At 41.3% G+C, this 144,179-nt stretch overlaps 2 protein-coding genes across 2 annotated transcripts; both read left to right on the top strand.

Annotated features, from left to right (window-relative positions):
• Window positions 1-56,896: 56,896 nt before the first annotated feature.
• Window positions 56,897-130,083, top strand: tmc3 (transmembrane channel like 3; the record flags this gene model as incomplete). Its single annotated transcript, XM_083918751.1, has 22 exons — window positions 56,897-57,018; window positions 62,613-62,759; window positions 71,421-71,496; window positions 82,419-82,500; window positions 83,351-83,457; window positions 89,012-89,110; window positions 91,524-91,666; window positions 97,452-97,599; window positions 97,874-97,917; window positions 100,133-100,280; window positions 100,669-100,778; window positions 102,648-102,726; window positions 106,461-106,724; window positions 107,907-108,035; window positions 114,592-114,659; window positions 115,081-115,209; window positions 123,578-123,688; window positions 125,196-125,321; window positions 125,540-125,618; window positions 126,170-126,212; window positions 126,301-126,574; window positions 129,087-130,083. The coding sequence occupies 22 exons, from the start codon at window positions 56,897-56,899 to the stop codon at window positions 130,081-130,083; spliced, it is 3,525 nt and encodes a 1,174-aa protein (XP_083774877.1).
• Window positions 130,084-130,840: 757 nt separating this feature from the next.
• On the top strand, window positions 130,841-141,499 carry stard5 (StAR related lipid transfer domain containing 5). Its single transcript, XM_083917142.1, has 6 exons — window positions 130,841-131,271; window positions 133,010-133,059; window positions 134,311-134,443; window positions 134,991-135,108; window positions 140,364-140,457; window positions 140,538-141,499. Exons 1-6 carry the CDS (start codon window positions 131,182-131,184, stop codon window positions 140,686-140,688), a joined length of 636 nt encoding a protein of 211 aa, XP_083773268.1. The 5' UTR covers window positions 130,841-131,181; the 3' UTR covers window positions 140,689-141,499.
• The last annotated feature ends 2,680 nt before the right edge of the window (window positions 141,500-144,179 follow it).

Genomic DNA, 144,179 nt, shown 5'->3' with positions numbered 1-144,179 from the left:
TCATTATGTACCTACACACAGAATACAGTACTATCAAAATGGGTTTATTATTGTAGTTAACATATGTATTTATCATAATGAAGGAAATTGTGGACTACTGTAGGCTGTTGCAGTGTGCTATAAACCTGTCCTAGTTGAAACGGTAATGCTTGCGGTTTCCATCCACAGAAACTGCAAGCATATCTGGGCTGCACGCAGGACAGGTGAAGTGCTCCTCCTTGCAGATGCTGTCCACCTCATAACGCACAGCCTCCCACTCAAAGAAACTTTTCAGAAAGCTATCAGCTGAGATCTTCCCAGTCTATCACAAAAAGGACACATTACACAAATTAAACGACCCAGGTTTTGAACACACAATACAAATAGTTTAAAAAGGACAAATAACTTCAATACTCACACGACCAAAGCGGACAGTTCGCTGATCTAGCATTCTTAAAAATACCTGACACGACAGTCCAGGAGCAGCCATTTTAATTTCTTCAAATGAGAAGAAAATATCCGTAGCATATATAGTGGCAAAGTGAAGGGTAGCCGGCCAGTAGTCACTGTGAAGAAGGTCTTCAATTCTAGCAGTCCATGTGGCTTTGCATGCGTCACAAGCCAACTCAGGCATGCTGAGATCATGTCGTCCTTAAAAAACAACTCTGTGTTACAGAGGGTACAACGTGTAATTGATTGATTACGCGACATGTCGAGTAATGTAGGGAAAGCTGAAAAACCGAGGAAAAAGAAGCTCCTTAGGAAAAAGTAGATTTCCCATATGATGTCACTGGACTAATCTCGAACCCCCTGAACTGCATCCCATGGCTCTTCTTTCAATAGCATCCCTCAATACTAGAGGACTCAATGACCCAGTTAAATGTTTGTCAGCCTTCACTTTTCTACACTCAGAAGGGAATGATATAATTTTACTTCAAGAATGTAATTTATCCTTCAGGGATAACTACAAGGTATTTGAGGACAGGTGGAGGCATGGCCCGTCAGTATGGTCAGGCGACAATAAAAACAGATCCTCAGGGGTTGCGGTATTATTTAGAGGGCAAGATTTTATCATTCAGAGGGTACATCGTGTAATTGATGGGAGAATTCTTTGTATTGATGTTTCATGGTTGGGCAACAGGCTTAGAGTAATCAATGTGTACTGTCCAGTAGAGCTCCAAGAGCGGTTAGCAGTACTCAGAGAATTACAGCCCCTTTTATTGTGCAGCACAGAGGTAGTTCTTGGCGGTGATTTCAACTGCTTGGTTAACAAAAAGGATAAACAAACCACCTCCACAGTAAGGCTTGATTCCAGTTCTGAAATTCTACAAAACATCATAAAAGATTTTCGATTGAGGGATGCTTACCGCTCAAAAAATCTGTGTTTACCTGGGTACACCTGGTCCAATGGCAGAACCCATTCCAGAATAGACTTTCTGCTGACATCAAAGGGGCTGCAGGTTATCGACGCAGGAACTACTCCAGTCTTCTTCTCTGACCACCATAAAATTGAATGCTCGGTCAGGCTTAAAGACGTCATACAAAAAGGTAGAGGCTCATGGAAGCTGAATACATCGCTACTGCAAGATGAAAAGGTGGTCAGTGAGTTTAGGGTCAAACTCAACCATTGGCTCTCCCTGAAGCCCTTCTTCAACTTAGTGGGAGAATGGTGGGAAGAAATGAAGATTAGAGCAAAACGCTTCTTTATAGATTGGGGTAAAAGGACCGCAAAAAAGAGACGTCTGAAGCTACAGAAACACAAGGCAGCCGAGTCCACCACATTGAGAACAATGAAAAATGCTCTAGATATTTTTTTAGGAAACTAACTAAGCAAAAACATTTTATAGAGGGACTAAAGGATAAAGACGGACAAGAAAAAACAGAATTACATGATATACTCAGCTGTGTCCACGCCTTCTACTCTGACCTCTACAAAAGTGAAGATTTAGATAAGTCCGCTTTAGAAAACCTTCTGTCTAAAGTAAATAAACATTTGGATGAATCTAAAAGTAAACTTGATGATAAAATATCTCTTCATGAGCTCAAAAAAGCAGTAGAAAGTATGCAAAATAACAAGGCCCCTGGGGCTAATGGTTTGCCTAAAGAATTTTATACTACCTTCTGGGCAGAGTTAAAGGAGCCTCTCTTAGAGATGTACAATGAGAGCCTCCAATTTGGGTCACTGCCACCATCCTTAAAGGATGGCACCATCTCCCTACTCTTTAAAAAAGGTGAGAAAAAAGATCTAAAAAACTGGCACCCCCTTACACTCCTTGGGGTTGACCGTAAGATTATTGCCAAAGCTATATTTCTTCGAATACAAGAGGTGATAGAGAGGTTGGTTGGGGTGGAGCAGACCTGTGTGGTCCCTGGTCGCTCCATGTGTGACAATCTTGCTTTAATAAGAGACTCATACTTAGATCGCAATGTACCCCTCTGTATTGCTGGCCTGGATTTAGAAAAGGCCTTTGATAGGATAAGCCATGAATATCTAAAGCAAGCACTGGTGAGGTTTGGGTTTGGCCCACACTTGAGAGCATGGATTAATTTACTGTATTTTGATTGCTCTAGTAGAGTCAACATTAACGGACATTTCACTGAGCCTATTGCGATTCAGTCAGGGGTCAGACAAGAATGCCCACTGTCTGTCAGCCTGTTTGTCCTGGCCATGGAGCCTCTAGCCTGTGGGATAGAACAGGATACTGATATTAAGGGCCTTCCTGTCTCTGGTAGTAATGGGAAGGAGGCTAAGTTGTCTTTGTATATGGATGATTTGACAATCCTTTGTACCAGTAATAAGTCAATAGTTAAAACTCTCCATTGGTGTGAGCAATTTACTCAAGCGTCAGGGGCCAAAATGAACCGGGCCAAGAGCGAGATCCTCTACCTTAATTGGCGAGAAACCAAAGCTGATACAGGGTTAATAGAAAAAAAAGAGAGGGTAAAAATTTTGGGAGTGGAAATTGGAAAGGGTATGGAAACTATAAATTGGGAAACAAGATTACCAGCTATCAGGGGAAAATTGCTGCAATGGGAGGAGAGGGATCTAACTTTCACTGGCAAAATTCTAGTTATTAAGGCTGAGGTTCTCGCATCCTTGACTTTTCTGGAGGCCACACTACCAGTGCCCAAGACCTTTCTCACCACTTTGAGACGTTTAATGTTCCAATTCATCTGGAGCTCTCAGCAAGAGCATGTTAAAAGAGACGTCATGTACAAACCTCTGTTAAAAGGAGAGAAAGCTGTACCAGAGTTAGGAGCCAAAATAGACTCCCTTTTCTTGACACCAATTGTGAATGCTGTTCTAACAGAGAGTAATACCAGTCTCTGGCTTTGTTTTGCCAAGTTTTGGGTGGGTCACATGATGTATAGAGGCATGGGTAAAAGGGTTTCTCTTTGTACACCCTATGCTGAAAGTAGACCAGCAATATACGAGAAGGCTCTAACACTCTTCAAGGATGCTAGGCTAGAGTGGTCAACGGGTGGTAAGATAGATAGGGTTGATGTGGAGAGAAGTCTTTCACCTCTTGATACGCCTCCTGCTCTGGTACGTGCTGACGTGTTACGGTGATGTATTACGTTATTTCCGGTGCTTGTGTGTTGGTCACTCGTTGTTGTTTCACTGTTAGCTGCTCTCACTAAATTCAACTGTTTTTGCTATAATATTCACCACAGCGGCTAACTACCGCTTAACATTTAAACATTCACTAGTTCTACTCAAGCACTCACAGCTCTCCTTCTTTCAGCCGCTTTCTTGCTAATTAATCGTTACACGCTGTTAGCCACTTTAGCTTAGCAGTTAGCTTCACGGCTGGTGAGGGCTTCCCCCGCTCTCTCTCCTGCTCTCTCTTGCTCGGAGTGTCGTATGTTTAGCTACTCCTCTGCCTCCTTTAGTGATAATGGTAAGGTGTAATAGGTGTAGTGTATTTGTAGCGCTGGAGGCGAGGCTCAGTGAGTTAGAGGCACGGCTCCGCACCATGGAAGCTCAGTCTTACGCTACAGTAGCTAGCCAGCCACCTACAACTTTAGCCGGTGCGAAGCCACATAGTGTAGCGTTAGCTCCTGCTAGCCCTTCCCTGGCAATCCCTGAGCAGCCAGGGTCCTCCTGGGTGACTGTGAGAGGAAAGCATAGCTCTAAATCGAAGCCCATGGTTAACCATCCGCCCGTTCACGTTTCAAACATGTTTTCTCCACTCAGTGACACACCTGCTGAGGAAACAACACCGGTTATTGCCAGCTCCATTCTGAGAAACGTGAACTTAGTGACACCAGGGGCCATAGTAAAATGCATCCCAGGGGCCAGAGCGGGCGACATTGAATCCTATTTGAAACTTCTGGCTAAGCATAAACGTAAATATGGTAGGATTGTTATTCACGTCGGCGGTAATGACACCCGATTACGTCAATCGGAGGTCACTAAAATTAATGTGGAGTCGGTGTGTGCTTATGCAAAAACTATGTCGGACTCCGTAATTTTCCTTGGTCCCCTGCCCAACTTGACTTGCGATGGCATGTATAGCTGCATGTCATCATTCCGTCGCTGGCTGTCTGGATGGTGCCCGGTAAAAAATGTGGGCTTCGTAGATAATTGGCAGTCTTTCTGGGGAAAACCTGGTCTTATTAGGAGAGATGGTATTCATCCTACTTTGGAGGGTGCCGCTCTCATATCTAAGAACCTGGACGCAGTTGTTAGCGGTCTAAAACCATGACAACCCAGTGTTGGGATCAGGAAGCAGAGTCGCAGTTTAATACACCTCTCTGCGCTGCCCTTATCACAGGTTCCCCAGGAAGCAGAGTGGCAGTCTTACACACCTCTCTGCGCTCCCTGTGGAGCTTTTTCCAGCTCAGTTTAGTATACAAACACTGTCTGCCCCACGATCATTTAAATTAAACAGATCAAAAATGAAGAGAAGAGGAGCTATAAAGAAAAACTTGATACAAATCAACACAAAATCTGCGACAATACAACAATATCAGAAAATAAAATGTGGACTTTTAAACATCAGATCTCTGTCATCTAAAGTTGTATTAGTAAACGATCTGATATCAGATAACCATATTGATTTACTCTGTCTGACCGAAACATGGCTGCGTCCCGAAGAATATGTTAGCCTAAATTAATCCACTCCTCCCAGTCATATTAATACTCATATTCCTCGAGGCAGTGGTCGAGGAGGAGGCGTTGCAGCTATTTATGACTCAGGCCTTTTAATAAACCCTAAACCTAAACTAAATTATAATTCATTTGAAAGTCTTGTTCTTAGTCTTTCACATTCAACCTGGAAAACTGTGCAGCCAATTATATTTGTTATAGTGTACCGTGCTGCTGGTCCGTACTCTGAATTTCTGTCTGAATTCTCAGAGTTTCTGTCGAATTTAGTCCTTAAATCTGACAAAGTAATCATTGTAGGTGATTTTAATATTCATGTGGACAGCGATAATAATAGTCTCAGTATCGCGTTTTTCTCTCTATTAGATTCGATTGGTTTTAGTCAGAGTGTACATAAACCTACTCACTGTTTTAATCACACCCTCGACCTTGTTTTGGTTTATGGTATGGAAATTAATTACTTAATAGTCTTTCCACAGAATCCTATTTTATCAGACCATTATTTAATGACTTTTGAATTCATATTACAGGACTACTCACCTCTGGGTAAAAGTGTCTACACTAGATGTTTATCTGATAGTGCTATAACTAAATTTAAGGAAGTGATTCCATCTGCATTTACTTTAATGCCTTATCCTAATATTCAAGACTCCTGCACTAACGTTAGTTTCTCTGAAATTGATCACCTTGTTGAAAGTGTTGCAGGCTCTCTAAGAACAACACTCGACTCTGTTTCTCCTTTAAAAAATAAGATAATAAAACAGAGGAAGTTAGCTGCGTGGTATAACTCACAAACCTGTGAATTAAAACAAATATCGCGAAAGTTGGAAAGTAAATGGCGCTCCACTAAACTGGAGGAATCTCACTTAGTTTGGCAAGAAAGTCTTAAAACCTATAGGAAGGACCTCCGTAATGCCAGAGCAGCATATTACTCATCTTTAATAGAGGAGAATAAGAACAATCCTAGATTTCTTTTCAGCACTGTAGCCAGGCTGACAGAAAGCCACAGCTCTATTGAGCCATGTATTCCTATAACCCTCAGTAGTAACGATTTTATGACCTTCTTTAATGACAAAATTATAACTATTAGAGACCAATTTTTCATCAAACCCAGGAACCTTACAAAATGTACAACCTGATATATTCTTGGACTGCTTTTCTACAGTCAACCTTAACAAATTAACCTCTACTATTTCAGCATCAAAACCTTCTACTTGTCTCCTAGACTCTATTCCAACTAGAAGTGTTACTTTTAATTAGCTCTCCTGTATTAGATATGATTAACATGTCTTTATCAGCAGGTAATGTACCACAGTCTTTTAAAGTAGCTGTAATTAAACCTCTTCTTAAAAAGCTCAGTCTTGATCCTGAGGTACTAGCCAACTATAGACCTATATATAACCTTCCTTTTCTCTCTAAGATCCTCGAGAAATTAGTTGCCAATCAGTTTTGTGACTTTTTACATAATAATGAGATATTTGAGGATTTCCAGTCAGGATTTAGAGCAAATCATAGCACTGAGACAGCACTGGTGAAAATTACTAACGACCTTCTAATAGCTTCAGACAAAGGACTTGTCTCTGTACTTGTTTTACTAGATCTTAGTGCTGCCTTCGACACTATTGACCATCACATCCTGCTACAGAGACCGGAGCATCTAATTGGCATTAAAGGAACTGCACTGAGCTGGTTTAAGTCATATTTATCAGATAGATCTCAGTTTGTACATGTTAATGACAAATCCTCCATGCACACTAAAGTTAGTCACGGAGTCCCACAGGGTTCTGTCCTTGGACCAATTCTATTTACCTTATATATGCTTCCCTTAGGAAATATTATAAGGAAGCACTCCATAAATTTTCATTGTTATGCTGATGATACACAATTATATTTGTCGATCAAACCAGAAGAAACCCATCAGTTAAATAAACTTCAAATGTGCATTAAGGGGAAAAAAAGCTGGATGACCTGCAATTTCCTGATGTTAAACTCAGACAAAACTGAAGTTATTGTACTTGGCCCCAAAGGCCTCCGAAACTCAATAGCTAAAGACATTGTTACTCTGGATGATGTTGTGTTGTCCTCCAGCACCACAGTAAGGAATCTGGGTGTTATTTTTGATCAAGATCGATTGTCACATAAAACTAACAACAAGGACTGCATATTTTCACCTGCGCAATATTGCAAAAATTAGGAACATTGTGTCTCAGAAAGATGCAGAGAAACTTGTCCATGCATTTTTTACTTCTAGGCTGGACTATTGCAACTCTTTATTATCAGGCTGCTCCAATAAGTCTGTTAAGAGTCTCCAGTTGGTCCAAAATGCTGCAGTTCGTGTACTAACTAAAACAAATAGAAGAGAACATATTTCTCCTGTATTAGCTTCTCTGCACTGGCTACCTGGAAAATCTAGAATAGAATTTAAAATCCTTCTCCTTACGTACAAAGCTCTTATTGGTCAGGCTCCGTCGTATCTTAAAGAGCTCATAGTACCGCATCACCCAACTAGATCTCTGCGCTCTGAGAATGCAGGGCTACTTGTCGTTCCTAGAGTCTCCAAAAGTAGAAGTGGAGGCAGAGCCTTCAGCTACCAAGCTCCTCTCCTGTGGAACAAACTCCCAAATGTTATTCGGGAGGCAAACACTGTCCCCTTATTTAAAAGTAAACTTAAAACTTTCCTTTTTGATAAAGCTTACAGCTAGGGCTTACGATAAGACTTTATTCTGCTTAATTCTGCTGCTATAGGCCTAGTCCTTCGGGGGATAATACTTTTCCTGATACTCTGAGCTTCTCTCCTCTCTGTCTGTACCATTCATGTCTCATCAATGCATGTTACTAATTCAGCTTCTTCCCCGGAGCTGTTTGTGCTTTGTCGTCTCGCAGGTCTCTGCTGATCGTGGTGGTGCCTGCTGCCGTGGTCCTACATGACGCTTCCTGCTGCTATTATCACTGTTACTCATTGTTATGACCCTGGGTCATTAGTTTGTGTATTGTTTGATGCTGCTCTGTCCCTCCTCCTCCTCCTAGTCTGTGAGCAGTTTGCTCTGAGTGTGTGTGTGTGTGTGAGAATGATTGATAGCAGGTTGGACCTGCTCATTGGCTGGAGCTGCCTGATTACTGCTCCAGGATTGGCCAGAGGCAGGAGAGGAGCCTTTTTGAACCTTCGGCTGGCTGCAGTCTTCCTCTCTCCAACCATTCACCCCCGACCAACTGGGACTAGTGTCTAGCTTGATCAAGTTTTTGTGTTTGTGTTTGTGTCTGTGTTCGTGTATGCTGTTGAAAATTTGTGAGTATGGAAAATTGGTTTTGGTAGCCCAGTAGGAGGGAGAGGCATTTTCTTTAACCCGTTTTTCTCCTGTTTTACCCCCATGTAGGAGTTAGGTAAGGTTTTGTCCTTTTGTTAATATTTTTATTTGCATAGGGAAGGTAGGGAGACAGATTCTTTTGTTTGTTGTTTTGCTTCATCTCCCTCTGAAGATAAATAAATGGCTACATTAAATATAAATTCCTGGTGACACTGGCCTTCTTGGGAGTGGGAAGAATGGGGAGAAGCAACATCATGTTCTGTCTCTGGTTCCCCTAGACCAGGGGCGTAACACTCATATATACTATCACTAGTTTAATAAACTATAAAATTTGTAGCTGTATCGTAGCTGCTATTGCCAGTACTCATCATTGATCATGTTTGCCACCATAATTATTATCATTTTCATATTCTGTCACCTTAGCTGTGCTTGTTTCTACTATTCTGTTGTATTAACTGTCTTAACATATACGTTATATTCACATTACTATAAATATTATTATATGTACTGTTAGGCTTTGCTTGCATCTCTGGAAGTGTGTCTGTCTCTCTCTGTCCATCTGTGTGTCTTTTCTCTCTTTCTCTCTCCTTTTCTTCCTCCCCAACCGGTCAAGACAGATGGCCGTCCTCTACAGAGCTGGGTCTGTCTGACGTTCCTGCCTGTTATAGGGAAGGTTTTTGTTGCCACCGTACTCTACAGAGGAATTGTTGGGTCTATGTAAATCATAAATAAGTCATTGAGTGTGGTCTTTACCTACTCTGTAAAGTGTCCTGAGATAACTTTTGTTATGATTCGACGCTATAAATAAAATTGAATTGAATTGAATAGAAGGGACCAAAGCCACGATCTGGACCTCGACCCGCACAGGCAGCTAAAAAGAACACGCAAAAACAAGATGACACGAAAGAAGAATTGTTTGAATGGATTTTATTCACAGACGGTTCAAAGAAAGGACAAGATCACACAGCCTACTGGGGGTTTATTCTCAAACAAGAAGGGAAAGAGTGCTTTCGGCAGAAGGGCCGATCCCCTGGTAGTGCACAGGCAGGAGAAGTGACCGCCATACTGGAAGGACTAATACTAAGAGGAATTGTTGGGTCTATGTAGATCATAAATAAGTCATTGAGTGTGATTACTTTTGTTATGATTCGACACTATAAATAAAATTGAATTGAATTGAACTAATAGAACTAGAAAAAAATAAAAGTAAAGAGGGCGCAAATAGTGACAGAAGCCCTCATAGAGGACCTAGCCATTTGGGAGGAAAATGGCTTCCAGAGCGCCAAAGGGAAAGAGGTGGCTCATCCAAATCTATGGCGTAAGATAGCCGAAGTGCGGCTAAATATGGAGTTGACGTGGTTTATCAAAAAGCCCATGCCAGAGAGGGACGTCACTTGCAGGGGAATGACGAGGTGGACCGCTTTGTTCAAGAGAGGAGAATAGTCTTTGTCGACGTCCAAGCGAAGGGTGGTCCCATCAGAGTCCGTGGAGGGGGTGGTGCAGGCCGTACACAAGGCGCTAGGCCATGCAGGCACCATCCCCACACGGAAGGAACTGGAGAAACAACAATTTGGATTCCTGGGACCCGAGTTCGCCAGGTTCTCAAGGACTGTGAGGTGTGTGGTTAATACAATGCAGGACGGACAGGACAGCGAGTAGGGGGGCACTCCATTAAGAGCACCATACCATGAGGATCAGTATGTATGGATGTAGCTGGTCCTATGAAGACAACCGGAAAAAAGGGTGAGAAGTACCTGTTGGTGCTTGTCGACTCAATGTCAGGATATGTAGTATTGAGGCCTGCCAGAAAAGCCAACGGAAGCAGTGTTGTCAGTATGCTGACTCAAGTCCGTGCTGACTTGGGGTTGCCATAGGAACTAAGAACGGACAATGGTACGCATTTTCGCAACTCACAGGTGGACCAGTGGTGCCAGCAGAATGGGATAATGAGGATTTGCTCACCGCCCTACACCCCACAGGCCAACGACGTTGTTGAACGTACCATTGGACTAGTGAAAAATTGGATTGGTAAGAATGCCAATACCAAGGAATGGAGCAACAAAATCCTGGAGATAGGGAGGGACCTAAACGATCGCCATAGAGATGGTAGGCCCTCCCCTTCAGAGGAACTGAATCAACGCCTATTTGTGTCACAGGAATTGGGGTGGGACCAAAGAGATAAGAAAGATGGCCTTGGTCCTAAAATCCCATTCCATGTTGGACAGAGAGTGTGGATTAAGGCACGTGACCAGCCTACAGGCACAGCAGTTAAAGCCAAATACGAGATATCGGACACGGTTGAGAAGATTATAGATTGTAACACAGTGTTATTAAAGAAGAAAGGAATCCATGGAGTTGAGCAACTCAAACCAGTTCCTAGCTAGGAGATAACCAGGAATTTGGAAATGGCCAACAGAACACCAACCTTACCACCCTATGTCAGTATGGCCACTGTCTATCGGGTGGTTATCAAAAGAAGAACAACTACGGGACTCTGGGCTGGCAGAGGACTTAAAAAATTGCTATATGCAAGAAAGGGGTTCCTAACAGAATGGTCAGAAATGGTCGAACAGAGGGAAGTTAAGAATACCTGCACTACATGCATGGATCCAACTGGGCTGACGGTCCTATATCAGGGACCGGGAATGGGAAAGCCAACTCACTACGAGGGGGCAAGGCATGAGTTCAGGGGAATGAGCTGCAAGCCGGTGAAGGTGATGGATGCCTACATATACAAAACTCTTACCAAGGATGATTTTCATCACCCAGTGGGATGTACAAAATGCCCATGTGGAGGCATCAGAATGCACCTGCATGTGGGATGGTGAGTTTGTCCACTGCTGCAGCTGTGCCCTCCAGTCGCGTGTCGGTTCGGCAAAAGGGTGGCAGGTGTGACGATTCCTGGACCCTTTTGATGAGATCCATATGGTGTCTGGAGAGGTGACAGAGGATGAACCATCCGCGCCCACAGTCAGACCCAATGAACCAGCGTCACCCCAGAAGACTGGCATCGAGACAAAATAATACAAGTACCGGGGGGAGTGGTTAGCAGGGCAGCCACGCCCAGCACACCTGAGCAGACGGTGACGATACTAGTACAGATTTCCATGATAACAGTTCCATTCCGCGGAGTAGTCTTGGTGGGAGCCGACATCTCCGTGGTTAAGGAGCAGCCCCAAGAACTTGAGCCAGAAAAGGAAGTCCCAGCCGTCAGAAGGAAATGGCTGGGGCGCCTGTTTTCTAGAAAAGGGAGCTCCATGCGGGGCACCGAGCAAAAGCAGTAAAAATATAGGAGCACAGGGAAAAATTGGACCTTGGGCATCACAAAGACAAAAGTATCAGGTACTAAAAAGACCACATGGAATAAAGAAGAAAAAGCCAACTACTATTGACTCGGGTGCATTAGCATTAGGGGCAATGTACATAGTAGTACTAGTATCAGGACTAATTCGTATATATGTTGCAGCCATTAAAGAAGGAATAGTAAGACCTATGGCACCCAGGAAAAATGGGGGAACCGTGGATAACTGTAAAATTGACTGTTGGAGTTATACAAGTTCCTTGTTGAATTGAATAATTAACATGGAAAAAATTAATTTGAAAACAAACTTCTTGTTATTCATCAGCTGACTCTTACCTCTACCCCACACCCAGCTGTTTAGGAACTGAAGAAACAGAACATTGCAAGATAAACATCCCACCCTTTATTATTGAAACAGTAGGGTATGTACTGAGATGTGAATGGTTGGTAACCAGTTTTACAGAAAAGCGTATCTACCAACAATGTTTCCATAAGCAGGGAGAGTTGATAGTCAAATAACTTAGGGGTGAGGTGATATTCAGCAACTTTCAAGGCCTCTAGAAAATATGGAAAAACAGAGCTTCACAGTAAGCTATAAAGTGACATGAAGATAGGGGAGTGACCAAGGGCGGTGTCAATCCCTGGCCATCCCCTTTATAAGCCATTATATAGTGACTGACCAATCATAACTAAGAAGGGCTCCAATCAAGGATGGAGCTTCAACCCATGATGCCTCGACCGGGGAGAAGAGCTCCTCGACCAAACCCAGATGAGTTTGGCTCACAAATAATGGAAAACCAACCGCAGCAGCTGAATGAAAGAAAGAAAATAAAATGTTGCTTTTGCTTTTTGGCCAAAAGTGGTGCAGTGATGGTTGGAGTTATCACAGTCCTACTCATCCTGTACCACTATGGCAGCCACCCATGGGCCCTAACCCATACCAGGGTCCACTATGGCTCAACAAAGACAGCCCAGCAGGCTTGCTGGACGGTCCAAACAAGAAGTGTCTTCATGGTATGGGACAACACATCTAACAGAATTCTGGAAGACTGCTCTCACCAAGGCAGATGGAATTATTCGAGAAAAAAAAGAAGACGCAGTGCAGCTGGATACAACCAGAGGGTGGAGATACAGCGTGGTATTGCACTTGGGGATGCAGGCCTTTGACTGAAAGGGCCAAGGTTACTGGGAGAGAGAGACCGTATTCCCAGCCTCTCCACGAAACAACACCTGTACCACAATACTCCCAAAATGGGAGTTTTGGGGGAACTACAATTTGACCTGCGACAGAGACATCGCCAGGCGACGGGGCACCAGATAAAAGACGACGACTCCACGTTGATCACAAAATACAACCAACGCGACACCCAGCCCAGTCAGCAACTCCACTACACCAACGGCGGCTCCCAGCGGGGGAACAACAGATAAGTCCACCCCCTACGAGATCCACGCTAGCCATTCTAGACCCGGGTCTCTCCCAAGAGCGAACCCAGCAACAAGAATGGATTAAGAACATTACATATACATGTGTACACGAGCATATAATGTTGTTGAATCCCTGCTACTGGAATGTACAGAGGGAATGTACGACCCAGAACTATATGGTGTTAACACCGGAGACCAACCCAGGCTTTTTCATCCAGAAGGGGGCATACGGGGAAGTACAGAATGCTCGTCACGAAGGATGGCTCAACGACACTATACCCTGGGTCTACAACATTTTCGAGGGAAATTTCCAGCGAGGCAGATGAAAACTGGGTTGGTGCTACAAGGACCTTACAGATCCAACATGTACCTCCAGAAACTCCCAAAGCCAAATGAACTAATGTCGGTAAAACCTGGGAAGATTCAGACGGTCGACCAGTGTGTAACTGAAAGGATGTTCCAGGACTTGAACGACACAGAATTCGTGAGTAACGGCAAGTCTCCTCAATGCCTGATCTATCAGCATAAGGAGGGTTGGGGGACCTGGAGATATGACTGTGGTGAGCTACAGAACCATCGATCCGTGAAAGGGGTTTTGCAGGCCTGGAAAGAGGGGTACTACAGACACAACGGCTCGACTTGGTGGTATTTGGAACAAAAAGAAGTCAAAAGCTGGGTGCTACCGTGCCTTGGAAATGTCAGCAGTTATTGGGTAAAGTACCAGTATCTTGCAACAGTATACTCCAAAGACCGCAACATATGGCCAAACAAGTGGAGTGGGCCAGATCCCTATGTGAGCCCAAGACCATGAAGCATGGTATGTGACAGTGCCAACACCACATGCACCATTAGCCTGGTAGGAAAGCACTGTCAAGAAGTTCCTGGCTGGGCCGATTATTGCCTGTCGGTCTACAGTGACAAAATGACACGTACGCTCATCAAACAGTTTGGAAGAAGATTAAAAACAAATGGAGCAGATCGTTCCCACCAGGGGTTGGATGCGCTAAAGTCATCTTGGGACATGGAATGTCAACTAGGAAAGAAATCCTAGGTAAGATCGTACCGTTTGTAACAGACCCTATCCTGATGGTGGCTGAAGGACACGCCTTCAGAAAGAGCCTATGCGAAGGTAATGAGAGCACAGGATTTCGAATGGCTGGGGAGTAAGAGTTTCTACAACAACGGTACCTGCCAATCCCCTGCAGAGCATTGGATGCAGTGCGGCGCGGCAGAGGGGAAGACGCATGATTGCCGATGGTATGAGAGAGCTGGAATGGTCCTAAAAGACGGATTTGCTACCCTGATAGAAGAAACTGCGGGGATAATCGAAGAAGGGATCGAGGGGATAGGAGGCTGGCTCGGTGGATTTTTCGCTAGATTGTGGCCCTATTTGCTGATAATACTAGGCCTGATAATTACCAGAGTAGTAGTCCTAGCTTTGATCAAGGGTGGGGTGTCGCACTAGGAAGAGGATAAGAAACCCCTCCTCCAGAAGAGGGAGGGGCCTGGTCGCCTATAAGAACCGGGCGCACGGACACCCAAGCCATTTTTAGTTCCTGATCTTGAGGAAGAAGCAAGACCGAGGTAGCTTAAGTTGAAAAGTTTTACTAACAAAGAAATAATCCGAACAAACCATGACCAACAGTGCGACCACCAAAAAAGCGACAGCTCTCTTCAAAGTAAGTGAAGTTGAGTTTATCATTTTTCTGGCTGTGTGGCTTCTCTACTGTTGTACCGGAAGATGGTCTCCAGATCAACCTTTAAGAATCATAGCCTTATTCCGAGGCTGCGCTAAGTGTCTTATCAACAACATATGGTATGAGACACGCGATCTAGTGGTGTCACTATTTGTGGTTTACCTGTTGGGCAGCCTGACCTTAAATACCGACCGTGAGGGACTCTACCGGGATACAGCAGCAGTTTTCCACAAAAGCCTGAAGATAGCTAGTGTTGTGTGCGAGGGTCTATTAGTCGTTGCCACATTGGGGTATATGACCACTTTGGCCATGGCCCTACAAGAAAGAGGAAGAAGGCGTTGGCTGCTCCCAGTCGTCGCCATCTTGCTCTGGGGCGTTGGATGGGGAAAACTGTCCATCTTGTGTTGATTGAACATAATCGATCAACTGATCATGGTGGTTTGGTTTATGACTTATGCTGACTGCTTCCCGAGAAGGGATACTTTTTCCAGTCCAGGATGGATTTAATGGTAGAATTAATAGTTAGTCATGAACAATGAACAATCACTGATAGACAAAAAACAGAAGTAAATCACAAGATGTTTTGTATGTGTGTATGTGAGTAAGCACCAGATGGCTTTCTCTGGAAAGTCCGGGGGGGGGAAGATAAGGGAAGTGAAACTGTATTTGGAAAGTACCAGGAATGTCTAGCTGTGGATCAGCACGTAGACATATTCATATATTGAAAAAATCAACTGTATAACACTCCCAGAATTATGTAAAAGTAGTCATACGATGGTATAACACTCCCAGAATTATGTAAAACTAATCATATGATGTTACGTAAAATTTGTCGACGATGTCCTGTATAAAAGCTTAGGGCGTAGTCTGTTCCGGGTTGTTCCACCCTTGAGGATCTTCTAGCAAAGACGTGACATTGCATTTGTGCAGACCACCACAGAGGGATTGTCTATTTTTGCAGTTTGAAAGGGGACAGAGTGAGCAAGCTTTTGAAGGGACTTTGGTTAAAAGAATCTACAACTGAAATTATAAGAAGACAACCAATAAGGGAGGATTAACTATTTCCAAACAGTTGTGGATTGCAATTTGACCTAACTGAGTTGCCTTGTTCGTCCTGCCAGAGAGAACTGTGGACTTTGTGAGATATGTGGATTTTTGGATAAGATCACAAGTTTTCTACAATTTTCATCATTTTGGCATAATAGGGGGAATAGCTGGGCCTGGCTATTCCCTCCCTCAATCTCTTCCCCCAAGAAAGAATTCATGGATTTATCATCTCAGCTCAGAGTATTTGGGATTGGTAACCCTAATGTTTTAGAATATTAATGATTGAATTTAAATTAATTTTGACAAATTTGTATGAATTATAACATTTATTAAGCTGTTTGCTAGCCTTGCTAAATTAACAATACAATAAAATAACCTGCATTTAAAGATTGACGTGGACAACAGTGGTTTTAAAAGGTACTGTGTGCTAACATACTACAAAGAAATTCTTGAAGGTTATCCTAGCCCTAAAAGATTAATAGACCCTTGTAACTATTTATCCAAGTTACTAAATTACATCCCAGCAACTATACTAAGTGCACTGATCAATAAGAGGGGAGCTACCGAAAAGGGCGTGGCCCGCGTGGACGCTTGGTTCGGGGCTGTTCAACCAGGTGCCATACCAGAGCAGGCAGGGTAGACGTCCATGTGAGGGTAGTTAGAAGCTAGGCGTGTCTCCTCGCCACCCGCTTAATTAGTCCATCAGTTGTCCTTTAACCCTAGTAAAGCCACTGAGGACTCTAACCCTTCAACGAAGAGCGGGGCCGTGACCACCTGTACAGGGGTAAATACGTGGGATCTAACAACATCCTATGCTGAAAGTAGACCAGCAATATACGAGAAGGCTCTAACACTCTTCAAGGATGCTAGGCTAGAGTGTTCAACGGGTGGTTAAATAGATAGGGTTGATGTGGAGGGTAGCCTTTCCCCTCTTAACTCTAGGCTTGGGCCGGTAGGTATCCTACCAGAAAACCAATGCATCAGAGTAGGGAAAAATGTAAATGTAGAGTTTTTGTTAAATGTACATAAAGACCTGGCATGGAAGATAGCCCAAAGTTGTGTCCCTAAAATGAAAGGTGGTGGGCAGTCATCAACTGTATTAACCCTCCTGTTGCCCTCAAATTTGACTAACACCATTTATTCTTGGGGTCAATTTGACCGTAGCAGTTTAAACATCTCGAAAATGATCATAATCAATTTTTGACTCAAGTGAAGTCGGGTACTTTATGTATTTATTTAACAAAATGAAATATACTTACTGACCTTAAATTGCATCGAGGGATTTCTGTCTGTGTGTTTTAAAGAAAGTCTGTTATTTTAAGTGCTATTTTGTGTTATTTGTAAAATCTGGAATGAAAGTAACGGCCGTTATCATGGACAGCAGCATGAATTTGACCTCATATAATATTTGAATTGTGAAATAAACAATAATAATAATGATTAAATCATCCAGATTATCAAATAGACCCAAAGGAACACCGATGCGACAAGTACATGTACAATGTGAACAATAAAAGAATATATATAATCATGCCAATTTTAGTTTTTTTACAAGTTGTCCCCATAAAATTAAGAAAAGTCATGAATATAAAGCCAAAAAACAAAAAAAATAACAGGAGGGTTAAAGAAGGTATCTGGAAATGCAGAAACCTAACTGCTGTTAAAAAGTTCCCTATTCCAGCAGATTCTTTGGCAAAGGTTGGCATTTCAAGTGTCAGGGATTATATCGTCAGAGACAGACTTATATATGATGATAAAAAATGGAAAACTGGTGGAAAATAGAGACAATTCCTGTTGCTTTGATGGACAATTTTTAAAATGAGGAAGAAAAAAAAGCTGCATGGAATGTCTATTTGATCTATGTGTCTGTCACTGGAATGTGTGATGGCAGATGTAAATGTGACTCATTGATTAGAAGTTTTATTGGTGACTAGATGTTGTCATGGAGTAATCCATGTATGGCTGGAACTCTTTTCAAATTTCTTAGCCGGAATATAACCGTTAACTGTTGATTAGAAGCTCTGTTGGTGACGGGATGTTGTTATTTTGTGATTCATGTGTGACTGTAATGATTTTGACTGAAATTAATAAAGGCTTCTAAAAAGTGAAAAAGTGGTTCACCCAGGGCGAGGCTAAGCCATTTTACTCCGGTTGTGCTGACCCCCGCGAATTCCCCAAATGTGGGAATCTCGACTGCATAATTTATGGTAGTGGGGGACTGCGTTCGCGCTCTCCCCTGATTGTTAAATGGAATGAAAAAACAAATTACTGTCTGTCTCCATTGGACTTTCTTGTGCCATGCGGCGGGAAATTTTTCACTCTATATCAGGGGTAGCCAACCCTGTTCTTGGAGAGCTACAGAACTGCATGGTTTAGGTTTCTCCCTGCTCCAACACACCTGATTCTAATGGTCTGCTCGTTATCAAGCAGGTGAAGTTTGACCAAATGAATTGCGTCTTCTCCTCTCCCAGCTGGTTCTGTCTTTGTGGAAAAATTAGTTTAAAACATTCTTCCATCGCTAGCATGCGTGCGTTTTAGGCTTTCGTGTGGCTGCGGGCCTGTGTTTGAAGAAACAGCTGATCAAGGGGAGCTACTGCTTGAATGAGTCGCTCGTCTCTGACTCTTCCAGCTCATACCTGGTAGGGGAGATACCATGATCAAGAAGGTGGTTCACCCAGGGTGGTGAATATTACCTCAAAGCTCTTCTTTCCAAGGAAGGCAAAAAGATAGTCAAGCTGGTTGGTAGAGATGCCGAGTTCTTTCTGCAGGATTTGTCTGCTGAACTGCAGCCGGTCCATTTGTAGATCTTCCAAAAGATCATAGCGTACTGCATTCCTGCAACTGGCGTGACTAGGTGCGGATGCAATTTTGGTCCTCCCATCGGTCTGGGGGTGTTTGGCATAAAAACCCTAACAATTACTTTATTGTGCCCCATACACCGCACGACAACAATAGAGTGGGTGAACCACCTTCTTGATCATGGTATCTCCCCTGCCAGGTAAGTATCTAGGTAATATTCACCACCACGCAACACTATGAAAGTTATCTTGAGACGTTTGAGAAGAAGAAGTAGTCAGCGCCAACCTTCAGGAGGATCACCATATCACCCTTGGCAGACATAGACCTCAAAACTGTACATGTCACGATCTTTTCAGAAAGAGTCAGAAACCAAGATGTTTAGACATGGATGGCACGATACTCTGAGATAATCAATGCCATTGAAGTGATGGACATCGATGGAATCAAGACAGGCACCAGGCGATTCCAAGTTCGACTCATAAGGAGACAGGGGGTCCTACAGCATCTTCCAAACACCATACAGCTGGGAGTGTCTGTCTTCTACCCGGGTCAGCCCAAAGAATGCCGGAAATGTAGCAGCCTAGACCACCTGGCTGCTGCATGTACCATGGATGTCTGCAGGAATTGCAAAGGTTTGGACCACACTACAGCACTATGTCCAACAACAGTGAAATGCAGCCTCTGCTCCCCAGCCAACCATCGCTTTAAGGACTGCCCTCAAGCATACTCCAACCGGGTGAAACTGTCTACACTTAGATCAACGGTATCTCTAAGCCAGGAGGACATGAGTGAAATACCAGATGATGATGACCAGGCACCCATTCCACATGCAAACCAGGTGCACCAGCCACCAAGCACTGCTCCCCAACAACAAAGTGAACAGCCAGCATTTGACCTTGAAGAGGACATGCAAGATGGGGCACAGGTCGTGGACTGGAGTGCCGAACCATCCGAGGATGACGATGACATGTCCAACTCCTCTTCCTCCACAACAGCCCCCCTCGCCTTGCACCAAGCAGAACACCTCTCAAGCTCAAGGATATAATTGACACCGATGACACTATAGGAGGTAGGGAACTGTCTGGAGAACCTGCTGGCTAGCATCCCCCTTTAAGAGTCAGCGGCCGATCTTCCCTTCCAGTAGTTAGAGGGTTCAACACCTCAACTGCCAAGCATCACCATCCACCCAACACCAGGCTAATCTGCCTCCTCATCAGTGAACAGCCAACCTGTGATGTCAACATCTGCAGCCAATCTGGCAACAGCATCAAATCTCACCCCCCAGATTTCCACAGAGCAGACTGAAGAAGCCCCCCATCGACACAAGCCTCTTTGGTCCTTCCCATCGCCACCTTCTTGATACCAGACTCGGTAGGCTCTCCTACAAGGAAACGCCAAAATGAGTCTACAATATCAGGTGAATATTCTCCCCTGAACCCTTCTGTGATTCCTCGTACCAACTGGCCCGTTTCCTCCCCTACCTAAAACCCCCTTTTAGAGCAAGATGTGTGCCTTCTCTTCAAATACACAGATCAAAGACATGTCGAGTAATGTAGGAAAAGCTGAAAAACCAAGGAAAAAGAAGATGTCACATATTTTGTCACTGATCTAATCATCTTGATCCCCCTGAACTGAATCCCATGGCTCCTCTTTCAATAGCATCCCTCAATACTAGAGGACACAATGACCCAGTAAAGGGTTTGTCAGACTTCACTTTTCTACATTCAGAAGGGAATAATATATTTTTACTTCAAGAATGTACTCAGAGAATTACAGTCCCTTTTGTTGTGCAGCAAAGAGGTAGTTCCGGGCGGTGATTTCAACTGCTTGGTTAACAAAAAGGATAAACAAACCACCTCCACAGTAAGGCTTGATTCCAGTTCTGAAATCCTACAAAACATCATTAAAGATTTTCGATTGAGGGATGCTTACTGCTCAAAAAAATCTGTGTTTACCTGAGTACACCTGGTCCAATGGCAGAACCCATTCCAGAATAGACTTTCTGCTGACATTAAAGGGGCTGCAGGTTGTCGACGCAGGAACTACTCCAGTCTTCTTCTCTGACCACCATAAAATTGAATGCTCGGTCAGGCTTAAAGACATCATACAAAAAGGTAGAGGCTCATGGAAGCTGAATACATCGCTACTGCAAGATGAAAAGGTGGTCAGTGAGTTTAGGGTCAAACTCAACCATTGGCTCTCCCTGAAGCCCTTCTTCAACTTAGCGGGAGAATGGTGGGAAGAAATGAAGATTAGAGCAAAACGCTTCTTTATAGATTGGGGTAAAAAGACAGCAAAAAAGAGACGTCTGAAGCTACAGAAACACAAGGCAAAACTACAGCCATTTTATATGATGTCTTATTCTGGTTTTGATGTGGCAGAGGATATAGTTAAATTAAAGAGAGAGATGTCTCGCATCTCCACAGAGGCCAGTCGGGGACTGCTGGTACGTAGCCGAGTCCACCACACTAAGAACAATGAAAAATGTTCTAGATATTTTTTGGGGAAACTAACTAAGCAAAAACATTTTATAGAGGGACTAAAGTATAAAGACGGACAAGAAAAAACAGAATTACATGATATACTCAGCTGTGCCCACGCCTTCTACTCTGACCTCTACAAAAGTGAAGATTTAGATAAGTCCGCTTTAGAAAACCTTCTGTCTAAAGTAAATAAACACGTCTATGAATCTAAAGGTAAACTTGATGATAAAATATATCTGCATGAACTCAAAAAAGCAGTAGAAAGTATGCAAAATAACAAGGCCCCTGGGGCTGATGGTTTGCCAAAAGAAATTTATACTACCTTCTGGGCAGAGTTAAAGGAGCCTCTCTTAGAGATGTACAATGAGAGCCTCCAATTGGGGTCACTGCCACCATCCTTAAAGGAAGGCACCATCTCCCTACTCTTTAAAAAAGGTGAGAAAAAAGATCTTAAAAACTGGCGCCCCCTTAAACTCCTTGGGGTTGACCGTAAGATTATTGCCAAAGCTATATTTCTTCGAATACAAGAGGTGATAGAGAGGTTGGTTGGGGTGGAGCAGACCTCTGTGGTCCCTGGTCGCTCCATGTGTGACAATCTTACTTCAATAAGAGACTCATACTTATATGCCATAGATCGCAATGTACCCCTCTGCATGTAGAGCGATCCCCATCTCCCCCTGGTCCACATGTCGAAGTGTCCTTGGACAAGACACTGAACCCCGAATTGCTCCCTGTGCTGCGCATGGGTGTGTAAATGTGGTGTGAATGGTTAGATCAGATTAGATGGTATGTAGATGTCCACTGAATGTCTGTGTGAATGGGTGAATGTGACAGACACTGTGAAGCGCCTTGAGTAGTCAGATGACTAGAAAGGCGCTATATAAGTACAAGTCCATTTACCATTCCTCCTCTGACATACATTACTTGCTGTGTGCCAAAAGGTTATTAATGTCCCTATATATATATATATATATAATATTGTGTGCCACTGTGTGCATATTAATACTGTATATAATAACTATAATATTTATTACTTTGGGGCAATTCTTTGGTCTCTGTAAATCATGAATAAGTCATAGAGTGTGGTCTTGACCTACTCAATATGTAAAGTGCTAAATTTTGTTATGATTTGGCACTATAAATAAAATTGAATTGAAATTATAATCATGAGTATAATAACATATGTGTATTTCAGTCGATACAACTGAAGATGGAAACCCAGGTGCTTCGCATCGTAACCCCCAGCGCCCCAGCAAACCGACAACAGGCTATACTGATGGCAACCAAAGAGGCCCGTTGCTATCGGGACAAAAAGATGGTCTTCCCCAAACCTCCACAGGAGCTGCTCCACCAGGCCACCGCCCTGCAGAGAAACTTCTGAGAGCAGAGGGCATCCCCACACCATCGCGTCAGCTGTGCCTGGGAAAACTGGTTGTGCCATTTGGCCAGTATGAAAATGCACCGTTCAACTGGCTTGTGGCAAACAATGTGGGCTACATGAAGTAGTAAGCATATTATAATAATATGTAATAATAATTACCTGTTTGCACAAAACTATGTCTACTACCAAGTGTGATGCTTCCTCATGGTCAGATGATGACGATGCTGGACTTATAGTTGCAAGCCAGACCCTGGAAGGTAAGTGAGTTCATTGAAATCAAACTGATTAAAAATAATCATGAAAACAAAACTACTTTGTTTGGATATTTCTCAGACATGCTGATGTCCCAAGAGAGCCCCAAGCAGCCTGTGGTCGCGCCCCCCCAGCAGCCCGTGGTCATCCCTCCCCAGCAGCCCGAGGTCGTCCCTCCCCAGTAGCCCGTGGTCGTCCGTCCCAAGCAGCCCGTGGTTGTCTCTCCCCAGCAGCCCGTGGTCGTCCCTCCTCAGCAGCCTGTGGTCGTCTGTCTAAAGCAGCCCGTGATCGTCCCTCCCCAGCAGCCCGTGGTCGTCCCTCCCCAGCAGCCAGAGGTCACTATCCAGCCCACAGGAACAACACTGACTGACTCCCCTTAAAGTGATATTCTCAAGAAAACAATGTAAATAAGAATAGTGTTTGACATGTTTTTTTAAAAAAATGTTTTATGTTTTAAGAATACTTTGACCACAATAATAACCAAATGTTGAATGTATTATGCGTGTTGCAGGTGGAGCTAGAGGGTTGGGTCCGTTCATTGGAAAACCCCAACGGAATCCCACCAGCTGACATTACCTGGCTGAAGGAGGACACAGAAAGAGGACTTTTCACCCCTGTCCAGCTCTATAAGGAGGCGGCGGGTGATAAGACTGGACTGCATGTGGTTTTACCCGCCAGAACCTCCTGGCTTTGTCAGAGGTAGTGGTCTGCCTTCACCTCAGCTCTTCTTTTGCCAGCGTGTCATTGTGTTGCGGAGTGTGGAGGTACTCCCTGAAGTGTCCTCGAGGTGATGAAGTCTGGTTACCACACACGGGTATTACTCTCTTCACTTGTGTTATTACATAACAGTTGAATATTTTTTTCTCTCTATGTAAACATCTCATCTCATATCTTATCTCATCTCAACCGCTTATCCGGGGTCGGGTCGCAGGGGCAGCAGCTTTAGCAGGGGACCCCAAACATCCCTTTACCGGGCCACATTAACCAGCTCTAACTGGGGGATCCCGAGGCGTTCCCAGGCCAGTGTGGAGGCGTTCCCAGGCCAGTGTGGAGAATCTCTCCGGCTGGTCCTGGGTCTTCCCCGAGGCCTCCTCCCGGCTGGACGTGCCTGGAACACCTCCCTAGGGAGACGCCCAGGGGGCATCCATACTAGATGCCCGAACCACCACACCAAAAAACATATAAAGTCATATTCTTCTATTGGCCTTTATTTAATTAGATTTTTTTTCCACAGATGTGTACTTCAGGTACATCATACCTGTGATGTGTCCGGCTGGTACACAGTGATTACTGAGGTGCTGTGCTGTGGACCATGCACAAAGGCAGCCAGGAGCAAAGAAGGTGGAACAGTGGGTCGGTGGCTTGCGTGGGACCACGCTATTTTATCCCAAGTTAGCGAGGCTCATCAAGCTATGTTCCTTCCATCCTCACCAGCAAGTGAGTTCTCCAACATTTAAATGCTGCCATCTACATTCAGCCTGTTGCTGGAAATGTTGGTGTTGTTTATTAAGATTCTCATTAGCTATCGTGTTGTAAAAATAGCTACTACTCTTCCTGGGGTGTCCTGGCATCTTATTTGTCTTGTTATTAAAGCTTTCAGCAACACATTGCAGTACTTAAGTTAGCTGCCAGGCTTTTAACACATCACTCTAGATTTAGCTTCTTCACACTGATTCCCAGAATGTTTTAGAATTGATTTGCTTTAACATCTCTTCCCCACTTAAAGGCGCGGTGTGGATAGGAATTCAGTGCGCCTTTTGAGGGACCAAACTGAAGGGAACACTATGGTAAAGGTGTGGCGGCAGATACAGGAGAATCACATTGGGGAGTACCTTCAACGCAAGGACCAATCCTCATCTCCGTAGCAGAACCTGGGGGGATCGTCTCTGCATTCGGACACACAGTCCAGGCTTCACCTCCTCAGAGAGAGATTCCCTCTGCGCAGCTCTTGCGCCATGCCTTCCTGCTGGCAGAGGCCAACAATGTGCAGGATTACCGCAGCCACATCCTCTCCACTGGCATTGTGCTGAAAATGTATTCCACCAAGAAAGTATGTCAATCCAAAACAATGCCATACTGTAGTGATGCAGAACATGTTTCATTTTTTTTTGTTTTTAATCAGTTTTAAATTTATCACAACTTAAGTGTTTTCCCAATGTTGTCAAATGTTTAAGAAAAAACACATATCAATATAATCTAACACAATATGCACACTCACCTTTTTAGGTGGTGAAGAAGCTATCTGGGGAGGGTCAAGGCTCAGCCGAGTGGTTCACAAGCATCGGAAATTAATACTCCCAGATAGTTTAATTTGTGCTTACCTGTGAGGAGTCCACTGAGAAGCTAGAACCAATGTGCCGTTGAGTCACGGAAGGGTTCCAGCTGGCCAATCAACCTGTTCCAAATATCTTAAATGTGGACCATGGGTGTTGCCGTGCACAGGGCCCAACCACAGTGGAGTCTATGTTCCGGCCTTGGGTGGACGCTGGAATGGTTGTGCGTCTCGACATCTTCCACTGGATCCACAGATTTGATGCAGCCATTCGCACAGTCTCACTCCAAGTATGCTGTGTTCAAGTCTGCTCTTGCTGGGGCAGTACTGGCTTACAACTGTACAGACCTGGAGCTGCTCATCAAGGCTGTCAGAGCCAAGGACCTTTCCAGGTCCTTGGCTCTGACAGCCTTGATGAGCAGCTCCAGGTGATGTCTGATGTCTGTTTCAGATCAGGATATTGTACATCTTTACATTTCCAGGGACCACCTTAAACACCACGTGCGAAGGGTCACACTCGGTGCTCAGGAAACCTTTCGGCTCATACACATTTACACACTGTATGTATGTGTATTTACAGAGGCCATTGGTGAGATGTGGGCAGGCCAGCAGCGACACCTTGAGTGCCTCCAGGATCCACCAGACATGAACATGTATAGGGTGGCACACATCACAAAACTCAACAAATTGGACGTGCCCTTCTACAAATGTCTGCATGGAACCAACAGCCTGGAAGAATTCCACAAAAGTCTTCCACAAATGATTCCAAGTAAGCATGTGTAATCTGCATACTTGACACTGTATCAACACTTAACACTTTTAGTGAACAGGTATCTCTTTCTTTTTTTATTTGGTTGTTGGCTGTAACTGTAGTGGTTAATGACCCATGTCCTCTTGTGTGTGTCTCTGTGCCCTCTACTGTGCAGCAAGTTTCCCCTCGAGGGACAATAAAGCTCAGATACTACTGATATAAATTAAACATAAGACCCCGTCATTGTGCTAATACCTTTGTTTTTTGATGTTTGACAAAAACTTTCTGGGAAAAATTCTGAATAGGTGCTTTATAGTTGTTGGAGTTTCCTCTGGGGTGGTAAAATCTCTGCCCCTCAAGGGAGGTATTGTTTTTCTATGTCATTAAAGCTCTACTCTAATCTATTCTACTCTACTCAGGTCCCCACTGTGCAGCACGTCCAATTCAGGTTTACCTGATCGATGGCATTGCACGGTGGAACTCAGGCAGGAGTTCGGATGCTGTGTTTGGTGGCAAAGGACGGCACCGCAGGACCTACAAAGCGCCGCTGATTGACCGCCTTAACTCTCGCTGTCTGACCGCCTTAACTCCCGCTGTCAGCGTCTGTTCGGAGAGACTGTGGAGAAGAATTTCCGGGCCCCTGCCAATGTCCATTCCAACAAGCTGCTAGGATTGGAGTACCTGTTCAGCCAGAGCACTGGTAAATCTAGACCCTTTTCTCTTCAGGACACTGTCAATGATGGACCTGATCCTGAGGAGGAGGTGGTCCAGCCACGCGGTGATGCGCTGGATGCTGCCCTGCCACACAGCACACTCACCAGCGATGAAACATCCACTGTTCACCCTCCAGCCTATGTGAGTAGTTGTGCGTCTGTTATAATAAAATACAACTCACTGGTTACTGGACAATGTACACAATTTAACTTACTTTATTTTTTAACAGGAGGATGCCTGGAGTCCAAACCCCCTTCCTGGTTTTCAAAAGTTGGAAAGGTTCTGTTCTGTGCTGGGGGAGATTGGCCTGACAGAAGGCAAGCTGTCACTTACAACTGAGCAGAGGAACAAGGTCTTGGAAGCCTGGAATGCAGTGGAGGATCATGACAAGCAGCCACAACAGTTTAATCAGCTGTGCAGAACACACTGGGGCAACACCCTCTACTGCCGTACAAAACGAGATAACCTTGTTGATGCTGCTCTCATACAAAAACTGAAGATGGCAAAGCGCTACGCTCCAGCGCAGACTAACATCAGTGCTCGGCTTAACAGGCTCATGTACACCCTGATTAAGCTGTTGTGGTTGCACTCACCTCACACCCACAGCAGTCCGGAGAAGAGCAGCATATTGAAGGCGTATGAAAGAACGCAGCATCAGATTTTGATTGAGGATCCAGTCCTCAGCAAAGCAGGCATTCCTTTGCCCAAAATTAATATCAAGTCTGTGTGTGACTTTATCCGTCGCCAAGAGCGCCTGCTCATCCTGCATTCCACTAAACAGCCTTCAACCATCACAAAGACAACCTCCATCTCCTCTGTGCCTCTACCTCCAACACCACACCAGCCAGCAGTTCTCCCTCAACCAAGCGACTGCCTGATGTAATATGCACCTACACCCAGCACAGCAGGGACAAAGATCTTAAAAGGAAGGAGGGACACAATTATGCCGCACTCCCAGCCTCAACAACCACCACTACCACCACCCATCCTGCTACCATCGCAAGTCAGAAAAACCCCTACCACCTCTACCATCACCCGCCCCGTGCTGTCCCACTCTGCATCCGTAACCACCGGCCCCTCTACACAGTCCATGCCTGCCCCGTTCACACGGCTCATCATGCCAGCACCATCTGCGCCGCCCATGCCAGCCCCCTCCACACGTCCTATAATGCCAGCCCCCTTCACGAGTCCTTGGATGCCGGCCTCCTCCACGCGTCCTATAATGCCAGCCCCCTTCACTCAGCCTGTAATGCCTGCCACTCAGGCAACTGCTGAGATTGCAGGCCCCTCCACAGAGCCCATTATGCCTGCTGACCCACCAATATCTGTCCCTTCAACTCAGCCTATGATGCCTGTTTCTCCGACCTGGGCGAGAGCAACACAGTACAAGCGTAGACTGAAGGAACACCCCACAGGAGTAGGAACCAAACTGTCTCGGGTGCATAATATCCTTGTCTGTACACTCATAAAAAATATAATTTCTGCCCTGTAAAGAGGATGTCCTCATCAAAAGGTCTGGAAAATACAGTGTACGTCAGCTATGAACACTTCACCTCCGTTGTTGGGTAGGTTGGGAAAATGAGCTGTAAATGCTGTGCATTTGTGAATATGGTACATTTGCTTTGTACATATTGCAAATAATCTTTTTGCATGTTCCATTCTTTAGAGTGATCGTTGATACCGTTTTTCATGGCCAAATCTGTAGTGCTCTTTCTGGAAGTAGATGTACTTTCTGTTAATAATTGCATCTCATTGAACAAACATTATTTAATATTTATTTGTAAATATTTGTCATTTTCATTACATGATGTAAATAGTTATTCTTAATCCTGTTCAATAGTACTCTGTCTACCCTGTAGTGCTCTGTTGTTGTTGTTTTTTTAAATATTCCTCATTTCATGCACTTTATTCAATAAAGTGGCCAATGCTACAACAATGCGTTGTGGAATATCAGTGAATGCAATAGTTGCATGTAAGGACATTTGCCTACAGCACAACAATATATTTGTGGGCTTTTGCACATATGTAATAGAAAAGAAAATTGAATCCGTCTCATAAACTACTTTTAATCATCTTCCAGGATGTCATGAAGGAATTTATGATGGTGACAAATGTCTATAAATAAAATTTAGAGAAGACAAAGCATTCTCACAAAAGTAGACTTAAATTAGATGTATTTAATTAGAAAAAGCATTCATAAATCAAAAAAAACATTTACTTATTCAAATTCACATCCTTAAAATGGTGTTATAGATACATTATTCAATGGTTTCAACTCTACTTAATTTTCTTGGTTTTCCCCTTTAATCATAGACAAAAATCATATCATATTAAAAAATCTATATCACAGCTGAGTCCCCCTTTAATAGGGGGACACCATGCATCGCAAACAAAGGATAGAAAACACTGTGATAAACAATGACATTTGTGCTCACAGTAGATAAATGGTACATGATATACAAACACATTAAATAAGAAGAGAAACTGGTAGTGGAGAATGGCTTTCACACTGGATTCACCTCAGCAGGGGACTACGAGCATCTGGGCACAATGTTTTTATATACTAGGTAACTGTACCTTTATTTTTTGTGTACATAGTGTTAATTTACATGACACTGCCCCCCTTTTGGACAAAGTGCAAAAATAGCCCCACAATATAAAGAGACAACCTACCAAAGCTGGAAAAATAAACACCCGTAGAAGAAGAAACATGTGCACCCCTCAGAGACGCTACAAGCCCAGGCGTATCACAACAACCATCCTGCCGGCTCCCACAAGAGATGACAAACCGTGTTTAGAAAACGCAGTTATGACGACTGAGGAGAATGACAGCCAACTCCACCACCCGGGGCTCCGGACCATCCTCCTGCTTCACCTCCAGCATACCGTGCTCCTCCCCAGTGTACTCTGGAGCTGATCCCTGAAGAGGTTTGCACCGGTCATCCTAAGGGTCTGATGGACTCCCTCATTGAATGTGACTGCGATTGTGATGATTTGCCAACTCAGGCTGCTGAACAAGGTGACCAGGACCATCCAGACGGTTTGTTAACCGATACTTTCTTTAAAGGTGTAAAATTAGCCGTGCTCCACCTGCTGAGCAAAACTCTGGCCCAATACGAAGATAAGATGTGCGAGGAGTGTCGCCTTGATCATCCCAGCCAGAGACAGCACCAATGTGTGAATGTAGTTCAGGAAGGCTGAAAACCTTTTCTGGTTGATGAAAAGGCTCTACACCCCCAAGCTTATTCCAGCCATTCAACACTTCCTATCCCTGCAAAACATCAAGGCGGATCAAGTGAGGATCAGAAATACGGGAGAGACTCTTTTACACAAGCTAAAATCAACAAGCTTTATCTATAACGCATTCGATGAGATGCTGGATCAAGAGGACAGAGACAGCATGACCAAAATAGAACAACTTGACAAACTATGTGGCTTGTGGTTGGAGCATTAAACGGCATGAAAATGTGGAATTTCTGTAGAAAAATTGTGACTCAGATCATGAACCACATCAATAACCACATCGTCATCTCTCAGTTGATAGAGCTTTTGAGAATGGCTATTGAACACAGTACCTCAGGATCAAGACTGGGTTTTTTAAGGAGAGGTTTAATTACAGCTACTTTAAAAGACTGTGGTCCATTACCTGCTGATAAAGACATGTTAATCATATCTAATACAGGAGTGCTAACTAAAGGTAACACTTCTTTAAGTAACCTAGTTGGAATAGAGTCTAGGAGACAAGTAGAAGGTCTTGATGCTGAAATAGTAGAGGTTAATTTGTTACAAACCGACCAACTACAAACCGACACTGGAAAAAATACATTTTTAACAAGCGCTTTGAGGCTCTGATGAAAAAACAGGGCATAATACAGTTTTCCTCAGCCAGCAATCTCAAAGCCTCTGTGATTGAGCGATTTAATCGCACTTTAAAAATCAGAATGTGGAGATATTTTTACAGCTAACATCACCATGCGATACCTCGACGTCTTACAAGACTTGATGAAAAGCTATAATCAGAGTTATCACAGTAGCATAAAAATGGCGAATAAAAATGGCGCCTATGGATGTAACCGAAGGGAACGTTTACCAAGTGTTTGAAAACCGGTACGGTAAATCTCTCGCCCCACAGAGGACTGAATTAAAGAAAAATTTTAAGGAGGGAGACCTCGTCAGGATATCAAAGTTGAGAGGTGTGTTTGATAAAAAGTATGAACAAAGTGTTTACAGTTTCTGAGGGCATCCCTCTCGAACTTCCTCCATTTTATGAGGCAGAGTTTCAAAAAGTAAAATAGGATAAAGACATTGTCTACCACATCGAGGCCCGGGGACCTCAACAGTTGGGTCAAGGCCTCTGAAATGATAAATGTATAAGAATCGCCGTGCGTTTGCCTAGACTATCATTCCATCATGTACGGGACAAAGGAGAAGGGGTTTTACATTACAATACCCTCTAACGCCAGCCTTGACGTTTTCAAAGATAACAAGAGTTCCAGTTTCCGCGTGGATTTAGCACAACATATCGATTTAGAAGGACAGTGGGAGGTTGCCTTGACGGAGATTTAATACCCATACAGACGGTACACCATACATGAGGATGACGCCTATTTTTACTGGAGACAAGCAGCAAAAGAGAGTGTGATACATCGTCAAAGGATTACAGATGGATTTTACAGCGGTATAAAAGACTTCAGGCTAATGATGGATAGTTATTATAGAGAAATTAATTCTGATATTTATCTAGTTTATAACATCATTCAGAAAAGATTTGATTTCCAGGCGGGAGGTCAGACACAAATACTCTACGCGGGACATGATGGGTCTAAAGTCGGGAGAATGGTTCAAGTTTGATCAAAAGTTGGCTCCCTACCCCGCTGATATGAAGGCTGGGTTTTATCATCTGTACTGTTACAGCGATGTAGTACAACCACAAATAGTCGGTGACGCTTACGCCCCGCTCTTGAGAACGATCAATGTTAAGTGCACGTTCGGGGAAGTCATCACACAGCATTTCAACCCGGCTTATTATTTACCGGTAGCCAAGCAACACATTGAAAACATTAAGATTTAGATAAAAACAGATCAAAACAAAAAGGGAATTGTATTGTGTAGCTTCACTTTAGACCAAAAGTTTGAAAGCCGGGATATGTATATATATTAACCGTCTGATTTTCCACATCATTCAGTATCATCTAGCACTGTAATAGTGACTCACCGCTGACGGGTGCGACGGGCATCAGATACGAATAATGGTAGATACGTTATGCAACGGTCAAAATGGCACGAGTAGACTTGCGAGAGGATCCTCACAGATTTGTACATTATTATGAGAGTCAGGTGGGAGGAAATTTACCAGGATTTTATGGAGCTCCCATCATGTATGGTCGTGGTATAGGCTCTATATTTTCAAAATTGTTTCGTTTTATAACCCCCATGGTGAAGAACGGTTTTGCGATAGCTAAACCTTATCTCAAATCAGCCGCTAGCAACATTGCTTCGGACGTGTTTAGCCGTGTGTGAAAATTTGTCAGCGGCAACCAAAAACAAGAGAGGTCGAGGGGGATTATGGTCTTGGCGCGTAGACAAAGGAGACAACCTCCGCGAGAATGCCTCTCAACAACCTTTAAAAAACGCTTTGCTGGTAAAAAGAAGAAATCAGCTGAAGAAGTAGGCAGGCCAAGAGGAAGTCTCCCCAGAGCTCTGACATATTTTAATTCTGATTTAAAAAAAAAATCATGGCTCTGTTATACCAGAAATCTCCAGAGTGCACCCTCTCTGAGTTGGATATATTTACAGCACCTATGACAGCTTTCAGTTGAAAAATGAAAAAAACAGCGGTCCTATAGAGTGAAGAATTAATAATCAATGAGTGAAGTATCATTATCATGTGTTAGCGTGTGTATTAGTAATGATTAATGAGAGTGTGATAATAAGACGCAATAAGTATAATCATTTAAGAGTGTGATAGTATGTGCCTCTGCTATTATTTAACCAAGCCCTTCTGCAAAACACAGCACACGAACATTGGCAGTCAGTCAAGATCACCAGATATGAAATAGCCAGCTTGCACAAACGCACCTAACAACTAGTTGAGATTAGAGTAGTGTCTTTCCCAAAACAACACCATATAAGGAGTCAAGGTACAGGGAGGATGAGAGTGTGTGCTTTTTCACAGATAAAGAAGAATGTCCTGCGGAACAGATGATACCCCGACGCACAGGGGTGGAAGATGGAGGGAGCAACGACTGCTTTTGAAATACACATATGCATGCACAAGCAGACACATAAACCACGCCTTTGTAACAAGCATAAATGCTGGAGTAGTTATAATAGATATCAGAACTTCTTGCCTCTGATCATGGGTACTGTGTTGCACACAGATACTCTAGATAGAGAATAGAACATTTCTCCAGACGTCTGTATCATCCGATGTCCATCTGCTAATAAATGCTTGCTGGCGCACTAAACTACCAACGACTCTGCTGACTCCAGAAAGCCTCCTGTAGAATTTGAATTACGCAATATATACTCTGTGAGGTCCTTCTGATTTGACTAAAGTATTGTGTGTAAAATTCCTACAAGAGTTTTTTATCTCCGGAGAGTGGGAAAGATATCTGGATCTGAACGATAATTTTGTCACGACGCGGTGAGGTCTGTCCTGTCTTTGGGTTTTTGTCTTGTGAATTTCCTGTTTTATTTTTAAAAGAAACTCTCCTCTCGTTCCAGGTCACTTGCCCTTCCTCTTGTGTCACCGGTATGACGTCATTCCCTGATCCTTGATTGTTTCCACCTGTGGCCCCCTCCCTTCATGTGTATATAGTCCCTGTCTTCCCCTGTCTTGTTGCTAGCATATTTCGTCCGTTACGTTGAATGTTTCCAGCACTTTGTCACAGCCTTGTACACGTCATAGAGATCTTAGTATCCTCGCTCAGGTGTTTGTATTCCCTGTTTTCTCATCGTAAGTTTAACCCTTTTTGAATGCCCCCCCCCCCTTGTTTTTCCTCCTGGTCGGAGCGACTTTGCTTTTGTTTCTTATTTGTTCACTTTGATTACTGTTATTCCTCCTGGTCGGAGCGACTTTGTTTTTGCGTTTTAATTGTTAAGTTTGTAGTGTGTTTTTCCTCCTGGAAGGAGCGACTTTGTTTTGTACTTTGTTTATTAACTTAAATAATAGTTTTTTCCTCCTGTACGGAGCAACTTTTTGTTTGTGGTTTTTTGGCTCTGTGCCTCACGTTTTGGCTTTAAGAATAAATTTCAGTTTTGATCTGCAAACCTCCCCATCTGAGTCCTCATTCCCTCTTCGGGTCTGACAAATTTGCTGCATCTCCATGTGAAAATCACCAACGCGAACGGTACAGACTTGGCTGTTGATGCAGCGATGGGTCTTATCAATTACCCACTGAATACAATTTTTGACCAATGCAACGTTATTTTGGGGGATAGATTGATCTCACAATTGAGCGCCACACACCCCTACCGTGATGATTGAGACCCCAGTCATTTTCAGGAGATGTACTCGCCAGTCAGTTCTCAGCCGGTCTTTTTTACAAAGATACCCCCGGGGCCAAGGACTCGAGAGTGACCTTCAACGGTCCCAATAGAGGTTTAACACGAGGGCCAGATTCACAGCTAATTCACGAGAACTACACTGTTTGGTCGCCTCCATGGGGATGTATTTTTTTGCGAGAGACTTTTGCTGAACTCTGTTGACCTGAGAATTAAACTAACCCGTGCCAGCAACGCTTTCTGTCTAATGGGAGCTTGTTTCGTCTGAAAATACTGGGGGCACCTCTATTTGCCAAAAGAGTGTCTGTGTCCCCAGCCGTGCAATTGGGTCACGCAGCAGCCTTAATGAAAGGTAACGCACTCTACCCCATCTCACGTGTCAATGTGAAGACATACTCTTTCCCTGAAAACTCTAGAACAGGGCTGCCCAATTCCAGTCCTGAAGGGCCACTGTCCTGTATGTTTTAGGTTTCTCCCTGCGTTTACACGGCTGATTCTAATTATGTGCTTTTCATCAAGCAGCTAAAGCTTGTCACTGGTTTGAAAATCGTTAGAACCAGGTGTGTTAGAGCAAAGAGAAACCTAAAACATGCAGGACAGTGGTCCTCCAGGACCGGGTTGGGCAGCCCTGCTCTAGAATATGCAGCCAGGAGAATCTTTTTTGGGGGGCTATGCCTAAATATATAGTTCTGGGTATCTTGCACCAAGAAGCTTTCACCGGGAGAAGAGGCCTGTTACCCTAAAGGATATATGTATATATGCTGATTGTTATAGTGGTTAAAGAGTAGTGGTTAAAAGTATCATATTAGGTGTTATACATTTATACTGTGTTCATTGTAATTTTCATGTATTATGCAGACAGTAGGTGCTTGTTTCTCAGCCTTAAAGCCACTGTGGGAGTGTGTGCAGAGGAGAGGTAAAAAGGGGAGTTTTTGTAGCGGTCAGTGGATAGGGCAACTATGGGCGAGGGAGCACTGAGGCCTTCAAGGACACTGTCAGTGGGTGTGTGATATATGCTTTTACCTATAAAGGAGAAGTGTACTCTGTATCAGCAGATCTCACCAGGCTTGCAGCATCGACAGATGTGATTCTCTGTGGTGACTCTCCAAAGATCTTTGTATTAAAAAATATTTTAAGCTTGTTTGTATGTGTCCAAACTGATCACTTCTCATCAACAGACCTGGGGAGGCTTGTTCACTGCCTCAACACCCTTCAATTCTATTCACAACAATGTAGAATATCTAGCTCTCTGTCAAGATGGTAAACAGATTCCCGCTAATGCTTTTCAACCTCAGTTTAACAATTGACAGTCCGTTAGAGAATTTTACATGTTACTGGCATCTTAAGAATTTACCCGAGTATTGGCCGAGAGGAATTTAACAGCTGATACTCTCTGTTTGTGTTTAATCTCAACCAAACTGATGACAACGATGCCTTATCTCCCATCTCCAGCTGTAATTTAAGACTATAGATGAGATTCAAAACACCCTTACCAAAAACCACTACCCTTATCGTTTATGCCTGTTTTGATTAAATTCTGGAGATTGACTCAAAAAGACAGGTGCTTTTGGATTATTTCTCAGGAGATTGACTCAAAAAGACAGGTGGTGGTGGATTATTTATTAATTTGAAAAAAACAAAACAAAAGATTGATAGTATTTTGAATCGTTTGCTGGGAGATGTATTTTGCGGCGTGTGGGCCTGTGACCTATTACCCTCGCTGAATCCCTCCTTCAGGACACCGGCCTACTTTACAGTCAATACACACCCGGCTTACATGCCTGGGGAATACTGGTTAGCTTCAACCCTAGAAAAGGGAGGCGAAGCCACCTTTTTTGACTCGTATGGATTTTATCCAGACTTTGATCACTACCCCTCAAGCATTTTACAGTTTTTGGAAAACTGACCTCAAAACATCAAATACCACAACTGTCAACTGCAAGACCCCCTGTCAACCGTCTGTGGACAACACTGCATCTATTATCTCTGTCATCGAGCCTGCGGATTATCTTCCCTTTAAGTACTGTCTTTGTACAGCGACGATGTGATACAAAATGATCATATGGTGTACGACTTTGTGAGAAAACACCGTCTCAAAAATAAAATCAACGTTGTGACAAAACAGAGGAACTGCTCTCTACAGAGGTTTAAAGACTGTTGCGGATAAATGTCATCTTACATGAAACTTTTATAGTTTGAACCGAAACTTAATTGTAATTCATTGCTGATTGAAAAAAGACTGTAATAATAAAATAATAAATCAGTCAAGTGAGACCCCTTCACAACATGACCCTTATGAACAAATTCCCCCTTTGCATTCCAGCCTTTATCACTCTCGGATATATTTTTTTAAGATGTATTCGGTGTTGTGATATCACAGAGCGAAGCTCTTCAAAACTTCAGCGATCACATGGTCAGCATCATCCGACGCTTTAGATGCTACCCGAGCGCTTTGTTGATTTGAGAGTTCGGACTCCCTCCCTTCGGATTCCCTCGGAAGAGTTAGGGTTACACATCCGCTGCTCTCCCTGACCCTGCTTCATCAAAGTTATGTATATATATATATATATATATATATATATATATTGTAGGAATTTTACACAATACTTTTCAGAATTTCACACCAATCAAAAGGACCTAACAGAGTTAAATATTGCGTAATTCAAATTCTACAGGAGGCTTTCTGGAGTCAGCAGAGTCGTTGGTAGTTTAGTGCGCCAGCAGGCATTTATTAGCAGAAGGACATCGGATGATACAGACGTCTGGAGAAATGTTCTATTCTCTATCTAGAGTAACTGTGAGCACACAGTACCCGTGATCAGAGGCAAGAAGTTCTGATATCTATTCTAACTACTCCAGCATATAAACTTGTTACAAAGGCGTGGTTATGTGTGCGCTTGTGCGTGCATGTGTGTATTTTTGAAACAGCCGTCAGGACACCTCCATCTCGACTCCCAGGCGTAGGGGTTCCCTCTGTGTCCACAGGAGTCTTCTTCTTTATCTGTGAAGGAAACAAAACACGGACAGCAATTCTCCTAACTCTTACGCTATCTGCCAGATGCCTGTTCGAGCGCTGACTAGTTCTTTGTCTTTGTGACCTTGACTTGTTCCTGTGCAGAGAAAGCAGATACAGATTTGAATCAAAAGTTTATGTGCTATGCTGGGAACAGAAAAGTTTGAGCTTGAACTAATCACTATCACACTTTAAATGATCATACCTAATAATCACACTTATCACATTCCTATTAATCATTACTAATACACACGCTAACATATGATTATTAATTGAATCATTGATTATCACACTCTTATTAATCATTACTAATACACACGCTAACACATGATTATTAATTGAATCATTACTAATACACACACTAACACAAGATTTTTAATTCTTCAATATGTGTGTGTGTATACGGTGGCTCTGAGTAGTTATGAGGATCCCCAAAATCTTTGCGAATGAAGGGAGGATGCCCTAGGGGGAACTTTTGCATACTCATAACATATAGGTACAATGAGCAAACGTCAACACAATGCACATTTTCATCAGACCCAGCCTTATGTCTCAGCTTTAAAGCGCTCGTTCTGCCTCCATAAAGTGCCCGTCGTGGTGTGAGAGGTTCTGGGAAGTTGAAATGCTGGAGAAATTTACTCAACGATTTTCATTTCATTCCACGTGTTCTCTCACCACAACAACGCAGAGGTTGTGTTCAGACTGTAACATATGCACTCTCTCCTCACTTTTTGCATGCAGTTCCCCAAATATCAAACCCCTAAACAGACAAGTCTTTGTAGGATTAAAACAATCAGGACAACCGTGATAAAAACATTTGTGAAACTCCCAGGCATATTTTACACCATTAATCTCTGTGTAACCGTCTACAAAATAGCGACCAATCTGTTTTCCCCCCATGTTGAGAGCATGCTGAATAAGATTTTTTCCTTGTGCATAACCCACTCTAAGCATCTGATGGATTTGTTTGAGAATCTTTTACACCGCTGGCGTAGTTGTCAGGGCATGGTATGGCAAGGGTTTCAGGTTGCAAGTAATTGGTGAGAAACACCTTCATGCAGGCTGAGGCTATGGTAATAGTGCTGAAAGGGTCCACACCTGGTTCACTGAGATACTGTTCCCTTAATTTAACACATCCTGTGGTGAGAATTTCAACGTCGTTCTTACAATAATGCAAAGCTTCCTTCCTAAAGTCAATGACATACTGACTGGCTTTACTGTACCAGCTGTAAAACTCCTGCGCCTGCGTCGTCATGCGGTCTACCCTCTAATCAGATGGTGGGGGAGGGTAGGATCCTACATACGTGAGGTACTTTTCTGAGCTGAATCTGTGCGGAATATGCCCCTTGGACTGATCACTGAAACCCAAAGCCTTGGGCATGGCATTAAGACTCACGGGTAGGAAAGAAAGGGAATCTATGAACTTGAGTTGATAATCGGGTTCCTCAAAACTGATGACCGATTTTACAACCTGTCATGAGAATGTTCAATGGCGATGCTTTCTCTTTCAATATACCTTTTAAAACTAGATAGCTGTCAAATCCACGAGTGTTTTGCGCAATAAAAACATTTCCCCTGGTACAGCTTCCTTCTGAAATACAGGAGAAAGCGTTTAACACAGTCCAGACCATAAAACACCTTCTCTTCACCTTTCAATGTTTTTGCATACAGTTAGAAAGGGGATGTGTTTGTTGTTCTCGTTGACATATGTTTCAAAGTCATAAAAAAACAAACCAAGGTGTTTGGTCTTACTGACGGGGTTGAATTTAACATAGGTGACTGTCTGTTTCAGAATGGTAATGTTTTACCGCAGATTCTGCATCTATGTAGATGTGCTACAATGATGCTTGGCCTTGCCAGTGGTCATATTAATGTAGTAGCATAGATTGCATAGTTTGCATTTTTTTACTTGATCACAGAAACTAAAAGCCTGTTTGTTCATATGACATGGATAGCCTCTTTGTGTGGAGCAAAACAGGAGAGTGAACAACATGTCCTGTGACAATCTGAGCATTTTACTGGTTTGAGCTGCTTCAAGATCTCCTCAAATTTGGCTGTCATTGAAAGTGAGGGATGTCTGATCATTTAAACCAGCCTGACACTGCAACTCCCTACCCAGACTATCACACTGGCTATCTGTGAAATACGGATGGATAACATGAGATAGGCTGACGGCATAGCAGAGCTGATCATTCCTCTCATCTACAAAAATACAGATGGGGCCTTTTCTTTTCGAGAATTTCACAATCTAAAGTTTCTCCATCTTACATTTGGCACCACCCGTAGGGTTCCGCACTATCTGAACAATTACTTTTACACCTTCGTCAGCGGCTGTGTTATTGTTTGACTGTACTATATGATCGAGCAAACCTTCAAAAGCTGGTAGAATATTTCTGCCCTGGTCGTTGATGGTGACTGAAAAATAATCACGCACATTTTCACCTACCACCTCCAACTGAATAACATAATTGGGACTAGCTAGGGATTCTACCTCGTTGGCTAATTCCAATTCAATTCAATTCAATTAAATTTTATTTATAGTGCCAAATCATAACAAAAGTTATCTCAGGACACTTTACAAACTAGGTAAAGTCCACACTCTAGGATAAACATAGACCCAACAATTCCCTAATTATCCCTATCACATTTTGATAAAATGCGGAAACATTGGGTACATTGCCGGGTCGGAACTGTAAATGTGCGTCTCATGACTAAAGTGTTAAACCGATCATAAGTGGCTGTTTCTGTCTCTCTGCCCCCTCTAAACCCCTCCTCCTCCTCCTCCTGCTCTTCAGCAGGAGTGTGTCTCTGCTTCAACCCTTCACCCCCCTGGTGAGACTGTGGCAGAGAGAGTGATTGAGACTCAATTTGAGGTTCATTTAATGAGCTGAGAGCTGATGTGTTTGTCTGAATTAGATTTTGGAGTGTGTTTTCTATGTTGTGGAAGGCGTCTTCGTTGTTTTGATTTAATCTTTGGAATGTGTCTTCTAAGACTTGGAAAGGATTTTGTGGTTCTGAAGGCAAGCTATTTTGCACATCAACATTGTTGGATATTGGGATAGAACGTAATTGATCTACCGCCATTTGCAAGTCGAGAGGGACTTGGTGGACAGAAGACGGTGCTGTAATATGACGTAATTCATATCAAATCAAATTAAATCAACCTTTATTTATATGGCGCTTTTCATCCAGAAAGTATTGGAAAGTGCCTTACAGAGATGTACAGAAAAAGAGAAACATCAAATAAAATCAGGAGAAGAAAGTTAAAAGAACCCAACCCTCCCACAGTCATGCACAGAGACATACACAAATATATATACCTTCATACACACATTCACACATTCACACACAGCCACGCTGACACACAGACACACAGACACGCACACTCACACCTACACAAACACTAGCTGTCACTACAGAGACATGGCCGGGCAGCGAGACCTGAGGTACAGAGGAGGCTAGAGGAAGCTACCTTTGGGGGGCCAACCACACTGGGAGAGATCCCAGTCCAAGGTCACAGGGAGCACCGCCACAACCAGGGCAGACAGGAGGCTCCGCACCAAGGTGCAGAGCCCTCTAGTCGCCTGGGTCGGAACTGTCCACGGGACAGCACCCCCCGCGGCCAGACCAGAGACAACTCCCAAACTGGCAGGCCCCCTGAGGAAACACTGGACATTAAAAACTGTTGCCTAAAACAGTAAAGGGTTAAAATATGGAGGCTAAAAACACAAGGGACTAAAACATAAAAGCATAAAAGCACAGAGGCTAAAAACATGAACTAGAAAATAAAAGCATAAGAGCATAAGACATGAGACCATAAAAAAAAAAAAAAAATAAAAGCATGAAGGCTAAAACACAGAGATTAAAACAGTAAAAAAGGATAAAAAGTGCTCTGATTAGCACTGTCTAAAATAAGTCAATTAAAAGCCTGGTTAAAAAGATGGGTCATAAGCCTCTTTTTAAATACCTCAGCAGTCACCGCGACCCTGAGGCTCTCCGGCAGGCTGTTCCACAGTCGGGGCCCATTACAACTGAAAGCCGCCTCCCCATGCTTTTTTGAACTTACCTGTGGTATGGTTAAAAGGCCGGTGCCAGAGGACCTCAGAGTCCGCGGCGGCCGATAAGGTAAAAGACAATCAGATAGGTAAGAAGGCCCAAGACCGTTAAGACACTTAAAAACTAGTAGAAGAACTTTAAAATCAATCCTGAAACGCACGGGGAGCCAATGCAGCGACTTTAAAACTGGTGTTATGTGCTCCCGCCCTCTGGTCCTTGTCAACACTCGTGCAGCTGAGTTTTGTAATAATTGTAGATTCAAAATGCTCTTTTTGGGAAGGCCAGAGAGCAGGGCATTGCAGTAGTCTAAACGACAAGAGATAAAATCATGCATCAGCACCTCCATGCTGGCCTGAGAGAGAAACAGGCGGACTCTGGCTATGTTCTTAAGATGGTAAAAACCTATTTTTGTCATATTTTTGATGTGTGGAATAAAACTGAGCTCAGAGTCAAAAATCACACCCAGATTTTTTACAGATTGTGATAGTTTAAAATTCTTTAACTTTGGTAAAAGTTTCTCTTTCTGGCCCTCAGGACCAATGAGTAAAATCTCTGTTTTGTCCTGGTTGAGCTGTAGGAAATTCCCTGCCATCCATGTCTTGATATCTAAAATGCAGTTAAAAAGGACATCAATAGGCCCTGTGTCATCAGGAGACACAGCGATATACAGTTGCGTATCGTCAGCATAAATATGAAAGCTGATGCCGTGCCTCCTGATGACGTCCCCAAGGGGAAGCATGTAAAGATTAAAAAGAGTTGGACCTAAAATTGACCCTTGGGGAACACCACACTTTATTTTGTGGGTTTCTGAGGAACATGTATCCATACTTACAAAGAAGTGTCGATCTGTGAGGTAAGGAATGAACCAGTTAAGAACAGTACCAGAGAGGCCGACCACGTTCTTCAGTCTATCTAATAAAATGTGATGGTCTACTGTATCGAAGGCGGGGGTTAGATCCAGTAGTACCAAGACTGTGAGATCATTGTTATCCGAGTTGCACCTGATGTCGTTTAAAATCTTTAAAAGGGCTGTCTCTGTACTGTGGTTCGCCCTGAAACCAGACTGACACTTCTCAAAAATGTTGTTTGCAATTAAAAAGTAATTTACTTGATTGAAAACAAGTTTTTCCAAAATTTTACTTAAAAACGGTAAGTTGGATACAGGCCGATAATTATTAAAGATGTTGGGATCTAAGTTGCTCTTCTTCAGAAGGGGCTTCACCACCGCCATTTTAAAGGAGGCGGGGAAGACCCCCGTCTGAAGAGAGCAATTCACCATGTATAAAAGCTGATCCTCAAAGAATCCACAAAGTGTTTTAAAAAATGGTGTGGGAATTGGATCTAATAGGCAGGTTGTGGACTTTACTTGGGAGAGGACTCGACCAAGTGTCCCCGCATCAACCAGGGCAAAACTCTCCAGTGTTTCCTCGGGTAAAATCAATGATCCAGGTGTGTCAACATTGGATATCTGTTGAGGTAAAAGACTCCATCTGATGTCATTGATTTTATTTCTGAAGTGATCTGCGAAGTCCTCACAAAGGGCGTGAGTTGGTGTGTTGGAGGATCTATTAAAATTTTTGTTTGTTAAAAGGTCAATTGTGGAGAAGAGGAATTTGTGGTTGTTTTTATGTTCGCTGATTAGTTTATGGAAATGGGAGATTCTTGACTGTTTGATTGCGTTATTGTATGTTTTGAGATGTCCACGTAAAACTTCATAGTGAACTGTCAGTTTTGTTTTTCTCCATCTCCTCCCAGCACTCCTGCATTTTCTCTTTAGTTTTTTAGTTTCTGCATTTCTCCACGGGGGTGTCGGTCTTGTAATATTTCTTTTTATTGAGAGTGGAGCCACCATGTCCAGCGTTGAAATCAAAAGAAGAACAAAGGCATGATGCTCACATGATAAATATTTGTTAAAAAAGACTTTATTTGACAACATGGTGTCTTTGGTGATTGACGCAGTTCCGCCTCCTTTTTGTCCCCCTCTGGTAGAAAATAAAAAGTTAAACTTTGTTGGGGAAGCCTCAGTGAGATCAATAGGTGCATCAGTGCCAAGCCATGTCTCTGTAAGGAGAATGCTGTCTAGGTTGTTATCTAAAATGACATCGTTAATGATAAAGGATTTGTTTAAAAGAGAGCGCACGTTCAACACAGACATTAAAATGTCTTTCTAAAGGAATGTTAAAAACACAGTGTGATCTAAAAACAGTCCTGGGTGTAATTTGTCTGTGTGAGATTCTGGTTTTGATGGTGTGGATGTTGTTCTGTGCCTCAGGTGCAACTGAACAGGGGGCGTGTGTAGTGTAGGAGGGGGAGGGTGAAGGTGAGTGAGGGGCAGAGGGGGCGTGTGTAGTGTAGGAGGGAGAGGGTGAAGGTGAGTGTGGGGCAGAGGGTCCTTCTTCCTTTTACTTTTTCCCCGGGGTCGGACCGCCGAATCCCCCGGTAGGATCTCGTTGAAATTCCCGTGGAAGACGGCCGGATTCCTTGCCCCAGCCGGCACCGGAGTTATCGGTGTGATGATGCGGTCTTCACCCGCTGGAGGGGTGGTGTTGGTCGGGGTAGGTTTTGCAGCCTCTGACAGGTAGCACGCAGAATCCTCAAATGATTGAATTTCTGGTAAAACCTCTGTGTAACTGTTGTTGAGGTCTCATACCTTGTCTCAAAATCTGTAAGTATATATTTCTGTTTAACCTCAGTATGTTTTGTTGAAACTGTTATTATAACACAGAAACGGATGCAGTGTCCAAAATGTGATTGTGACAAGTGGATTCCTTCCCAATCTACGGCTGTGACTTTAAAAGATGGATCATTCTGATAAAATAACACAGTCCAATGTTTTGACAATGAATAGAATACATAAAAATACGCTAAATATCGTACAACAACTCAGGATGAAGGTGTACTTATACCTATATTTCTCATCTTGAACACAATTACCCTATCTCTTTTGTAAGTAGTAAGAAGAAGTATTTTTTTTAGTTTGTTATTTAGTTTTCCAACCAAAAAATTGTTTTTTATTTATATATAAAAATGGATTCATATGGAATTTGATGACTTCATATGGGTGTGAGATGACTTTTTAAAGAGACAGATTGACTCTTTAGTTAAGAGTTACAAAAGTCATGGAGAGAAACACTGAGAAACACTTTCTGTATGTCAGGGCTCTCCTCCTGAAAATACACAGACATACATGACTTCTTGACTTTGACCATGAGCTTGAGAAACTCTTGGTATGTGAGGGTTGAATGAACTGTGGCGAGTGCACTCTCCTCTTAGTAATAATAGGTTTGTGACAAAGTCTAGACTTTCAGACACATGTGCATGGGAAAAAAAGGGGGTGGGTCAAAGGACAACCCGTTGCGTGGTAAAAAGGGGCGGGGCACATACAACCCCTCCCCCTACATAAATTAGGTCAAAGGTCAGAGCTGTCAAAAGTTTGACGAAAGGTGGATACATCCCTCTCCCTCATATCAATGCGTGGAGTGAACGGAGCAAGCCCCTTTTTCAACTCCAGATGCTAAAAATCCATTTAATATGTGGTCCCGATAGAGGACATGTCAGATGTTGAACGGATAAGAACAGATACTACACTTGATCTTAGCCAAAAATCGATGACACCAAAGGTTTGGGGCCAGAGGCAACTTCCTGGCACAGGTCTTACTTGTCACGGTCCAGTACTTTGAATTGGGTATAACAATGGCTGCTGCGTAGAATGTTATGCCACAACTCCATTGGTGTTCCTCTCCACTTAGCAAAAAGCATAAGACCTGTGCATTATGAAGAGAGTTCAGATTGAGTACGGCCCTCTTAGTGGGAGCAGCAAAACAACTTAATCTTCCAAGTCGGACCCCTCACAGTTGACCTCACTGTGTTTTATGCCTTCCAATTCCGAGGCCATGCCCATTCCCCTAGCCCTGTCCACATGATCAAAGAGTATTCCCTCTCTATACAAATCTCGCTGCATTTTTTGGAGTCTTCATCTTGCTGTTTACTCAGCGCTGCAATTGTTCCCAAGTTGAACTGGGCATAACAATTGCTGCTGTTGAGCATCCCCACACAAGCACTCCACGGTCGGGCAATAAAGTATGTTTGACAGAAGTTTTTTGCTTTACACAACTGCATTAGGCTCAGCATTGGTGTTCCTCTCCACAGAAACCTTTAGTAAAAGGCGAGAGATTTGTTCATTATGAAGAGAAACCAGAGCAAGTACAGGCATCTCTGAGAGCGCAGCCAAAGATGTTAGTCGCCCCATTCAAAACCCTCACGGTGGGCCTCACTATGTGTACCATGTTCAAAATGGGAGGCCGCACCCATTCCCCTACCCACATTATCACAGGGGCAATATTGCCTTATTTTTTTTAGCTGAGCAAGGGTGCAGGTCTCGCTCCATTTTTTGGAGTCTTAGCCCTGTCCACATGATCAAAGAGTATTCCCTCTCTATTCATTTTTTTTCTGCCGATCCAATGTGCATGTCTTCATCTTGCTGTTTACTCAGCGCTGCAATTGTCCCCAAGTTGAATTGGGCATAACAATTGCTGCTGTTGAGCATCCCCACCCAAGCACTCCATGGTCGGGCAATCAAGTACGTTTGACATTAAACGTTTTTTGCTTTACACAAATGCATGAGGCTCAGCCAAGTGTCAAAGCCTGCCAAAAACAGGTTGGCAGGTGTTCCTCTCCACAAAAAATCTTTAGTAAAAGGCAACCAATTTGTTCACTGTAAAGAGAAACCAGCGTAAGTACAGGCCACTTTGCAAGCGCAGCCAAAGATGTTAGTCAACCCATTCAAAACCCTTACGGTGGGCCTCACTTTGTGTGCAACGTTCAACATTGGAGGCCGCACCCATTCCCCTGCCCACATTATCACAGGGGCAATATTGCCTCTTTTTTTTCAGCTGATCAAAGGTGCAAGTCTCGCTTCATTTTTCGGGAGGCTTCATCTTATTAAAGTTTACAATCTTACAGGTTATAAACACTCAAGTTGGGCCACAGCCGTCTGACTCCCTACGAACGACAACGGCGTTTACGAGAAATGCTTTGTATTTTCTGTGGAGCTCCTAATCACCAGCTGGCTACCTGCACCAGGCTCACCAGTCGCTAGACGGGGTTCTGGTGAGTCGATTCGTTGTTCCTGCTATTCCCCATAAGCGCATACATTTGGACATTGTTTTGAGTTGTGAAGGCAGAAAATTTCCCCTTCAAGCTTTAATCGATTCAGGGGCGAATACCAGGATCATTCGTCCTTCTTCCTCCCCCCTGGGAGCTGGGTTTTTCTTCGTGGCCAAGAAGGACAAGTCATTACGACCCTGTAATGGTTGTACTTCTGCAAAAACACTAGCTACGTGTTAAACGCAACCTTTGCTCAAGTACCTGCCATAGCAGATAGCAGAGTAGCTGCCCTGGTCCATGCAGCTCTGTAAGGACGGCACTACTCACCTCATCTAGATGTGAATAGTTTTTCCTTCTGTGCAACCCTGCTTCTCTCAAACGTGACTTACATTATTTAACTCCACACTACGTTTATGGGGCTGTAACGAACCAGAAGAGTGAGCAGACACACAGAGAGAGTCTGACTGAGACAGAAGTCATTTATTATTTTTTTACTTTGTTAGATTACTTGGTTTAAAAAAAGTGATAACTAACACTGATGCTGAGTGTTCAGCAGCTTTTAAAACCCATAACTCATTGGTTTTGTACCATACCTGATGTTTCATATGTAAGGTTGACTTATCTCTTTGAACTTGCAAATACTACAACTAAATAGATAAATAGTAACATTAAAAAAGGTATCCTATAACTAAAACAGTAAATTTAAGACCATTCTAAAACTGAATCTGGGTTATTTTTTTGTACTATTTTTTAAGTATGACATCATCACTACCTATATCTACCTTTTAAATGTTTCTATCATTATTAACTGTAGATATTGTGTCCATATAACCAGGCAGTATTATTACACAGCTAAGATGCAGGTCGTCTGCTCGGCCTGTGGCCAGCACAGAAAGCCCCTAGGTTCATCATCAGGAGACAGTTTCCAGAAGGAGGAGGACTTTAGATTATGAAATGTCCCGTTTAGGTGACAATCTACAAAAATACTCAAAGTGTCATACTGTATCAAAACATTTTATGCAGTTAAGATCAGTTACTGCATTAATGTTAGGCCTGCATACAGAAGTTAAACTATTTACCAATATCCCAAAATATACAAACTAATAATGTATTTTTATATTCAGGAACTACAGTTAAAACAAAAATAAACATTCTGCAAAACAAATGTAATATGAATGTGGATGTGCTAAATGGTCAAAAGTAAAAAAAAAAAAAGATGTATCTATTGAAAACTAGAAAGCACTCATTAGATTTGTACGATACTAAATTAACTATTTTATTATTAGAAAATATTTTAATTGATCAAAATACACAGACAATCATGAGATATATGCAACATTTTTCTCAACTTAGTAAAATATGCAAACGTGAATAGTGACAAAGGTAAAAACAAACATCTTGCAATGTTTAGAAAACATTTTTTTTATTCATATGAATTGTAGACTTTGATCTGACTTTTTCTTGATGAATAATAATCTTAAGCAGTAAACTTTCACACTGATGTCCTGTGTTAAACTGCAAATGTTGTGTGAGAGACAGGCCAACTGTCCTCGGTGATATTTTGGCAGAATGTGGAAAGGGCAGTCAGCACGGCTCTCTGGTACAGCTGTCTTTGATGAGATGATGATGTGATGTCGTCCTCTCTCTGTGACTCTGTTAGGGCCGATGTGAAGGCTGAGGAGGCAAACACATGCTTTTAGATCACATTCAGGGATTCAGCTTCTCCTTGATAGGGTGATCAGACGTCAGCATCACTGGTCCATCAACCTCCTAGCTGCCATCATGGTTTAAAAAGCAGGACTGCCAAGAGAAGCCTGGAGAAAAAGCAGATTATGCAGTTCACAATGTGATAATTTGTGAAGAAACACAGAAGTAAAGAAAATCTAGTATACAAATAAAAGCTAGTATGTAGAAAAAAACACAGTTTCTTGTTTTTTTTCTGTAGATTAGGGGATCACTACCACTCTGAATAAAACTATTGCATTAAACACTGACAAAAAATAATGTAGTCAAACACAAGGGCCCTGCAATGAATTCTTTATGCATGCCGTTTATAATGTGTTTGTTCAAACTATTTAAGAGATGATTTAACTTTATTGTTTTTTATGAGTCTGCAGTTGAATCGTATTTGAGGTGGTTATAAGTCCAGCTTTACTGAGATGAGTTCATCACATTATGTCATTAAGATTATCATATAATATTATCATTGAGGTCAGAGGGACTAGTAGAGTTGTGTCTGACTGCATTATACTCAGTAGTGTTATTTTCAACAGCATCATGTCATTGAAGTGGATACATCTGTTTACTATAGAACATGTACAGTCAACAGTTCATGCTAGATAGCAGAGTAAATGCACATGTTTTTGTTCTGAATCTACAACAGTGTAGCTCTGTAACTGTAGGTGAATCTGTCCCTACATTAACGTTACTGACAGTCTCTTCATTAAACTTAGAAACTGACGTTAACACACCAATATTGTTGTCAGCGTTACTTGCCTGATAGCTCCGTTTTAACTGACTCTGTGCGCTGTCTGTTATAACCATAAATTATAAATACATTAGCTGTTCAAACATAATCCCAAACTAACGCTCTGTAACTACATGTCAGGGTTTTAACATTAACAAACTGATGTTATTACAGCAACTTCCTGTTTCTTAACTTTGGCACCAAATCACATGTTGCAGTGAAAACTCAAAGTTTTTAGTATCGTTTGGTCAGACATGTCTTAAGATGGTACTGACTTTGAAGACCTGACCTTGATTTAGTAGTCGATCGTTTTTAATCTGTAGGAGGAGTTTGTTAAAGTATGACATGTGCAAATCTCCAAAATGTCCAAAAATCGCCACTAAATTCAAAATGGCCGACTTCCTGTTGAGTTTACGATAAGGCTCCAGGAGGCTTTTTTGTTTGTCTGGAAGAGTTCTACATGCCTACAGATTTTGGTAAATGTACCTCATTCGTAGCGCCCTCGCTGATTCTAGGGGGCGCTAGCGAGCCAATTTGCCAACCCCATTTCTGAAAAAAATGAAATACGTAAATTTTCATCGAGCTTGAATTTTGTGCAAAGTTTGGGTAGTTTTTTAATATGATAAAGCTTCCAAAAAGGCAATTTATTTGCATGAATAACAACAAAAAAATAAATAAATAATGATTCCTTCAATTTCAATAGTGCCTTCGCTGACCAGTCGTTCATTGGTGCTCAGGCCTTAACTATTTCTGAACCATATCAACTGCATGCTTAAAATGACATACTGGTTAAAGCCCTGGCCATTTCAAGACAACTCGACCCACTTCCTGGTTAAATCCCACCCACTTCTGGGTCCCACCCACTCCGAGTACGGATACGGAAAATTTATACTATTAATGGATAAGATACAGATAATGCTGTACCCGCCTATCCCTAGTTTTTATACCCAAAGAGGCTCCTAAGCTTCGCCATGTTATGAAAGCCAATCAATCAGTCTTGTCTGACTGCTTTTTAGCTGCAGACCGTGATGACCGTGATGACCGTGGTGCTTCTGAGCGTGCAGCCATTCTCCAGTTCCGGGTGCTGGCAATGCCACTGACCTCTCAACTGCCAGTCAGGGTGACGTCGCACCTCTTTATATAGGGTGATGTCAAAGTTAAATATTTTTACCTTTAAATATCTTTACCTTGGTTTAGCTGTTAGCGACTGTTAGCGACTGTCCCGGATTTCTCTGTTTTTTGTTCGTGCACGAAAAAAAGGTCTCGATGGCTTCTTTGATGAGTGATGATTTGCCTAAAAACAGCCTGGGATGATTTTACACCGGCATTTCACTTTCAGGAGGCGGGGCTAAGCGCCAGCTCAGCTTGTGTCATAACAATGACAAATTCTGCATTTGCCCCATGGACACTACGTTGTTGGCGACTGCACCCTCGCACCCCTAGTTTCGACGTCTATGCTTCCAGGTGACATTTGAGTGAAATAGCCCTTTGTTCATGTGACACTTGCATGATAGCCAGATGAAAGACCAGCCAATCAAAATTAAGCTTTCATGGTAGGTAGCAGACAGACATGAGAAGGACTTCAGACTTACTTTTTTTTATGAATTTCCTCTTGGAAGTATTTTGTACTTGTGGTGAAATGACTAGGATTTAGCCGTTATGCACCGTGTTACTTTGAAGGAGGTGTAAGTTACTTTGCTTTTCTCTTTCTCTCTTTTTGGCATGTTTGCTAGCGATGGTCAATTTGCTGCATAAATGGATAGTTGTGAGAAGCTAGATGCTAAAATAATGGCTATTTTATTTCTATTGTCACTTGGTCCTGCAAAAGCGGATCGACACCTGGAGTTTGTGAATCGTGGCTTCTAGGAGATTGTGACTAACACTGAACTTTCTGTTGAGTAATTTTAGTGTTATTTCTGTGAATGATTTGGTTGTATCCGACCTGTGGTAACAGCTAAAATACTAACTAGGTTATTGTATGTGTGGTGCTATATTTTTAAAGAAAAAAAATCACGAAGAAGCTTTATTCTCTGCGTGTGTGTTTTCCTTTACACGCTGGGGTAAAATGGAGAATTAGATGTTGGGTCGGAGAAACTAATTCATATTGCAATATTTTCATGTATAGAAAGAGAAATGTTTTGAAATTAATTTTAATAATTTCAATGGTTATATTCGTTTACTATAGAGTCCAGAGACAACATAAGGAGTCATAAAAGAGTATTTAATAACAGTTTGTTATTTGAGGAGCTCTTTTCCAAAAACGCTATAAATCCATTTTAATATTTTTCAGGAAAATTACCTAGACATTTGGTTAATATTCAATTTATCTTGTCAAAATGTTTTTTATGGCTCAGTCTGAACATGTTGAACGGACGGACGAAACAAAAAACTCTCCCGCTTCAGAGCGCCGCCATGTTGGATCGCATAGAACGCTCACTGAATTCTGATTGGTCGAGAGGAGGTATCGCATTTAGGCTAAAAATAGGTTTGGCGCTTGTCGTGGTTTGGAAAGGAACTGCATCTTGCGGACCATTTTAAACAAGGAAATACAGTGTATAGCGATTTGGCATGAAACACTGATGAAGCAGTGAAAAGGTTCTGTATACAGCAAAGTGTCATGACAAACTCATTTTTTTTAAATTTGGCTTTTATCTCGTTTTGGAAAAGAGCTCTTCATTTCCACTTTAAGTGTATGCACAGTAAATTCATAATTTGTTTTTGGCCTTTTTGGCCGGGTCTTTTGTCTTATAGTTGATTTTGGGTGTTTTGGGTGGTGGAATTTACGGAGTGGATTTCTGCTGCTGTTCTCCTCACCGCGGCTGTGGTGGTAGAGTTCAATAGTGGTGGGGAGCTGAGCCCTGTGACTGTCTATAGCAGGGGTCACCAATAAAAAACCAAAGGTTAAGTACAGTAAAGGCGTAAGGAAAAGTTATGTTAAAAAAAACAAAACAAGAACTGTAAAACAATAAATGTGCAGCACGTTTGTCCTCATTTCGGAATGTAGCCTAAATAGAGTCATAAATGGTGGGGATTACTGAGAGTTCTCAGTTGTCTCAGTTGTTTTTGCTATGTTCAGTTATTTTAGTAGTGTGGATCACATGATATTTTCTCCTTCATCCTCACAATTTTGGAATCCTGTCACGGGCCGGATTGGACGGTACGGCGGGCCTGGTTCGGCCCGCAGGCTGCCAGTAGATGATCACTGGTCTACAGAAATCTGGTAGGACTGTAATTGCCAATGTTAAAGAACCCACATTAAGGAATATTTCTTTAAATTTATTTTCCTCACTGGGCTGACAAAAAAAAGAAGACTGCAGCCCTATTATCAGTTAAGGTGTGGTTGAAGAAGAAGCTTTTCATTGACCTGTTAATGTCAAGAGCTGGTTCTGTCAGTGCCCTCCTCTCTCCCTTTTGTGTGACTTTGTCTCCCTCTGTCTGTTTTTCCCTGCATGTGTCTCCCCCTTGTGTTTTGACGTCCAGGTCCGGTAGGCGTGTTCCCCCCAGCTGCAGCCTGTTATGCTGATTACCTGAGGGAGTATATAAACCCAGAGCTGACAAGCATGCAGCGCCAGACCGTTGTTATCCTTCCCTTGGTAAACTGTTTGTCGGATTGGCTCCCGTTTCTCGTTCGTTAGTTTTTGTGCTCCTCGTTGTTTATTGTACAAATCGTTGTTGTCTTTTTACTTCAACGCAACACCAAGAAACAGTCCAGAAGGCTGCTTCAGCTTCGCTGTCGTAGCAACAGAAACAGGAAATCTCTCCTGCCACAATCCATCACTGTATATAATAACTCTGGTCTCTCTACTGTTTTGTTGTATATATTATTATTGATATAGTATATTTTGCATATTTTGTTGTATATATTATTATTGTTTATTGTTTATAGCACACTGTGCACTGTATATATACACTATTTATATATTGGATTCTATTTAAGTTATGTACAAAGTGTTTATTTGCTGACCCACTACAGCTGTTACCAAATCATTTCCCAGTCTGGGATCATTAAAGTAATCCTATTCTATTCTATTTCTCTGTAGTATCCTGTGTTCCTGTTTTCCCGTCCTGTTCCCTGATCGTCCGTCATTTCCTCGTTCCTGTTTTCCTCGACCGTCTAGTCCCTAGTATTTCTGTTACCCTGTAGTTGTTGAACGTTTTGTTTGTCATTTATATTAAATGTTTTGTTTGTACTTTTACCCTTTGTCCGTGTCTGCATTTGGGTCCAGTCTCCCAGTGTTATTTCCCCGCACCGTTCATGACAGTTAATTTGATACTGTAATTTGAGAGGCTGTGTAAAGTTTTAAGGGCCATTTCACTTGAAGAGGGGTAAAGGTATTTTTGATGTGTTGAGTGCATAAGGTGTTTCAAATTGTTAAAAGAGGAACCACAATGTGTACTAAATCAGGTTATAATACTAGCTTACCTGATAAACTATTTTTAAATAAGTATAGTATTTCGGCACACTCCAGTGAGCGAATCTTAATTCATCTAATATACTAGTCCCATTATTGTTCATTTGGTAGATGTTATCTCTGTACTATCCTGTGCCATATATAGCTATTTTGGCAGAAGTGGGTTACACCTGGGTGTGGATACAATTTTCAGAGCCGGATATCCTAACTGATGGAAAGACAACACAGGCAGTAACAGGCAGGACCCCACATCATTTATTACTTTCAATTCTTCAAGCTCCAACAAGCTTTCTGCCTCAACTCTGCTCAATCATTCAAGAGCTCCACCATCCAGGTTTTCCATGGAAGTTACAAATTGTGACTAGTACCTTTGGACAACCACATTTGGTCAGAATTACTCCTCTGAGTAGAGTCAAACAGCGAACAATTGAACAAGAGACATCTGTCAGGCCTTCACAGGCTCTGTGCTGCTGCCCTTCAGCTTCAGTGATAGCTGACAAGAGTCAGGAGCCAAGTGAACATAAGGCACATCACACTATTACTGTAAGAAAAAAATCAATAACTAAAACCATCGTGGAGACTTATAGTGCTTGAATAAAAGTGAAAATGAACCCATACCTGTATTTAGAAGGTTTATTTGAAAAAAATGTGAAAAAATATCCTATAGATATTTGTGTTCACCAGAAGATGAACCTTAATGATTTGACAATTTATGGGTATAGGGGGTAATGTTACATGCAGATTGGAATTAAATTCGCTAATTCATTCATGACACCCAGAGGACGAACCATTTTTATATAAATCTCTTCCATAACATCACCCATAGGACATTGATGACCCCACTCGAGTTGAGCAAAATCATTAGTATGCCGTTTCTTCTGGCCAATACTTTTGCTTTGTGCTGGGTAGTAAGCCTCTAATGGCTCTAAATTAATTTCTTAAAGGGGATCTAGTATTATGCTTTTACATATATTCTGTCATATATGTAATGCTACAATTTGAATTGTTCATTTAAGCGTGACCAAAGCAAATCATTGAAACCCCATATTTAATTGATAAATAAATATCAAAGACAACATATAAAGTATTCAAACTGAAAAATGTAACTGTTTGAAAATAATGTCTTCAATTAGAATTTGATGCCAGCAACACGTTTAAAAACAGTTTGGACAGGGTCATGTTTACCATTTTACCATGGTATAGTTTCAATCTGTGGACGCAGTGACAAACTGTGTTCACAGACAATGGTTTTTGGAAGTGTTCCTGAGCTCATGTCCATGTCCACTACACAATCTGTCTGTTTTAAATCACATCATCACCAACATCCACTATTGGTTTTCAGCCTTGTCCCTTGTTACAAATTTCTTCAGATTCTCTGAATCTTTTATCTTTTATGATATTATGTACTGTAGACGATGAAATTATTTGACATTTTATATTGTAAACATTAGGGATGTCCGATAATATCGGCCCACCGATATTATCGGCCGATATTGAGTTAAAAATGTAATATCGGGAATTATCGGTATCGGGTTTTTACAACCGATGTTAGTTCTGTAGGCTTCAGCATTTCCGAGTGTACCTGAATGCAACACCGGCCGTAGGCTTCAGCATTTCCGAGTGTACCTGAATGCAACACGGGCCGTTTACAGGCGCGTGCTTGATGACGTATAACAACAACAACACGCTCACTCGTAGGTTGCTAACCGTGGCTAACAAGCTTCAGCTCTCCCGGTGCATGAGATGTCCGTGGTTTGGAAGTATTTCCAAGTGTCACCTACTAACAGTGAATGTGCGCCTTGCAATGACTGCAAGGCGTTAGTTATGAGAGGAGGAAACAAGGCGTCTTCCTTTAATACATCACATTTAAACCCACCGCAAGAAGAATCATGCGGAGTTAAACGCTACATCTGTGCAGCAAAGTGATGGAAAGAAGCAACAGCCGACACCGAGAAACAAACTTTTTCTATCGTTCAAGATGCCGGATTCACCAAACTTGTGTAGTTTCTCGAGCCCCGTTATGTCTGTATAACGCCCAGTCACAAGTATTTCTCAGACCAGTGCTTACCCGAACTGTACAGCGTTGTTTACCGTCACGTCGAGAAGGTAATTTCTGGTGCTGTATCCATTAGATCCAATACAGGTTAGCATGTTGAGCTTGACTGCTGATTTATTGATTGTATTATTTGTCAAGTTACTCAGTCTGGGCAAAGAAAACTAAGTTTGTTTACTACTCTGGACTGAAGCTATGCATCTTCCTTGTTGTGATGTTGTCTGTAGTGTTGTTTGAGGCAAAATATTCTCTCTAAAAACACAAACAATTAAATGAAATGCACTTTTTTCAATAACTTATTTTGTACAGACTGTGTTTACATTTGAAAAGCCGTGTTGCATCTATGTATGCATCCAGTGGGGCATCACAATAAAATTAGGCATAATGTGTTAATTCCATAATAGGTGATATGTGATGAATTTTGGTGTAAAAAGGCTGCATATATCGGTATCAGGTGATATCGGTATCAGGTAATATCGGCATCGGGTGATATCGGTATCGGAAATTAAGGGTCGGACAATATCGGAATATCGGATATCGGCAGAAAAGCCAATATCGAGCATCCCTAGTAAACATTATTCTTACATTTGCCAGCACTATCACAGAATGGTAAAGCCCTCCACATCATTACTTCAGAAAGACTCAGCCTCTCTGGATGCTCTATTTACACCCAATCATGTTACTAAATTGTTGCCAATTAACCTCTTTCTCTCAGAGAGAGAGAGAGAATCTGTACAATGACATACCAATGAATCAATTGAATTCAGATCAATATCTTATAAAAGAAAAACTCCACAAATTAGTAGAAACAATTAAAAATAGCCAAAACCCCTTTGATTTTGAAATTACTTGGGAAGAATGAACCACAAAGACAAAATGTCTGAAGTCAAAGCATTAAAAATGAAATGTTAAAAAACACCACCAAAGAGATGCAGGGTGCAGTATTACATTTGTTCAATGTTATCCTACAAGCAGGATGTTTTCCCAACATCTGGTGCAAGGGCTCATTTCCCCCAGTCAAAAGAGTGGGGACAAATCAGACCCTAAGAACTACCGTTGCATCTGTGTCAGCAGCTGTCTAGGGAAACTATTCTGTAGTATTCTTAACACAATAATACTAAATTTCCTTGAGGAACCGTCAATCTTGAGTACAGTTAGATTGGCTGTCTCCCAAAACACCGCCCCAACGACCATTTATATACACTTCACACTAAACAAACAAAAATGAGTTGTCACCTTTTTCACCTCTTGTGAGTTTGTCTGCATTATAATGTTTACTGATTTACAATATAAAAAATTCTGTTAGCTCAATGCTAACACATAATGGGAATTACTGTTAACAGAAATAACACCGTGATTCACATGCTTATAAAACAATATGTGTGCTGATAGGGTAAAAGCTCTAAAAATTGAAATTTGAAATTTTTTTATGCATATACTATATATACATCAGCACAGCAGTACATATTTCAACACTTTTTTTGGTGACATTTTAGGGGAAGCTGAGGTTCCATTGCAGTCTTTGAGCAATCACCACATACATACAGGTACTGTCCCTTTAAGCAGTCAGTATGGCTGTGATTGGACTGAGGGCAGAGTGTGTTTTACTGTACTGCTGTTGTGTGGGATGCTTCAATGAGGCTCCACAGCAGCAGGTAGCTTTACTACAGACAGCCCAGTCCACTCAGGCTGAGTAGCATGCAGTGTCTGCTCACATACTGATCTCATAACCTCAGCCATGCACACACTCTCTTGAGCAAAGGCAGCATGAGTACAGCATCTGAGCCTTTGGTTGGCAGCAGCAGGTCTCTGTCTGCAGCCAAGAGACACAAAAGTATCAGGAAGAACTCCAGAAGGATTTATTCAGCCTACCAGGACCACCAGCAGGGGTGAGTCTGCTCACTCTTTTTTTCATTTGAGCCATGACTTTTGATGAGGATTTCTTGGAAGCCTTTCTGCTTTTCTCTCTGTCTGCCTCACTCTTTTGCTCACCCTATGGCTTTCATCTCTCTGAGCCTTAAATTACATCCTGTATGTTATACAATTAGCCATTTACTAATCTAATCATCAGGTAAACTACTCCGACCTGTCGGTCATCTTTGTGAATGTAGTCTAAGCTCATTAATCAGCGTTTGACTCTGTGAATAAACAATGATAGCTATATTGATCAGTTTTTAATTAAATGATAGCTGTTTGATGTCCTGTTTCTGCATGAATACAGTTTAAAACAGAGCATAATCAGTTAATCCCTCCACTTATTCCATTATTATTCCATCAACCATTTGGTTTGATTCTAATAATAACTTGGTGATAATCGAGCTAATACCATATGTTGTCCTTCCATCTTTATTTATTTCAGTATTTTCAAATACAGCATCAGATTTACTTTATTAAGAGGTCACTAAAACATCTGGCTTTTTCTACAAAGACTGTTTCTATTACATAATAAATACATGCAAATGTATAATAAATAAACACATCACAAAATACAGACAAAGCAATTGAAGAGTTGCACTGGACATACAGTATTTCTGTTGGTCACAAACACAAAGTGATCCATGACCTAAGTCACTGAAGATGCTGGTCCGGATATATTATACTCTGTAGAAGATACATGAAGGGTGGTGAAATTTATTTTTTGTTGGCCTTGTAAAAAATTAAATGGGAGGGTTTTAGAATCTTTTGATTCTAAGACCTAACCTCATTTTGGAATCATCATTTTTTTTTTCTTCATACATTTTTTGCAGTCTGCAGATCGTCAGAGTATCTGCTTTAAAGTGAAAAAGAAAAAGAAAAACCCCAACATGAATCCCAATTGTTTTGGAATTCTGTTGTTTATGTCATACCCTTGTGCATGCATCAGTTTATATCTCTTAAGCCTCAACTTTGCTCACTCGTCATGCCAGTTGGAATTAACATGATGGAATGTATACAGTATTGGTCAGCACTATATGTAGTTCTGAAATGCATTATTATTCACCAGAGATCTATTAATTTGCCAGTAACTGGAGCATGGCCTGTCTTTGCATGTTTCTTCATCTATTTAAATGTATATTTGACAGAATGATAATCAGCCACTTTGGTATGGAAGTTTTTTGTTGTACTTTATTAGTGTAACCAACAGACAATCCACAAATGTGCACCATGATCCACAGGTATTTCACTATCCACAAATGTGTATTTGTGTTGTGGAAAAATCATACAGAATGATTTCCAAATATGCATAACTTACTATGTAAATATGTATTTTAATATCACATAAAAATGTTATAGGTTTTACAAATTGTTTCACCACATCAAGTACAAGTACATCAAGTATTTGCAATTTGTGAATAAGTGCAAAAAACATTTAACATGTATTTGGACTTATTCGCAAATCACTCTGTATTGTTGTGGTTACTTTATACAACAAATATTAAGCAAAGACAAAAGAAGGTAAAGGAATCATGGCTTTCATGTTATTTTCTTGGGGTGCCAGGTGGTGTCTAATCAGACAATTGAATGATTAGGTTCGTATTAAAGGTCAATCCCCCATGGATGAATGAATCAGTGTTAACACATCCATAAACCCCCTTATTAAAAATCATCAGACAGAAGGATCACAATTATACTATATATATATATATATATATATATATATATATATATATATATATATATATATATATATATAAAATCAGAGCCACAATGCAGGACTCACTTCAAATCAGTGTAGTGCATAATGAGCCACACTCAGCATCAGAAAATGTCTTTAAAATAATTAATGTCCAAAAGGTCCAAATAATGTTCTCCAACAGAAGCAGAACAAAGTTAAATCAAAATCACTTTTCAGTTTCAAGCACAACAAAATAAAGACATAATTTCAGTTTGTTTAATTCTGTTGTAGTGTTTTTTTTTTGTAGGAGTAAACCCTCTTCTCACACAAAATAATAAAGGATCGCTCTTAAGTTTCAGGGTTTTTTTTCTGTTGGGAGTGGAGCATCTTCCCAAACAATTTAACAAACAATCTGTGAATGAGTGAATATCCAATACTTTCTGAGAATTGTAAACACACAAGCATGTAGATACAGAATTTACATGCTGTCGTGTAAATAAGATAAATAACATAAGGCTGTTTAGTTTGTTTACTAAAAGGACAAAGTGTAGAGCTGTTCTATAGGAAAGGGATCCTTAAATGACTCCTGTTGTGATCTGACCCTATTCAGAAAATACAATTAGATAAAAATTAACTTGACTTTAAAGGGTGCGGGGGTGGTAATACTAGACGCTTAGAGCAAGTGCTCCAAGACCGACTCTGTGTAAGGAGGCAGACTGGAGCGGTGGATGAATCAAACAAACACTGGATTTTCATCCAGGACACCAAAGTTCATGACCCATGAATCCTGGTAGTTACAAACGCACTTATTATAACCCCACTTATGTTTTTCTAACCCTTACCCAGTGGATTTGCTGCCTAAACCTAACAATGTAGCCTAATGTTAGTTCACAACATAAACAACATGTTCCTCGTGTTTAAAACAATGACTGGGAGCACCAGAGGTCAAAGGCCTGTACGATGAAGTCAATTCAACAGACTGGCTTCACAAACTCTAACATCCACAGTTTCCACCAGATCCAAAAGCACTGTGTTCTGGCTTCAGTGTGTTTCGGTGTGCTTCGGTTCCGTCCTCTGACCAGTGCAATACCCAGCAAGAGCTTTTTCAGAAGCAGAATGCCCGCGGAACTCAGCTTTACTTTGCTAGACAATAAACCTTACGAGGTCCTGAAATCACGCAACAAATGTGAGATTATGTGATAATCTCTACAGTCATGGATGTATAAAGAGAATTGTAAACAAATGAATGGTTACTCTTACTGTGGACTTAACAGTAACTTGGTTGTTTTACTGTGTTTTTTCCTCAATGTTTGTGATTTAATCAGGGGTAAGTAGGCTCTCTAGTTAAAAATGTGTTTGTTGATGTAGTGATTTGATAAATGATCACCTTTCTGCACAGGGTGTTTTATTTTGAAAAGCCACCCAATAATTCATGCCTTTCCTATGTCTGACTTCCTGCCTGGCTTGAGTTGCTCTGCAGCTTGATGCGGCTTCCGTCAAAAATAGACTTCTCTGTAGTAGAGCAGTGTGGAGAGCTGCTTCTGGGCCGCTTCTGAGAAGTGCCACAGCACGCCTGGTGGAATCACAAGCATTGACTAGAATGGCAGTGATTATTAACTTAATCGATCAACTCAGGGATTCCCAATCTAGGCATGAGCTCATTCACATGAAAGGGACAGGGTTTACAAAATATGACCAATCACAAAAATGAAAAAGTCTACTGGCAGTAGAGCAAACATCAAACTATACTTAATTAGACAAATACCAAGAAGTTAAACGCATAATCAAGGCAAAAACAACATAGTTAGAGCTGCTAAATGCAGGAAAGACAGTTGACAAACAATACAGACTGTGTGAATGCATAAATTCATAATCTTATAATTACACTGTACAGTGGAAAGTAGTTAACCTGGCTATCGCCATATGAATTTCGTTCTGCCTTGTTGTCCGCCTTGACTCCGCCTAGCTCTACTCAACCATCTGGGATCGCTCCATAGAAAAGTGATTTCAGATGGTCGGGCGGGGCTTTATAGATGTGATGTAGCTGAGAAGCGACTGTTGTGATTCAGACAACAATGGCGGCTTGCATCGAGGAAGCAGGTGTCAACATGGATGCTACTATTTCATCTGTGTTGTCCAATCAAGGGACGACTATGGCTCAGTGAAAGAGTGGGTCGTCCTCCATTTGAGAGATTGGCGGTTTGATCCCCACCTCCCCCGGTCCACATGTCAAAGTGTTCTTGGGCAAGACACTGAACCCCGAATTGCTCCCCCTGCTGCGCATGGGTGTGTAAATGTGGTGTGAATGGTTACATTAGATTAGATGGTATATAGATGTCCACTAAATGGGTCCATGTAAATGGGTGAATGTGACAAACACTGCGAAAGCGCCTTGAGTAGTCAGAAGACTAGAAAGGTGCTATATAAGTACAAGTCCATTACCAATCTAGAGAATATTTCTTCTTTAAGAGAACGGCTCTGAAGGCTTTTGTTGGTGGAAACCATGTTGCCTGTTCTGTTTGGTTTTTCCCTGCGTCGCTCTCATCAGTGTCACAGGTTGGTTTCAATGTGAGTGGTTGAAGTAGCACGTCAATAAAGCTGATGGACAAGTTTATCCATTCATATGCAAGGATTTTTGATAATAAATCCTTGAAATCACTTTCCTATGCAGCGATCCCAAATGTATGAGTGAAGCAAGGCGGAATGAAATTCATCTGGCAAGAGACAGCCTCCACTGCTGCAAATTGGGACTGTATATCTGGTGTACTTTAACATGACAAGACAACTATTGCTTTGGAGATGTAAGTTTATAATCTAATAGCTTTCATCGTTTATAAGGTGTATCTTGTGTTTCTTTTATAATACCACTGCCCCATCTGACTATTATAACATTAGTGTATTCCATTTAATTACAATATTGCTTAACTTACTGTAGATAAGTTACGGTTTTATACATGGAGTGTATGACAAATTTAACCGACAGGATTAGAGTAGCTTACTTTCCTATCTTACAAGTTTAACAAGTACAATATTAGGTCTTCAAACAGTCTCTGGTTTAGGATATCTGTATATGAAAGCACAATGAAACAATACAGTGTGCAGCACAAAGTCACAATGCCACTGTCAGTGTTTCCCCTACCATTATATTAGGGGGGGCGCCAGAGATCCTTCATCATTTAGTTTGAGAAGATGATTCACTGATTCTTTCTTTATTTTGCTGTGCTCGAGACTGAAAAGTGATTTTTGATTTTAGTTTGGAATGTTTCTGTTGGAGAACATTATTTGGACCTTATGGACAATTATTTAAAAGACATTTTCTGATGCCGAGTGTAGCTCATTCTGCAATACACTGATTTAAACTGAGTAAGCATTGTGGCTCTAATTATTGCTGTATAATTGTGATCCTGGTGATTTTTAAAGCCTTTTGACACCAATTCATTTATCCATGCCGGGATTGACCTTTCAATACGAACCGAACCATTCAATTGTCTGATTAAACACTGACTGGCATGCTAAGAAAAGAACATTCAGGCAATCCGCTACAGGAGAAACGCATGAAAACCACGATTCCTTTAATTTTTTTTGTCATTGTGCATTGTCACCCCCCAACGCTGTAAACCTGGGGGAAACACTGTTATCGATTTGATTGTGATCCCAAACATCCCAGAATACAACATCATCTAATCCAATTCAGATTTATTTTTATGTGGAGAGGGTGGAAGAAAACTATCTGTAGTAATGGTAGCTTAATAAAATTTGAGTGAAATCTAAACGTAAGGGTCAGCACCCCTCCACATCCAAAACATTTTCGTACAGCCCTAAGATGATTATTTTCTTTACGATGATGACAGACCGAGCCCTTTTTCTTTGACTCTGTGTCTCCTGCAGCTCTTCAGATGATGAAAATAAAGAAGATGAGCGGGTGGACAGCAACGACCCAGAGGAGATGTTCCAGAACATTCAGTATCAGAAGGAGATCATCGCCAACATTCGGACCAGACCCTGGCCAATGAGACGCAAGCTGAAAGTCCTAAAGTACCCCAAAGTTTGATTGGTCCCTGTGTTTCTGTGGAGTGATAGTTTAGTATTTCCCTTCGTCTGCTCTCACATACTGGAAATAAATAAGCCACTGAATGTTAAGCAAGAGTGCCTCAGCAGCTCACCCCAAACCTCAAGACATATACACGATGACTATCTCCCTAATCTCTTTATTATTCTACCTCTTGTGCTGGATGAGTGGAACAAGACAACAACAATTTAATACAGTATTAGATATTGCAGGACCTTTGTTATAAAGAGCAGGGCTAGACCACTAGACTGGCAATGACGAAAAACGTCCTTTGAACAAGCAAAAATTTCAAACAGTACCTGACTGAGTGGGCAGTTTTGGGACATGGCAGATGGCAAATGACAAGAATAGCAGTAATGATAATAGAAATATGCCAATGATAATATTAATAGCAGTGGGCATCAAGCAGGACCATGGCAGCAGGAGCTACCATGATCCAAGCTAAGAATCACTTACTCTTTCAACAACCCTGTCTTCTACAAACATACACTTTATTGTGTGATTGCTGGAAACTTATTGGTTTTTTTTTTTTATAAAATGCTGTTGTGTCAACAGCTTTGCATCAGCTACCACTAGGAGCAGCAGCAGCTAGCAGATTCCAGTTCTTACATTCATTTTCTTCAGAACTGCAAATATTCTAGTTACTAAATGGCTTTCGTTCAAGAGTCTCTATGTGGTTAGATGTAAGTTAATACAGTCATTTTAAATACTGAAAAAGTAAAAACATCTGGCCTCACACTTTCATCCAGGACAGACTGCATGCAGCAGTACCACGCGTGCATCGTCAAACCTGTTTTAACTTTTATTTTGGCACCCGTGTTTACAGGTTAAAGGCCACACTGCCTGCCTTAGCAGCACAGCTTGGCTGCGTGTCAGTTGAATGTCAGCGACACTGAGCCGCTTGCAGAAAAAAGAGACAGAGAATGGTCTTTTTCATATTGACACCATAACAGCACTTTCCCTACAGATTCGATGTGTATACACTGGATCGAAATTAGAGAACAAATTATAAATACTTAATTTATTCTGAAATATTGTTGTTTTTTATTGTTCATAATTTGATAGGATATCCATTGTGGCTATACTATTGCTGTCCTAGCATCTTCTTGCAGTCTCTTCAGCAGTTTGGTAACTGTAGTGGGTTTCTTTGCCATTATTATTTTGTTGCCAAGGATTTTCCAGAAATTCTCTATGGGGAAAAAAATGTGGATGTTTCTATATAACTCAACACTTTTCTGTTTCTGTTTCATTTCTTTGGGGAAAATCTCAACCTTCTCTGTGTAAAATAAATACAAATTACAAATGACATTGATGAAATTAAACATTCTCAGTTATGGCCATTATCATAGGCAAAACTCAAGGCAGAAAGGCCGGCAGCACTGCACCAGCCCCGGAAGTGTGCCAGACTTCTATGTTGGTCACGTGATGCCATGGGGCCCAAAATTCTGTTTTTCCCATTGACTTACGTGGCGAAAGAGACGTCTGTAAATCTGTGGATAACATTTTTTGGGTGTCACAACCCCAGAAATGACTTGTGTTTATATCAGAATGGAATTTGTTCAGTCCGATAACATTTAGCAAGTCTAGAAGAGCCACAAGATGGGGGTTCGCCTTTCATGCTGTATCCAGTTCTCTTTATACAGCCATGTACTGCTCATGCTTCTGGTCTGACTTTTTCAATATACATCTTTTTCCAACCTTGAGCAAGTACCTTGAGTAGCCTAAACATGACTATATGAATGTTCATCATCATGCTTTAGCTGCCTTTAGTTCTGTTTATTATAGTAAAACCAATTAAAAAGGTTGTTTGAGAACGTTTTGTAGATACATTCTTTAAAAAAACATGTGATTAGAAAATGTATTCAGGGCTGCATTATGTTTCGGCACACAGATAGGGTTAGTCATAGAGCCTTTGCAGCTTCATCCCAACTCACTGTACATTGATTGATTTATTCATGTTTTCCATCTATTTAACTACTAATTCCTTCTTACAGTCACAGTACATGTATAAATTGTAAACATTTGATTTAAAACTGAACGGAGCTTTTGATTTTTCTTAAATATTCTTTTATTTTCAATTCAACATGACTTTTTTTTGTTTTTAGCATTTACTAGGCACATTGATAGACCTAGGCATTCGAGGCTATGGCCCAGGATCTCTTGGGAATAGCCTCGGACCTCTGTGCCGTGAAATTAAAAAAACAAACATAATAATGATGAAAATGGCCTTGTACAGTACACTTTTATATGGTTGCATTACCAGCAACCACAGCATTGTAGCCAGTGAAAACCACAAAACTCTTACATGTCCATATCATATATGGACATGTAAGAGTTTGATTTAGAATAATTAGTTGCAAAATGTTGCAAATTGAACGTCAGTATTCTTTCTTCTCTATGCATAGCGCGTCACATCAATATTGCCTCTTGGTGCTGCTAGCTAGCTAGTGAGATCATATAAGAAGATTATTTGGGGGGAAAAAAAGGGGGAGAGCAAGAAGAAATGGAGAGCGTGGCATCATCTCCTGAAACCCCTGAGAACACTTGAATCAGCTCAGGTTCATGAAAAGCAGCCAGCCTCAAAGATAGCTTTTGATTAATGCTCGTCTGGCTCTACTAGCTAGTAGCCACTGCACCTCACTAGCTTTAAGGACACTTTACTTGAATAAATTAAAAAGATACACTTACTTATGTTCACAGGCTCTGTAGAATGTAATCACATTCTTCACCACCAGCAATAATTAATTTTCCATGACAGTACAGAACTAGTTGTGCCAGTATTTTTACACAGCTAGGTTAGCCTGGATGCAGGCCCATTTATTCACCTTGGCTTTGTTCAGACTGCTGCAAAAATATGTTTTTTTTTCACATCTGATCAGAATCTAATCTTACTGTTTGACTGTCCACATTATATATTAGAAGTGAAAAATCAGATCTTAGGTGGCTTTTCACTGTCTGGACTGGCAAAAAAAAAAAACTACATACACATGCTACATACAATCTGGAAATGCTAAGGATTTGAAGGGACAATGGGAACCAGGCCTAATTGATAAATGGCCGATGTGTTGGGAGCCCTTGTTGATCATGTGATGTTTCATAGATTGGCTACAGGTGCCACTAATTGATGCAGATTGCTTTCAAGTGGCTTATATATTAAAATAATATTATACAATAGTGGTTTACTTTCATATCCTTAACCTGTTCAGTAGGCCTGCCCCGACGTGAGTCAGACATGACGATTGGTCTTTCCTTTCCTTCTCAACCTATGTCACAATTGCATATTCATTACCCTGATTTTCATTTTTTTTCGGGAGAAGAAACCCCTGAATCTCAGTCTCAAAAGGAATCTTTTTTTTTAATCGCTAGTGATGCCCCTGGCATTTACCTTGTTACCATTTAACGCAGACACCTCTGTGGAAAATGGTCACCTGTTTCGAATGTTATCATTCCATTGAATGACCTTAATCAGTGGTCATCCGCCTCATATATCGGTAAGCCTGCTTCACTTACCAGTAGGTTCAGAAGGCCGTTATCATCTATTCACAAGGTAACGCTCATGTTCCATTGGTCACGACCCCTTGCCATCACTTTTTAATGCTCTGGGATTTCCAATTAGCCAATCCTCCTCATGTTTTCCATTTTTTATTTCTGTTCCTTACCGTTGTAGGGAATACTACATTGTACTATGTTGTGCTATGGTTGAGCAGTTGAGAGTGACGCTGACAGGTGATCCTGCTTACCAGTTAATGATAATGGCCCACTGAGTCAACTATGAGGAAGAGTAGGGCCTCACTACCTCATATCTATGGTAGTTATTACAGCTGATAACACCCATTCAATCTGATAACATCTAAACTGGTTAAAACGGTTCAACATAGGTGAAATTCAAACGTCCAGCTGTTAACATTCTGTCCGGTGTCTGAATGCCACATGAACCTGGAGAATGTCCACATTGAAGCTAAAGAAGCTCATCCCTAATTGTTCAAATGATCAGACGAGTGTGTTCTAACATTTTACTTAATGTAATTAGACCAGTAGGTAGAGAATAGGCTGAGCCAGAGAAAACTAGAGTAGATAGAGAGCTTCTAGATGTGCTGAGTATGTGCCATGGATAACAGGTTTTATATGGGCAGTTTGTTATTACCGCAGGGGTTTTATTACCATCATCAGGGATGGGATGCAAGTCTGCGATTTTACACCCTCTTTAATCACAGGCGGAATGTCTGTGATTACTCTCACTGCAATAACAGCTCCTTTTTCACATGCACATCCACCCTAGATTTTCTGACAAATTTAATGTTTTCTCTATATTTCTTCACCTCTGTGCCTTACAAAATGTAAACAAAATGCCTTCTATTGGAGAGTGCATGTTGAGTGTCCTCATTGATTAAAACATGGCTCATAGCCCCGTTAAGCACTGTTATGTCTTAACTTTACTTTAATGGGACCAGTCTGCTGTGACTGGTTTGGGATTAAAAATGTTAACACCATAGTATATACCGTAGCTTAATGTATTAAAAAGCACTCATTTCAGAATACTCAAATTAGTCACCCATTTGTTTTAAACCACAGAACAAACACTCTGGTTGTAACATTAGAAAAACAGCCTCAAAGAAATACTGCTACTGGGATAAATGTAATTCAGTCCTCTACAACAGCGTCTCCCAAACTTTTTTTTCTGGTGACCCACACCATCGTGACCCAATTCACAATAAGCAGGGCTCCAGACTAACTTTTTTTACTAGGAGCACCCTGGCCCCCAACTGAAAATGTTAGGGGTGCAACCAGAAATTTTAGATTTACACATGGTAAATCAATGATAGATGCAGAAATTACAATGTGCTGTTTCAAATTTAGTGTCACATTTTTATTGTGCTCTTTTGAAGATGCAACATAGAAGGTAAACCGACAGCACCATTCAGAATAAGGGGTGTGACGACACGATACACGATAGTCCACGAGATGCAACAATATTTTTACACAATTTTAAAATATCAGTATTTTCTTTACAGAGAGCTGTGGTGGTGCTGCAGGTGTCTTTGACTAGTACTTGTGTTAGCCGCGGTGTAGCCTACAGTATTCACGGAAGTATAGTAAAACCCAACCCGGTCCACTGCGGGGGGCCTCGCTGTCTAAAAGGGCCCCGCCCCGCGCCTGACAACATACGGCACTGCTCCACAGAGAACGAGACAAGAGCGGTGTGATGACGTCACTCACTCATTTCACTGAACAGATATGTTTCCATTTTATTAGGTCGATCGACTCACACCTGGGTTTTCTCCCGATGTTTATGTGTTTTAAACATATGAACCGTATCTACACTGACTGATCAGATCAGTCTGTTTATGTGTTTTAAACATATGAACGGTATCTACATTGACTGATCAGAAAAGTCTGTGTGTCACCTGCTGTCTCACTCGCTTGGCGGAGAAATAAAGTCAATGAATCAGTTAAACACTATTGATTTTTTCCCATAGTGCCGACATGAAAACTATTTTGGTTTAGTACATATCTGCTGTGACTCGGCTCGGTAGCTTGTCACATACAGAGGCTTCGGGTCCGTCAGGTCCAGGCACTGTGACTATAACCTGTAGCCTGATGTTAATGAAACTGCGGAGCTCACGTGTTACGTATCTGTGTTACGGTGCTGTTGGCACTATCTTTTATATATTAATATGGAGATCATCTGGCCGCGCATGTGCAACTAGATGTAAAATTCAGTCGCACACTCTCAAATTTTGGTCGCACTCTGGAGGCCTGATAAACCTTATATTTAAATTGTGAGAACATACCTGATTTATTTTTTTTTAACTCCCATCTCCGTATGATTTTGAATAGGTAAAGCAGACATTTGGAAGAGATATACAGTAGGGGTGAAACGGTTCACAAAATCCACTGTTCGGTTCATATCACGGTTTTGGGGTCAAGGTTTTTCGGTTCAGTTCGGTTGTTATTTCTATTTCTTTTAGATACTAAAAATACCATGTATCGGATCTATGGCCTAATAATTAAAAAAAATGTAATCAGATATTCCTAAGGACATGTCATGCAATCATGCAAAAACTGAAATAATGAGGCAGCTTGTTTAGGGATTACTGTAACAGTCTTAAATGAAAGTGAAGTGAGATAGGTAGCATAACAGTAGGAGACACATTGCTACATTTACGCGTTCATATATTTAGTTGGCAAGAAGGTAAACAATTGTTTGCCGAGGTAAACAATTGTTTGCCTTCTGGGTAAGAATATAAACACTTTTACATGAAAAGAAAATGAAGAAAATAGGTTTTCTTTCACTAAAATACGCACAAACAGCAATCACTGAACTGACTGAAATAGGCGACATCAGGGTTATTCAGTTCATTATGAATTGGGGCCGGTTGATGAAAATGATCCAAAATGAGGGGCTGTAAAAATATGAGCATCACATTAATGGATATTTTAAAACGCAAAATAATAATAATAAATAATAAATAATAATAATAAATAATAATAATAATAAATAATTAAAATGCAGTGACATAGGAGTACATACAGTATATTGTCTTTATTTTATCAATGTAAATATTAGTCATGGGCCTCAAAGTGCAACAAGCTTGTCAAAAACAATCCTTGTTAAATGAACAAACCTGTTAACCAGAGGTTTTCACTCAATTATTGGACTAAAGTACAACTTTGAGGTTCTTCTCCTTTACTTGAGTATTTTTATTTTCATGCTACGTTGTTCTTCTACTCCTCTACAAATCAGTGGAAAAATTCTACTTTTTACTGGACTATATTTATCTGATTACTTCAGTAACTAGTTACTTTACCAGGCCGACAAGCACATATGGAACATTAGTTTATTCATCAAAAACTGTACTGACACAAATGAACGTAACATAAATGCAGAGCAGCATGATTTTTTATCAACTTCTCCTCTTTACATGCAGATATGGCTGCAGAGTAAACTCAGGCTTCATAGTGACAGAAACAAAAACTTCTCAGGTGAACTGACGGTTTTCTGTGTCAACTTTTCTTTTTTCAGAGTAGAAAAAGACATTGATGTGGTGATTTAACCACAGGTTTAACCAGACAGAAACGAACAAACAGAGTGGAGCTTAGCGAGCTGCTGCCAAGAGGATTCAGAAACCCACGAAGAAGAGCGTAGCGGGAACGTGCGTAGCGTTGTAGCCGTGTGCCTTCAAGGCGCGCATGGAGCAAGTCTCCCAGCGCGCCGGGATTTGACGCGCTGAGACGTAGCGCTGAGATACGAGACAGGACAGCGGTCATGAAGGCTTACGCTACGTTGCATCTCATGAACCGAACGGTACACACGTGTACCGAACCGTGACATGCGTATCGAACGGGACTGATTTTTTCAGTAAACCGTTCCACCCCTAATAAACAGTATGTCACAACTTTGTTTTATGCATGTCTTATTGAAAACATAGCCTTGTATATACCTGTTAAACACTTTATAACTGAGACCAAGTAATCCATTTAGGCTGAGTTAACTTGCATTCTCATTTTCTTCCTCTCATCAGTGGAATAATACACATGGATGGGCAATAATATATATATATTTTTTCTTTATCAGGCATTGTGATCAAAAACACCCAAGTCAATTGTGATGAATTTCCATTACCGGGGTTAATCCTAAATATCCTCACGAGTGACTTGACGGAAAAATGAACTGTTTTTTACTTCAGTTTTTACTCTAGTTGTAACATTTGCTTAGCCACAGCCAGGTGATGGTGAGGTGTTTGTTGCATGTTCACATCACTGTGAATTTATCATCCACAAGAACATCTGAAATAAAAGTATCTATATTCTGCAAATTAATTTGGCGACCCAAATAGGAATTACATTTATTTCAGCTACACCTGTAGCCATACCATCCATTACAATGAATAAAGTAAATGCAGAGACAGTAGGAAGGAGGCAAGAACTAAAGAATCAACCATTTATTTCCAAAAAACAAGGAATACAAACTATAAACACAAGGAAATTACATGCTGAAAATGAGGAGTAAATACAGTACATAGTTTCAACACAGGAAATATCAACACTAAAGGAACAAGGAACAAAAGAAAACACGGCTAACTATAGACAGGACTGATCACTAGAGTCAAGAGGGAACTAGAATACAGAACACACTATGACTGGGTGACAAAATAATGAGGACTGGCAACACAAAGCTGACGAGGTTAGACATAACACACGTGTACAAGGGAAGACATCCCAGTTAGGAGACACCAAGTGAATTTTCGCAAGTATAGGGTTACCAGCTAGCATGACCTCGTTCACAGCGCTGAATTGAAAGGTCTTATATGTCGTTTTTGGAGTCACTGGCTCTCATCCTATTCTGTTGTTTAGGTATGTGGAAGTGTTGTCTTTACCAGGAAACCTCAGAATGTGCCATTCTATTCCACAACTTATTTTTAAGAATGTGTTTATAAACAATAATTACTCCCCTCAATTAAACGTACTGGACTGATAATTACAATATTTCCTTCAGATATTTAGTCGAATAGTAGTATAAAGTGTTATTTGCACAAAATGGAAATCTTTGAGTAAGGGACACAACTATTCTAGTTTGTTAGTAAATGTACTTAGTGACCTTCTTCCTGTGTGTCTTTGTGTTCCAGGCAGGCCAGAGAGATTGTTCTGAAGTATGAGGGCCGACTCACCAGAACCAGAGGTTACCAGACTGCAGGAGCTGATGTATGTACACACCATACATTCACTGCCATTTACACTTTTCCTGATCCCAACTTTCAAATTATATGATTTAATAAGCTTTCAAACAGTACAGATGATGTATAAGGCCGCCAACAAAAGCCTCCCCCACAACCTGCAAAACTATTTTTTGACAGATGAGAGGGACACAATCTGAGAGGGAACATGGTTTTCAAGCAGAGAAAGGTACAAACTACATTCAAATCCTTAACTATGTCAGACAGTGGAATGAACTAAGCAGCAAGGTAAAAAAAAAACAGCAAAACTGAGTGTCTTCAAAAAGAAGTATGTAAATTTGATTTTGAATCATTACAGAATGACAAACGATATAGAATATAGGTAAAAGGAGGGGTCAGCAGACACTGTGTTGAGACAGGATGGGAGACATAACAACAAACAAGAGCTGACTCTGAAAAGCACAGTGCGAGGCAAAGATCAAATAGTGCGTAAACAGGATGTTTTCTTTTTTCTTTAGTTTTGTTTTGGCTTACCTCCGATTTATTTTACTCTTTTCTTTTTTGTATATATATATATATATATATATATATATATATATATATATATATACTTACAAATCAGAGGATGACCAAATAGTTTCTTTCTGGTATAGAATATTTCTTGTATTCTCAAGGGTTCTTTTTGTAGATACATTAAACGTGGTGTATGTTCAGTGTTGTGAAGATTACTTTGTAATCCTTGCTACCTATAGATTTGTTATGCAGGTCGACTTTTCCTACCAGTCGCTTATATAATCTGTCAGGACCTGAGCATGAGGCAATGGAGACATATATTAATGATTCTCTCAAGTCCGGGATTATCCGTCCTTCTTCCTCTCCGCTAGGAGCGAGTTTTGTCTTTGTGGCAAAGAAGGACAAGACTCTACGACCCTGTATTCCTTTCTCGGTGTCCTTGTCTGCATTTGGGTCCTGCTCCTCGGAGTTATTCCCTGCATCGTTCATGACACATGCAAAGCAACAAAAATAATACATAGCCTTAGGTTTTGCAAAAATTGTAATCATAAATAATTCCATAAGTAACTGTTATCTAACTGCGCAGTTTTCTCCAGTAATGTAACTCGTTAAATGATGTAATGCCCAACACTTGGTATGTTCCATTAGGGGTGGACTACCAAAGATTATTTGTGCATCTTATTACGACCCATGTTTATTTTTATTGTGTGGCGACGTCTAGTGGCTGTAGTCAGTCCAGATTTGTGTGCCCCGGGCGATGGGGGAGAAATATGACACAAAGCTGGACCCATTATCTTGATCTTGATAATTATCCAATCAGAATGAAATACAGGTTGTTTGCAAGAAAATTAAGTCTCATAATTGTGTTGGTGTGTCAAACAAACTTTCACCCTGGAGACAGCTGTTTGAGTTATTTTTTACATACGTATGAAAGTTAACTTGTAATTGAAGTTGCATATGTAACTATGTTACGCTACATTACATCTTTTCCTAAATTTAGTGATGGGTAAATGAGGTTTTATGGAGCCTCATGAACCATTTGTTGTATCTCTAGAAAAGGAAAAGTTGACTGAGAGCGGGTGAATGACCGGAAGTGGTCCGTGAAGTGGATCGACAGAAGGCGACGTACCCAAAGTGGTCCATGTCAACAAGGCATCAAAACTACCTTTATGTGACCGGTTTTAGCCGGCAAAAGGTGACGGTTAGTGTTAAGCCTGAAAACCACTTGGTTAGGATCAGAACCACCTGGGAAACGAACCCCCCTCACCCAGGAGAAAGTCCTGTGTTTTGGGAACCATCTACCACCACAACCTACATCCTTGCGCAATGATTCACTGTCTTATACTACGTCTCATGCCTTCAATGTCTTGAATGAATGCACACAAATGGACAAGTGGATTACTTTTTGTTGTTATATGTACGAAAATGCATGAGAACAGTGAATGGAAAATAACGAAAATGGTTCATATGGCTTAAAGTTAAATTCTGGTGTAAAATCATCCCAGGGTCATTTAAGGCAAATTGGGTCATCAAAAAAGCCATCAAGACAATTTTTTTCGTGTATGAAATATTAACGGAGATTTTCCAAAGAGACGCTAACAGCCTGCCGCGGCTAACACGGATTAGCTCGGGGTGGCGAGTAGGACGCATTAAAACGTCTTTTTTAACCACTAATATTGCTCCAAATAACACCAAACCTCTGCAGTAGCATGATAAGAGTCCCTACACATAAAACAAAGCACCAACAACGTAGTTAGTGAACCCAGAGTTTATTAACAGGTTACCAACTGGCCCCTGTACCATCTTTTTTTGGCAGTTTGGTGAAATATAAGTTAATAATAGATGGTTAAAGGTTTAGAAAAGTCCCACACAGCTTTCCCTGCAGCCCCAAAACGTTACGCAGATTTCAGGGGGCAGGGGCTGTGTGTTGTTGCTGGAAAGACACACAATGAGTGCAGGCACAGGTAAAGACGACTAGCCTGCAACTTGAAGTGAAGAGAGACAGAATGGTTCGTGTTTGTATCTTTCCCGGCTGCAAAACATAAATGAAAGCTTCCAACACAGAAACCTTTCATTGGCTGCCATTGTGGTACGATGGCAACGCTCTGATAAACCAGTGGCTTATTGTTTTGAATCTGGACATTGAGACGCCGATGGAAACGCTTAGGCAGAGAGATTTCGGTGTCTGCCACAATGTGTTTTGCTGGAATAAATCATCAGTGGGCTCTTTCCCTTTGAATTGTATTTGGTAATCGACTTGAATGGAGAAGCTTGTACCGGGGCCAGTAGGTAAGTCTTTCAAAACACTCTTTTAATAATTTCATATACTACATTGTTGGCACTTCAGTTAATGTGTAAGGACTCTTCTCATGCTACTACAGAGGTTTGGTGTTATCTGGAGCAGTATTAGTGGTTAAAAAAGTCGTTTTAATGCGTTCAACTCGCCGCCCCAAGCTTATCCCTGTTAGCCGCGGCAGGCTGTTAGCATCTCTACGGATCTACGTTAATAGTTCATACACAAAAAAATTGTCTCAATGGCTTAATTGATGACCCAATATGCCTAAAAAGACCCTGGGGTGATTTTACACCAGAATTTCACCTTAATGAAGCCTCATTTTCCCATCACTACCCAAACCTAACCAAGAGGTTTGATTGCCTAGACTTAAACAAACTGCAACCCTTTCACAACGTTAACCACATGTTTAAAATTGCAACCATGTTGATCTACTGCAAGGGTGATCATTTAGGAAATGCTTCTGTGAGTTGTATTAGAGGGTAGGAACAAACAACCTTTGTGGTCGCATGGGTTGAAGACACACACCAAGCGGAGCATCAGCCAACAGTGAGCTTCCATCCCCTTTGTTTCTGCGATGTGTCCTGCACTATTTGCACCAGTCAGTCCTTGTGGGATGTTATGTAGCCGATTTAGCAAAATTTGTTTAATTTTGATTAGTTAAATTGGCGTTGGAGCCCATTCAGTCAGTGTACAAGAAAAGAAACATATGTGACAAAAGTAAATAAACATCTAGAGGTCAAGAGACTGTGACATCTAAAACAAAGTTGCAATATCAGTTCAGATTATTTTTTATCGATTTAGCTCTTTAGCAAAAACAGTTCCTAACTGTTTGTGTTATTGTCCGCTTCCGTATGGTAAATATTATATGTTCAAGTTTTTGATGTTGTTGTTGTTGAATGACAAATACAGACTACTGCCACCTGCTGGTACGGAGAGTTATTTCCTCTCATGCAGGTGTAGAGCGTACATGATTTTTGGCCACGGCTGTAGTCCTAGTAGCGTGCAACTTTTTGGTCGAGACACAGGCGACGTGAGGCGACTCAACAGTCAGCCTTTGTTGCCACTAGTTCTTTGAAGTCAGCTTAATTGTGTCTCTGTCTTTATGTGTTTATTTACAACAATTCAAAGGTGGATCCGAACATAACAGATGCACAATACACTAAAAAATCTAACCATGGTTGTAACAAAGGTGCTGCCTAAATGTGAAACAAATTAGAAAAATGGCTTTGCTCTGGCTGACTTGACATCCTCTTTCCTCCAGTTTGTTAATGTGGGCACTTCAGTGAAATATGTGCTCAACACCGTGCAGCCACAGCTCCATTTATTCTGTCTGCTATATGCTGAGAGGAGCTTCTTTGTGGTATTTCACTGCACTGCAGTAACTTGACGATCAGAGCCAGAATAATAAAACATGTTGGATTTCCTTTGAGCAGGCTGCTGAGTTGTGATTTTAACAAAGCTTTTCTCCTCCTGTGAGCTGAACACAGACATGCTATAGATAACTTTATCTACTTGATCGGTCTCTCTGTATTTCATTCACTCATATACAGAGAGGAAGAGCGAATGAGTGAATTTATGGCCTGTTGTTATAGCTCAGTTTAATTAAAATGTTCAGGCTGCTCATGCCCCATTAGAATAAATTGACTTTTAGTGAGCAGTGAGTTATTAATTCTACAGTTTGGCTCCCAGTTAATTGAAAATCTGAATTATTGGTCCAGCTGACCTTACCTTGATTAATTATCATAATCTCAGTTCTGATTTAATTTTTCATCACATGCATGAAGAGCTTCACAGAGTCTCATTGTTACAGTTCTTATATGGGAAACAGGATATGTGCTTAAAAATAAATAATGCAAACTACACAATACATGGGATTGTTCAGCAAAATAATAACAACAAGTTAAACTAGTGTAATTAATCTGAGACAGCTGATATGATAGTAGACCAAAGAATGTCCTCTCCTGAGACAAAAAAACAGCTTTGGTTTATTGCTCAAACACTTGACACTACTATGATTTACATTTACTTGACAAATACATCTTTTGACATGCAAATGACAGTTATGCCTTAGAAGCAAAGGCAGAACACTGTTTATTGTCATGCCCAGGGCATGAAAATTGGCACACGAGACTATCAATCTACCTGCCACATTAGCGTGTAGCCAATAAGACATTGTTGACCAATCGGGTAGCCTATTGTCGCTAAGCAAGCCCCGCCGTTTTCTTGGACTTTTAAGATAAAAAATGAGAAGAAGAAAAAAAAAAATTGTGGTGGCATGTTGCTGGCGTGAAGAGGCCACTGGCTGCGACAGAACAAAAAGAGGATGAGGAGGACGATTAAAATAAAAATAAAAATAAAAAAGACTCTCCTGGTTACTTTGCAAGATGGCAAACTGCTCTAAGGTGACTGAAACCCTAAGACGGCAGGTTGTCCAGATGAAGGCCAAAGGGAGGACCCTCTCAGCCATCGGAGAGAGGTTAGGCGTTCACAGTCTGTGATTTCAGGAATATTAAAACTTTACAAGGACAGAGATTAATTTAAGTCCCTCAAAGGGAGGAGGACAGGGTTATGTGAAGTGTTATGGATCGTCATGGAGGAGGACCCAAAAGCGGAAGACTGAGCGAATGAACACAGATGTTTATTAACATAGTTCAAAAAGATTAACAGAAGGTGTCCAAAAGGATTAACACAAGGTGTCCCCGTTGGCAGGCGGCTGGAGGCAAGCGCATGGCAGGCAGGGCGGCGAGGCACCGAGGAAGACAAAAACAGAGTCAGTGCAAGATTCTTACCAGAACGCAGAGAACGCTGGCGACAAGCTCTACCGATGAGACGGAATTATCTGGCACAGGAGTGGAGTCAGAGATGGCTTCTTATGGAGCAGGTGATTAGGTGAAGATGGGAACCAGGTGTGCTTCGCTGCGCTTGCCTAAGTGGGTCAGCGTCGCCTCCTGCCGCTCTCCACACTGAAAGTAAAAACACAGAAAAAAGAGCAGGGTGCACACAATCATACGTCCCCGAATAAATCGTGGCAGCCCGAGACATGACAGTACTTCCCCCCTAACGGACGCCACCTGGCGTCCTGCCCGGCTCGTCAGGGAACTTCTCTTAAAAGTCAGACAACAACTGGGGGTCTAGTAGCAGCGACTTGGAAACCCAAGAGCGCTCCTCGGGACCGTACCCCTCCCAGTCAACAAGGTACTGGTAACCCCGGCACCGCCTGCGGACATCCAGAATGCACTCCACCGTGTAGGCTGGTCTCCGTCTCAGGCTTCTCATCTGCAGGGGCGAACTGGCGTGAGAGGGCGTTGGGCTTTAGGTTTTTCGAGCCCAGTCTGCAGGTGAGCTCGAAATTTAAGCGGCCGAGGAAGAGTGCCCACCGAGCCTGGCGGGAGTTCAGCCTGCGTGCTGAGCGAAGATAGGACAGGTTCTTGTGGTCGGACCAGACGATGAACAGGCGGGCTGCTCCCTCCAACCAGTGCCGCCACTCCTGTAGAGCCATGACCACCGCCAGCAACTCTCGGTTCCCCACGTCGTAATTCCTCTTTGCGGGAGTGAGATGACGAGAGAAGAAGGGTGCAGCTTCTGGTCCGCAGGCGAGCGCTGGGAGAGGAAGGTCCGGATCTGGGTGAATCAACACAGGAGCATTAGTGAACATGTTTTTTAAGTCATTGAAAGAAGTTTGAGCAGCGGGTGACCATTCGTAGGCTTGTGTTATTGAGGTTAGCTGGGTGAGCAGGGCGGCTATAGTTCCTGATGAACCTCCTGTAGTAGTTGGCGAAGCCCAGGAACCTCTGCAGCTGTTTGCGGGGGTCGGGACGGGCCAATTCACCACCGCCTCCACCTGGTCGGGTCTGGTCTGAGCTGCCCCTTCTCCACTATGTAACCTAAGAAGGGGACTGTCGTGACATGAAATTCACATTTTTCAGCTTTAACAAAGAGTTTGTTTTCCATCAGCCTTCTCAGTACCTCTCTAACATGGCTAACATGTTCCTCATAAGTGTGGGAGAAAATTAAAATGTTGTCCAAGTACACGAAAACCACTCTGTTCAGTAAATATCTTAGCACATCGTTTACCAGGGCCTGGAAGACAGCAGGCGCTTAGTTGCATCACCAAATACTCGAAATGTCCCAAATGAGTGTTGAACGCCGTTTTCCACTCGTCCCCCTCTCTAATTCAGATGAGGTGGTAGGCGTTCCTTAAGTCCAGTTTTGAGAAGATTTTGGCCCCGTGAAGGGGGCCAAAGGCAGAGTCAATGAGTGGGAGAGGGTATTTGTTTTTTACAGTTATGTCATTCAAACCTGTATAGTCGATGCAGGGGCGCAGGGTGTTATCCTTTTTCTCCACGAAGAAAAAGAGGATGGGCGGATGAGACCTGCCACCAGGGAGTTGTTGATGTAGGTTTCCATGGCGTCTTTTTCCGGTTTGCTGAGGTAGTAGAGTCTTTTGGTCGGAAGAGGGGAGCCTGGGAGTAGGTCTATAGCGCAGTCATAGGGCCTGTGTGGCGGAAGTGAGAGGGCCCGGTCTTTACTAAAACTTCACGTAAGTCATGGTACTCACTGGGGACGTTAGTCAATTTCGTCGATTTCCTCTGGCCGTTCTGGACTGCTGGGGCTTCTCTGGGGAGTGGCAGAGTGAAGACAGTGTGCGTGGCAGAGGTTGCTCCAGCTCCGAATGGTGGCCGTCGTCGAATCTATGTGGGGGTTATGTTTTTTTAACCAGGGCAACCCGAGGGCTATGGGGGTCAAGGGAGATGTAATTACATACAGTTCAATATATTCTTGGTGGTTGCCCGACAAAGTTAGCTTAAGTGGTTCAGTTCTGTGGGTGACGCTGTTCAATCGTCGGCTATCTAGGGAGGCCGTGTCGCGTGACCAGGCTAGAGTCAATGAAGTTGTCGTCCGCCCCACTGTTTGCTAAAGCTTGGACTGGAATTGTCTGTTGTGACTGGTGTAACATACCTTTAAGTTGGACCCGGGCGGAGGAGGAGGAGGAGGATCGGCTCCTCAGTGCCCCCCTTTTCACTGACGAGCCCGGTCTTTTGGCACCTCTGGGCATCGGGCGAGAAAATGTCCCTCCTGAGCACAATAGATGCAGAGCTGGTTGCGCAGGCGCCGCTGTCTCTCCGCAGGAGCAAACCAGTCTTGCCCCAGCTGCATGGGCTCCTCCGGAGATGCCGTGGCAGGCTCCTCGGGGAAGGTCTCCGGTAGGGCAGGACGAGGGAAGGGCGTGAAGGGGTGAAGAGGTCGCTGGGGTGGAGTAGACAGGCGAGTGGGTGAAAGAGCGGAACCTCTGCCTGCCTGTCCTTTCCCTACGCCTCTCTCTCATCCGGTTATCTAGACGGTTGGCCAATTCCATCAGCTCCCTCAACGACGAGGTCTGGTCCCTCACCGCTAACTCGTCCTTTATATCACCTGACAAACCTTTTAGAAACACAGCTTGGAGGGCGGACTCGTACCAACCGCTCTCCACAGCCAAAATCTGGAAGGTCACATCATACTGGGCGACTGATTGCCCCTCCTGTCTTAAGTTCAGTAGCTGACCCTTCTTCATCTCGTCGGAAAAACGCCTATAGTCTGTGCTCAAATCGGGTCGCTGAATCGAGAAGCCAAAGCCCAGGCCGCTGCTTGCCCGGACAGCAGACTCATCACAAAGGCAACTTTAGATTGAGACGTAGAATAAGTATTAGGCTGTGTATTTAAAACCAAAGAGCACTGATGTAGGAACCTCGCACATGTACCTAAGTCACCTGGGTATCTGGCGGGGATAGGGATGAAAGGCTCTTGTGGCAGGGGTGTAGAAGCGCCGGGTGGACCCGCTGCTGGCGGAGCTGCAGGCGGAGCTGCAGGCGGTGACTCTGTAGCGGGAGCTGGGGAAATGAGCCTGTCCGTGAGCGATTCCATCTGCCAGCACCACACTGAAAGCAAAAACACAGAAAAAAGAGCAGGGTGCACACAATCATACGTCTCCGAATAAATCGGGGCAGCCCGAGCCATGACATGAAGACTCTCAATGGGGGAATCGGTTCAACTCTGCAGCTGGGGTTGCTTGCCAGTTCAGTGCTGAATAGAGCAAGGATCTGTCTTGGCACACAGTGTCTTGTCGTTAAGACCTTTTTGACTGAAAGCCCTCTCTGCAGTGACCAAACGTCTCATCAACGGAAAGAATAAAAAGGCTAGACTTGCCTTTGCTGAGGAGCATGTTGTGTGGGAAGAGGAGAACTGGTCCAGAGTGCATTTCAGTGATGATAGGAAGTTCAATTCCTTTGGGTCTGATGGGAAACATTATGTTGGGGGTAGGACTGGGGAGAGACTGAAGCCAAAGTGTTTAAATAAGTTAGTTAAATTTGGAGGAGGAAGTATCATGGTGAACCTCCTTCAGCAACATGCAATACCTCCACAGAAATGGTCTCCTAATCAGCTTCTTTCTTCATACAGACAATGTCCCCTGTCACACTGCAAAACAAGTGAAGCAGTTCCTTGAAGCTCAGAATAATGAAACAGAAAAAATGGCCAGCCCAGAGTCCAGATCTAAACCCCATAGAGAATTTCTGGGAGCCTGATCGGAGGGACGACGTCACAAGCCTCCTTCAGACCGCAGCATGTACATCAAGACTGCTGAAAAGGATGGACGAGCTGATGCCGTGGGCTCGAATGAGGATCAAGCCCTTAAAATCACGGAGCCTGTCTCTCAGAAGAGGAGTCAGAATCGACAGCACCACCATCGTAGGGGGAGAGAAAATTTCACTCCTTTCTCAGTGGCAGAACTTTCGGACAAACAGATGGGGAGAACCATGTTTGAACAGCTCTCTGAAGGCCTGACAAAGATCAACCAAAGCCAACTCCCAGGTAAGTACAAAGGCCGGTGCTACCAGTTCATACTCCACAGAAGAGTGATGTGGCCGCTGAAAATGAGTGAAACCCGCTCATCCACCACAAGTAAGATAGATGGAAAGGCCAACTCATTCATCAGAAAGTGGTTGGGGCTGCCACGATGCCCCTCTGAAACGGGCCTGTTCGGAAGGAACACCCTCGGACTTCCGCTACAATCAATCAGTTTGGGCTACAAACTCGTTTTCGAGTTAAGAGAGTCCCCTAACCAGGAGTGGAATATGAGAGTCGACCTTGACAGGCAGCTTCGCTTCCCGGTCGAGATAACTGCTACATCGCTTCGCCTGAACATAGTGGCATGGTCCTCTAAGGCAAAATCCCTGCTCCTCATTGAACTTATGGTACCAGCGGAGAAGGGGGTCGATGAACGGAAAAAAGTTGCTGAGGCTACGCTCCTTGTGAGGGACGCAGGAGTGTCAGGAGGGAGCCTGAAGAAGGCAACCAAAGAGCTGGCAGAGGAGGCTAAGAAAGGAAGCTTTTGGCTCTGGTTTAGGAGGAAAGACAAGTGCTGGGGAACGAACAACTAACCCCAACAACAGCTGCAGGGGGTGGCAGGGAGACGTCCCTGTCACTGCTCCGCCACCATGAGACGTTCCAGGATTAAAGGAGCGGAATGTTGGTGATTTGTGGTTCCTGGCTGATGACCCTGCAGCTGACCCGTGGGCACTGGATGAGGTGCGACCGGCAGCAATGCCTAGTAGGTGATTCCATCTCCCTGTTATCTCTACTGGAAAATCCTAGGCATCAAAGTAATGTCTAAGAAACCCACTACAGTTACTGAACTGTTGAAGAGACTGAAGAAGAATAGACCAAGATCGAACCAGAGCAGTGTGAGAAACTAGTGATGTCCTGTGGGCACAGATGTGCTGAAGTCATTCAAAGCTGTGGCCTCTACACTTCCTTTTCATTTTTTAATCCTATAGAAGAAAACATTGTTGAAATCTTCTCTTCTGACACAGTGGTTACTGTTCAAGGTTTTTGTTGAAGTGCCCTGCTTATTATTAAAAAAAAAAAAGTTTGTATAGCAGTGGTATAGTTACAGCTGATATTCTATCAAATTATGAACAATAAAAAATAAAAGAATTTCAAAATACATCAAGAATTAGTACTTTGTTCTCTAATTTTGATCCCCACTGTACATTCACAGTCATCAAACAATGATTACTGTCTATTGTTGGAGGTGTGTCAGTCAGAGGTTACAGTCAGTCGGATCTTTCTCAGTGCTCTTTAAAGCCCACTTTCTCCTCCTGCAGCTGCTGAAGAAACTTTCACGTGTGCTTTACAACATCGTGGTTCTGTTCATTCCCTGGGAAGTGAGGATTAAGAAAATTGAAAGTGAGTCATCTATTCAATCAACAGAATTCAAATAATTCTCTAAAATAATCACTTGGTAATGTCCAAAATGTTTTTTTTTAGTGTAATATCTGTAAATTATGTAATATCCAGGGATGTAGTAGCATTGGACAGACCACTTTAGTACATAACTTTTCTAGACCTAAATTCATTTTCTTCAGGTCATCCATCAGTGTGCACATACTATATGGTGTAAGTCATATAAAGATAGACCTTTTCAGTAGCCTGGCTATTGCCAGACCAAGTTCAATCTATGATTGCACATTGGTCTTGGAAGGCTGCTGTCATTTTCTCTGCACAAGAGGCGGGCGTAGTTCAAATGGCTGCATGCAATTGGACAGTCCTTCAACCAAGGGGACACATTTCTGCTAAGTTTTCAAAGTAAACTTGGCAATGAAAACATTTATAACTGTAGTGACAGTTGCATCAACAAGTAGCGGTTGCTGCGCTTCGGTGGCCGCCATGTTGAATGTAAATTGTAAACACAAAACTGCTTGTGACGCTTCTTTGTTATCACCGGGTTTAACCAATAGTGCGCCAGGTGAAAAAAGCCAGCTTGGTGATTGGATGTAGAAAAAAGGGATAGGAAACAGGATGAATAGACCTGCTCTGTTTCAGACCCTTGTGCAGAGAGAATTCACATCGCTGGCAGAAGGGGGTGGGGATACCCAGTCTACCTTTTCAGGGCGCAGAAAGATAAATTTGAGCTTTTTTGGAAAAATATAATTGATATTTGTTAATATTGGGTGTGTATCACTACATCGGTGTTTGTGTGTGACATGTAGTCATGTCAGTCAGTTTCAATCACAATCTTTCAATCTTTCTTGTTAAGGTCATTTTGGGTCGGGCGTGGCCTCCTACTTTATCTTCCTCCGCTGGTTGTTCGGGATTAACATCGTCCTGACCATCATGACTGGAGCCTTCATTGTCCTACCAGAGGTCAGCAAGTCTCTTACACTGCATATTATACAAGTAATCCAAATATAGCATACTGTGTCATACTGTATGTGATTCGAAGGTTTAATAGTGATGTTTAATTAAGTGCAATAAATTCACTTTTCTTAAAAAAGTCTGTTCCTCCTGAGAATTAATCGTTTTTCTCGGTGTCCTCTGACTCCTTAACTTCAACACCCTCCACCCACCAACGATTTGGCATTATTGAGATTGTACAACAGTATTATTCACAATAGGCATAACTTCATACAGTAGACATTGAATTATCAATGACCACATTCATTATGATTAAGGCAACTCTGTTTTTGAAGGATCTGCTAAATAAATGCCACTGAATGAATTAGCTGGGCCAAAGGTGAAGCTCTGCAGACAGATAAACCAACTACCAGATTCTAAACAATAAGAGTACATATGAATTATATCAGATGATGCTTTATGGGTGAAGGTGTAGGTTATACTGTAGGTGTGTTGATGATTCCTCTAGACAGCCTTATTACGTAAGTGTTGAATATGTAAACACTGTTTAAATTCAGGTTTCTACTTTTGGGAGAGAGAGAAATAAACTAGAAATCTGATTAAATCTAATAAATGAACTTACAGTAGTTCTTCAAACACTCATTTAAAAAGCTCTACCCTTGTTACTATTAGTACTTTATTTATTATTAATTAATCTGAATGAATGACTATGTATCTAACAGTTGGTAAATAAAAAAACAAATAGCTTAGTGTCATTACAAATGTTTTTGGTCACTCAAGTGCTTACTGAAAAAACACACTCACATCACAACTGATTTATCTTTAATGAAGAATATTCTGCTGTATTTCTTTCAGGGTGATTTAAACACTTTGTAACAATGTAACACTTTTCCTTTTTCATTTTGTATTGTATATTTACTCATTAGATTCTTTGTTGACTTATCTACCTCTGTAACAATTTGTTCATATGTTCACAAGTACAGAATAGAGGAGGATCCTCGATTGTACAGTTTGAAGTCTGATGATTCTCCAGCAGTTTCAGCTCAACCAGTTAAAGTGCAAACTGTAGACAAGAACAAAAGACAGGGGAGAAAGTGCAACTGGATTTATGTTTGTCACTGACATGCAGGCAAGCAATTTCCCCAGACATTACTCATCCTATCATTCCCAATGATTAATTTTATTCCCCCGTTTATTTGTTCTACATCTCCTTGTTGGCTCTTACCTACCACTGTCTCCTCTCACACATCCCTCCTTTACTTTATCTCACCTCTGCTTACTAAGTACTATAATGCAACATCAAACATCATGGATGTTCTCTCAGATTTGATGTTCCTGCTGTAAATAAATATGTGACCAAGGATGGAATGGAGGGTTACCTCAGTTATGACTCACTTTGTATTTCATTACACTTACACCTTTGTATTGTTGTGGCACCATGGGCATGTAAATCTGATACAGTATTTCTATGGCACTTTTCAGGAGGATTGTGTGTCTATATGAGTCATAAACTTTGTATTATTTACATGTGGTCTGGTCACAGCTGTCTTTAAATACAATTCATATGCATGGAATTACTGTCATTAGTGGATTCATCCATGGCAGCTAAATAAATCTCCATTATGTGTTCTTGAGTTAAATTTTGGGTGAGCTTTGACATTTGAATTCATACCATTTACTATTACCAAACCATTTTGAGTTAACAATTGAATATGTGGGCGACACGGTGTTGTGGTGGTTAGCACTGTCGCCTCACAGCGAGAGAGTTCCTGGTTCAAATCCCTGCTGGGGCCCTTCTGTGTGGAGTTTGCATGTTCTCCCTGTGTCTACGTGGGTTTTCTCCAGGTTCTCCGGTTTCCTCCCACAATCCAAAGACGTGCACGTGTCAGGTTAATTGATGACTCTAAAATTGCCCGTAGGTGTGAATGGTTGTCTGTCTCTGTTCGTCTCTATGTACCCTGCGATAGACTGGCGTCCTGTCGATGGTGTACCCCACCTCATGCCCGATGTCAGCTGGGATCGGCTCCAGCCCCCCCGCGACCCTGACAGGGACAAGCGGTTGAAGATGAATTAACTAATTAATTGAATATGTAGTGAAAACATTAAGTCAAAAATAAAGGAAGGTACCAAACAAGTTGCCAGAATAAAATGTTGGCACTGTACGTTTCTTGAAACCGGTGAAACGTTTTGACTCCACAACTGCAGTTTTAAACATGTGGTTAGTGCTGTGAATTCAAACAAAAGTTAGGTTAGACAACAAAACTACTTTATTTGGTTTAGACAACTAAACTACGTGGCTAGGTTTAGACAACTAAATTACATGGTTAGGTTTAGGCAACACAACCTAATGGTTAGGTTTAGGCAACTTAACTACATTTTTAGGTTTAGGCAACAAAACTACATGGTTATGTTAAGACAAAAAATCTACATGGTTATTTCGGGCAAAAAAACTACTTGTTGTCAAATTAAGTACATCTTGGACAGGACATGAACAACGGTTTCCTGGGTGGAAGTCGGTGTGTATGACCCAACCATCCACCCCAACCTACTTTGTATGTGAGGAACACTTGCCCTGAATGTGTAATATTGATGTAAATGGTTTTACATTGGAGTCTTTAGAGAGCCACGCAGGGCAATTGGTGCTAAAAACGTTTCATACAATTTTCTGTGATTTGCAGAAACATGCATTGCAAACCTGTTTTTGTGGTGACTGGGCTGGATTTTAGTGTGTGCGGTTTGATGTCAGTTTCAGCCAATCAATATATATGTAATTCTCAAGACTGTCCTCCCAGGTAAAGCACCAAGTTATATAAGCAAATGCCCTAAAAAGAAGTCATGTTTATGTTCTTGTGACTGTGCCCTCAAGTGGCCATAGTAATTGCATGGATAAACAACATATTTTGTTATCTTATTTAGTGTTCTCGTAAACAGGAGTGGTTCAACATTTTTGTAAATAGGTTAATTTTCTTAATTTCCAAGACTGAGATGAGAAGATCAATATCAATCACTACATGAAAACCCAGGTTATCTGGCCGGTGAACTCCTGATCATTCCTGAAAATCTCAATGATTCCTGGCAGTTATCAGCTTACATGAAATTCCGGTGTAAAATCCGGTGTAAAATCATCCCAGGATCTTTTTAGGCAAATATACTTATCAAATAAGCCATGGAGACAATTTTTTTCATGCACGGACAACTAATGGAGAAATCCGGGACAGTCGCTAACAGTTGCTGTGTGCTTGTGTGAAGAGTTAAGCGCGTTCAAACGTCTTTTTTAACCACTAATACTTCTCCAAATAACACCAAACATCTGCAGTAGCATGAAAAGAGTCCTTACACATAAAATGAAGCACTAACAACATAGTAAGTGACATCAGAGTTTATTAAAGAGTGTTTTGAAAGACTTACCTACTCGACCGGTAGCAGCTCCTCTTGTAGTAAAGTCCATTCAAGTCAGTTACAAATACAATCAAAAAGGAAGGAGCCCATTGATAATTTATTCCAGCAAAACATGTAAACCTTGTGGTTTGATAGTTTGGTGAAATATAAGTTGATAAAAGATGGTAAAAGGTTTATAAAAGTCCCAAACAGCTAATGACGTTACATCAGAGGTCAGGGGGAGTGTGTTGTTGCCAGAAGACGTACAGTGAGTGCAGGCACGGGTAAAGACGACTAGCCTGCAACTTAAAGTAAAGAGAGACAGAATGGTTTGTGTTTCTGTCTTTCCCGGCTACAAAACAAAAATGAAAGCTTACAACCCAGAAACTTTTCATAGGCTGCCATTGACGTACGATGACTGTGCTCTGATAAACCAGTGGCTTACTGTTTTGAATCTGGAAGTTGAGACGCCAATGGAGACGCTTAGGCAGAGGGATTACCGTGTTTGTTTACTACGAGAGTAGTAGCCTGGGATGATTTTACACCGGAATTTCACTTTAAGTGATGTTATTTGAACTCTGCAACAGCGTTGCCTCGGGCCAAGCTTCGTCCGACGGTGGTCACACCATGTCTTTATATGTTAAATGGGGATTTCTCACCTCAGACTGCAAGTTTACGGAAATTCCTGGCAGTTATCGGGAGCTGACTGAAACTTACATTTTGCTCGGAGTTCCACAGCAATTTACCGTGACCTTAACTGTGGCAAATCCCACTTTTCATGCAGTGAATGTTATGTCTGTGTGTTAAAAACAGAGCTGAAGTCATCCTAACTTTAGTGAAAGTGCTGTTATAAATTATGTTAAAGCATAATTTTTGGATTAATTAGACAACAGTATATCCAGTTGTTCCTTTCATCCCAGCTCGCTCAGTGCAGTTAAATTGTAGCGATTTCCTACCCAGAAGTTATGTAAACAAACATCGGGATTGGGTCTGTAACAAAATATGTTTCCCTAGGTTAAAAGTTTAAACCAAACTGATGATAATGCATTATATTATATTACAGTTTTTCTCAATTGCTAAAACACTAAACCCTGTTGTCTGAACCAATTTCTCTGTTGCCTGAACCCACTGATTGAATCAATCACTCTTTTGGCAAAACAATGAGCACTTTTCACCTGTTTAGACACAACTTCCCAACACATTTTCATTGTGATGCCCCTGTGCTGCATAATGGTGAGCACAGGTGGCAAAAGTCAAACACAATTAAAGCACGGTTGTCACTACTTGAACACAACAACTCAAAATTGATCACATTTGTGGCTAATGATGTGAGGGAATATATAAAGCCAGTTCAGAGAGCACTGATTTGTGAGGCACTACAATGGATAGAAATCTGAGAGGATGAGTTCGTGTGAGAGGAGGTCGAGGAGGGACGAGGAGGTCGAGGTGGTCGAGGTGGTCAAGGTAGTCAGCGAAGACAAAGAACAGTAATATCTGATGAAATCAGAGCTACTGTGATTGACCATGTTCTTGTCCATGGTATGAGCATGAGGGAGGCCGGACAAAGTAATTCTCTTTTTTGACATTATAGTACATTAAGTTAATGTTGAGAGCAAATTACAGTATGACATATTACATTATATACTGTACCACAGTATACTGTAAGTAAATATATGTTTCAGTACATCACTGTGCCAATGTACTGTAGTATTGTAATGGAGGGTTAGTCTAACTGTCTGTAGGCCTAGTATTCCATGCATATCTTTTGTAACTGCATGTTCTCTTTTTGTAGAATTGAGAGACTGCCACATGGGGGTGGGAGGACAGGTGGCACGTGTAGTGCTGCGTGTAAATGCACAGGTTTTTTGTTTTGCAACATGCATTCAGCTTCATGTCCTGAGCATTGTGTTTTCTATTTTTCTATGTAGTGTTTAGTGACTGCTCAGGAGTGTTTTTAATTTTGATTGACTTGGGGCACGATTTGACAACAAAGTTCAGTTTTGGGCACAGATTGAACTGTTTTGAGGTGAAAGTTTGGTTTTGCAAGAAGAGTCTGAGGTTTTGTGAATGTAGCTTGAAAATTGGGGTTTGTGTTCACAGTTTGGAGAACAGAAGAGAAGCTTTCAAGAAATGTGTCTTAGCAATCGAGAAAAACTGTAACTTGGTCTTTGTTTGTTTGTATTAGCTGCTGGCTGGAGCTCCGTTTGGAACGACGAGGAGTAAAACTATCCCCAAGGAGCATCTGGCTTCAGCCCAGGACCTGGACACCATCTGGTCTCTTGGGGTAATCCTCTCTTTCCTTTTACTGTTCCGTCAATAGCACATTAATAACAAATAAAATGGACCATTATTTAAACATTACTTTACTGCCTCCCTGACCTCTACTCCAAGGCCACCACAACCTTCCACAAGTGACATAAGTTTGGAGTGAGAATAGTATACAAGGCTTGTAAAGACCCATTTTCATTATTTACTATCTGCATTTACATTTCATATTAGTGCAATAATGAATCAAGTGTTCTTGTGTATTAAGCAGCTGTGATCATTTTTAAAAGAGCTGCCGCCCTAAAAAGCTTTTTTTAAGGGCCGTCCTCACCAAGAATTATAACTATAACTATAATGATAACTATAAATATATAGTTATAAAAATCATTCTAACGCAAGTGAATGGCAATGTCCACACCACAACTATAATGACAATGACAGTGATGAACAAAATCCTTGGGATCACTATCAGAATGATTTGATGAATGATAGAAAGACTGACAGACAATCAAAATCCATCTGAATTTACAGGGTGTCACGTTCTAATTCTATATAATAATAAAGTGTAATTAAGTGTTCAAACTCTATATAATAACAACTAAAGTGTAATAAAGTGTTCAGACTCCATAAAGTAATAACTAAAGTGTAATAAAGTGTTCAGACTCTATAAAGTAATAACTAAAGTGTAATAAAGTGTTCAAACTCTATATAATAACAACTAAAGTGTAATAAATTGTTCAAACTCTATATAATAATAAATAAAGTGTAATAAGTGTTCAAACTCTAAACAATAATAAATAAAGTGTAATGAAGTGTTCAAACTCTAAACAATGATAAATAAAGTATAATGAAGTGTTCAAACTCTAAACAATAATAAATAAAGTGTAATAAAGTGTTCTAACTCTATATAATAATAAATAAAGTGTAATGAAGTGTTCAAACTCTAAACAATGATAAATAAAGTATAATGAAGTGTTCAAACTCTAAACAATAATAAATAAAGTGTTCAAACTCTATATAATAACAACTAAAGTGTAATAAATTGTTCAAACTCTATATAATAATAACTAAAGTGTAATAAAGTGTTCAAACTCTATATAAAAACAACTAAAGTGTAATAAATTGTTCAAACTCTAAACAATAATAAATAAAGTGTAATAAAGTGTTCTAACTCTATATAATAATAAATAAAGTGTAATGAAGTGTTCAAACTCTAAACAATGATAAATAAAGTATAATGAAGTGCTCAAACTCTAAACAATAATAAATAAAGTGTAATAAAGTGTTCTAACTCTATCTAATAATAAATAAAGTGTAATGAAGTGTTCAAACTCTAAACAATGATAAATAAAGTATAAAGAAGTGTTCAAACTTTAAACAATAATAAATAAAGCGTAATAAAGTGTTCAAACTCTAAACAATAATAAATAAAGTGTAATGCCCTTTAGAGTTTTGTCCTACAGTATTTTAGAATGATGTTTGTTGCGGGGCTTAATTATAATAGAAAATACATATTAATAAAGCCTTCAACAGCAAACTAAGAGCGCACTCAGCTGTCCATTCGTACTGTGCCCCGTGCTTTAAGGTGCCCAGGCCCTTTTGTAATCTCATTACTTGAAATGATCTGGCTTGTGGCTCGGTTGCTTTTTGCTTATACGCCATCACCCCTCGGAGATTTTGTTTTGTCAGACTGTTTTCGAACATTTCATCTGTCCAAATCTGCATCAAACCACCACAAACCATTTGGCGGCATCTTTTTGATTGTCTGTCGCGAGGAACAGAGGTATATAAACAGACATCAGGACCGCTGTCAATGGTCGTGTCCTACACGTGCACACACTTATACCCGTACATGTGCATCCGTGCTTTACTAAAGCCCACATCTCTCAACCGGGCCACGGCCAGCAAGTGTGCCTGGGCGCGGTACAGTTGTACTCACACTGGTCAAACGAACTAGACTTTAGCCGTGACACGTGCTTGGGCACGGTATGAATCGACAGTGTTAGTGCGCCCTTAGTCTCTATATCCATCACTGATGTAACCTGTGAGAGAACAGAAAACTCTCTTCCTCCATCATATTAACAGGGACACTGCATGTATTGCAGCATTTTATCTGCCAGTTACATATTCATCTCTTATTTGACAGTGGCTTTGGAGAAAAGGCCAGGGAGTCACCAAAAATTAGAATTCATCCTCTACCCCCCATAAATATACATTAATCTAATTTGACTCTATTGAGAGATATCTTGCTCTGTACCAAGTATGTATGTGATGAGATACTTGTCAGATTTTATAGCCTTTATACTGTAGAGTTAATCTCATGACACCATGTACTGTGCCTCCTTGTGTTTGTTGCGAACTTTGTGTGTTTTTGTGTGTGTGTGTGTGTGTGTGTGTGTGTGTGTGTGTGTGTGTGTGTCTGATCTTCACAGGGCTACCTGCAGTACTCTGTGTTATTCTATGGTTACTATGGCAGGCTGAGGAAAATTGGCAGTGCAGGGTACCGGTTGCCCCTCGCATACTTCCTGGTTGGGATGGCTGTCTTTGCCTACAGTTTCATCATTCTGTTAAGAAAGTAATAATTACGCTCTTTACAGCTCATTCTGATGTCCTAATGATTTGATGATATAATAATGTAATGGAATGCCTGAGGGTGACTTGATCAGGTTTTCAGATCAGGGCCTGTATCCACGAAACATTTGGGGCCATATTCTTCAAAAACTCTTAGAATTATGATGTTTTCTAAGAATTTCCCCTTAAAGTTAAGACTAGATCCTAGTAAAGATAAAAGTTATTCATAAAGCATCTTAGTCCTTAAGAGAGCTCCTAAAGAATTTCTTAAACAGAGGAGAAAATGCTGGAAATACAAAGAAGTGAAAAACATTCTCGCTACAAACGCTACAAGTTAGATTGTGCAGGAATAATGTTTGTGGTCGATCTCATTAGAGATGACACTGCACAGTGGTTCTTGGGCTGTATTATTTCATATACATTCACAGATAACTGCTTTTCTCATTTATCAACACAAAGGACACTAGTAATACGAAGACTCAATCAGAAGTCTTATCACGGGTGAAGAGTTTTCTCATTTATTGTGTGCAAAAACAAATAAGTTTCAGGCGAAAGCAATTTTCAAACATCACCTTTTAGCCTACCCTTGATGGAAGTGTGATAAAATAACAAATGTTAAGCTTTTCATTCTTGTTTTAAACCAAGAATACACATGTTCATTTGCAGAGGTGCATTTACTGATAGTATAAACCTATTAATCTACACATTCACACAGTCTGTGTTTCTTTTGTCTTTCCTGCACTCAACCGCTGTAACTGTGTTGCTTTTCGTCTGGTTTATGTGTTCAACTTCTTCATATTTGTCTAAAATATTAATATTAATTATAGTTTGCTCTTCGCTCTGCTTCCAGTAGATTTGTCGATTTTTGTAATTGGTCATATGCTACAAACCCTGCCCCTTTTCATGTGAGTGTACTCATGTCTAGGTTGGAAAAGCCTGGGTTCAGTACCTGGGTTGACAACCACTGTCTTTTTGAAGCCAGACAGAGAATAAATTATATGATCAGCCTATCCATTTCACTCTTCATTTTTATGCCCATTATCATTAATGGAGCTTTTTTTTGGTTTGTTACATCAACCAATCACACTTTTTAAAAATAATGTGTCACACCTTACAACAGGGTCAGCCACACCTCCTCACTAAGATAAAAGTTTCTGTCCCTCCTTTCTCAGAGTTGCTCTGAGACTGTTCCTGAATCACTCCTAAGAAAGGAGTCCTTGCTAGGAAATTTTAGGCTAAGTTAGGAGCTCTCTGAGCGTAATCTCAGAATCTTTAGGGATATGGCTCCAGAACTTCCCACTAACAGTTAACAGCATTAAAGGTTCCTCTCTAATAGTGTCCTCTTAAAACCTCCTCACAAAGCTGCTGAGACCAACTTTTACTAAGAAAAAATAAGTGTTAAGCTAAGAGAAAGGGCGGGGTGACCCCATTTCTTTTGATGATGTCATGTTTCATCTAACTGTGATTGGCTGTCTTGATGTGAAATACTGATAGTAGTAGTACTAGTAGTATTAGTAGCGGTAGCAGTAGTACAATTAGTAGCACTAGAAGGCAAGTAGTAGTAGAAGCAGCAGTAGTTGTACTAGTACAAGTATTTGAAGTAGTAGTAGTATCACTAGTAGGGTTGTCACAATACTAGAATTTCGATACCAATACCTAGGAAAATACTCAATACTCAATACCATATTCGATACCACAGGGAGAAAATTTTAGGAAATGAAGTTAAAACTTTTTAAAACAAAGATTTGGACAATACAAACAACATTAGTAACAACACTTTTTGTCTGAAAAAAGTTGTCTGACAGTGAAAATAAGAAAGAAAACACCAAAGTGTAAGGTGTACTCTTGTTTGTTTTATAGTTCAGGGATTTGTGTGGAGATAACTGATTCCATGAAGGAGGTTAAATCTTGGATTCAGTTGGTGAATCAGTTCTTAGTCAGGTTTCTCCACAGTGTAAACAGGGATCTGGTCCATGCTAATGTATTCAGCTACAGTTCTGTTTAACTTCTGTGGTTAGCTGTGCTGTGAACGTTATGTTATTTCAGGGTGCACTCACACTGTCTTTCTGTACCGTGCCCAAACAGGTTTTTCGGGTAAAGCCTAGTTCGTTTCACCAGTGTGCCTGCAAATTCTCTGCACCTAGCTGCGGCAAGCTGGCCGTTCACGGCCCGTTTGAGAGAGGTGGGCTTTTGTTAAGCGTGTTTGCACATGTATGAGCACGAGCGTGAGCACGTGTACGAGCACAAGCACGAGGCCTACGGCGGCTCTGACGTAATTTTATGTGCGCCTGTTTGAACATAGAAAAAAAATAGGCGGACCATGCGCGGACATTTAACAACAACAATGGCGGCGAAAGGTTCACGTTGGTGTGATGCAGAGGTGGAGTGTTTAATGCGGATTTGGTCGGATGAAAATATTTAAAAACAGTTGGACAAGGAGCACAAAAACTCTGGAAAGATTTGTAAACAAAGTGACGCATCGTGATGACGTAATTTTATGTGCACCGTTTGGACATATAAAAAAAAAAAAAGACGGACCATGCGGGGACATTTAAAACAATGGTGGCGAAGGTTTACGTTGGTGTGATGTGGAGGTGGAGTGTTTACTGCAGATTTGATCGGATGAAAAGGGAGGGAGGGGGGGACAAGTACCCTAAAGCCCGGGTCGCAGTACGGGCGGACAGTGTGAGTCACCTCTCATCCAGTCTGTGAATGTTCTCATTTGTCCAGGTCATCGTCATCGTCCCCAAAGCAATTTCAGTCAAAAGCAACTGGACTTGGTTATTTGTCTAGAAAGACGTTTCACCTCTCATCCAAGAGGATTCATCAGTTCATGTACGCAACTGACTAGCCGTGTGTGTCTAATGCAGAAAATGCCCTACAAAGAACAGTTTTGGCCCTATAAAGAACAAAATTTGTTTGTGGACTTGGAACCACCCGATGACCAGTACTCACTCGACGTGTTATATGTCCATGACAAAAAACTGTGTAAACAAGCTCCTCACAAAGGAATTGTGGTGAATTGTTCCAAATAACATTATGCATAAATAACAGACCACAGAAATGTAATTTATCCTCCACTGACAGCCATAATAATTGTTTATACGTCACACTCACGTTAGCATAGAAAGGACAATTAAATTAAAAATTAATCTGGCTGCTCTGTTCTGTGCAATCTTAGGTTTTTTCAGATGTTTCTTAGCAGCACTTGACCAAAAATCAGGGGAGTACTCCAAGTGTGATAAAACAAGTGAACGGACAACAAGACTCATTACAGAAATTGGAACATATGCACAGCACTTCCTTGACATTGCAATGCCTTTGCCCATCTTGGAAACAATATGATCGATCTAGTCAGACCAAGACAACACATTATCTCACTTAACACCCAGGAGCTTGGTTTTATCATCCTGCTCAACTAATATCCCATCTATAGATAAATTAAGTGCAGTGACATTAGCAAGAACATTCCTACTACCAAATACAGTAGACCTTCACCCATTTGAAAATGTTATCAGCTCCACCTAAAGATTCTCACTTAGCTCAGCTGAAGTTGTTGATGCACAAAACAAAGTACAGTCGTCAGCATACATAACTACATCAGCGTTTTTAACAACATAGGGTATATCATTAACGCAGATGGAAAATAAAAGTGGACCCAAGCAGCTTCCTTGTGGAACACCGCAAGACAATTGCAGCTAATTGTCAGCCTCTTACATGTCTGGCAGCTTGTTAACAATTATCAGGTATCCATCTAAGATGCCTCGTAATGATTACACTATAATAACCATCATGATAGGGCTGTACGGTATGGTCTTAAATTTATATCACGGTATGATCTGAAGCATAGACGTAACAGTATCATATCACAGTATATTGATTTATCTTTAAATTTCTATATAAATGCTTTTCTATATAAATGCTTACTAACGTACAAGTTTGAGGCTCTTGTTTTTTACTTGAGTATTTTCTTTTCATGCTACTTTATACTTCTATTCCACTACAACTCAGTGGGAAGTATTCTACTTTTTACTTCACTACATGTATCTGATAAATTAAGTTACCAGTTACTTTACCAATTTAGATTTTTGCTTCACACCAATATACACCAGTTGCAGATTAAACACACACACTTCACAGTGACAGTAATAAACAAATACTTCTCTGTCCATTCACTGTTGAATTACCGGTTTTCTGTGTCAAATTGTGGGTTTTTTTCAAAAGTAGAAAGAAACATCGTGGTGGGGATTTAACCTTGGATTTAACCAGACTGAAACGATTGCAAGAACAACAAGTGTAAAGCGAGCTGCTATGGAGAGAAGCGATGCAACAATAGCGGGGAGCACGTGGAGCGTTTTGGCTGCGCACCTACAGGAAGCGCGTGGAGCATTTGCGCCGGTATTTGACAAGAGGCTAGAGAGGACAGCAGGCAACATCGGCCACTACGGCCATGAATTCATTTTTTCTTAAAGGCTTCTTCTCAAAGATCCAGTAGATATTTCCTCGGGGGCCGGATCCGCACACATTGTGTGGTTACGTCAGAGCTGCGTGTCAAAATCCATACTGTAGCCAAATTCCTACCATCCTACCTTCTATACTGTTTATACTGTACATCCCTGAATTCCCCCCCGGGGACAAATAAAGTTTTTTGAATTTGAATTTGAATTTGACTCCATGATAAGAGAGGCGCAAACATGCTTTTACTTCTTGCTTAACTTGTGCATGAAAGGAAGGACGTTATTGAAGGAAAGTTGGTTGTTTGTGATTTGTTTTGAGTAACCTTGGAGACTGCTTCTAACTTTTAACAGACGTAGGAGCTTTTTTTAGCGCTAAACACTTGTGAAATACTCCTCAAGTTAGGATTGACATGCCTATTCAAAAAAAGAGTTACTTAGTACTTACTTACTAAATCAGCAAGTTAGGAGCTTCTTTTAGCCTCAGGATGTTTTGAGAATACAGGCCCTGCTCTGTTTTACATAATGACTAAATCATATAGTATATCAAGTCACAAAAATACTAGTTGATCATTGAAATGGTCTGATCACACCAGCAATTACAACAGCTAAATTTAGGAGTAAAATCAGTTCATATTAAGGTGTCGCCACAATCAGCAGATCTGCTCTCAGGGGTGAAGTAAATCATTACAAATCTTTTGCTGAGAGTTCAACTTTAGGAAATTTTGACATGCATATTTGTGCTGATGACCAACAGCAAGCCATATTGACAGTGCTGACATAGAGGTGACAGAGAGTCTATTTTGGCGTATATGTTTTGTCTACCCTGCTCTGCCAGTGTGAACATAGTCATGTGTCTTAAACAAACTCTGTGAACTCATTGCTCAGGTAGGTTGAGCTGCTGGTAAAGCTATTGCGACCTTCTAGCGCTAGCATATGTGTTAGCGGTTAGCGTGCCAGATAGCTTCTTGCTAATACAAAAAGCCTCGAGCACTATCTTGTAAAACCATCACATGCTGTTATCCAAGACTTGTCACTTTGATGTGAGGTAGTCACCATACTAAAGAAAGGACATTTAAAGTCAATGAGGTTGTATGCATCAGATGTAAACATATCCTGATGGTGGTGCCAGAGGAAAGGTTAAGAGGTCACAAAATCAATCATTGTCTAGGAATCAGAAATATCCACAGATCTCACTCTCATTGCGAAACCCAAGTTATGGACTGCTTGACTGACTGATCAGCTGACTAGCATCACTACCCTGAAAAGATTGCATTGACAATATACTGTATTGTATGGTTTGATAATATACTCTGAATAATACTACTCATACAGAATGGCCAAGAACTCTCGTTTGAGCCTGGCCAGTGCCTCTGATGAGAACTTCACATTCTGCTGGAGAGTCTTCTGTGCCTGGGATTACCTGATTGGAAACCCAGAGGCTGCAGAGAGCAAAGGAGCTGCCATCGTCAACAACATCAGGGTCAGAGACACACACGAAACACACAATCTGCAATGTCAGTGGATTGTACATATCCAGCTACACTTAAATAGAGTTTTATTCACTGTCCAAGCAAGGACATCAATTTTCCTCTCTTCTATTTCTTTATTGATGAAGCTACCTTTAAGCACAGAACACTGTGAAACAAAAACTGTGACTGACTGAGTTTTACCCTCAAACTAACAACAGCAGTGCTAATCAATGCAAATAACAGCAAGGGTCGTCACAGCATAATATCAAATTTTTATCTGCACAGGAAGCCATTGTTGAGGAGCAGGAAAAGAAGAAGGATACCAGTCTGTAAGTGTTTATTAGTTTCTTTTTTTTCTTGTATGCTTTCTGTGCATATTCTTCTTTCTCTGTGCTTTTCCCCCTTTGAATCAATTTCAAACCATGCTGATTTACGGCGGCCCTAGAAATGTGGAATACTGCTCCTGAGTGAATGACTGACTGATTGACTGATAGAGTTCCACTATTGGTTGGAGTGAGTGATGGATGATGTCAGTTGAGTTGGAGCTTCACACACAGTAAAGTGATATCACGATTAGTCAGCTGATCAATAAGCCACGCCCCCTGTACCTGTGTCGCGTGTGTTTCCCACCTCTTTAGTTTATTGATTCCAATGGGAGAAGTGAATGTGAACACAGAATATGACCTTTCGCTTAGCTCCATAACCACTGAAGTAACTATTTTTTCACAAGCCACATATCTCCTGAACATTCTGACACTAAAAAGGTGTCTTTCAGGCAGACACATCAGGAGAAAATCATTATTAGAAAATTATTATTATTAGTAGTAGTAGTAGTAGTATTAATATTGTTATTATTTACAGTTTACCTATCTCAGATAGATCTAGCTAATGGACTACACACCAATCAAAGAAAGACTTCCAGTTGAAGACTGGCTAACATTAAATACAGTTGTAAAATTAATTGATTAGTCCAAATTAGTGGTTACCCTGTATGATTTATCACTAACATGTGCAGGCTGATCGCTTGACACTCAGCAACAAACCTGGCAACCAGACTGCTGTAATTATTTTTTGTTGTGACTACGATCTTGAGAGACTAGATGGCGGTGTTCTGCACATTTTCAATATTCAACCTTTAACTTTGTCCGAGACCGGTTTCTGTCTTAGCAACAATCTCTAGCGGGATCTGGCAGGACAGCTAACTTATGCTAACCTCAGCTAATGTTCACAAACTCCTCAGATGAATATGTTTAATAATTCTAAATATGACTGTTACAGCAGCTGTCTAAATATCTAATGTTTGAAAAAGAAAATATAAATAAATTAGCCACAATTCACTTTTCATCCCTCCACATGATGTTCGCTATATGTCCAAGACCAGTGTATTACATTGCATTACTGCCCTGCTTGAAATCTTTAGTTATAGGGAACATTTTTTTATCCACTAAAGGGGATCCTGCAGAAAAGGTTTGGGAACCACTTGTCTAGTCTGTTTAACAAAGTAACATCAATTAAACAATACATTGTTTACAATTTTGTTATTACATTGTTGACTTCATTAAATTAAAGCAACCCTCAATTATTTGACTCAAACGTAGCTTAACCATGTCATGCAAGTATTAACAAATATTACTGGAATCACTAAAGATGAACATTTGGCATCCCGCTAGCTGGGAGCTGGGGGCGACAATAGCTTACCTCTTAAAGAAATGTAGACTTTGTGCATTCACACTTGGCATTTGTACCATGCCCAAGCATGATTCACAGCTAAAATGTAGTCTGTTTGACCAGTGTGAGTGCAACTTCCCGGCCCTAGCCCGGTTGAGAGAAGCGCCCTGTGTGACGCATTGCTATGACGTGCCATCACCCTGATCTTTTGAATCGCGCTTAAGCCCAGCACGTATCAGTCGGGCCAAGTGTGAGAGTGCCCTAATAGTCTACAGGTGGATGCTGGGATGAATAAGTTCCGAGAGATTTATTGTCCCTCAAGGGGAAATTTGATCTGCAGTTGGCGATACAAAAACAACAAAACATTTAAAAAGACAGTAAAAAAGGCATAAAACACTGCAGCAGCACACAACCAACAGATTGACTACGAGTGGTTTCCTCACTTAAGGGTTAACAGTGTCAAATTACACTAAAAAGTTGTATAACTTAATAGTTCTAATTATACATAGAACAAAAAGAAAATTTGTACCTTGTTTGTTTTTGCTCTGGGGAGCCTACTGTACAGTATACTGTATCTCTGCCCAGGGGGAAGAGGATTGAAGCTAGCCTAGATTAACCATGCCTTCTGCAAAACTTGTCCATCAAAGATCTTTGTGAAAGAGAGGTGGTGCTTTTAAAGGGTTTATATGTAAATAGTGAGAGGATTGTGTAAATGGAGTGGCAGACTACATCTGCGTTTGAGTGATTTCCCAGGTATATACATATACATATATAAAACATTTTGAGGAATAATTGCGAACTTCCAGGTTCTCTGAAGATGAAGTTTGTGCTCTTTCACTGATCAATCTATGTCTGTTTATTTGTGTGTTTCTTCAGGGCAGTTCTGATCAGTCTGCGTATCTTAGCCAACATCCTGGTGCTGCTGTCTCTAGCGGGCAGCATATACATCATTTACTTTGTGGTGGACCGTTCTCAGAAACTAGAGCAGGAGAAGCCGGAGCTGACGTTGTGGGAGAAGAATGAGGTAGCAGAGCAGAGCTGACATCATCATTAGTTTGATTAGATTATTCAACATACAATACAGTTCCAAGGAATCAATGCAAGTAGAGACCTATGACTGATCCAGATGAAGACGACCAACGTCTGTGACAGCTCATCATTATAGTCACTTTACAGAAGCTGCTGTTCAGCTCTGGATGGAAATAGTCTGTACAACATGGAATTGGTGTTCCATTTGTAGATATTTGTCCATGTTTTTGTTACACTTCGACTGGGCATGACGAACAGATTTCAATCAACATGCGGAGTCAGAGAAGACACATATTTGTTGATAAAGGAGAGGCAATCTGCATATTGTATAATCAATGTTTTATCAAAAGGAGACATGTAATACACCCTTTTTTTCTCTCTAGGTGAGTGTGGTGGTTTCCCTGATCACCATGATTGCTCCGTCTGCCTTTGAGCTGGTGTCTCAGCTTGAGATGTACCACCCACGAACTTCTCTGCGATTCCAGCTGGCTAGGTATGCCATCACTCCAATGACTGTTGGGTAACACTACATAATACGGCCAGTGACTTAGAGTGTACCTGCCGCTCTATGGAATCAGATTTGTGCCAAAAGAACAAAAATAGGATTTGAGAGAACATAAAACTAATTTCAAAAATAAAATGTATAATTTGCAATCAAATAGCGTCAATTAGTGTAAGATATTGACATTATTTTGTTTACGGTTCCCTCTGCTTCTCTCTCTAAGCTCAGCTTTGTGGTCTCTCTGCTGCTCTCTCTCGTTTGTGCTGCCTAATTTTTTGTTTGCAGTTTTGGCACAAACCTCTTGGGTAGGTGGGCTTTTCTGAGCAGCTCAGTAGGCTCAGTGACCTGGAAGTTACCTGTTGGTAGCTGGCGCGCTAAAGGAGGAAGAAGCAGACGAACTACTAATTAAATCTATATTAGTAGTTCGTATATAATAAAGTATTTATTACATACAAATATCATCTGTGAGTAATATTTTGTTGTGTTGTAAGTTATAAGTAAAAAAAGCAAGGTTTCACAGAGGAATGCATATAGCCCCTGTTTAGGTCCTGCTCAGGTTCCACAGTGTTACACTGCTCAACAGAGAGGTGATGACAGTTCAGGTATTAACAAGGCAGTTCCACCAGTCTCCCCTGATTCACAGGGAAAATTGTGTGATTTTTAACAAACAATCATCACATTTGATTTATGACATGAGGATTTAATGTTTTGATGTCCTTCATTCTACTTGTTTTATACCTTTGTATTAATTGAAATACACATGCGTGCAGGCTCCACTCTCAGGCTGCGGTCATGTCAGGACACACTTTTAAAGAAGCCGCTTTGTTGTAGATTTATTTTTAATTAACACTATACAAAAATATGAATTTATACGTTGCATAAGTCTACCAGCATTATTATTGCGTTTGCCTACATCAAGTGTCAAAATAGACTCCATTCCTATTCTGTAGTTTAGCAACATTAGTCCATATAAAAACAGAGCTTAATGGAAGATGTATTTCCTAATGGTAAATTTATTTAATGATACAAATTAATATCTTTGAGAGGGTTGTACATACTGCAGTAATCTCTTATGCCCTGGCTGGGCTAACCTAGGGCACGACATGAATGAGTGGACACCCTCCTCACTCCCAAGCTGCTCTGTACATTTTCAACACACAAAGGTTTATTTACAAATAATATAAATGAATGTGGTACTTTTATGTATATGTAAACAGTTATTTTCCTAAAAAGTACTAACCAAGTTATGGTATAATGAAACCTAAGTAGGAAGTCAAAAAAAACATTTAAAATAAAATGACACATTTGCATTCTTCTCCCCTTCTTAAAAGTAAACAATTACTACTGATTTTGAATGCCATTTTGCAAAGCAATGAGTGTAAACAGAAATTATACAATTATATGGTATCACAAAGGCACAGCAATCTACTTGAGAAATTGAAAATATCAAAAAGTAGACCTAAAGAAACAGGTGTAGAACTACAACCAGAAACTGCTCTGGATATCAGTCAATGAGAAACGATGATATCACAATACATAGAAGTCATTTTTGAATTTACAGCTGGTTTTGGACACTTTAACTGGCACATACAAAAAAGTAGGTGGTTGCAGCTCAGCTTTTGACCATTACTACCCCATAATACATTCAGCATATGCCAAGTTTCACAAAACAACCACATGTTCTTGATATTGGAAAACTTGAACTTAAAAGATTCCCGGAGGTCATCTCTTTTCCAGGTCATCAAGGTTGCTCTAAGTCGTGGGCTGTATGATGTAGTGTTACCGACTGCTGCACTGATACACACTATATAATACATCACAAATCTTGCAGACTACCATTGGGTATGTTTGTGTTTACAGAGTGCTTGTTTTATACCTGGGGAATCTCTACAGCCTCATTATTGCCCTGCTTGATAAGGTCAACAGTATGAGCTCTGCTGTGAGTATAGAAACTATACATATTTTTTCTCTACAACCTGGGTCTGTAGTGTATAATAATAATTGTGGTCATTATTCCTTGAAGTTCTGATAAAATCGGCTTGATTCATGATATCTGTGGCTACATGATAAAAAAGTGTTAGGAACAGTATGGCAGCAACATGAGTCAGATCACAGGTTATAACAATCCCACTTAAATAAAAAAAGTTGTCCACTTATCACAAGTGGTGTTTGGCCAAACAGACTGTTTAAGTTGTAAATGCTTAAATTGTAATTCCGGCGTAAAAGCATCCCATGGTCTTTTTTTGCACTTATATACATCAAACAAGCCATCAAGACAGATTTTTTTGTTAATCATCTAGAGAGTCATTAACAGTCGGACATGGCTAACACTGAATAGCTCGGAGCAGAGCTCTGAACCATCCAAAACGGCTTTTTTTTAAACAACAAATAATGCTCAAAATAACACCAAACCCCTGCAGTAGCATGATAAGAATCCCTACTAATAAAACAAAGCACCACCAATGTAGTTAGCGAGCCTGGAATTTATTTAAAAAATCGTTTTACAATGCTACAAGCCTTAGCAGCGGGCTACGTCCATATTGAGAGGCAGCCCATACAAGTCGATTACCAAATGCACTGGAGGTCAGTTCAATACTTACCACCTTGAAAAAATCTTTTGGCCCTTGGACTATTTACTGACCTTTTCCAGTAATTTAAGCGGGATCTGGGGATGCCGGCCGGTTGGTGTGGGTTAAAATGGTTAGGGCTTTTGAGAAGTGATGTGTTAAGTACAGCTCAGTGCACAGTCTCTTTACTCAGAACTAAGGTTACAATAGCCAAAGGTTTAGTACAAAGCTGATCTCTGGGCCCTGTTCCAAAAAGCAGACTCAACAAACTTTGACCCTGACCTCTGACTTAAGCTGACCAAATTTCTGAGACAAAATCTGGGGACATTTTTGGTTCAGAGGTGTAAAACCCTCAGAAACATGAAGTGTTTTTGTCTTTGACAAATTAAAACAGGGACTGCCCGTACCATTCATAAAGCAGTTTTTCTCACCCTATTATTGAATTACAAAAGGTTTTTTTCCTCTGATCAAAGCATCCGAGATCAAGAAGATCCATAAAATCAGCTGTGATAAACAGGTATCAGACACTTCACCCAAACTAAGGCCTCCTCCTTACACCAGAGGATTTTGAAATGGAACAGGCCACAGTTCATGTTGAATGACAACCTGGGGTATATGGTTTTAGAAAATATATGGTTTTAAAGGTGGTGGAATCAGTTTTCTGTTAATGTGGGTGGAAAATAGGAAACAGCTACAACCTGGCAGGATATATCTCCTCTTGTACAATATTATTATATGTCTTATTGTGAATGGTCCCCAACTTAAAATAATTGACAAACGGTTTTGCCAATAGTCACTTTATTGGAAGTGCATTTTTAACAGTAACGTCAATGTATCGTCTGACATTTTAAGTTGAACTTAAAAACTATGTATTACGTTTCATCGGGACTGATTACGTCACAAATTAAACAGATAATTATTCATTGTTCCTAGTATCTGAAGTTTCATACTGATTATCACTATTTAAACTAAGATTATTACACATCATGTCCCATAAATATTTTAATGGAAATGCTGGAACATACTGACAAGTGTCTGCACAGAGTCAGTGTTAATTTAAAAAAAAAAGACATGCAGATCTAGGTTTAATTCAGAGTTGTATTGAATATTTGAATGTAGGGGCAAAAACCGCTGTTCAAAGAAATGGCTGACGGTCCATAAGTGATACCATAAGATAGTCCTAAGTAATAAGCTTGTATCCAACCAGGATTTTCATTCTGACTTTTAATAACCTCTGCTATGATCAGGACTGAATGAATGAGGAAAAGAAACAGTGTGGCCATCTCCGTAAGATACATAGTATCTCAGGCTTTGTTGAAAAAAAGATTTGTTATCTTTCTTTATGGAACTAAAAAATCCAGAGTTTCCCTCATCTCAGGTTTATCATACTCAGAGCTTTCACTAATCCTGCTTTCTGAAACATGGCCTAATTTATAAAGGTGGCGCATGCACAGAAGAGGATGCACGTCACTTTCTAAGCAAACTTTGATTTATAAAAAGCAAACTTAACGGGAGAATGTGCTGTCCTCCACGGACACTCTGACCCAGGTGTATGCAAAAAAGGGCAGAAATAATAAACGGCGACACCGACTGTGGAAGGATAAAACACAAGAAGCTTTCTTAAACTGAGACCATTGTGTAAATGAAATCAAAATACGGCAGTTTTATGGATTCTCTCTGCACTGCAAAAAACCAACAACAGGATGAAGGATTGTAAATTCAAATGACGACATCTTTGAAAAAAAAAGCCTCTTAATTTAAATATGTTCTGCAATTATTCAGGAATTATTATGATGCAACATTACACATTGTGATGGCATGCCTTTTTTTTTACTTATCCATTTGATTGTATCTAAAAAAGCTAAAGAGGTGTGGAAATTAATCTAATCTAATTTTAAACACAAACACATATTGACAAAATTAACTAAAGCCATAAAAATAGAGTTTATTAAAAACTGATATACAGTATGATAACCATTAAAACTGTGCTCCTATCTGCCAGACGGAGGCATCGATAACATCAGTGTGGAAACATTATGTCCTGTTCACCGTAATATTTCTGAAAATAAACCCCATAGCATGCAAATATTATTTAATAATTACAGAACATATTTATGAGTTATGAGGGTTTTTTTCAAGATATCTTCATTTGAATTTACCATACTATATCTTGTTGTGGATTTTTTTCCAGTGCAGAGAGAAAATGTTATGTTTAACATGAACACAAATGTGGAAAACGGGAAAGAAGGATGTTACCAGCTGGAACTATTTAATTTATTTATTTAATGAGTTGGATGTCCCTAGACCCTACCTAATATCAAACTTTACCTACCGATCTTCTGAGGCGTGCTGGGCTCAAGAGATCTGCTCCCCTCACCAGGATACCTCGAAAACAAAGAAGACAAAATAATAAGAGTGACGAAGGAAGGGCTTTAATATTCCAGCTGACCACTCACCCTAACCGTTTTGAGGAAGCTGTTGGACACAACCTAAAATCCAACAATTGACACCCACACACCAATACTCACCACCACAGCCATCATATCCTTCATATATAGGATATATCCCAGTATGTTACGTCCCGAAAACTGACAATTTATTCGGAAGAAAAATCAAATAAACGAACAATGCCAGTCACCAACGGAAAACGTGCTCGCCACACAAACAGGCAGAGACCAATCACAAAGTATAAAGACACACCACACAGTCAGCTGCCTGTCAGCACACAACAATGAGAGAAAAAGACAGTGCACCCAGGTTCTCCTGCAGGTTCTTTGTACAGATTGGGCTGATAAAGCTCAGGTGTGCGCAATCAGCCTCAGCAGCAACAGACTGGAGAAAATGTGGAGGAGGGAGAGGGAGGAGACACAAGCACACACAACAAAAGAAACACACTATTGGCTTTTATTGAACATATATAGTATAACATACAGATATGGGATTGATGTGTGTATCTCATGTCAATCTAAGTAATTAAGCCATACAGATTATTGGGAATATGTTGAACTATTCCTTTTGCACCACAAAATACTTGCATACTTTTTTGCCTGTGTAAGAGTAGCATAGCACATAGCTGGTAATGGATTCCACTGCATTTGTCTTCCAGATCCCAGTGAGTCACGGTAACTGGTCTGACTCCAGCTCTTTCCTGGCCACCATCTCTCAGCCGGTATCAGACAGCCTCTCCACCCTTGTTTCTGACATCTCTTCTTCTGAGCATCGCAACAGTACCATAGCGACCATTGCCACGGTGCTAGATGTTAGGAACACCAGCGTGAGCAACTTAGGGGCCGTCTCCAACCAGACAGCTCTGTTTGAGAAGAACACCCGCTCTCAGCAGGACCAATGCTGGGAGACCTACGTTGGACAGGTTTTCTTCCGATTGCTGTACCCTACACTTATATTCACATGCCATGATTCTTTCTTTCTTCAATAGGTAGTAGGTCCAGTCAAAATTTTTAAGAAAGTCACACAGACACAATTCGTCATAACTGTCTAAAGCCACATTAGGGTCACTTTTACTTGTGATCTGAAAGTGTCCCCCAATGGTCAAAATGGGGGGCGCTACTCAAGTGGTATTTCATTGGCGCTGTGCTAAGATAAATGCGAACGCAACCAATGGAGACGCCTCCTGCTGAACATTAAAAAGAATGCAGGATTAAGGCACTTTCGCATTGGCTTCGCTTTTCAGGCCCATAATCTATGTCCATTATTTGTTATTTGTCCATGCATTAAACAAAAGTATTGGACAAAGGGAATTTTTTTTTTAAGATTATTTTTTGGGGCAGTTTTTCAAGCCATTTATTAGATGGGACAGACTGGAAACAGGGTGAGAGAGAGGGGAGACATGCAGCAAAGGGCCACAGGTCGGAGTCGAACCCGTGGCCGCTGCCTCAAGGATCTTCAGCCTCATTACATGGGGCGACTGCTCTAACCACTGGCTTCCCCAGACAAAGTGAAATTTTGACCCTAGGAGGGCACTGGAGGAAGTGTACGGGGGTCATTAAAGATATTACAGTTCATCCTAAGGGGGGCATTAATGGCTTTCTACAAAAAGTCAAGGACCGATCAACTGACCTTGAAACCAACTAAAAATAAATACAGTACATGAAGGCTGTCTCTGCCTTCTCTTGATATACACTGTGTGTACTTCACACCATTAAACATTATCCCTTGGTCAATCTGTCTTGGTCAATCTTACTTTACAGTACCTACAGGATAATTGACAGAGACATGTCTGACATGTTCATCTTAATCAGTACGTAGATGCATTATACTGACAAGATATGCAATAGACTGACCATCTTGCAATGGGATCACACAAACCACAACGCCAAATCTGACCAGGGCCATAAAGTGAAGCGGCCCTTCCTACTTCAGGCCCTCTTGCTCAGATCACCACATTTTTACGGACAGACACAAACACACACAGACACATGACTGACATTATAAACAAGTTTCAGCCTGGTTTGAGTGGTGAGTAATTCAATAAACTGCATATGTTTGTATATTTACATCATGTTCCTACAGCATGTGTATGATGTGTCTCCAGGAGATGCTGAAGCTGTCCATCATTGACATGATCTTCACAGTGGCCAGCATCCTGCTCATTGACTTCATCAGAGGTTTGGTGGTTCGCTACCTGAGTGACTGCTGCTGCTGGGATTTAGAGAGCAAGTTTGTAAGTTGTACAAAAGTTGAGTTTTTGTGTGATAAAAATTTGAAATAATTTGCTGTGAGAAATTGCCAGGTAGTCCGGCTCTTGTACAGTGCTTGGATAAAGTCTGACATCTGCTGCATGGCCAGATGTTCGGTTCCTTCTCGACTATCAGTTATTGGGTTAAAGCAATTTTTTTGATAACCTGACTGATGAAATAATTTTTTACACAGAGCCATCAGTCAGATTATCAATTCTTGGCATATTCCCATTAGGACAACATACGTCAACATTTTTTTAAGAGGTGTGCATTTTTGAGATTTCATCATTAGCATATGAGGTGCTTATCCATAGTGTATAACTACAGAAGATGGCAGTCACCATGGTAACTCTTCTTCATTCTGTGTTGTGTTGTGTGAGACAAGGATCGACACCCACTTCCACTTCTGACTTTTATTGTTGTATTGGATTTAGAACTTAGATTGGGCCTAGAAAATCAAGCCTGACCCTACCTGAGCTTTTGCATGTTCTGTCAAAGCCAAGCCCGGTCTTGCCTGACACATTAACAGTAATAGGCCTGTTAAGATTCTCATTTGTTATCCCCAAAGCATTTTCAGCCAAAAGCAACTGGACTTGGTTATTTGTCTAGGAAGACATTTTACCTCTCATCGAAGAGGCTTCATCAGTTCATGTATGCATCTGACCAAGCTGGGACTGGTCCAACTAACTGGTGTGGAGATCCAGGTATTTAACCTCTCACAAGGCTGATGATGTCACTGGAACCCTTTGTGCTCCAAGTGCCAACAACCGTCGTTGGAGTGACAACCGCTGGTGGGAAGTTGGTTTCGACTTTGTTAGTGCTTTAGTGGGTTACAACGACAGTCGTTGGAGTCATGGGAGGCCATTTGTTTTTTGAGATTAGAATGTTGAATCTCCTGGGAAGAGATGAAAGGGCAGCATTGTAAATTGGACATAAGTAGTGTCTCAGACCTTATCTGAAAGCTGACCTGGAGGCTCTGGCCACAGTAAGAGAGCAGCTCACACAGGATAACTCATTACACAACAGAACAAATCTCAAACCAGACCACATTTGACAACTTCTGGATTTGTGCCTGAACACCACACATTTCCAGTCTAATGGCACTTTTTACAGACAAAAACACAGCTCTGCCATGTGTTCACCAGTATTCTCCATTGTGGCAAATCTATACATGGAGGAGGTAGAGGACAAAGCTTTGAACTCCTTTAAAGGAATAACACCGAGCCATTGGTTCAGATATGTGGACGACACAGGGGTTAAAATGAAATCCAAAGAGGTGCAAACTGTTACCGAACATATAAACTCAGTTGACAGAAACATCAAGTTCACCAGAGAAGAAGTCAAGGACAACAGTTTTCCTTACTTAGACTGTGACGTCCATATGGAGAATGACAGGAGCCTCCACATTGGGGTATAAAGAAAACCCAGTCACACAGATGAATATCTACTGTTTGACTCTCACCACCCCCTGGAACACAATCTTGGAGTTATCAGAACACTGCAACACAGAGCTGATAATGTACCCACCAACTCAAAGGCCCAAGGGAAACAACGCAAATACCTGAGAGGCGCCCTCACAACATGAGGTTACCCCAGCTAGACCTTTGTGAAAACGGCAGCTGCTTCCAGAAAGCAAACCAAAGTGGTTGAAAAAGCAAAAGAAAACAAGAGAAACAACATAGTGATCCCGTATGTGGCTGGGGTATCAGAGAAACTCAGGAGGATCTATTCAGTTCCATTCAATTTTATTTATAGTGTCGAATTATAACAAAAGTTATCTCAGGACACATTTAACAGAGTAGGTAAATACCACACTCAATGACTTATTTATGTTTTACATAGACCCAACAATCCCTCTGTAGAGTATGGTGGCAACGAAAACCTTCCTTTTAACAGGCAGGAACGTCGGACAGACCCAGCTCTGTGGAGGACGGCCATCTGTCTTGTCCACCGGCTGTCCACCGGTTGGGGAGGAAGAAAAGGAGAGAGAAAGAGAGAAAAGACACACAGATGGACAGAGAGAGACAGACAGACACACTATAGACACAACAGTAACTATAATAATATCTATAGTAATGTGAATATGACGTATATGTTCATTCATCTTCATTCATCTTCAACCGCTTATCCCGGGGTCGGGGTCGCGGGGGGGCTGGAGCCGATCCCAGCTGACATCGGGCGTGAGGCGGGGTACACCCTGGACAGGATGCCAGTCTATCACAGGACACATAGAGATGAACAGACAGACAACCATTCACACCTAAGGGCAATTTTGTAGAGTCATCAATTAACCTAACATGTGCATGTCTTTGGATTGTGGGAGGAAACCGGAGAACATGGAGGAAACCCACGCAGACATGGGGAGAACATGCAAACTACACCACCGTGCAGCGCTCATGACGTATATGTTAAGACAGTTAATACAACAGAATAGTAGAAACTAGCACAGCTAAGGTGATAGAATATGACAATGATAATAATTATGGTGGCAAACATGATCAATGATGAGTAGTGGCAAACACTGCATCCCTGTGTATTTCAAACCCAGAAACAAAAGAACCACTGTATAAACGCATGGCCCAACACAAGAGAGCTAACTCCTCAGGCCTGGACTCTGCTGTCCACTTACATCTCAAGGAGAAAGCCCACTCCTTTGATGACAACAATGTCCACATCCTGGACAGAGAGGACAGATGGTTTGAAAGAGGAGGAAAATAAGCCATCTATGCAAAAGTAGAGAAACCATCATTAAGACTCAATGTTGTTAAGACTCAATAGAGCACTAACGAAGTTGAAACCAACTTCCCACCAACGACTGTCACTCTAACGACGGTCGTTGGCACTTGGAGCACAAAGGGTTCCAGTGACATCATCATCACCTTGTGACAGGTTAAATACCTGGATCTCCACACCAGATAGTTGGACCAGTCCCAGCTTGGTCAGATGCGCACATAAAATGATGAAGCGTCTTGGATGAGAGGTGAAACATTAACTGTAATTATAAGCCCGATTTCAACCCGACAATTTTTTAAATAAATGGGCTGTAATATTAGATAGATAGATACTATTAGATTAGATTGGTTTTAGTCAGAGTGTACATAAACCTACTCACTGTTTTTATCACACCCTCGACCTTGTTTTGGCTTATGGTGTGGAAATCAATGACTTTATAGTCTTTCCACAGAATCCTATTTCATTAGATTAATAACTTTTGAATTCATATTACAGGACTACTCACCTCTGGGCAAAAGTTTCTACATTAGATGTTTATCTGATAGTGCTGTAATTAAATTTAAGGAAGCGATTCCATTTGCATTTAATTTAATGCCTTATCCTAATATTCAAGATTCCTGCACTAACGTTAGTTTCTCTGAAATTGATCACCTTGTTGAAATTGTAGCAGGCTCACTACGAACCACACTCGACTCTGTTGCACCTTTGAAAAAGAAGATAATGAAACAAAGGAAGTTAGCTCATCTCTAGGCTACAGAAAAAATAGCAAATGTTAGGTTAGCTTAGTAGCTAATTAAGCTTGCTATAAATACTTGATAAAATATAATCTATGAAGTACATTTGAATAAGTAAAATGCTATTAACTCATTTTGTCATCCAATTCTACATAAATAAACACCACAGCTAGAGTTAGATTACATTTTTGACTTAATATAATGTTTTGGTCTGTTCAACCTCAGGGCACATTCAACGCGTACTGGCACAGGGCTAAGCAGAGGAGAGGCCTGCCAACCAATAAGAATCCAAGATACATAGACAAAACTTAATATAAGTTGGATCAACAAGGAAACTCGGTTACACTGGCAAGCCACGATGACATGTTGTTTTTTGTTTGGATTAAGTTTATCTTAGTTATTTTATTTTAGTTATATCAATATCAAATGTATCTCCAAATACTATACATTTAGATTAAAGCATTGTGATTTCAGTTCTGCCTTGTCCAGACCTGAGAATCAGTCCACTCAACAGAGTTGACTCATTCATCTGGCATGGTGACATGAAACTGAGGTTTTCTGTTAAAAACACATACGAGCCAATGAGGGTCACAGAATGACTAACGTTTAGCCAATCAGCGTCATGGTCGGAATAACGGCATTGTCAAGCTGTGTGTCAGACTTAAGATGGAAACAGAGTGTAACTAGTTTAGAATTCTGTCTGATTCTTCACACACAAGTTGCATATTAGAGGAGAAATAGAGGAGAATAAGAACAATCCTAGATTTCTTTTCAGCACTGTAGCCAGGCTGACAGAGAGCCAAAGCTCTATTGAGCCATGTATTCCTATAACCCTCAGTAGTAACGACTTCATGACCTTTTAATGACAAAATTATAACTATTCGAGACAAAATCAACTCGCTTGGCACTATTTTTTCATCAAACCCAGGAACCTTACAAACTGTACGACCTGATATATTCTTGGACTGCTTTTCTACAGTCGACCTTAACAAATTAACCTCTACTATTTCAGCATCAAAACCTTCTACTTGTCTCCTAGACTCTATTCCAACTAGGTTACTTAAAGAAGTGTTACCTTTAATTAGCACTCCTGTATTAGATATGATTAACATGTCTTTATCAGCAGGTTATGTACCACAGTCTTTTAAAGTAGCTGTAATTAAACCTCTTCTTAAAAAGCCCAGTCTTGATCATGAGGTACTAGCCAACTATAGACCTATATCTAACCTTCCTTTTCTCTCTAAGATCCTCGAGAAATTAGTTGTCAATCAGTTGTGTGACTTTTTACATAATAATGAGTTATTTGAGGATTTCCAGTCAGGATTTAGAGCAAATCATAGCACTGAGACAGCACTGGTGAAAATTACTAACGACCTTCTAATAGCTTCAGACAAAGGACTTGTCTCTGTACTTGTCTTACTAGATCTTAGTGCTGCCTTCGACACTATTGACCATCACATCCTGCTACAGAGAATGGAGCATCTAATTGGCATTAAAGGAACCGCACTGAGCTGGTTTAAGTCATATTTATCAGATAGTTCTCAGTTTGTACATGTTAATGACAAATCCTCCATGCACACTAAAGTTAGTCACGGAGTCCCACAGGGTTCTGTCCTTGGACCGATTCTTTTCACCTTATATATGCTTCCCTTAGGAAATATTATAAGGAAGCACTCCATAAATTTTCATTGTTATGCTGATGATACACAATTATATTTGTCGATCAAACCAGAAGAAACCCATCAGTTAAATAAACTTCAAATGTGCATTAAGGAAATAAAAAGCTGGATGACCTGCAATTTCCTGATGTTAAACTCAGACAAAACTGAAGTTATTGTACTTGGCCCCAAAGGCCTCCGAAACTCAATAGCTAAAGACATTGTTACTCTGGATGATGTTGTGTTGTCCTCCAGCACCACAGTAAGGAATCTGGGTGTTATTTTTGATCAGGATATGTCCTTCGATTCTCACATAAAACTAACAACAAGGACTGCATATTTTCACCTGCGTAATATTGCAAAAATTAGGAACATTGTGTCTCACAAAGATGCAGAGAAACTTGTTCATGCATTCCTTACTTCTAGGCTGGACTATTGCAATTCCTTATTATCAGGCTGCTCCAATAAGTCTGTAAAGAGTCTCCAGTTGGTCCAAAATGCTGCAGCTCGTGTACTAACTAAAACAAATAGAAGAGAACATATGTCTCCTGTATTAGCTTCTCTGCACTGGCTACCTGTAAAATCTAGAATAGAATTTAAAATCCTTCTCCTTACGTACAAAGCTCTTATTGGTCAGGCTCCGTCGTATCTTAAAGAGCTCATAGTACCACATCACCCAACTAGATCTCTGCGCTCTGAGAATGCAGGGCTACTCGTTGTTCCTAGAGTCTCCAAAAGTAGAAGTGGAGGCAGAGCCTTCAGCTACCAAGCTCCTCTCCTGTGGAACAAACTCCCAAATGTTATTCAGGTGGCAGACACTGTCCCCTTATTTAAAAGTAAACTTAAAACTTTCCTTTTTGATAAAGCTTACAGCTAGGGCTTACGATGAGACTTTATTCTGCTTAATTATGCTGCTATAGGCCTAGTCTGACGTTCCTGCCTGTTATAGGGAAGGTTTTCGTTGCCACCGTACTCTACAGAGGAATTGTTGGGTCTATGTAAATCATAAATAAGTCATTGAGTGTAGTCTTTACCTACTCTGTAAAGTGTCCTGAGATAACTTTTGTTATGATTCAACACTATAAATAAAATTGAATTGAATTGAATTGAATTGAATTATTGAACCATAATCGGCTTCCAAACTAGTGGTGATGTCACAAAATAAAACTTGTGTGAATATGTCCAGGTGTTAAGTTGAGATTTAAGAGGAACACTGACCAGATGAATATGCAAACAGCTTTCCAGTATCCAGCTGCACGTACACCATTCTGCAAAGTGAAGCTCAAAGTGGAGTGGAGGAGAACTTAAAAGAGAAAAAATGGAAAGAATTGACACAAAACATGGTGACGATGTGAATATTTTGGCCTAACAAAATAAACAACACCACATTAATGTATTTTTCTGTCTTTTCTCAGCCTGAATATGGAGAATTCAAAATAGCAGAGAATGTTTTGCATCTGATTTACAACCAGGGGATGATCTGGTAAGTCTGAACAATTGTCCAAAATAATTGACATAAAATGAAATATGGAGGATATCTTTCTAGTTCCACTGTATCGTCTTGGCCTTGCCACTGTCTGTGTAATAGAAGATCTAATTCAGAGTTAATAGTCTGGCCAATGCTGACCAGTCTCCATGACCCTGTTTAAAGGAGTGTGGCCCTCTATAATGTCTCCATTACACCTCTGTGGCTTGTTCCACTATATTTTCTCAACTCGTTTCAGAAATGTCGCCTTGCAGCAATGAACATAATGAAGTGAAACAATGAGCCACTGGATGTAATGCCTTTTATATAGGTTATGACCCCCTGTGCTTGTGTGTGTGTGTGTGTGTGTGTGTGTGTGTGTGTGTGTGTGTGTGTGTGTGTGTGTGTGTGTGTGTGTGTGTGTCTTTCTGTCCTCCAGGATGGGAGCATTCTTCTCTCCCTGTCTTCCTGCCTTCAACGTGTTGAAACTCATTGGTTTGATGTATCTGAGGAGTTGGGCCGTCCTCACCTGCAATGTTCCCCATCAGCAGGTGTTCCGAGCCTCCAGGTCTGACACACACATCATCATGCGTGTGTACTTAATATATTTGTATTTATTCTCACCGTCCATGAAAAATCCAATATCCCCATTTGCTCACTGCCTGCCCGTACAGCCCCCAGCAGCTCAGTCAAGATCATAGACTATGTATAAAGATGGACGACGCATCTCCAACTATACAATAGTGAAGACAAAATATCCTGGATATGTGTGCCGCAATGGTGTAATTTTTGCCCCCAGAGTCTGCACAGTAGTGATTAGAGTCCCACCCATACAGCCTCCCTACCAAATGCGAGTCAAGCACAGCAGTCAATCATGATGTTAAGCATTAAAATCAAACTCATCAGAAAAATGCACCTGAGGGAACACATCCGCGTAATAAGAACTATCTAAAATTACAGAATCCATCAATGTGAACTCTACTTTTTACTTTAGACCGCTAACATGGAAAGAGCTAACCTGATTCTTCAGATAATTTGTGAAGGCCTGACACAAAGCCAAACAGAATAACTAAGGGCTAGTAAGCCCTAACTATGTTTACTCTTAAATATGGAGACAGTGTCTGCCTCCTGAATAACACTTGGTAGTTGGTTCCACAGGAGAGGAGCTTGGTAGATGAAGGCTCTGCCTCCCATTCTACTATTGGAGTCACTAGAAACGACAAGTAGCCCTGCATTCTCAGAGCGCAGCGATCTAGTCGGGTAAACGGTACTATGAGCATGAGAATTATTGGAGCAGCCTGATAATAAGGTGTTGCAATAGTCCAGCCTAGAAGTAACAAATGCATCTTTCTGAGACACAATGTTTCTAATTTTCACAATATTACGCAGGTGAAAATATACAGTCCTTGTCGTTAGTTTTATGTGGGAATCGAAGGACATATCCTGATAGAAAAAAAAAAAAAACAGATTCCTTACTATGGTGCTGAAGGACAACACAACATCATCCAGAGTAACAATATCTTTAACTATTGAGTTTCGGAGGCCTTCGGGGCCAAGTATGATAACTACAGTTTTATCTGAGTTTAACATCAGAAAATTGCAGGTCATCCAGCTTTTTATTTCCTTAATGCACATTTGAAGTTTATCCAACTGATCGGTTTTCTTTGGGTTTGATCGAAAAATATAATTTTGTATCATCAGCATAACAATGAAGGTTTATGGAGTGCTTACTTATAATAGTTCCCAAGGGAAGCATATATAAGGTGAATAGAATCGGTCCAAGGACAGAACCCTGTGGAAGTCCGTGACTAACTTTAGTGTGCATGGAGGATTTGTCATTAACATGTACAAACTGAGATCTATCTGATAAATAAGACTTTAACCAGCTTAATGCGGTTCCCTCAATGCCAATTAGATGCTCCAGTCTCTGTAACAGGATGCGATGGTCAATCAAATCAACTTTATTTCTATAGCACCTTTCATACATATGAACACATTTATGATATAGGCCAGAAAAATGATCTACCCCTCCTTGAAAGACCTGCAGCCGCCACTGACACACACACACACACACACACACACACACACACACACACACACACACACACACACACACACACACACTACATACAAAGGCGCTCAGCCCACTCAGATTTATGTAACGAGGCTGTCATTGCCTCTTTCAGTCCTTATCAGTCACTCTCAGATGTGGTGGAAAAGCAGCCACACACACACACACACACACACACACACACACACACACACACACACACACACACACACACACACACACACACACACACACACACATACACACACACACCGTACAGCTGAGCGAACATTTAATGTGAGCCATTAAATGCAGTTGTGCTGCAGGAGAGAGCTTGATACTGGCATGTTGAAATTATGGAGTGCTAAAAACCCTGTGTGTAACACTTACATTAGTGATGATATGGATTTTGTTTTTGCCTCATTGAAGTAGTTTAGTGCTCCTGGCCTCAAATAAGAAATGCAGCAACTACAATGGGAGAATTGTTTGCTAGTTGGCCCATACAGGTGGTAGAGTATTTCACACACAGGTGCACCACACCAAACATGACGGTATATCCTGTGTAAAAAATAAATTGTGTCACCATCTAAGTGCAAACATACACCACTGGGTCTTTATGCATGAGGATTGTTTTGTGAGTGAATGAGAACTGGTTTTAAAAACTACAATTGCTGCCTTACAGTATGGTATGCATCTACAAACCAGTCATGTTGCAAAAGATAATAAATGTATTTTTAATGAGTGTATTTTTTGGTGAGACGTGGACACACATATTTAGATCTCTACAATCAGACCAAATGTCTCCTCTTCTGCTCCTGAGTTATGAAGCATTATGATGTCACAGTGACATTGACCTTTGACCTGTTAGATCTAAAATGTGAACACATAGTTTATCATGGAAGACATGTTGTGTGAAATGTTGTCATATTTAGTGTAAGAATTCTTGATTTATGGACAAAAATGTGGCCTTAAACCTGTGTCTTATCTGGCGCAAAATCATCCCATGTTCTTTTTCGGCACTTATATACATCAAATAAGCCATTGAGACAGTTTTTTTCAGTTCATTTATCAAATATTAATGGAGAAATCCAGTAACACTGATGAGCTTGGGGCAGTATGGTGAAGGCATAAAAACGTGTTTTTTAACCATTAATACTGCTCAAAATAACACCAAACCTCCACAGTAGCATGATAAGTATCCCTACACATAAAAGAAAGCACTAATAACGTAGTTAGTGAACCCGGATTTTATTAAAAGAGTGTTGAAAGACCTTTGACTCGTAGCAGCTTTACTTTAGCCCGCTGAAGTGGGACAGCAAAGCTGAAATAGTAAGAACTCTCTCTCTTCACTCGTGAAACCTGGGTTGTAGCACAACCTAAACGTTTTACTTCATTTCGAACTTGAGTTTTTACTCATGCTACAACGCAAACCAACACCCTTGCTGGCCTTAAGAGGGCACCGTGCAACCCTTCTGACCCAAGGAGGAAGCACCACTGGAACCATGGGGCAACCGTGCACATGTCCTCCACAGACACACCGAGTAAATGTGCCCATGAGGCAGAAACACCCCGGGTAGAATGGGCCCTCAGACCCTCTGGGGGATCCTTCCCAAAAGAGGAATAGGCTAATTCTATGGCCTCCCTTATCCAGTGAGACAGACGCTCTGTGGATAGAGCCGTACCACGGGACTAAGACCCGTAACACACAAACAGCTGGTCAGAACAATATACCGTGCGCGTCCTTCCCTAATGTGCCCAGAGCACAAGGACTGGACACGTCTATTTAAGCACTCCTCCTCTGCTGACGCAAAAGGAGGGGGGTCAAATGCTACCAGATCCATGAGCATAGATCTGAAACTAGCCCCAATATGTTTTGGCTGATAGGCTGGGTCGGGCAACAGCGTGACGCGCCGCTTTTCAGCTGAAAAGGACATACATGTTCACGGCACGGACAAAGCAGTCAGGTCTCCGACTCTCTTTGCTGTAGACAGGGATAATAATATTACCAACTTCAGGGAGAGAGATTTCAACTCAACTGTATCAAGAGGCTCGAATGGGGGGCCCGAGAGCCCTTCCAATACCGTTATCAAATCCCACCTGTAGAACATATGTCTAACAGGCGGATGTAACCCGCGGGTGCCCTTCATGAAGCAGACAACCCACTGATTTCACCTCAATATCCACATGGCAAGCAGAGATTGCAGCCAAATAGACTTTTAAGGAGGAAGGGGACAAGCCTTCGTCCAGTAATCCCTGCGGAAAACACAGAATAGATCCTACACGGCAGTATATCGGATTACGTGTCACATCCTTTATCTGCTCCACAAATGATACCAGAGCCTGGGGGACTGCTTCCAGCTCTAGCACAATTATGTGGCGGCTTTCCTGCGCAGCCCACGGCCCGTTTACTGATATACCGTGCCCCATCCCCACAGGGACGCATTGGTCTTTATGACAACCCTGAGAGACACCGGGCCCAGACGGATACTGGTTGACAGTAAATGTGGGTCAGTCCAGGCTGTCAGGGTCTGACGGCACAGCTGCATAATCGTGAGCCTGTGGTGGTGCTCTTTCACAGGGTTTATGTGCTCACTGATGAACCAACTTTGGAGAGGCTGCATAGGCAACAGACCGAGTGGAACCACAGCTGCTGCCACAGCCATCCGCGTCTGCATCACCATGTACTGTCGCTCTGAGACCGTGTGACTCTGGCACATAGAGCGAGCTGTAATTTGAATACACGGCCCCCGGTCCGCAGATGGGCACATGCGCATTGGCCGGAAGTTCAGCTCCAGACCCAAAAAAGGTGTCACTTGTTTGCGCACAAGGTAACTTTTCTTCCAGTTCATCAGAAAACCCAGTTCTTGCAGGTGTCTTGATGTGCGTAATGGCAAGACCCCTGGACTACGCGGTACAGTAAATTTTTATTCCTCTCACGCGGAGAGGGGCAGTGTTCACATGCCGTGAACGTCCGCGGGCTGGGGGAGAGACCGAATGGAAGGACATAAAAACTTGTCAGCTTTATCCTGAAAAGCGAATCTCAGATATTTACTGTGACTTTCCACTATGGGGATGTGAAAAACACACATTTCAGATCCACAGATGTGAAATAATCTGCCTGTCTGATCGATTTGAATAGACGGCGTTGCATCAAGATGTGAGACGGTATTTTTCTCAAAGATTTGTTTATCTCAAATCCAAAATTGGCCGTTTCGATCCGTCTTTCTTCGGGATCGGGAAATATATGTGGTAGTTACCCGTGTTGTGCTCTGCCTCCCTCACTGGGCGTATGGCACCTTTCTCTATGAAGGAGGATATGTCCTGCACTAGAACTGGGGCCAGCTCAGCCTGTACTGTTGACAGAACACCAGTGAAGCCTGGTGGACTGCGAGCAGCTGTAAGGCGTAGCCTTTGTTTAGAGTGTGTGTGATCCACAGGGAAGTATGGCAAAGCCACTTCCACGCTGACAACCTGTCTGACAGCACCCGCCTTTTGCCACAAGAGCGTTGTTCTTTCTATGGAATCGACACACTGAGGCGGAACAGCTGACTGGTCTGCTACAGCCAGGCTGACTGCTATTGTATTTTTTAACATTACTCGACAAAGACCAGGCCCCGTGACTTGCTTCAGGTCCATTTGTTCTTGCTTTAACCATGTGTGGGAACATCCCGGGCTGTAACAGGGACCATGGTCCTGGTAGGCTGAGTGGGCAGAGATGTGCAGTCCGTCTGAGGGGGAACTGCGGGGGGGGAATCGTGAGTGTTTGTGCTCAGTGACTAAGTTTGCTGAGCGGTTTTCACTGGCAAGGGAAACTGTAACACTAGCCTTCGTTTAAGAGCACCTGACTGCTGTGGGACCATGTGTCCTGACAGAAGTGTGCCATTCAACCCCCCTCCCCCCATAAGGGTTAACTAGGTCATGCGCGCGGTGGCCTTCCAAATCCCGTAGGAGGCAGGCCTGATAAGCCTGGAGGATAGCCAAGTTGTTGAAAATGGGGGCCACCTGCCCCGCCGCCTTGTTAGATTTCTTGGCTAACGAGGTGGTGAGCTGGCAGGCCCTGGAAGGGAGCATGGGCTTGAGCGGTGAGGAAGAGAGGTGCGCTGCCACAGCATCCTCCAGCAGTGGTATATTTAGCCCAATCCTGGTTCAGAAACCACGGAAGACCATCCCATTAAGGGTTGAATGGGGGCTCTTGTTTGAAGCGGCGCACCCCAGGAGAGCCGGACCTGCCGTTTAATGTCGTTGCAGCACGGCATTTGTTTCGGCAGGGCAGTTGGCTGCATAGCTGAACCTTGAAAATATGCCCAGCTGAGCATTGAAGGGGGTCGTGTCAGGGGTCAGGTCACAAAATATTCAGTTTAGCCACCGCCCTGGCCATCACCTCCATAAACTCTTTGTGGAAAGGGTCCTTTGACACAGACCCTGTCCATAGCGCTTCCTATCTCCTCTTCGCCATGGCTAAAACCGTGCTATCTTCCTCCTTCTCCTCCTAATCCTCCTCACCCGTCATGTCCGACCACTTGCCGCAATGAAATTCGTGTTGAGGGGACAATCTCAACATCGTCCGACGGGGAATGCTGGCCTGCAGGTGTGTCGGGAGGGAAGGAGGGTTGGGAAGTCAGTTTCCGTCCACAGGCTAGCAGGCTCAGTGTGAGTTGTGCTGTCCGTGGCGTGAACGAAGAGTTGAGCTTGATGGTGGAGCATCGGGAGAGGCAGCCAGGAGCATAAAAGGCAGAAAAAGTTTTTGCATAGGGACAACTCTGCATGCTCCTGTCCTTAGCATAGGTCGCAGATCAGAGAGCAGAGATCTTAGCAACGCATCTTCTTAGCCTCTGACATGCTTTTTCAGTGGTGGGCTATAAGCAAGGTTAGCTGGTGGAGTGGCTAAAGCGCTAGCTAACTCTGACCAACTTTACCGTAGCTGAGATGAAACTCCCTTGCCCTGAATCCTGGTTGAAAATTTTAATTGTTCAAATGAAGGCAAAGCCATCCGTATAGGAGCAGTTCCGACAAAAATGAGGAATTATTCTGTGCAAATTAACTGATAGGTTAGACGGTGGTGAGACAAGATGTCTGCAGCGGGCTGAATAAAACTGGAATGAAGATGGCAGGGGCCAGGGGTCTGTTATAGCCTCAGGCATGACACAGGAGCCTATCACCTGCCATCTGGGCCAAGACCTGACTTGGGTGGTGTTAAGTTTCAGAAATAAATTTTATTCAGCAGCGCTGCCGATGGCAGCTTGGTAGCAGTAAGAACTTGGGTTTGAAATGAAGTAAAATGATCTTATACAATCTCACCTTGGTAGAAGAGATTAGCTGTTCCTCGCCCAATTTTAAGCCTCTTACACAGATGTTTTTGTTTAATTTAATGACTGTTTTGAATTGATTATCATTAGCATCGGTTTGATATAATTTGTTGATCACGCACCTGACTATAATCCTATAAAATCCCTGAATTTGTGCAAGTGTACCTATAAGAATTGATGCTGGTTTGAAGGCGAAGGGTAGTAACACCAAATATCTATTTGATTTAAATTTTGTTTTGTTTGCTCACTTTGCATTTTGTTGATTGATAAAAAATGAACAATTATTATTTATATTTTTGAAAGCAGTCGGTAGGAGACAGGACTGGTTCAATTCCCATTCGGAGCGCTGGCACACGGGGGGGCCGGGGTTTGATTCCCACTCAGAGCATAACTAACAACATCCAGTGTGGGTCTATGGGCAAGAACCGTAATGCTATACTGCCCACCATGATGAGAGAAAAAAAACGCAATGAGATGCCGGCTCAGTTGCGCCCTACCAAACAAGGTCTGCGTCAGGTGCAGAGGAACCAGGGCACCTTGATGAGAATTGGGCTACAGGCGAAGATGGGCGAGATGCGAGAACAAGGCAATGTTGGATGCTACTACTCAAGTAACCCTGGGCAGAGAGGGTAAATGAAGAGAATCTGGGCTGAATGGTTATTTCGAAACCCACAGTCACGGTTGACCATGAAACAACTAGTAGCTCAGTGTTCCAACATCCACAAACGGCAACTGCTATCACAACTTGAGATTGACGAGATACAACACAAATGCTACAGCAAGGGGGAACCAGGATGCGAGGTCAGAGGGGATGAAACACAGAATTCCTGAACAGAGATTGGGTACATAGCCCCAATGGAACCAATAACGCTGAGCGAGGCAGCGACTGACCTGAAAGACAGGATCAGTCGCTCAGTTAACGGATTCCGGATTGGAACCAGAAACCCTCTTGCTGTGAGGAGACAGTGCTAACCACCAAACCACCATGCCGCCCATCATTTGCTGTTTATTTAAACCTATATATACAGTAAACGTCAATATTTCATTGAAAGTTAATTCATTATGTTCTGCTCATGCTTATACAACCTTTAAAGAACAGATGGCCATGCTATGTTACTTGCAGTGTCACGTAACTTTAGGTCATAATTTCAGCTCTGCTATCTACAAAATTCAACAGGATGTTGATTAAAGAGATATTTGCTGATTTAAATCCAGCTCTGTCTCATGGCAGTGAGGGCAGATGAACAGTTTTTGACTTCCCTCTCGCAGCACATGAAGCTTGGAGGGTTTCTGAGATCTGGTGTATTCTGGCGGATCTCAGCTGCTATGCTCAATGGGGATTTACGTCACAGAGGGAAGCCAAACACTGCCATGAAACAGAGCTGGATTTAAAATTGGGAATAGATCCCTTTATGAACAAGTGTGGCCCTATTTGGTTTCCATCTGGTGCATTTCAGTGTCCGCTGCATTTTGTTGAATTGTTTAACAGATTGCTCTAAAAGCAACAGTAGAGCAAAAATTTACAACAACAGGGACGTGAACATTGCTAATGCAAAACATCCATGTTCTCTTTTCTTTAGATCAAACAATTTCTACCTGGCTATGCTGCTTTTCATGCTGTTTTTGTGTATGCTGCCCACCATCTTTGCCATAGTGAGATACAGACCATCACAGCACTGTGGACCATTCAGGTAAAAACATTCCAGTAGTATCAAAAGGCGTAACTAATGTGATTTATGTTGCATATTAATAGAAGGATTTTCCGAAACTGGGGAGCTCTCCCTGTAAAGGCCAGACCAGGGTCTTTTTCTGCAAATTTGGTCATCAAATAAGCTATCAAGACGATTTTTTTCGTGTATGAACGATTAACTGAAAAAATCTGGTATGGTCGCTAATAGCCGAAACTTAGCTAACACTGACTAGCTCGGGAATAAAACGCCTTTTTTAACCACTAATACTTCTCATGATAACAGTAAACCTCTGCAGTAGCATGAGATGAGTCCCTACACAGAAAACAAAGCACTAATGGGCTCCTTCCTTTGGGATTGACTTGGTAATCGATCTGAATAGACTTTACTATGAGAGGAGCTGGTACAGGGGCCAGTAGGTAAGTCTTTCAAAATGCTCTTTTAATAAACTCTGGGTTCTCTCACTATGTTGTTGGAGCTTTCTTTTCTGTGTAAGGACTCTTATCATGCTACGGCAGAGGTTTGGTGTTATTTCGATCAGTATTAGTGGTAAAAAAAAATACGTTTTAATGCCTTTACCGTGCTGCCCCGAGCTAATCAGTGTTTGCTTACAGCCGGCCACTGCCGGTGTTGTAGCTACTCTAACAGATTTCTGCCTTAATCGTTCATACATTTAAAACATTGTCTCGATGGCTTATTCGATGACCAAATTTGCAGAAAAAGAACCTGGGATGATTTTACAACGGAATTATGTTTTATCTGAATGATAAACCAAAACGTTACCCTATAGGGTTGGTCCACATAGCATCTTTTTCTGGCAGAAAGGCGCTAGCAGGTCCCTGGGGAGGACTTTATCACAGTGTCTCGGAGTGCTGCCAGTGGGTTTTGTTTCTATGACATTAATGTTAGCTAGGTGTTCACGCAGCTACAACAAGCTAACAACAAGCTAACAACAAGCTTACAATGCATATGATGATAAAAGCACAACAATCACCAGCAAAAATCAGTACCCAGTTGACCTGCTCACACAGAGGGCTTTTCTGTCTTCTTCTTCTCTCTGCTGTGTTAGTTTCCTGAACAGCAGCGACAGTGACGACACTAGCGTTTGTTTGTTTTTTAGCGTTTTTGAAGCCGCATACACTCTCTCCTCATTGGGAACAATTGAAAAAAGACACTGGCACTCACATGTGGACACAGGCCCTAGCTGATGCTGTCTCTCAGCTCGGATGTTAATGCAAGCTAAGTCTGTTGTAAGGTAAGGTAGGTCTGTTTGCATCTGGCAGTCTGAGTTATGTCCGCCAGTAGGTGGAGGGTGCTACAGACACAGCAAAGGGGGGGAAAAAGCTCAAGTATTTGCTGTGTTTATGCAATAATTGGCAATCACCACATTTCAATTGAATTCAATTCAATTTTATTTATAGTGCCAGCTGCCTGCACCCTAAAGTGTGGTTGTGTTTATATTGTTTCTAAATGTGAACTAAATAAATGTACCTAAATGTGTGGGTTCCAGTGGTCAAGAGAAGATATATGACATCATCTCTGAGACAGTGGCCGGTGACTTCCCCCTGTGGTTCAGTAAAGTGATGAGTTACGTCACTAGCCCTGTTGTAGTGCTGCCAGCCCTGCTGCTGCTGTTGTAAGTCTTCACACACGCACTCACACATGCACGCACACATGCACACACACACACACGCACTCACACATGCACGCACACACGCACACACACACACACACGCACACACACACACACACACACACACACACACACACACACACACACACACACACACACACACACACACACACACACAGCCATCGACAAGCCATCTTTACTTGTGTCCCTGTGTGTTTCAGCATGCTGATATACTATCTCCAGGCCATTGCCAGATCTCTCAAATTCACCAACAACCAGCTGAGGATGCAGCTCCAGACTGTGAGTTCCATTCTGAGTGGCTCACTCAATATTTGTTCTCAACATGTATACTTTGTAGGACTGAATTAAAATATGTTTACATCCCTGTGGATCATGGCCCATTCTTATTTAGCAGCTTGGGTTTATATAACAGGAAGAACACAAATTGGAGCTGTCTTTAGCCTTGAGCATGTGGAGATCATTGTGGGTACCAAACACTAGAGGCAGAATAATACTGAATTTTTAGAGCTGATACATCAATATTTTGAGACACATATATGTTTTATTAGCATAAATGAAGTATGTGATGAATGTGGTCCTTTTAAATATAATGCTCAAGAGTTGTACATTTTGCACATTTGACAGTTTAAAAATAATCCAGTGCTCTCTAGTGGACAAACTGTCTAATGGCAATGCAATTTATCTAAATAATTTGATAAGGCAATAGATAGAACATTAATGAGCAACAACTTTGTTGACCAAATAATCGTTTTAGTAGTTTTGTAAAAAAAAAAAAAAACAACAACAACGTATAAAACAGTTAAAGTGTAATTTTCCTTTAATCTCTTTAGGAGCGGACTGAGGACAAGAAGAAAGTCTTCCAGATGGCTGCAGGTATCTCTGGTGTTTTTCAGGTGTCCTGTGTGTGTTCCATTATTTCTAATGTAGTTTTTTCACACTGTAACATTTAACCCCATCTTAGCGAGACTGCAGGCTCCAGAGGCTGCGGCGGATAAAAAGCCAGATCAGCAGGAGGGCGACATCACAAGCCTGGAGGTCTCTATTCACACTCCATCTCCCCGACGGAACGGCACCGTCACAAACTTTAATTCTCCTGTCCGTCGTGGAAACAGCATCCGCACCATCGCCCAATCAGCATCTAGGGCGGACCTGAAGAGAGGAAGGGGGGCTGGATCTGTCAGGAGTCCAACAGTGACCATTCTGCCCAAACACAGGCCAGAGAACATCCCTAACAGGTCCGACACACATTGATACATGGGTTTAGCCAATCAGGTTGACTCTCATATGATTGATATATACAATTTTATTGATGCGGAATTTATTGTTGAATAGTTAAGATATAACCAATAGGGACGTATTACACTATACTGTAGTTTTAGACCCCTGAGAATGACTGAAGCTCAGAAGTTAAGTTTTAAATTCAAAGTGCACATGCATTCCGTTAAGAGCTTTCTAACGTCAGCTGACCATGGGGCTGAAGATGATCCTGAATAACGACACACACTCACGGACAAACACACACACAGACTCACAAGGTGAATACAACACCAGTGTTTCTGTTGTGGCTGGTAACTTCTCCTGCAGGTTCAAGAACTTCTTTATGCTCTTAGCCTCCTACAAGTTGGTAGCAGGCACTTATTAATCATTTCTAAGAAAGTCTTCAGTTGCCATGATTATGGGAAACACCGCTTAAGCTTAAGAACATTTGTAAGATGGATTTTATGATCATCTTATACTTGTGATACTTTTGGAAAAACAAGGCCGTGTCCAGCAGCGAACATCCACCAGCTATTGGTCGCTGAAAGTTAGCTGCTAGCTACATGTATGTAAATTATGAAACATAATGTTTTATTTACAAAAAAACACACCTCTCAGTTAGTCTTTTTGAACAGCTTAAAGGGATAGTTTGGCTATTTTGAACTGTGGTTGTATGAGGTTCTTCTCCACAGTCAGTGTGTGTCCTGACACAGAAGCTGCTGCAGACGAGGCAGCAGCTAAACGGATGTTACACACTGAAAGATAGTGCACACCTAAAAAAATCTGTGTGTAGTGTACATTATATTTAGAATGTTTTCCCAGCTTTAGCTTTCTGTCTGACAGCTTCACTCCAGTTTCCAAAAAAGTTTCTTCTCTCTCTCTTTCAGCCTTTCAGTCTCCCTCTGCAGAAGTTTTTCTTTTGTACACTCCAGCTCATAAAGGGATCCTCTTGTCTCCACAGTGAATTTCCAAGTCGCTGTGATAATCACTAATTTTTATCTTCTTGTATTTGTTTATTTCATAAACTACAAAAAGTCTGACTCAATCTCTGGGGAGTATTACAGTGTGTGGCACTTTTGTGCTTACTGTATCAAGGTAAAGCAGTGAAAATATTCTTAATGTAGTATACACTTACCTTTCTGACATTTTTACATTTTTACTTTTGTTTTGTAATCGTACTCCTAATAAGCGTATGCCACGCTAAAATGTAAAAGAAATCCACCAGGTTTTGAAACTAGTCAATATTCAATTATCCTATATTTCTGATAAAAATCTGACAATCATTTATTGTGTCCGAATAAAATTGCCTGTCATCCGTCGCAGCGTCCCTTCCAGTTGCCTACCGCTTGCGAGTTGTGCGATTCCTTCAATGAGCAGCGAGTTCCTGTTGAAAGAGCCCTCCCTACTGTGTAACTTTCCGTTTCCTGAGCTAAAGCATTCTCATCTTACTGCTTACTACTGTCTGCAACATTCTTTAATTATGTATCATTTGTATTATATTGATAATAATGTGAAAGCATGCTAAATCATTTTTATCTAAATTATATATGTGCACAGTGAGTAATAATAAAACTTTAATTATCTTGTAACAAAAATCAACACTGTATGTATAAAAATAGCACACTGACTATGGATAAGTAACTTATACAATAACACTTCAAAAGAGCCGAAATATCCCTTTGAAGACATTATTTCTATTTTCAGACTTCAAACTGTGAGTGTTTCTTAACTTTGGAAACCATGTTTGTCCAAGTGTAAAAAGGAGTTTGCCAAAAGCAAATTTAGTAGTTTGGCCCACTCTGAATTCAATTATCACATAAGTGATGGTGACAGTTGCAACTATAGCAGCCAGATTAAAACTTTCACTTTCACCGTTTCAGATTGTTAACAATATCAGTCCAAGTTAGAATTAAAATGTTGACCTCCTGCGATTGGAAAACTGCACTTTTGTTTAAAAAAACAAATCATTGTTCAGCACTATTTTGTACTTACTTTAGAATTAACCTGGGTTTTTTAAATGCCATCTCAGTTTCCTTTCCATTCTGAAGAATAATATTCTATGGGAAGCACTGCATACTTGTAAGTTTTGCTAATGTTTTTTTGGCATGTGGAAAAGGTCAAATTGAAACCCGCTGAATGTTGGCTTCAAAGGACCATACCAGTACTTTTGCATGTCCAAGACCATTTTGTACAACTAGCATATACATGACATCACTGCTGACCAATAATCTAATCATAGCAAAGTTTTTAAAAATGTGGTGTCAAGCTTCCACGCCGCTATTGATTTTCATTCATTTCAGTGCTTTAACAAAGTTTGAATCCTGTTTAGTTATCCAACACCATGTCTCCTTTATGAGGCAATGCAGTGCAAACATTTCAAATATGTCCATGCTTTTTAATAGCAGTATGCAATGATAACATACAAACAATAATATTACATCATGAAAGTCATATAAGCTCATTCCTATGTATTTTTCATTCTCATTACAGGCCACCACCCTGTCTCGGTGGCCCCAGTGGTTCCTGCAGGTCCAAGTCCTACCACCACATGGCGTACAATCCCCCAGCACACTATTCTGACAACATCCACTCCGACCCTCTGTACAGGAAGACCATACGCTCCATACATCCAGTCGAGGCTGCTGGGATAATCACTGCGCAGAGTTATGGAGGACGGCGTGGTCATACCACCCGCTATGTGATTGTCAATGAGCATGATCCCAGGAAGAAGCTGTTGCGCTCAACCACACGGATCCCACGCCATTACCTCATGGAGGAGCCTGCAGAGATCCTGGAGCTGTACCCACGTAACATCAAACGCTACACACCCCGCAGCGCTCACCACCAACCACATCCTCACCGGTCCCACCAATCACAGCAGCATCTGAGTGAAGAGGAAGAGGAAGAGGGGAAAGGCAGGAGAAGGATGTCGTTGGGGAAGGCTCATCAGCCACGTTCCCTCTCTGACCTCCACCAGCCAGCACACTTCTACATCGGTGACCGTGTAGAGAGTCACGTGTCCATGGCTAAAGGCAGCCGCGCTGCTCGAGGAAGATATGGAGCACAAGAAGAGGATGAAGAGGAGGATTGTGAGGGAGAAATGGATTGGGGAGACTTGGAGTCACGCTCCCGGTCCCAGGCCAATGTGAGAGGAGCAGATTCTCTTCTTGTGCGAACCAGGCGTCACATCCATTCCCCAGGAAGACACTGTCAGTCCCCGGCTAGGACCAGGAACATGGAGTCTTATGTGAAACCCAAGACGAGGCAAAAGCTGGACACCCCTCTGACTGAGTCAGACTCAGCTTCCCTGGCCTCAAGCAGTGACCAGCAGAACAGCAGCACTGATCAGTACATTCAGGTCATCCACAACAAGGAACACCATCTCAAGTCTGATGCCAGGCAAGGAAAGCTGGCCAAAAAGAAGTCCAAAACCAGCTTTGATCATAATGTCACTGAGTCAAATGACCTGGTTTGCTCCAATGTATGACATTCTTTCTAAAATGATGCTATTGTGTTCAAATGTTTCTCAAAATATAATGAGCTATAAGCTACAGATTGCATTAAAAGATAGCGAGTATATTGTTATCAGATTCAGAATACTTTAGAAGTCCCAAATGAGTAAGTCTATTCCATCTATGTTAATATAAATAATTATAAATGTGATTATCCTATGTGTGTGGTCTTGTATTGTTTTGTATCAGCCACGCCAGCTAATTAAATGGGTTATTGTAGCAATGTGTATAACAATCAAACCGTACTCAACAGACTATTACTGTAACACACAGTTTAAAGAAATACACATGCTTCCTATACAATCCCAATAAAATGGTTAATCATCTCATTGATTAGTCCTGTACACTCAATTAGCAGACTTTCCAATGGAAAAGGTGACAACTACAATTCCCAGCCTGCTTTGCCGCAACTACAAACGATGACCCAGGCCGCAGGTGCGTGATGCCGACCAGATTGCGAGAAAGAGTCGCGCGCTTTTGCCTTCAAAATAAGACAAATGGAACTTGACGCTTAATAAAATGTTTTACTTGTTACAAATCATAGTACAACAGTTGATTGAATCGCAGAACTACTATGAAAATATACCGAAACCTTTTGTATAGGACATGGTACATTTCCATAAACGCTGAAGTTCGTGAAGAGGCGTTTTTCTTTTGAAAGCTAAGACCGGAAGTACATTTTTTCTGGATGATTTGACGCCTATGCTAACGATTCTCCTTTCAGGGAAAATATTCATTGCAATACTTGGGATTTGAGCCTTCTGCCAGATACAGGTGCAGGCTGGTTTTACGGCGACTGGTTGAATCAGAGTTGTCACATACCTCGAGCTAACATTAGCTGCTTGTTAGTAACGATGTACGATGCGGGCATTGCATAGCTCTTTTCATTCATTGTGGCTAACGCTAGCTCTGTAGCGGCGCTTCGGCTAACGTTAACGTTTAATAAGTTGTCGCTGCTGCTGCATTTAACCCGGCTACAGCGTGACTCTGATTTTCTGTCCAGTTGAGCGATAACACATTTAGCCACTGTGACGTCAGCTAGTCTGCCATCACGTTAACTTTGACTAACTATTATGGATTATGAACATAAAGCGAAGGCAGTGGGCGACTGCTTGATGGGCTACAAGAGGGATGAGTCCGGGTGGAAAGTCTGCAAGAAGTCGGTAAATGTTTACTGATATTTTTGTCTGATATGAGATTGCACGAAAATGATCCACCTGGCCCTGGTACATGCTGTTTTCTGCCTATGTTACAGAGTTTCGTTGGTAAACGTTACTTGGTGTGGCCTTGCTCACCGATATAGGTCACGTCAGCTTACCTGACAGGACAGGGTTAAACACTTCAAGCTCAACTATTCCTTTTACGCTCCAACATACACCAAGATGTGTGAAAAAGCACAAGCTTTACTCTTCGTTTGTTGCTGGTTTCACTGACTGACATTTACCGTTGTAGTTCAGTCACATACTGTATGCAGGTTATTAGACATACTACTAGAGGAATGAAATGTTCTCTGAAACGAAAGCAGAACACCACAAACACGCATTGAATACATAATTCCTCAGGTCCATTAGTGTTGGCTTTTCTCACTGTCGGTTTTACCTCAGTCTTTACATTTATTTATTTTACAGTTATTATTATTGTAAATGCCACTTTTGTCTTCAAGGAGTGCTTGTGACAGAATCTTCCTCTTTTCAAAGTGTTTTATAATTTGACATTGGTGAGCTCATCTGATATAATCTGACAATATTTGCTGTATATGATGGCAGGTATTTTCAGATTACAGAACATGCATGATTAATAGGCTGCTGTCAGGCCTATTTAACCCTTGTTAAAGATGAACATCGTGGCTGTAGCTATTTAAAGTGTCATTTGAATGCACTGCAGACTGTTCTCATCTTTGATCATAAAGTGTAGCCTATTATTCAGAATATTCATACGTTAGTTGTCATTGTCTGGACTCTTCCAGCCTTATCAACATTTAGTTAATATGCATATTTGATACATTTAGACAATTAGACAACAGACAATGGACAAGCCACTGGTGCTCAATGATGGCAGACAATTTATTGTCTTTCAATTGAATCGTATTGTGATTAAATTAAAAAAAGAGATATTCCGATATTCCCTGTTTCTCAGATAATCTGATTATATATTGGAATATCGTTCGAAGAATATGGTTTAATTTTTAAATCACACTGTGTGTGCATTCTTGGAAACAGTCAATGCTGGAATGTTTTCTATTCTATAATTCACTTAAACTTGCGTTCAAAAAATTGCTGTATCAAAACAACACGCTATATTGTTTTTAAGAACTTAAATTTCCTTTATTGCGATTTTGGCCATATCACCAAGCCTTAGCTGACTGTCAGTGTGATTTATCAGCTGGAGATGAAAGCATATGAAAATATCATATCACGATTATAGTGACTAAAAGTGTCACTGTTCAAAAACTGATACATGCCACGTTTTATATTGAAAATTCACAGCATGTTGCACTTTTTGTTTGCATTAACATTAGAATAATAACCTGCAGCAATTTTCTTTTTGCATGTTTTGCAGACAGAGCAATCAATTTTCTTTCAGCATTCTTCTAAATAATGACCACACTTCAGTCTTTGACTCTATTAGAAGGCTGAAAAATCTCCTCTCTGTTTTCATTGACATTAAACAAACCCTGTGAGCTTTTCAAAATGTGGAAATCAAACACGGTTTTAAGGATAATTACAATTTGAAACCGTATTATTCAGGAATCTACTGTTTATTCATTCAAAGACTTACTGTGTTGTTTGAACAAATGAAGTGTGTCAGAGGGAACAGCATTTACCAGGGCCCTTCATTAGACTAAAGCCCAAGGTAAGATACACTAAATGTGGCTCACTGTAAAACTGTTTTCTTTGGCAGAATGACGTGGTTGTGTCTTGGCGTCCCTCGTCTGAGTTCCCTGGGAATGTGTGAGAAAGCTCAACTTCATTTTCTTTCTCATCTCATTTGCTTTCATCAACAGTTGAACTGTAGATAGAACATTTCACTCTGCTGTTTTTTGAAGTGTAAGGGTAAACAAGGATAACAGTGAGGGATGCACCGATACTGATATTGGATATCTGGCTGATACTGACTCAAATACAGTAGTTGGATTAGGTACTGTATCAGTGAAAATGGGGTGGATCTATTTGATTAAATATTTATTATATTGATAATACATTTAGAATTCAGTATGTATTTATTTGTTATATTTAGTATGAAAGTCAAGCCGGATGTAGCCTTATACCAGAGATAAATATCCCTGTATATTCTATATACTGTATACTGTATGTTTTAATTACATTGTCCAAAACTGCACTGTCTAGTTTTTAAAGGCAGCTTCCACCCTTTGCCATCCCGGTAGAGCAGCAAAAAAAATAAATAAAAAAAAAATGTTTTTTTCAGTTAAAAATGGCAAATGGGCAACTTTAGCCCAGCCTTGTGCACATCCCTGCCATACACATAACAATGATCCTGTCACTTCTACACAGTGAGACGTACAGCTTATCCATTATACCCTGGTATCTGATCGGTACTGTTCAAAGCCCAGGTGTTGGTATCAGGATTGAAAAAGCCTGAGCTGTGCATTCCTAATTACAGCCTTTCGTAAGATGGTCACATTAACAAAAGAAAGTCTGAAGTTATTCCAGACCACAGACTAGAAATTCTCTAGTTTAGAGCGGAGTGTGAGTATGTGAATAACCTCAGGATGTGGGTTGAACACAAGTTGTGTATGAAAGTCACTTTGGTTGGTCAGGTTAGGAGTACTTTTTTAATGTTTTGAATGTTGTGCTAGTTAATTGAAAGTTGCAGTCCCATACTCTTATAATAATTGCATCTGACTAAATCATGATTTATAATGTACTGTGGTTACTTATTTTGTTGTTGTAAATTTCCAATGCCCTGCACAATCCTTCACATACCTATTGCATGGTTTTAAGTACAACTATGCACATTTGTAACAGGACAGATAAGCAACATATAAAACCTTCAGTGCAGTGCAGTAGAACATTTTTTCTGAAAAAACAAAATGCAGTTTAAAGAAGGTGTGGTCTAAAAATCGACCTTGATGTTTGACGTTTTTTCAAGGCTGTTCATCTCTGTGCAGGGGTTAAATCGCTTTCCTGTCCAATAATAATGTGCTCTCCTGACCCTGTTGTGTCCTCTGATGTCCGCTGCAGTTATAAGGGGGAGGGGATTGTCAGCGGAAGCCTGGAGAAAGTATGGGAGTGTCTGAAACCCGTACCCAATGGACTCAGAGTCAAGTGGGACAACAATGTCAAAAAGTTTGAGCTTTTGGAACAAACCACAGAGGTGTGTTACTGCTTTCTCTCTTCTGATTGGAGGGTGTCTTGTGATGATCATTCTGAAAAAGTCCATACAGTAGTCACTTTTCTTTTGATTTCCATCAAAGATTGTCTGAATTGTTTTAAAGCTGCACTAGGCGTCTTAACACACTGGTGGCTTCAAATGACAGAAAAACTATTTGGAAACTGTAACTTTGAAGTGCATTTCCCAGAAATCATGTCAATCCACTAAAAATATGCCTCATGGTTTATTAACTCAACTGGTCATTGAGGCTTTATACCAAAGAACACTAAAGGAAGACACACGGCAAAACATTTGTACAGGATATAGTTCATATTTTGATCTAACTGCCAGTTAACATTCTCAGTCTACTGAATGTGATCAGTTAGCACAAAAACACATTATCTATAAAGTCTATATCTAAAATCTATTAAAAAATCTTTCCCAGTGCAGCTTTAAATACATACATGTGAAACAAATGGTGATATTCATTTTTGCTTTGTTGGAAGTTCGAGTCGTTGAGTACGTTCCCTTGTCTCCCACCCCTGCACAGGACATCTCTATCTGCCGAACCGTCACGCCCTCAGCAGCTATGGGTATCATAGCTCCACGAGACTTTGTAGATGTTATTTTAATTAAGCAATACGAAGATGGCACCATTTCATCAAATGGTGCGTAAAGATTCCTTCTTGTCCCCTCTACTTCCTGTGCTTGTTTTTTTATGTTCTTTCAAGGATACATTGGGCCATGAAGCAGGCTCCTGAACTGTTTTTACTTGTGCTAGTAATTTGCCTACAAGGCTGTCTGAGATTTAACTGTGCTGCGGATACACTACAGGTCTGAACGGACTAACTGTTTTAACCGTTTATCTAGTACTTTTAGCTAACTGTTTTAACCGTATATCTAGTACTTTTAGCTAACTATTTAAACCGTTTATACATTACTTTTAGCTAACTATTTTAATCATTTTAAACAATAATGTTATTCTAACTATTTCAAGCATTTCATAATTATTTAAAGCAGGGATTAAAGTTCTCAGAGTTCCATCTATTGGACTCAGTACTTAAAGTTTCCTGTGGGCTGTTATTATATTTGAAATACGTATATTTCTATGAGAAATATACTTGTGATTTTTGCCTGACGCCTAGCAAGAATAACACTGTATGTATAACATACCACCATGATGAACGCTACTTTGTGTATTAATCAATCAGACCAACTTTACACTGCGGCTAACACGGCGGCTCTGGCTCATGGCTATATAATGACGATATTAGATTGTGAAGGATCAGAAGGTGTTGACGATCTGCCGAAGCAGAGATCGTAGTATCGTTTATAGGGCACATTCTATCCACTGCTGTTCTATGCTCTGCACAGACAGATCAGGGTTTTTTTTCCTCAGCCAAATCCCACTATTGTCCCATGCCCACCCTAAAGGCTAACTGATCAACTAATCATAGCAAACTACAGGCAGTGACAAAGATTTCCCCTATCCTGTTTGATTCAGAGAGTAGCGGGAAGTCCTGGCTGAAAATGAAAACGCAACACCATGTCCTAACAGCAAGCGAGCGACAGACTATTGCATCGCATAGACGCTGTCCGTCCACACTTATTCAAGCTATAAAATATGCTCCTGAAAAACTTAAATGTCCCGCTCACCAGTAGACTACTTATGTGTTTAACAAGGAGGCAGCACCAGCACTTCACAGAGGCCGCCGTCGGCCTAGAGCTACCCCACAGTCACTCACACTGCAGTGAGAGTCACAAGCTTCTTCTGAATCTACCTTATCTGGCCTGTTTAACTACAACAACACATGTATTCAGGTTTCGTACTGAATGAGGAGGTCTTGTTTAGATAATTCATGATTTTAACTCAGCTGTTCTTTGTCCATTGCAGCACTTTCAATGCATGTGACAGGAATAAAATAGAAACTGGGTAGTATGCTGAGAGTGAAATGGTGAGGAGACCAGCCACAACACAGCCAGCAGAGGCAACAAGTAGCTTTGGACAGCTTCTTTGTTAAATGTCACACAAGTTGGCAAAATTGCACAAACTGATGAAAATCTGTATGTGGGTTTTGTTTTTACATAGGGGAATACTTTGGTTGCACTGTTCAGTAACTTGCAAAATGATTAAAAATCAATAAAAAAAAACAACTTTAGAATATTGTGATTGCGATTTTACTCTAAAACATCTTTATATAATATTTTTTCCATATCTCCCACCCCTAATTCTGACATGGAACTCTGGCAGTAATCCAGGATTCATAGTTTAATTTGTAACTTCAGTTCTATTTCATCCTTACTGACTGCCAGAGGCAGTGCTCAACACCGGATGACTCGTACAACAGAGTCACAAGGAATCCCCAGGCCTACCTCATAAAGATGAGGCAGAGGAACCCAGTAAAAAAACTCATACCAAATGGATGGGGAGAGGCAACATTCATTCTGTAGTCTCTGGAGAATGTGATTGGCACATTTGTATTCTAAGGGCTCTCTTTCTGTTCCGAAAGTGCACAGCCCTTCCAAGGATCAATGTAATAGACAGTTGTTCTAACCGCTGCATGCTAGTCCCTGCTGACCATATATAACCCTGCACGAGCTAGAGCGTCCTTATCCATAGCGACTTTCTCCATTAAGGAGAACTAAATGGAGCAGTGGGAAATTCCTAGACAGAGATTCTCTGCTTTGCCGAAAATATCCTAGATGCTGTACCCCACCTCCAGATAAAGACGCCACTGTCCTGGCAGAAGGCTCATAACGGTCTGTAACCTGATTCCATTTCCCTGGTGGTCAGGCAGGATGTTACCCAAATCAGGATGATCTATGGAAGATGGTCAAGGGGATGTCTGACTGGTCAAGCACATGTCTGCCTTTAAGGTATGACAGGAATACTTGAGCACTAGGAGCAAAGCCTGTAGGTCTAGCACATTGCTTTGTGCAGTCCTGAGTTGACCTCTACACAGGAGCTGTCCCTGTGAAATGGAAGGTAGTCCATGGCACACCCTGTGACCAATGCAAACTCTCTCTCCCTAGGAGTAGCACTGCTGTGACTCCCCAAGCTTCCTGTGTCAGTGCAACTTGGCATCCAAGTGAAAGCTATTCAGCCATCTCTGCAGGGGGTGCAGTGACAGCAAGCCCAAGGGAACGACAGCTGTCAGTTTGGCCGAGAGGTGAAGAGACCGACCATAGTGCAACAACCTGTTCTCTTGGTAAAGGGGACAAAGATGTAGAACATTGTCCATGCACTCATACCATGTTTTTACACTGGACAGGAAGCCTGCAATTTGGCTGTCTTTTTGACGGCCTGGTCCACATATTTAGATAGATTGCGGTAAATTGCTGACCTGATTTAGGCCCCCAAATTGTTGGCTCGGGCCCTACACTTTTTGGCGGTTTAATTTCCATGTAAATATAGTTTTGCGGCTTGCCTGCATATTGGGCAGAGGTGTCGATGACGTGAACTGTTGCGCGACCCACAGCCAGGATTTTTAAAAGCAGGAAACGGCTGATCACAGAAACAAGAGACAGCAAGTCATCACTCTGACGTGAAGGTAAACTCTTAACTGTCATTCTGTCTCACTCTGCAGTATAAAACTCTGACATGAAGGTAAACACTTTACTGTCATTCTGTCTCACTCTGCAGTATAAAACTCTGACATGAAGGTAAACACTTTACTGTCATTCTGTCTCACTCTGCAGTATAAAACTCTGACATGAAGGTAAACACTTTACTGTCATTCTGTCTCACTCTGCAGTATAAAACTCTGACATGAAGGTAAACACTTTATTGTCATTCTGTCTCACTCTGCAGTATAAAACTCTGACATGAAGGTAAACACTTAACTGTCATTCTGTCTCACTCTGCAGTATAAAACTCTGACATGAAGGTAAACACTTAACTGTCATTCTGTCTCACTCTGCAGTATAAAACTCTGACATGAAGGTAAACACTTTGTCATTCTGTCTCACTCTGCAGTATAAAACTCTGACATGAAGGTAAACACTTTACTGTCATTCTGTCTCACTCTGCAGTATAAAACTCTGACATGAAGGTAAACACTTTACTGTCATTCAGTCTCACTCTGCAGTATAAAACTCTGACATGAAGGTAAACACTTTACTGTCATTCTGTCTCACTCTGCAGTATAAAACTCTGACATGAAGGTAAACACTTTGTCATTCTGTCTCACTCTGCAGTATAAAACTCTGACATGAAGGTAAACACTTAACTGTCATTCTGTCTCACTCTGCAGTATAAAACTCTGACATGAAGGTAAACACTTAACTGTCATTCTGTCTCACTCTGCAGTATAAAACTCTGACATGAAGGTAAACACTTTACTGTCATTCTGTCTCACTCTGCAGTATAAAACTCTGACATGAAGGTAAACACTTTACTGTCATTCAGTCTCACTCTGCAGTATAAAACTCTGACATGAAGGTAAACACTTAACTGTCATTCTGTCTCACTCTGCAGTATAAAACTCTGACATGAAGGTAAACACTTTGTCATTCTGTCTCACTCTGCAGTATAAAACTCTGACATGAAGGTAAACACTTAACTGTCATTCTGTCTCACTCTGCAGTATAAAACTCTGACATGAAGGTAAACACTTAACTGTCATTCTGTCTCACTCTGCAGTATAAAACTCTGACATGAAGGTAAACACTTTGTCATTCTGTCTCACTTTGCAGTATAAAACTCTGACATGAAGGTAAACACTTAACTGTCATTCTGTCTCACTCTGCAGTATAAAACTCTGACATGAAGGTAAACACTTTGTCATTCTGTCTCACTCTGCAGTATAAAACTCTGACATGAAGGTAAACACTTTACTGTCATACTGTCTCACTCTGCAGTATAAAACTCTTACCTGAAGAGAGGAGATGAAGCATTAACTTTACACAAGCACACCATGTGAAATACAAGTCTTAAAATTGCGTCGATAGTATTTTTATTGTTTTGTTTTCAGTTTTCGGAATAAAGTGTTACACAATCATGCCCAAATACCAAATAAATATGTAGATAAGGTTAATCACATAATATTCACAGAACTTTTCACTGGAATTTCAGGATAAATGTCTTTCAAAATATACTGTACACTAAAATATTGTATAAAAAACTACAAAAATACCAGTATTTTATTGTTATACATAATAAACGATTGGGGAAGTTAGGCATGAATAAATACAATTTTTTCATAGATTTGCCTTTGTGTGTTTACATTATTGCAATCTGGAGTAAATCCTGAAGCATGTACGTATTCAAAAAACGATTTTGAAACCATAAGACACCCAAACATTCCCACCCCTAATGTTTATATTGAGGGGAGATTGAGGACACTCTCTTCAGCACAGTAGCTGTCAATATTAGCACTGTATACATACTCTTGCTTACTTCCCACCTAGTTAGTCTGAGCGAAAGCAATCTGCTAACAGTGAGAACTGGGGGCTGTTGCATGAAGGCAGAATTAAGAAATTTGGCATAAATGGAAAAAGCCAGCCTTGATCTAGTCTGGTCTTATCATCCTGGCTTCATTAGTTGCACGTACGCCAAACCAGGATGAGAAGCAGCGGCTATGTCAAGCCAGGTGTAAGTTATTCTGTTGAGTGCACGTTCACAGATTTCAAAGTTAGACCGCAAGGTCGAGCCCAGATTCACTGATGCAGACATGGGAAAGACGCATGCAGCGTCCTTCTCTTGAATCGAGAAGCTACATACCATTCACGTGAAAGAAATATCGATCTTCTGTGATTCTCAGCAGCAAAGCAAACAAGTTATTATTTTAATGAAAACCTGCAGGCTCTCTGTTTGGTTTCTGTGCTCACATGATTGACAGCCACAGTTCTACACAGAAATACACGCCCTCACAAGATCAATATCATTTAGATGAACGTGCATGTGTTTTTTTGTGTCATACAGCCACCAATGTGACTCACCCAGGCTGTCATCCCCAGTCTGGCTATGTGAGAGGATTCAACCATCCATGTGGTTGCATCTGTGTTCCCATCTTAGGGTGAGTGTACTAACACACAAACTAAATAATTAGTGTGTGTTTGTTGAGGAGTTGAGTTTCTCTTGTGCATTTTTTTCCAGAGAGCCCAACAAAACCCAGGTGTTCAGCTTCTTCCAGACAGACCTAGGTGGCTTCCTCCCTCGCTCCGTGGTCGACTCGTTCTTCCCCTCCAGCATGGCTGAATTCTACAGCAACCTGGCCAAGGCTGTCAAATCCCTCAAGGACCTTTGACACCAAGAGTTAAGGAATCTACCTTCAAACCTGACTGGTCAGGCTTATTATTAATTTCATTTTAAACAGTCCAAACTTGACAGCAATCAGCACACACATAAGTCACTTAGTTAAAATAGATTCAATCCCCCGTTAATGTTTAATGTACATTCCTATATTCCCGTTACTGCAGGACGAGTCCGGTCATTCTCATTGTGTAAGTATTTTACGCATTGAAAATTTCTGAAACAAGAATGAGGGCTTGCATTTAACACAACCTGCATCTCAAACTCCAATCTCTGTACATCCCCATCTGTGGGATGCATTTATTTCCTCCAATTTAAAGAATGCAATAGATGTAAAAAAAATCTATATTTGTATGTGTGCTTAAAGTACAAAACGTCTTCACTTTTTACTACTATGATGAGACACTAGACATTTCCTCTTGTTATAATTGCATACTTCAGTGTGTACTGTAAACATGCATGTTGCATGGACGTTATTTACCCTATGCTGGTATCAGGTTGTTTGTTTGGAGTACTGACTCATACCTCATATTTAGTTGTGTTGTACTTGAACTGCCATTTGCTCATCTCCAACTGGCCTGTAAACCATGAATATCTGCCTCTTTAATCAGCTACATGTGGGATGGGATAGGTGGCCTTTTTAAAGAAAGGCAGTTTTCTTTTTCTTTCTGAAATGCCTTTATAAAGGACATACGTGTATTTTTTGCTGCTCTATTGAGCAAAAAGCATCATCCCCTTTTTTATGGCTTTGGTCTCTGAAGTACATTTCCCTTTCTTTTTCTTCATATACAGTCCCTGAACTCCTCATGCAGTTTTAAGATTAGAACCAAACCAGCTGCCTACAGTTTGTAAGCTAAATTCTCAAAACCTAACAATGGCTTTCCTGATTAACTGGGCTCACGTAGGTGATCGAAATTTGGGTAAAAAAAAAAAAATCCCATTTAACATGAACTAATGCACATATACAGTATATGTAATCTGTATATAATAACATTTAGCTAAAATTGTTGAAATCAAGTCACTGAATCTGTAAAATAGCATGACAGGAATTAAAATAATATAACCGCACTATGGGCTGATATTTCAAGATATCAATGGGCACAAGTGAGCACTAGAATTGTTGTTTACTATCATTTAGATGAACCTGTTCCATGCATATGTAAGTCAAAAGTAACCTGGCAAAGCTAGAGAGCTTTACTGGAGACTAGGGGTGACCCCGAATAGTCGACTATTTGACGATTCGCTCTGAGGAGCCTGATTCGACTGCGAAACTCATAGTCAAATCAAAAATGTACAAAATGTGGTGTGAAAATATAAAACAATGGATTATTCCATTCTGGCTCTGGGGGCGCTGAATGTCTGATTTGACATATAGATTCTTGGTTTCTCCGAATAAACCATGATAAATAGCCTATTTGGGTAAAAATATAAGCCTATTAATAAATACTGTTGCTAAAAATGTGAAAATAACTCATGTCCTTTTCATCTGTCTCCTTAGTGTACAGGAATAACCCCATCCCCCTCATAGACTAAGTTGTTCTATCCAGTATCCTACACCGTCAGAGCCCATCTTGGCTGGGCTTTAAACCTATCTGTGCGTCAGAAATACAACAGTCTGCTCCTGTTTAATCATCAGCATCATTTACTTTAAACATTTGTTGTTTTTCATTATAGACGTTCAATCCAAAACAGTCTGACACAGAACTGTGAAAGTGAAACTACAGTTCTAAATATACCGTCAGCTACTGTCAAAGAAAGATACAAACAAAACACATTTATGTTATAACAACAAATACTTTTAATAAGATGCTCCTATCAGAAATCACATCTTTCAGTAACCCTCTGCCTGACACACGTGACCGCGCAGTGCTGGACTCACGTGCTCCCGCCGCTGTCTGCTTCATGTCTATGGCTCACCACCCCGGATCAGAGGGTTTTTCATGAGGGGGAAAAAAAACCAACTGATTTGACGATTCGTCGACTATAGGCAAGACTCGACCAATCAGATTCCACTATGAACATTTTTAGTTGGGGACACCCCTACTGGAGACACTGTTAAAGTGTAAAAAATGATAAAATTGCACGGTGAGGTGTCTCAATGTACTGTGTGTCAGTGACATCAGAACACCATAGAGTTCATCGTTGCTCTCATAGCGTTGGCACTTAGCAACAAAACAAACAAAAACAGATAAAATTCACAAAGAATGGACTGCAGCCACTGATGGCACTATGAATTGTGAAACACTTGCAGCCACAAGCCCCTTCTCAAGGTCCAATTTACAAAAGATATTGCACAATTGATAAAACAGCACAAATACAGTGGGGATATTAATTCAAGAATAAAGTCTCCAGTCTCGACGATCATCAGATCAGATCAGAAATACTTTAATAATCCCAGGGGGAAATTATTTTTGTTACAAAACTCTAAATATACAAACAAACAAATATTATACAGACTAAACATATATTAGAAAAAACTCACATTTAAATTTACAGAATTGAGCATTGACAGTAGTGAATTATATACAAGATCAAAGATTGTCTGTGGTCCATATCACAGAGAGGAGGTGACAGACTCTCCTAGGGATGCATTGTATAATTTAATGACCACAGGCAGGAAAGATTTCCTGTGGCGCTCTGTGGAGCATCTGGGTGCGAGGAGTCTTCTGCTGAAGATGCTCCTCTGCTGGGCCAATGTCGTATCCTCACAAGTTCTTGGATCTTTAAAAATAAGCCAAACAGTTCATTTAAGAAAGTGATCAGGAGATGAATCCATAAGGAGAGAAAATCATCAGTTGCAGTCTTATTTAAATTGGTAAAGAATGAGCTCCACCACTGTAAACGCTAATGTCAGTTCCTCAGAGAGGTTCTATTGAAAGCATGAGCTCCTCACAAAACACGGACAGCTTGACTGGAAAAATCTAACAAGAAAAGATGCACCCTGTAGACATTTTAGAATTGATATTGAATTCTTATGCCAAATAACCAATAGTTTTACTTCCACTTCTTATACAGTTAACAACAAATTGATTACTTCAGTGTGTGACATTTCATACAGTCCATAAGGCCACCTTACTATCTACACATGGAAGTCAATGATATTTCTGTATGATAAAAATAAAAGGGAAATGTACTTGTGGAACTTGAAGTGGGATGGTAAATAAAGACAGTATTTCCACTCGTCTTTAATTTTTTATGTAACACATTAAGACCCATGTAATACCTGTACAGAAGTCCATCCACACTAATCACTGGCTTTATTTATATCATGTTGTCTTGTTATTTAATGTACAGACTCATTTTCAGTTAAGAAAGACTCTGTGAACATCATTCCCCTGTACCTGCACACTAGAATCAAAGCTTACAGCACTCGGAAGAAAAAAATCTGTATTTAATAACTTAACAATGTAAAAGTTGCTATTGTATATTTACATAGATATTGTATACATATGTAAGTTATTCCACAACTGCCAGATTCTTCTTCAG

This window comes from Echiichthys vipera (genome assembly GCF_963691815.1).
Source record: "Echiichthys vipera genome assembly, chromosome: 1".
NCBI lineage: Eukaryota > Metazoa > Chordata > Actinopteri > Perciformes > Trachinidae > Echiichthys > Echiichthys vipera.
The sequence above is the reverse complement of the archived record's forward strand: the minus strand, read 5'-3'. Positions and strand labels throughout refer to the sequence as shown.

Excerpts from the sequence above, each read along its gene's own strand:
- stard5 (XM_083917142.1), top strand. The coding sequence starts at position 131,182 with ATGGATTATGAACATAAAGCGAAGGCAGTGGGCGACTGCTTGATGGGC. Across the intron at positions 134,444-134,990 it reads TTTTGGAACAAACCACAGAG|GACATCTCTATCTGCCGAAC; the intron begins GTGTGTTACTGC and ends ACCCCTGCACAG. Across the intron at positions 135,109-140,363 it reads TGGCACCATTTCATCAAATG|CCACCAATGTGACTCACCCA; the intron begins GTGCGTAAAGAT and ends TGTGTCATACAG.